Genomic DNA, 144,179 nt, shown 5'->3' on the forward strand with positions numbered 1-144,179 from the left:
TCTATGACTCCCTCCTACATCCTATACCCCTTTTGGGGTCCAATTCTGAAAATGATTGATTTCACACTTTTTTGTGCACGATTTAACTGTAACCACTCTGTGTGAAAAATAATGGCAGAAAACTCCCCAAGTTTAAACAATGTTAACAGATCTCTTGTAACCCACAACTGAACTCTCAACTATATTGACTGTTAAAACTGTGGAGACCGGTGAAGAAAACTCTCCTGAGGCATGAATCAGGATGTGTTTATTGCTGGATACAAATTCACTAAGAGCTTCAGCCCTCAGAAGGTGCATTTCAAATTGTTTATCCTGGAGGAAGGAGAGGTGAAATAAGAGGGCAAAGATTTGAGGCAGTCCCCCAGATGAGGTCTCCTATCTGTTAAACATCAAGGGTCTGATCCAGTCAGGTGTGGAGTGCACTCTGGTTCCATTGACTTCCACCTCATTGTTGGAAAGAGGCTCCAGTCTCTTAAGATATTAATGTGACTAGATACTAAACATAAATGTCAAACAGCTGATGAAAACGTTGGTCTGTGTTTGCTGTAAACATGTGGTAAAAGACACCTATAAGAGTCGACGAAAATGCCTTTGTATCTGAGTTGCTCTGGCTTGTGAAATCCCTCTGAGCTAAGAAGATTTGGCATTGAGAAAGGCCTTCACATTCTCAGGGAATCTATAAATCTGTCCAAGAAACTGAACGTTGGCTTAGCAAGGTAGATTAAATGTTATGTTAGTGATTTCTTAACTTCCCCGGAACGTTTACATCTTTTCACAAAAGTGGGTGTATAGTTAGGGGTGGAGAGGAATACAGGAAATTGAGTTGATCCATTTTCTGAGCTCTTCTGACTTATTTGTGCACAGTATTTCCTATCAAAGAGTTTCAAAAGTTACAAGGATCATTCTGGTGGCTAAGTTGTTTTGGTGCTGGAAGCCTTTTTTTGTTCCAACAGATTGAGTCTTCCCTTGCTCACCTTTGGAGGTGCATTAATTAGGCAGTTTGTAAAGTCTGATGTCCCCAGTTTGCCTATTTTTGGAACCTCAACTGAATGAATGAATGAATCTCAGCCTTGAAACTGCCCTTCTTCCCCAGCTCACCTTCTCTGAAAATCTCAGGCTGGACGTCCAGAAACTGGGGCACTCACAGTCAGTGAACATGCCAGAAAATATGGTCCTATGTTGGAAACAGAGACCTCCAAATCTTGAACCTTAATAGAATAGAATATTCTCATAGATTATTCTCAAAGCCCAATCATGCAATCCTTAACTCATGAGAGCTGTCTCATTTACTTCAATGGGGCAACTTGAAGGATTGGGTCATTGGGCTTTGACTATACTCTAAGAAGTGGTCGGAATAGTGGAGCCAGCACATTGAGGTGTACGCTCATTACCTTGGTAGAACAAGTGCTATCATTAGCTGTTGACTATGGCCACTTAGAATCATAGAATATCAGGGTTGGAAGGGACCTCAGGAGGTCATCTAGTCCAACCCCCTGCTCAAAGCAGGACCAATCCCCAATTAAATCATCCCAGCCAGGGCTTTGTCAAGCCTGACCTTAAAAACTTCTAACTCTTGGTGAAAATTTTTTTCCTAATATCCAACCTAAACTTCCCCCACTGCAACTTGAGACCATTACTCCTTGTCCTGTCCTCTTCTACCACTGAGAATAGTCTAGAACCATCCTCTCTGGAACCACCTCTCAGGTAGTTGAAAGCAGCTATCAAATCCCCCCTCATTCTTCTCTTCTGCAGACTAAACAATCCCAGTTCCCTCAGCCTCTCCTCATAAGTCATGTGTTCCAGACCCCTAATCATTTTTGTTGCCCTTCGCTGGACTCTCTCCAATTTATCCACATCCTTCTTGTAGTGAGGGGCCCAAAACTGGACACAGTACTCCAGAGGAGGCCTCACCAATGTCGAATAGAAGGGAACGATCACGTCCCTTGATCTGCTCGCTATGCCCCTACTTATACATCCCAAAATGCCATTGGCCTTCTTGGCAACAAGGGCACACTGCTGACTCATATCCAGCTTCTCGTCCACTGTCACCCCTAGGTCCTTTTCCGCAGAACTGCTGCCTAGCCATTCGGTCCCTAGTCTGTAGCGGTGCATTGGGTTCTTCCGTCCTAAGTGCAGGACCCTGCACTTATCCTTATTGAACCTCATCAGATTTCTTTTGGCCCAATCCTCCAATTTGTCTAGGTCCCTCTGTATCCTATCCCTGCCCTCCAGCGTATCTACCACTCCTCCTAGTTTAGTATCATCTGCAAATTTGCTGAGGGTGCAATCCACACCATCCTCCAGATCATTTATGAAGATATTGAACAAAACTGGCCCCAGGACCGACCCCTGGGGCACTCCACTTGACACCGGCTGCCAACTAGACATGGAGCCATTGATCACTACCCGTTGAGCCCGACAATCTAGCCAACTTTCTACCCACCTTATAGTGCATTCATCCAGCCCATACTTCTTTAACTTGCTGACAAGAATACTGTGGGAGACTGTGTCAAAAGCTTTGCTAAAGTCAAGAAACAATACATCCACTGCTTTCCCTTCATCCACAGAACCAGTAATCTCATCATAGAAGGCGATTAGATTAGTCAGGCATGACCTTCCCTTGGTGAATCCATGCTGACTGTTCCTGATCACTTTCCTCTCCTCTAAGTGCTTCAGGATTGATTCTTTGAGGACCTGCTCCATGATTTTTCCGGGGACTGAGGTGAGGCTGACTGGCCTGTAGTTCCCAGGATCCTCCTTCTTCCCTTTTTTAAAGATTGGCACTACATTAGCCTTTTTCCAGTCATCTGGGACTTCCCCCGTTCGCCACGAGTTTTCAAAGATAATGGCCAATGGCTCTGCAATCACAGCCGCCAATTCCTTTAGCACTCTCGGATGCAACTCATCCGGCCCCATGGACTTGTGCACGTCCAGCTTTTCTAAATAGTCCCTAACCACCTCCTTCTCCACTGAGGGCTGGCCATCTACTCCCCATGCTGTGATGCCCAGCGCAGCAGTCTGGGAGCTGACCTTGTTCGTGAAGACAGAGGCAAAAAAAAGCATGGAGTACATTAGCTTTTTCCACATCCTCTGTCACTAGGTTGCCTCCCTCATTCAGTAAGGGGCCCACACTTTCCTTGGCTTTCTTCTTGTTGCCAACATACCTGAAGAAACCTTTCTTGTTACTCTTGACATCTCTTGCTAGCTGCAGCTCCAGGTGCGATTTGGCCCTCCTGATTTCATTCCTACATGCCCGAGCAATATTTTTATACTCATCCCTGGTCATATGTCCAACCTTCCACTTCTTGTAAGCTTCTTTTTTATATTTAAGATCCGCTAGGATTTCACCGTTAAGCCAAGCTGGTCCCCTGCCATATTTACTATTCTTTCGACTCATCGGGATGGTTTGTCCCTGTAACCTCAACAGGGATTCCTTGAAATACAGCCAGCTCTCCTGGACTCCTTTCCCCTTTTGCGTTGAAGGCAAGTTGACTGTGAAGTAGTGGTAGTAACTGGGCCTGCTGTGGAGGATGGACAAGGGAAGTGGAGTAACTAGAAATGGTTTAAATTATCATAATAAAATTGAATCAACTAAGGGTGCTGAATACCTCTCAAGATCAGTGTGCAAGTAATTAATGAAAACAGATGTATTTTACATTTTTCTCAGGTCTTTGGAGCAGGGACCATATCTTTGTATGTGCTTATACAGAATGTAGCACAATGGATCCCCGGTCCTGATTGGGGTCTTTGGCGCTACTACAAAATAAATAAATAACAATTTGTAATCTAGCCCTCATTTAAAATGAGGGTAAAGCTCTGAAATACAATGATGTAGTGCAAGGTGACCTGCTCTCTAATACTCCTTAGTTATCTTATATTGATTCAGAGGTAGAACTGGGTGAATAATTGACTTTTCAGTTTGCTGACGGTTCCAAAATATTGAAGGGGGGTGGGGGGGGGGAACAGTTTAGGCCAAACTGAATCTGAAAAATACTAAAAAATTTTCCAAATTGAGAAAATCAATTTTTGGTGAAACAAAACATGTTGTTCAGCTCAAAATGTTTTGTTTCTGGGTATTTTTAAAAGGCTAAGCTCATGGAAGAGGAGATGTAGTGGTTTCCTTATAGCTTTTAATTCAATGATTAGGGTACTCACCTGGGGTATAGGAGACCCAGGTTTAATTCTCCCACTTTGCAGGAAAGTGTCCTAGCCGCTGTACCTATGGGATATTGTGGTGTGGGTCTTTCTCAATCTCCTCTGTTGAAGCTGTTCTACTTTGCATAAATAATTAGTCTTTGGAACAAGGACTTGAACTTGGATCTTCCCCAACCTAGGTGAATGCCCTGACCATCAGACTATAAAGTCTCTTCATGCTTTCCCTGGCCCAGTGACTATTCATCGTCATTGTAAATAACCTATGAATGACGATTTCAACCACAAGGCTCTTTAGCTATTTTTATTGTTAGCTGAATTTTCTTATTTCAACAGTAAACAAAATCTCTTAAGAGTTAGTCTTCAGACATTTTATAAAGTTACACTAGTTAAACAAAGTCTCCTTATATGTCTGGTTTGTATCATGCTGGGCATTATTTGCCATTTGTATTCATATAGTTCCTTCTAACAGGCTGCTTGGGTTGTTACAGTTCAAATCCCATTTATTAAAACTACAATAAGGGTCAAGATATGGTGTAATATTTACAGACTAATTATAAGAACTTTCAAGCTACATAAGAGGGATAATCTTGGTTTATGAAGAGCTTGATCCAAAGCTTGTTAAAGGAAATGGAACGACTCCCTTTTAGTTTGAGGTTTGAATCAGCCCCTAATGAATATATTTGACCCTGTAAATTGGGACTAGAGATGTCAAAGGTATTTCCAATTCAGGGGTGGGGGAGCTATACCCCGTGTAACAACCTGTCTGGTCAGGTCAACTAGACTCTCTGGATCTAAAATGAACCAGTACTGCCTGAGAAAGGGCCAGCTTCGTTAAGTTAAAGGTAGTACAGGCTTATAAACTTCTTTCCATGCTGTAGTTGCTAATGACCCACTGTGTTAGAGAGGATTACCCCAGGAATGAGGCAAGTACCAGCAAGGACACATCTATGCACTTAACAGAAATGACTGCAGGTACCAGCTATGAAAACTGCTACTGGAATGAAGTCATTTTGCAATGGCTATATGGCTTAAGACGTAGGGATGCTCAAAAATGATGAAAACTTTTTACTAAAAAAACCAACAATTTTTACTTTGCATATACTATGAGACCTCATTACTTTGTGTCCTACATAATTTTGAGGACCCCAAAACTCTTTCATCACTTGACATGTAAAATTCATATTCAGTTTGAAATTTTGTGGCTTTTCACATGCAATAAATGGTGCAGAGTTATCACGGCAGCTATATCTGTCATTTTTTGGCTTAGGGAGAGAACATGGGGTGGATATAGCAACACAGAGGATGTCATATATTCATTTGTAATACATCCACACCTGGAAATGGACAAGGATGTATGTACTCTGGCTGCACTAACATAGGGTTCTATACTGGGTACATCATGTTAGTTAAGGAGACAGTGACTTTAAACCAGAATATTGATTAGTTAAAATGAGAGATGCTGAAGTTATAATTGTTGGTATTCCTGTTTGTGTTGTGACAGCACATATTATAAGCCCCCTTTTCCATTAGAATCCTGTGATGTCCTGAAAGCATTACTGAATCTTATGGCAAGGCTAATTAGTTAAAAAGGAGAAAGCAAGCCCTAGTACTAACACAGCTAAACTACCCAACCTCAGCATAGCCAAATGACGTATTTCTCTAGTGGTAGGAAAGCCTCCAAGGACTCAGCATTTGGATGCTTATCTGAGCTCTCACTTTCAAACAGTTGTGCCAGTATCACAGTTCTACCGTGCACTGTTGCGCAACCGCTCCTGATCTCTGGTAACACCAAGATTAGAAAACCCCACCCCAGTCCCTTCCTTACTGCCTTCCTTCGCGTTCCCAAGCTTGAGCAGTTATCAAGAGTGTCTGACCCCAAATTCTTTTAAAACAAAACAATCCCCCCTCCAAACATTAATTTAACTCTTAAAAACTGAATTAAAAAAAATCTTCTTCCCACAGTCTTGCCAGCCCGCAGGTTTTTTGGAAGGAATGGCTTGTGAGGGTGGGGGCTGTGCCTGTACTCTTACCAATTTGGGTGGGGGAATTTCTTCCCCATAGATGGAGTAAATTTTTTTGGGGGGGGAAGTAATGGGAAATGGCAATCAGTTTTGAGGGGATATCTCCCCTCGGAAGAAGCTGTCATTAGTGTTTTAGAGACTCTTGGTAACTCTCCTGTTAGAGCAGTGTGGAGAGCTTATCATGGACATACTCTCTAATTGCCAGGTTAACAATGTTCAGGGCCAGGATAGTCATGTAAGGTGCATATACAGCAGGACTCAAAGACTTTAAAGTCAGAAGTGACCATCATGATCATCTAGGGGAGGGCTCTGAGTTACTACAGAGAATTCTTTCCCAGCTGTCTGGCTGGTGGGTCTAACTGATTGCCATATACGGGGTCAGGAAGGAATTTCTCCCTGTGTCAGATTGGCAGAGACCCTGGGGTTTTTTCGCCTTCCTCTGCAGCAAAGAGCAAGGATCACTTGCAGGTTTAAATTAGTGTAAATGGTGAATTCTCTGTAACTTGAAGTCTTTATAAACCATGATTTGAGGACTTCAGTAACTTAGCTAGAGGTTAGGGGTCTATTACAGGAGTGGGTGGATGAGGTTCTCTGGCATGCAATGGGACTGTGGTTCTGGTACTGAAATCTACAGTAACATCACGCTCCTATTACATACACAAACCATTTATAATTACATTTGACAGAATTTGGGGGTTTTATAGTTCTGATAATATCGATATTTATTTTAAAGCAGTTTTTCTTTTAAATTTTCACTGTTGTGGGAAATTATGGGGAAGGCAGACAATAATTAAATGACAATAGACATTGAGATTCAAAAAGTTCAAGGTTTATAATGGTTAAAATACATTGTCAACATCACATATACGAAGTAAATATCCTTAAATCAAACTCTAATAAGTTCTCAAGTAGGCAAAGGTAAGAAAAATGCTATCTGTAAATTTTAATTATCAGAAATATTTTTTCATTTTGTATCTGTACTGCGAAATTGATGTTGACAGACATTTACTGTTAAAAATCTAATCCTTCCAAGCCTATTTATAACCCTGTCATGTCTCAACAATGAAAAAATCGAATCATGATAATACTAACTTTAAGATACTTCCTGTATCCTGAGTTTAATAGCTGTATCTGCTGGTCAGCCTGAGCATGTATTTAACTTGGGCTACAGTTATATTAACTTGGTACATTATAAACATTAGTGCATCATCTACATAATTTTAAAACTGTATACTTTTGCTCTAACAGCTGGATTGAATGCACTGCTGTAACCTAACATGCTCTGGGATTTCAAATGCACACACACTTTCTGGGCAGGCCCCTGAGACTTACTGAGCTGCAAAAGAACCATAGCAGAGACCAAAGGAGTCTGCTGGGTCCTGCCACTGAACTACTGGTGCCAGTGAAGTGGAACAAGTCACCTTGCTGTCCCTAAAGTTTACCTGCACAAAAGCTAAGTGTGGTAGCATATGTTGCAGGAGAGCAAGAGGGCAAGTGTATGAAACTTTCCCCAAAACTTGAGAGCCTATATATGCAAACTGCTCTGATCATTGACAAAATTCAATGGGCTGGTTCTTGTTTTATCTTAATCAATTTACTGATCCCAGTGATTCAGTTTGGAGTAGTTTTGCATTCCCCCCACCTCCCTACCGTCGGAGTTTAGCTAGGACTAGTATAATTTTGGAAGTAGTATATGGTGTTGTAAACACACTTCTTGTTCCATAATAGTAAGTGAAAATGTAAAAGAAAGGAATAAAGAAATCTGACTGGGCTTGAAGTTAAAAAATATGAACAGTGCAAGCCATACTGGGTTTACAAGCAATTCTTTAGAGGCATTTCCAAAGCTCATGAGGGATCGAAGTATTTTTAAATATCACAAGAGTTTGATAGTACAATGCTGAGAACATTGGCTCTGAATATGAAATCTGCACTTACAGACTGGGCAACAGAACAAGTCAAGAGTAAGTAGGACATCTGCTGGCGATTAACAGCAATTAGTGATGAGTGAAACTTAAGTAGAAATCTGCTGGTACATCTGTGTAAATTTGGAGGAACTTCAGTGGAATTTAATTGGATTTAAGTGAGAGCCAAATTTCACTCATAATCTGGTAGAACATTATCCCAAGCCCTTCATTTTTGGAATATATTTCATTTCTCCTTGTCCCCAGCTGGGTAAGCTACTTCCTGACCCACATTCAGATTCCTCTTTGGCCAACATTATCTCCTTTTAACCTATCCATGCATGAAAAGCCCTCAGCCACTGATACTCAACCTTCACAGATGCCTAGCTATTCACCTTATAGAATTTGTCTTGCTTTATAGTGGACCTCGTTAGAAAAAGAGAGGTGGGGGGAAAGCTAGCAAAACTTTTCAAAGGATGCAACCTGTGTTTTTGTCAATCTCGTTTTCATCTAAACTTTCTGATTCTGAAATGGAGTTGGAGACTCCACTGATTGGATCATAATGTTTTTGTCTTTGTTTTTTAGGAGCTATTCTACTCTGATCTTTGCTTGATCTATCTGTTACTCAGTAGTGTGAAGGGAGCTGTAAGAAAACTATCTCCCCATCAGCTGAATATTCTTTGTAATGGAACATAATGTTCTAGAACAACAGAACCTGTGTAGAAAAAGACACACAAACCCTCACTGTTGATCAATGTTATATTAAAACAAAACACATTCTTAATGGCTTTTAAATCTTAGAGTTTGCATCTTCTTTTCAGTGTGTGTTACATCAGGTAGTTAACTGTGGAACAACCACAACTTCTAGGCAGCTGGAAATGAAACCTCCTGGCTGACAAATCTCCATCTACTGCCATCTGCCTTAAAATTCAGATGAGTCATGCTGCCCAATACATGGCAGATTTTTAAGAATTGTGGGCAGCCCAAAGAAACCCCACTTTTCTCATTACAATAATTTTATTGTTAGGATTAAAACAAGTTGTTTTTTTTTTATAGTAAAACCCATAGATTGGAGAAAGCTTGTTGAAAGGAACCTTTGAACCTGGAGCTTTGGAGAAGCACTGGAAAATGGTGAGATACGTAAGTAGCAAAGTTCTGTTTGCTGAAGACTGATTAGATTATCCTTTAGTAAAAAATCTTTCTGTTTCTCATTATTTGGACTTCCTGTTCCTACCCATCCAACAAATCCATTTTATTTTTTCATTTCAATATCTTCTCCTTTAAACTTCACAAGTCATTCCTGTGCATTTATCAGACATATGTCACAAAGCAGAAAAAAGCATTTTAATCTTCCACTGTGTTGCACAGCACATCTGCTATATCTAGTTGTACTGAAGAATCGATTGCATTACATAACCTCATCATGAGCCATTGCTGCAAATAAACAAAAACTGATTCTGTTATTTGACTTTGGACAAAACTCTGATCCCGTACTTTCTTTAAAGCTCTTTCTGGCTTTCATTTTAAAATAATTGATAGCCAGTTAATTGAGAGGTTCTGGCCCAAATTCAATGCAATTGCATTAAGGTAAATTTGGTCCAGTGCTTCCGGTTGTTTTCATTTTAACCTCCATGTCAGACTTGTTTCCTTTTTAATCTTTACATATCATTTGTCCTGTCTTTCACTCACTCGAAAAGGAGCTACCTGATAACTTTCCACACAGCAAAACTATACTAATTGTTTAGTCCGGTGCTTATTAGGAGCATCAAAGCAAAATCATTGCACCACTTACAAAACACCTTGTTCTATTTAGTATTATATTGTGCTGGATTATTATGTTCAATCACTCTTTCCTTTCTGTTTGGATTTGTGGCGTTAAGTCCCATTATAAGTATCAGAAGCAAGATTGAGTGCTATAGTACGAGATTTTTTTTTTAAAGAGAAGATGGGCACATAACTGGAGTTGGGGTTAAGTTCTCTAATATCATGATTTCACAAAGTAAAGGTCTAGTCTTACAGCAATTATACTTCTTCCCTTAGAAAATAATGTGGGATCTTGCTGGCTTTTTTGCTCCACTGTATGACAGGACAGGCTCTTTTTCCCCCTCCTCCTCCTCAGGACAGCAATTTCTTCTTCTTACTGTTTCTCTGGTATTAACAGATTTGATATTACCAGGAAAAAAATTTTCCCAGCAAGCAATGGCCTTAGCTGTTTTATGCACCAATCTATATGCTGACCTTAAGTTCACTCAAACTCCTACTTACTGAGAAGTAAAATTGAGGCCTTTTCTCTTTTTTTGAGTGCAGAAATGGTCATTATCTCAGGGCTTAAAGTAGAGTCACAGAAAGAAATGCTAGCTCTGTCATTGCCCACTGATGGAATTTTATTAATTCAAAACTTAATTTTATCTGACAGCTTGCATAAATACATTTATTACTCCCTTGGGGAAAGATCGTATCCGCTTTGCTTGTGCAATGTAGAAATTATCTGAATTTGCCAGTCATGCAGTACTGTGTGGCTGCTCAGAGAGGCACAGTGTAAATGGGACTATATACACCATATTGACATGCCACGTGAATAGAGGAGTACGCTTTGTGGACTATTCATATGGGCTTATAATTTTTGTAGTGATCAGAAATCATGCAGATCAGTGCCTTAAAGTTTATAATTTCTCCATGTTACTACTAGGTTTAATTATAAGCCCAATTTAACTATTGGAACTATGGAACTATTGGCTAGCAAAGCTGGTTAGGCCTGAAAAGTGCCAGAATTCACTCTGAAAGCTAAGGAGAATTGTCTGTAAGGTTTCAAGAAAATAGGTCAAACTAATTTTGAATAACAAGATGCTTAAAAAGAAATGACTCTGATTTTGAAATGTTGACTACAAATTTCAGTTTGTCTCTACTTTAAAAATGGCTCATTACTATCCTGTCCAAATTCCACATTTTCATTTGTACTAGGAGACCAAATTCACTGACTTCAGTGGGGTTATTGAGAGTTTAAATCAGGGCAAAATATGGTCCTCTGCCTTCAAAAATGTCTGAAGCTCTGGTTATTATAAATACAGGCCTTCCCTATTCATTTCCATAATTTTTAAATAGTTATGTTTTTTTTAAACTGTAACACACCTTAGTAAACACAACTTTAAGATTTCTGCTATCATAGTTTTTATTTTGTCCATTTACATTTTCCTTCCATCATAAATTTCTCCGGTAGCTTATTCCATCTTGACTACTTTATGCATGAAGTAGTTCTGGCTGAGAACTCTTATTTGCACTTAATTCTTTAACTGTGGTAACAAGATTTTGAACGTTTCACAAGTATGTACAGTTAGGGTCTGATCCAAATCCAAAACAATTGGGCTCTTTCTGTTAACTTCCACAGGACTTGGACCTTAATCCTCATCAATCTGTTTAATAATTTTGGAAACTTTGTTAAGTTGCCCTGAAGTCTCTTCATTTACTGTATTTATTGAGTCTGTTATTAGTGGAAATAAGTATGTGAGATAACGTAATTAAGTAACTGTGAGTAACCTTTACAGTAGTTTAATTATAACCTTTTAATACTTTTTTCAATACAAAAAGTCACATGCTTACCACAAGCTGTGTTTAAGGAGACCAAGAATGTCAAGTTTTGGTTATCCTTTCCAAGCTCTCACTCTCATTAAGGGCAAATGCCAAGGGTATTCTTGCCTTTCTAAGCACTGTGGTAGGCTGACCCATAGGTTTTTATTTATTTATCTAATCTGGGACTGACACACCCTAATTTAAATCTTGTTATCTATTAGGGGCCAACTCCTAATTCCATTGAGTTAGTTTCATGGCAAAACTTCCATAGACTTTTTAATGGGACATTTAACCATAATTGCAGGTGGACTGCGGCAAAAAATCCTGTGGTCAGTGGGGATACCCTCTTCTTCAGCCGTGCATCATCACTTCTGTAATAATAATTATTAGGAAGATTTGTTTGAGAGTGGTGGAGAGTGACCCTGAAGAGCTGAAATTATCTCTGTGAGACCATTAATTTAGCTTACCCAAACTGCAAGAGTCTTCAACTCCGTCATACATGCAGTAGTGTTATGTGCCAGCATAAACCATTTGCTCAGCAACTAAAAATTATATTGGGTTAGATAAAGATTACATCTCTCATCGTAAGAGAAAGAAACAGAGTCTTTCCAATGATTATTGTTTAGAATTCCATTGTTGCGTTATTTATAGCTGTTAAGTGGGGAAAACCAGTTGAGGTTAAATATCAATTTTCTCTTAATATATTAAAAATGAGGGAAAGTTACAGGAGACAGTGAGGCTTTGTGCCTTGACAAGCCATTAGCATTCTTGTATTCCCTTCTTGTCTGTCTGCTCGTTCTGGGCTGGAATATTCCACTGGGGCATTTCTGGAGCTTTCAGTAGAAGAAAGATGCACAGCCAACAGAAGTTGGTGAAAACATACTCAACAATTTCTATGACTGTAATCATACTGGCTCCACAAAACAAACCAAGTTGGCCACCAATGTCAGCTGTAATAGAAGAAAATAAATGCATGTGAGCCTAAGCTTTTGGTTTAGTCTAGCAAGCAAAGAAAACCCTGCCAGGTTCAAGTACTAAAGACGCTAATTATATATAATTCATCATTTAAAAAAATTAACTGTTTTTGAATGTTTATGGGAGAAATATTCAAATATTCAAAATAAAACCTACAACCCAACATAACTCATTGTACAGTATTTACAAGTTTTTAAAGAAAACTTTAGTAAAAGTGATCACTGTCCCCAGAACTCCCCTAGGTACAATGAAGCAGAATATGGCTCTTAATCTCCATTAGAGCTACTGTCTATGCTACTGACCCTTTTAATGGGACAGCAGCACATTCTAAGAAGAACCTAAGTTCTGGAACAGTGATTGACAGTTGCTGATAGAATAAGGTGGACATTACTCTTGCTCAGAAACTTGACCAGAGTGTCTGGAAAAAGAATAGATTTGAAAGAAAAATAAATATTAACTAATGAATATTTACCAAGCAATTCGGATACACTCCGGGCCTTCTGCTGCCGAGTCATTTTGTAGTTCAGGTTATGATATTTAATGTCAATATACACAAGATTCTCCCTGATGACAAACACAAATATAGTCTAATTTGACAGTCAGTACTGCTACTTAGATTCATAGATTCATAGATATTTAGGTCAGAAGGGACCATTATGATCATCTAGTCTGACCTCCTGCACAACGCAGGAGGATACTTATTTCTATCATTAGCTGTATAGTTAGAAATTAAATTCCTACTGGAAAAATGTTACAGGAATGATCGTTACTGTCAAAGTGCAATGAAATGAAACTGACAAAAGTGAATTTAAGATGATAGGGAAATTTTCCTAGCAGTTGTCCTCTAGAGTGTGGAACAATCTCTCTTGTGAAGTGCTGGAAGCCTGTCTGTTCATTACTGTGGAGGTACAGCCAGAATTTCCCTCTTAAAACCCCTTTCATATAGTGAACTCTGCACAGGCATAGGGATCCAACCATGCAGGGATCAGGGCTGAAGACTGTATTATAGGGAGTAAGCCTGAGTGGACAAAGATATGAAGTAGGGCCCCGATCCACAAGGGTACTTAGGCACCTAAACCCCAAATATAGGCACCTAAATCCGAGTTTTAGGCTACAATGTGATCCGCAAGACCAATGCTCATCTGCTGCCAAATGATGTAGGCGCTAAATTTTTCCACTGTAAAAGCCTGTAAAAATTTTTCCACTGTAAAATTTTTCCACTGGTAGCCTAAGTTTTTGCCTCTGGGAATGTGCGCTGGTGTATTGCTCTAGGCATCTGGATGCCTGGTTCCCACCAATACATGAACCAGGGGGAAATAGATGGAGGAGCACCTATCTCACCTGGGAGGCCCCATCTAGTCGGCACACTCAGAGGCTGCATACCACATAGGGTCCAAAAGCTGGCTGGAGAAGCAGGAGGAGTCACCACTTACCTCATAACTTTTACCCCAATGGTAAGAGCACTCACCTGGGATGTAGGAGACTTGGTTTTAATTCTCTTCTCCCCCACCCCGCATTCTACCCCCCACTGCCTGAGAGAGAGGGGATTTGAAAAGGGCCTTGCACCTTCCAGGTGGGTGCCCTAACCATCAGGCTATAGAGTTTCTGGCCTAATGACTCTTAACTATTTATCCAAAATAGAACACCTTCAAAAAGCGAGGTTGAAATAGCCCCACATCAAAATAGCCCATAGCTCAGGCGGGAGAGTACCGCGGCCAAACGTTTGTTTTCTGTCACTGTAGGAACTCCATCTCCCCAAGAGATGGGAGCTATGTTGATCGTATTCTTCTGTTGACTTAGCTGCATATACATGGGGGGCTAAATTGGAATAGCATGGCACTCAGCCCTGAGCACCATAGCTATGCCAGCCTAGGAAGTGTAGACCAGGCTACTTAGAGCCCCAATCCTGCAATGACTTCTGTACATATATAACTTTTGTCCTCTGCCATTAGCCCCATTACTTCATTGGGGCTACTCAGTGTGTAAAATTAAGCACATGACTAAGTCTTTTCTGGATTGGGCCTATGGCATTACTCAGGGAGAATAAGGATATCAGGATCTGGCCCTATGATACCATAGTTAACAGGAAAGAGATTCCACATAGCTGCTAAATAGACACCTTAATCACAGAGATCGTAAGAGTTCTTTCCATAATCACTGTAGATTAGAACACAAAAATAAGTGTTTCACTTTATTGAAAGGAAATATTGTTAAACACAGATGTGATCATGGTTTTTAATAATGTGAATTCTCTATGGAAACTCATGACTACAGTTTTTAGGTGTAACGATGTAAGGTAGCTCATTTACCCACTTTCACTGAAAATGAAGTATTTGCTGCCCAAGATTTTCTTCTGCAATCTCATCAGGTGACTATTCAAAACTGTACATGACATCTGATAATAACAATAAATCCATCTGTTAATGGATCCTATTAATTATGCTTCCTAGCATTACTGAGGAGTTGCTATTGTGTATATTTGTAATAAGGCTGTAAATAGTTAGCTCTACCCTTTTTACGTCCTCAAAAATCAATAGATCCCTACATTTGGTAATTTATGGTATGTACTAATTAATATATTGGCTTGATTCATATTGGCTACAGACTTGGTAACAGAATAATTTTTGGTATTTTGACTTGGTTAATTGAGTAATTGCTGGTTTGTCTAATGTTTAAAAACAATAAAATAATTGACAAAGTGAAATACATAATGTTGTTGTGGACTTTTCAATGGCTTAATATAGATTTCTTTTAATAATATGCTTAATTCGCATGCCTTTTGTATGCCCTTTGTTCACGTGCAAAATATACGTTTAACCATGGTTTCAAGAACAAGAAATTCAACACTCTCACAAACAATTAAGCAACTTGGATATTCTATGGGCCAAAACTTCCAAACAATTCTTTAAAACATCTACAGTCTTTTGTGTATATAGTATCTGTCCATGCACCTATTCACATCTACTGCATTTTACAGTAGAACCTCAATTACAACATGACTGTTATGAACTGACCAGTCAAGCACAGACCTCATTTGGAACTGGAAGTATGCAATCAGGCAGCAGAGACAAAAAGAAAAAGCAAATACTGTACAGTACCATGTTAAATATAAAAAATAAAGGGAAAGCTTTTAAAAAAAAAAAAGATTTGACAAGATAAGGAAACTTTCTGTGCTTGTTTAAATTAAAGATGGTTAAAAGAAGCATTTTTCTTCTGCATAGTAAAGTTTCGAAGCTGTATTAAGTCAATGTTCAGTTCTAAACTTTTGAAAGAACAGCCATAACATTTTGTTCAGCGTCACGAACAACCTCCATTCCCGAAGTGTTCGTAATGCTGAGGTTCTACTGTACTTGTGCTTCTAATTGTGCTTACAGATATACAAACAGTTTTTATGGACTGAGTTAAAGACCCTTTGACAATTGGGTTCTGTGTTTCCTAATGTCATGTTCTACAAATTGTTCTCCTCTTCCAGAGTTGAATACTACTTTTAGTAAGTAAATCCCGTAAGAATTTATCAAAACAGACTATATCAAGTGCTTGCTCATGTTTTTCCTGTTACAAATTTAAGGAGAAATGAGTAAGATTACATTAGTTCATACATTTGCTAAACAGAGATCTTTATTATCGCAGGAGTGGGTGGGTGAGATTCTGTGGCCTGCATTGTGCAGGAGGTCAGACTAGATGATCGTTATGGTCCCTTCTGACCTTAATATCTATGAATCTATGAATTATTGAGCTAATGTAATCTGTGAGGTTATGTAGGTATGTGATATATATTATTGGACCAACTGATAAAGTAGATTACACAAGCATCTGAAAGATCTCTTTCCCAAGTGAAGGTCTCCCTTTTGGAAAATTTGTATGTTATGCAATATTTGGTAATCTAATAAATAGTATTGTATTATCTACCTTATCTACTTTTTCTTGGGAATTGATACAGCGTCAAATATTATCTGAGTACTCTGTGTGAGGGGTGAATTATATTAAGCCTAATATCGATAAAACTCAACATTCGACCTGTAACCTTCAACCCACAGCAGTGAACAGCTCATTTTCCTCAGGTTTTACAAGTACTTCTACTTTACCTTAAGGGAAGGAAAAATCCTGCTTCCATTGATGTAGGGTGGCGTTGTGCCATTGACTTCAGTTGTATCAGGATCAAGATCTCAGTATTGCCTATTGTACAAACTCTCTTCCTGGGGGTGATGAACAGGTTTCAGGAGGATCACAGCCGCGACCTCTTTCTTTATGGCTAGGTGCGGGAGGGGTTCTAAACCTTGATGGCTATAATATTTCCAATATGGGGGTCACTGCAGGGGAAAATACCTGGGACCACTAGTCTCATAGGTTATCTAATTTGATACCCACATAGCAACAGGTATAAAACAATAAAATACTGTGTCTTGGTCAATTTCCTGTGAGCATACTTCACATCTATTGCAGGCATTGTTCTTAATATTGTATACAAAGCAAGAGCTCATGTAACTGAACGGAGTTCACATTTTAGTCAGGCCCTGGAAATAAATCAATAAAGATGGCATCTGTTAAGTGATCCAGCATATTCCTTGTAAAGACAAAGTTTTAAATAAGATTACCTGACATACTCTGGACTTCTCTTCAGCTTCGTGGAAAGGAATTTTAAGGCTTTTTCATTCACAAAACTTGAATAGGTGACAGTGGTGGGATAATCTGTTTCTTCACAAGGCACAGGACAAGTGGAATTGTGGGTTCCCACCGTACATAGTCCCATTAGTTCTACGTTATCTGAAATTTCAGGAAAATGAATCAATACAATGTATGTTCGAAGGAATGTGAAGTTTGTAATATTTCGTTTTATACAAAGGAAGTTTGGGAAACTAACTCATAGAATTGACTCCAATAAGTAACATAGTCATTATAGATGGCTCTTTATATGTGAATTCCAAAATATTTTACAAAAGTGAATGAATATTATTATTCCCATTTTATAGTGGTAGAAACTGAGGCACAGGACTCTTAACTGCCTGATTTTCTTTTTTCCCAAAGGTGCTCAGAACCTGCTATTCTCACTCACTCCAGTGAGAGGCTGGATGCTCAGGTCCTTATAAACAACTTGTGCAAGACCACACAGAAAGTTCATGGTAGAGTTGGAAATGGGAATGTAGGACTTCTGCCACTAAGGCTCAAGGCTAATCCATTGGACCATGTCTTGCTGACCTTTTATCATGGAGTTTCTCTGTGTGCAGAAGTGATTGCAGGATTGGTGTTGATGTTCTGTGGGCTAATGTTTGTTAGTTCTTGATGACTACCTTGCAGATCTCAGTAAGAACATTTTGTCCATTTAATATATTTCCATTTTGATAATCCCATTGTTTTACACTATCTGAGAAGAATCCCCGTTAAAGCACGGTATGTGCAACATTTTTTGTGTAGACAGAATCCATTCTGTCTGTCTTAAGCTTCTTTTGTGTGTTTCTACATTCTGGAATTGTTACTTGAAGTCACAGATATTCAGATCTGTGCGGCCATTGTGACAATGAGTAATTCCACATGTAGGGTTGTCATTTTGTCATGGCAATTCTTAGGAAAAGTCACTGTGCTAGAAAACAGTTAAAACTGTCAAAATTCTATAGACAGGATTTTTAAGTCTTTTATACAAATTCAGCCTGGCACTGTGTTCCCTTTTATGCTGCTGGAATAGCATAAAGAAGTACAAGTTTATAGGATCTCCCTTGGCTCTCATAGCAAATGCTCCCCTACTCCAAGCGTAAGGTGAATTTTTCTGTAGGATGTGGGAGATGCCAGGGAGCATGGCCACAGCAAACTCTATTTTAGATAGTCTCATCAGTGGAGTGGCCAGCCTTTGCACCTCCACCCCCTTTCCTGTGCTAAGCACACTAAAAAGATGTAGAACGGTATCTGGCCCTCTGACAGTAGTTTTCCTAAATAAACTTTAACGTTTCAATTTGGTGTAACTAACATAAACTTCGTTAGTAATTTTGGCACTTCCTTGCCTTTTCTGCCAAGGTTAGGTATGTATCAGCTATATTGTCTATATGGAGACAACTTCATGCATTCAGGGGAAATGGACTTGAAGATCTGGTCAGACTTTATTACCTCCACTGTGACCATAATATAAAAGTTGTTTCCCTGGAGTAAACCTTGGTAAACTCAACATGGATCTCATATGTGGTTTTTGTAGGGTTTTTTTAAAATAATAAATATTTGGCACTTATTAAATAGCTATATTTATTTATTTTATTTTAGCACCTGAGCATCTTGTATCCCAATGTGCCATTAAAGCTCTCGGTGAAAGCCTACTGTTCTAGTTCTTTGTGTCACTGCTATATTGTTTCTGAGCTCTTGTCCTATTCACCTTCATGAAACTCAGAGTTTACATTTATTCTATCTTTCAAGGTTCTCTTTGAAGCTTTCAGCTACTTCTCAGAATATCTACTGACTGAAATACCTCCTCCCTAAAATCCCTAAATGTCGAAGATCATTGATATTTAAGAACATGAACATTATGGAATCAATGCCTCCCTTAAGAGTGGTGACAAAAATCCAGCCTCAGTCATAACAGATTTAATTTGAGCACCACATGTGTCTGACACTTAGAAGCCTTCCAATAGAAGCAAAAAGTTGACCTTATTGGCTTTTTCTTTCACTTTCATGCCATTGAGAATGAAAATTCAATTCAGGTAATGATATACAAAACAGTATTGAGAAGGTGTTTTCCAACACTGATGAGAAATAATACATCAGCTCATCACTTGCAACAGGAGAATGCACTTTGTAAAAGTGACTAACAATTTTCAAATCTAGTGTGCACTAATCATTTGCACATAGAAGTGAATTACTGTGATATTTAACAAATGTAGAACTAATTTTTGTTTTAGAAACAAAAAATATGATTCCAATTTAAAGTTTTTAAGTGATTTGTTAGTGCAATAAGAGTGTCTAACTTCCTGAAAAGGTATTTGTTTCCTCCTGCGAAGATATCTATTCATTCTAGTACTAGAAAGAAATGATAGCTGTATAATAGTAATAACATGTAACCGCTAATTTTTGGGCCCAATATTTAAAGTACTAAGCACTTCTAATAACCAGAGAAGCAGAATTTAAGTGCAGGACCCAGAGTAGCCAGACTGGGTTCTGAATAAAAGTGCAGGGTATGGGCTAGTGATAAATCCTTCCTTCAAGGCCAAAAAACCCCTCTGAGGAAGTTTCTGCAGCACAATTGCTGCAATAGGGTTTTCGGTGAAAGGGTTACATTTACAAAACCTAACATGAATAAAAGTGCGGCCATTTACAAATACTCATGAAAACAGATTAAAAATTTCACTAACCCTCTGCAGCACTGGAAATGCAAGAGCCTTGCACTAGGGCAGAAGACCCAAGAAGTAAAGCTGTCTCTAAGCAGAAAATTGAAGCAGACTCATCTGCAGTTTCCAAACTCAGAAAATGCAGAAATGCAAACAAATGGTGCAAATGAATAGATAAGCAGTCTTTGTTTTTAAAATGTGAGGTGTCATTCATAACATGGGTAACGAGGTTTTTTAAAAAAAAGACATTTATTCAGTGTCCTATTGCCATTCTTCATTTTGAGACTGTCTAATGACCTAACCATATATGTTCTAGTTCAGTTGCAATGTTGTATTCGTTTTCTTACCTATTTCTAGCTATTTTCCAGTGCACACTTGGAGCCGTCTAATGTACATTTAATGAAGCTCAAGAATAGAAAAATATTAATATGTTAATTAAACTGTTACTTACAGAGTGCAGGAGAAACACAATTGTAGAATTTTTGTAGGTCACATTCTGTTCCGTTTCCTTCAAAACAGTAATAATAATAATAATAATAATAATAATTAAAGCTTGGAGTATACAAATTCAAATTAACTACTTCACTAAAGCTGGTGGGTCAGTTTCTGCTCTCAGTTGCAGTAGTGTAAATACAAAGTAACACCTTTGAAATCTACAGCTTTATTCCACTTCTTCAGTGACTGAAAGATCAGTTTGGTGCAACACTGTTCATTGTTATCAATGCAATATGGCACATAACAGAATAACTTGGTAAAATTTAAAAATAAGAATAAATTTCATTATAGCTGTGAGTCTATCAATCCTGCCTATGGACTTCAGGGCATCCACCCAATATATTATGTAAAACAAATATTCTAGGGAGGTAAGGTCAGAAACTTCAGTTCTTAATTACATAAGTAAAATGGGGGAAGGAAGTGAGGTGTGTATTATTTCTTACTATTTTGACTGACAGTTTTTAAACTATGTGCAAGGCCAGCCTAAAGACCTGGCCCCATTGAAGTAAATTTCAAAGCTCCTATTGACTTCAGGAGAGCTAGGATTCTACCCCAGTCTTATCCTTACTGGCACATCCTGCTTGGCCAATGTGTCCTTTTCATAGCTGTTCAGAGGCAGCTGGGCTTCTTTGTGCCTTATCACTTCAGGTTTTTTTTCTCATAGATATGCTTGATCTGTAACCTTGATTTCTATATTATGTGATATGGGTTGAGCTGGGGTTCTAAGGGCATCCAGGCTGTCTGATGCAGAGCCAGGAGCCAAACCCTCATTAGAGGGCTTCAGGTTTCCAGTTCCTGGAAAGCCCCGGAGTGGTGCATCTGACCTAGAGCCATAGACCCTACAATGCTGGGGTCCCTGGCACCCTGCCAGGCAGACTTCCGACAGAATCTTGGCTGATTCAATGAAAGTTTGTTGAACTCAAGCCATTCTCATGAAACGGTTCAGGTTTGACGAACCAGCATATTCCAACAAAACTTTCATTAGAAAATTCTGCCCAACTCTACTAATGAGCAATTAAGTTTACTCTCTACAGAAAAGTGGTGAATCAATAGACCAAGACTTTCTAAAGTGGGTGCCTGAAGTTCGGCACTTTAATAAGTTGCCTGACTCAATGGGAATGGAAAGGCCTTTAATCCAATGTAAGTGATGTAATTCCCTCTGCACTTAGCACTAAGGGGGATAGTCTTCTGATTTATTTGAGTGCTAGAGTGCTAGAAAACAGGGTGGCATGGAGTTGGGAGGGCTGGTGTAGGGATAGATGATCGAGTTATAAAGAAGGGATGCAATAGTCAGGTTCCCTTTTCTTCAGCTTTAGGAAATCCTTACCTCTTGACACAAAGATCTAGATAAGTTATTTAGAGAGAATATACTAAATACAATGCACAGGCTAACTTCACCTTTTATATTATAAATTTCCTGCTGCTGCTTACCATCTGCTGTTTAATACTGAAATAATCTGGTTTACGTAAAATCTATTTTAATGTATGTTTTTTATGATGGGTGGTCTCTGTGTAAATAGGGTAAAATAAGAGCTTGAACTAGATTAGATGAAAAATCTACACCCTGCAATGTGTACCTCCCTGCCCTGGGGTGAATCTAGTCATCTACCCAAAATACCCTTGTTGATGGCCATGTGATTCAAGAGAGTTCACTCTGAGCATTTTGATGTTTTGATCATAACACATATATTACAGTCCTGCTAGTCCCCATCAGCTGAGTCAAGTGCTTGAACCCCAGTGCTTTAGGGGTCAATTTAAAGACAAGACAGAAGCTATTACAGGTTTGTGGTGTAATCTTGGATGTTCATTAACATTTTCTGGGTGCATCAGAAGGATGATGTCTGAGCAGATGTTGGGTTTAGAACTGGTCAAACCTTTTCAATGCCTTTCACTAAAACATCAAAATTTGACACAAAAAATGAAATTTAAAATATTCATTAAAACTTTATTAAATTTTTCAACCTGTACTAACTGGGTTCAGGATTCTGAGATGACTGAACTCTCTAAATGAAAGTAAAACTTGACAAGGCAGAATATTTAAAAAGAGCCACAGAGCACCTTTTGAAGCACAAACGTAGCATGTCTCAAAAAGTACCTGGAAGCAGAAATGGCAAACAGCCACACTTGTCCTGTATGTGCCTGGCCTTACATTCCTGCAGACATCCATAGGTGCTATAGATCTTGTGGTGCTGAAGTTTGATGTTAGGATTGCACTCTCCCCAAGGGTATTCTTGGATAACTGTCTTTAGATTAAAAAATAGCATTCTTTAAAATATCCTTGTCATTATTTTAAATACAGAGCTTTATCTGATATATTGTTAACTGACGCTTGAGTAAAAGTTAAGCAGAATTGCTGTCAAAAATAATCTCAAATTAGTAACAAAGTATAGTTTAAAAAATCAAACTATTTTTAAAAAATAATATAACGGTTCCTCTCTGAGGTCCTGATTCTGCTGTGCAATCTGATAGCACAAACCCCTGGAGCTGGAGCTCACGAAAGCTTATGCTCAAATAAATTTGTTAGTCTCTACGGTGCCACAAGTACTCCTTTGCTTTTGCGAATACAGACTAACAGGGCTGCTACTCTGAACTCTGGAAGATTGGGCTTCAGTAGGGCTCTACAAGGAAGAAGGGTCCACTCTGACTGGTTTCATTGCAGGATCAGGGACTTACTTCCTCTCTGAGAACTGAGTTCAAGAGTTGGTGATAATACTAGCACCTTGAAACAGTTCAGAAAGCAGAATTTCCAGGGTCAAATCCTAAATTCAGTGAGAAGAGAATTTGACTGTTGCTCTTTTTGATTTTCTAGCTATCTTGTCCACTGATGAAGGAGAAACACAAAACAGTGTTCTTGAAGAGTATTTTTGTTTTAAAATGCACATATATGCACATTTTGTGGTTTAATAGGATAGTGGTCAAAATACTTCCTCTTTAAGCAGGTCTAAAATATGTGTCTGAAATGGATGCCCTATGGGAATGTGCCTTCAAATAGCATCCCAAGAGTGAAGATAGCAGAAACACAGGGGAGTAATTTTAATCCCTGCAGAAAATCCACTACCTCCATGATCTCTGTGCGTATAGTATAGAAAATCTGCACTGTTTTCAGGCTGGTGTTTTTCAGTAAAAATTGTATGTAAATATAGTACGGTTGGGCACTATTTTTATTGTCTCTATGACTTCTAGAGCAAATTTGCTCAGTTCACAAGTAAAATTATGCTTGTTTTCTAATTGCCAATCCAGCCTAGGTTCTGAAAGTCAAGCTGCTTTTTTTTCTTCATGCATCATCCCCATTAATAAAGATACTACTGTCTCAAATTATAGTAGTACCACTGTAGCACTAGCTTTCAATGGGCTTTCAAGGTGGAACTAAAAGCAGACATACTTTGGTATGTATCATCTGCATTACTAGTGATATGGGACCAGGAAAGAATTCAGCTTTTTACTTGTAAACAAAGAAAATTTCCTCTGGAAGTCACTGAGACATAATAAATACTGAACCTTCAAAATACCAATTTTACTATCACTTTTCAGATTAGAAATGCGCTTATACATTTGCAAGATAGGGAATGATACAAATTGCTTACCTTCTGCTGGCTGATTGCAGCGTGTGCATGCATACCTACTGGTGTTGATAAGCCTAAGCCATCAAAACGTGGAGGTTCTTTAGGTGAATGGACAACATAAATTATACCAGCATCAAGAAAGCCAAAGGTAGGGTCATCAGTGAATTGTGCCTGGTAGAAAAAGAATTCCTTAGAAAAGCAATGGCTTGATATGTATTTACCCTGTGGGGCTTTAAAGCTGCACCAACCATTTTGCTTGGATTTGAATCTCCAGTGACTGGTGACAAATCACCTCTGACAATTAAAAAAAACAAGCTCAAATATAAAAGTAAATCAAATTCAATGTCCTTTGGTATCTAAGGTTCCTCCCAGTTTACAAAATTATTAATTTTTCTTCTTTCCTCTCCCCTCCTTAACTTCCAATGAGGGATAATCCAAGCTTTCTTCACAACCCTGAGAATCATCTCTTTACATGACAACTAGTCTTCATGTTCTAGCACAATTCTCATTATTCCCTCTAGAAGCTGCCACTGTTGCTCCTTACATTGCTTAAAAAGAAACACTTGGTGCTCAGGTGCTTCCCCTCCCCCTTTTTAAATCACCATAGATTTTTTAGTTTTCTTCCTTGATGTCATTTAGAAAATTTCCCTCCCCATGAATTTCCCTCCCCATACGGTTTTCTGTATTTGGCGGTGGTATCTTATGAAATCTGCCAAGAGTGATCTGAGGTAACCAATTTAGGGCCAAATCCTAATTGGTATTGAGTACCTGCAGCTCCCACTGAAGTCAACATTCCGCACCACTCAGGATTTGGCCCCAAATGACTGTCTCCTGGAGTTCTGAACAGACTTCAATGGAAAATCAAATAAGTCAGTGAATAAAGCAGAGGGCACTACCTTGAAGATATTTTAAATTAGTTTTCATTCTCACATTACTACTTCTAGTTTTTGAAGCTGTAGCAAGTCCTGCATTTGCCCTTGGATTACTAATTTCATACAAGTCAAATGTAATGCTAACCATTTGTGCAATTTACCAAGGGATGTGGTGGATATTCTGTCACTTGAATTCTTAAATCAAGATTGGATGTCTTTTTAAAACATATGATCTAGCTCACTCCAGAAGTAGTGGGCTTGATGCAAGAATTAATGGGTGTAATTTTATGGCCCTTGTTATGCAGGAGATCAGACTCGATTAACATAATGGTCCCTTCAAGCTTTCAAATTTTTGAAGCTACAAGTTAATGATGTTTAGGTATATATCTTATTTGATGTCTATACCTGTTTGATATCAAAAAGTAAACTTAAGCCTCTTCCAGAAAGACTCACTCTTCTCCTTGCTGGAAGATCCATGTGATTAAAAGTAAAGCAGTTTCCATATTCAGTAAAGACATGTTCAAAATCCTTTAAAACAATGAAAACAAACAGAAAAGTAAAAATTGAAACAAGAGAATCTAAACCTAAATTAGTGGGGTTGGGGATGTTTTATGGGCTAAATTTTCTAAATGATCTGCTTGTGATCCTGTGAAAATGGCAGTTGAGTATGTAAATCACTCATCGAAACAGTCCTACAGTATGAGATCTGTTTGACAGAAACCAGCCTATGGAGTTCTGTAGAAGGACCATCATTCTCTATGAAATCTGTGGGTTACCTAGAGTAACCTTTATAGGATCCTATTGGTTTTAACCCGGTTAAGTTTTGCAGGATTTCTCCATAAGGAAATGGGTGATCACTTCCAAGTAGTTTAATTTTCAATAGATGATGTTTAGTTCAGTAGCTGTTCCTTGTTTCAAGTGAATGGATGAAACTATAGTAAACTAGATGAGTATGGACTAGTACTTGCATATTACTCTAAAGGTATTAGGGCTGAATAGTGTGACTAAATACTATTTAGCTGTTTTGATTGTCTTTCATTGCTTTGGAGTCTTAGCTACAAGGGGCTTGTTGTTACTGCTAATATATTTTAAATTAGAGTCAACACAACCCTATCAGTAATTCTAAGCATGCTGTAGGTTCTCAAATAAAGGTTAGGTGACACTGAAAGATTGTCAATCTAATTTTGTTCTCACTTTAGTGTAAATTGGGAGTGACTCCATTGAAGTACACTGATATAAAATAGGTGTAAAGTGAGGTTAGAAATCAGGCCCTCTGTTTTGTTTTTGCTCAAAAATTCTAAAAATTTGACTTTGGCTTTCTTGAAGTATCCCTCTTATTTCTGCACGTAATTGATATGTTTTCACGGGAAGAGTAAAAAGCCCTGACTAGCACTTCGGCATGTGCTTAATTTTAAGCACATGAGTAATCCCATTGGTTAGCCATGTGCAGAAACTCCTTCTGAAATCAGTGGGAGATTTATTTTGCATATATAAGGGCTGCAGGATCAGGCCTTGTGAGGCACTTGAAAGGTGGCCTTTGAAAAATTAGACTTACCCACCACAGTGTCATTTGGTGATTCAGATTAGTTTCATTTCGTGACTGTAGATAAGACCTATAAACAGCCTATTTTTGAGACAATATCACATTTTAGTCACATTGTTACTTTTAGGATAAAAGCAAAAATATTACCTCCGGGTAACATGGCTGCCCAAAAAAATCACATTCTAGCAAAGTGCTGTTGTTGAGATAAAAGCCATTATTCCTTGTAAACTCTTTAATGCTGAAGTTTTGGTGTCCCTGAAGGAAATCCGTTAGCTCTTGAGAGAACTTGTCAATAGTAAATGCACGAAGAACTCCAGCCACAATGCTCCAAAGGAAAAAAACGATACTGAGGTTGGCTATTGCATGGGCTTGGAATCTGCAGGAAAGAGAACAGTTATAACAGTAGCCGCAGTATTTTTTCTGAAACTCTCCCCCAAACACTAATTGTCTAGTCCACTGGAATCACACCTTACTCTGCATCGCAATGAATGGATAACACACTCTTGTTTTTTATAAATCAAGTTACCCTGTGTGCCTGAAAACTAAGAATATCCCGGTGCATCACTTAGACAGTCTGGTCTGTTTACAGCAGTGTCTCAGCAGAAGAGGTTGTACCTACCTTATACATCCACAACTTCTTGGAGTAGAGGAGGTTCTAACCATCTTGCACAGCCGACATCCACTACCAGGAAGCCTGGTGGCAGGCAGTGGTATAAATCATGGGTGGCGGTGGGGATCTAACACCTAGCATCAGTTTAAAAATCCTAAAATATTATGGGGCCTAAAAACACCTTTCCCATATAAAATGTTAAATGATTTTATGGTGACATGAATTAGGGATTTGCTGAACAGCCATTGTAGATTTGAACTTATGGTGTTGAACAGAGAATAATAAGCCATTACTATGTGACTTATTCTGGGACTGCTATTTTATGCTAATACTAATATGAAAGTATCCTTATACTGCAGGATAATAAATGGATCAAATGGACCTTAATATCTAAAAATAGTGGGCTGGATGGGTAGAAAGATCTTGTTGAAACTCAACAAAATGCTATTCCTTCCTGGGTTAACTTTGGTTGTAATTTTACTTTTGAAAGCACACCACATCCATGACTGTCATTTTCTCCAAAAGTAGGACTGCTAACTAAATTCAGAAAGAAATAATAAAGATTGAAATGAACAGATGGGGGTTGAAGCACACTGACGTGTTAGTGGCCAGCTGTCACGCTCTGAATTGCTGATAAGTTACTATAACATTCTGCAGCTATAGTTACAATAACTGCATTGTATTTTTATAGTATTTCCCACCACCCACCCTCTTCATGGTGCATATGTGATTACCTTGCCTACTTAGTTTAATAATTTTGTAGTATCTTTTGCTTTCTAAATGGGATTCTAGTGGTGGCATTGCATTTTCTGCAACACAACCTGCTATGGCTTTATAGCTGGAGGGACTGAGGGCCAGGGGAGCCTCAGACATCTGAGCGTTAAACCTGTGACTCATTCTGCTGGGAGATGGGAGACAGCAAAGCTCATTTCCCCGATGGAACATTGCGGGGAAATGCTGCATGGGTTCTGAGACTGGACCTAATGGTTGCTATAGTAATGAGGTTCAATATGCTATTTTAAAAAGTATCCAGCTGAATCTGTGTGAAGTATATAAATATTATTGCACTTTAAACTGATTTGATATTTTTAAGTGTAGATTCCTGAAATGACTTCCTAAATAAAAGTTACCCAGTTTTCAGAAGTGCTGAACACCCATCAACCCACTGACATCAACGGGAGCTGCTGGGGCTCTGCACCTCTGAAAATCCAGTTTCTTCTATGTAGGATCTTAAAAAAGGATTTAGAAGCCTAGTTTTAGCCTCCCAGGCTTGCAAATTTTGGCCTATATGTTTGGTCTCTGTGATGGGATTGGCAACAGTCCCTTAGAAAAGCATCTGTCACCTAAATATACTTATGACCCTGTGGTTATATAATGTATGTACATTCTACCTGTCAGTAAAGTATGATTTCTGATGGCCCACACTGAGTCTGACACCTGACCTGAGAGATATTAAAACAATCTCTTAAGATCTCTCTCTTCTATAGTGAAATTCAGTGTCAAAAATTCCCTGATTCTCAAATGTCTTCCTCTTCAGTTAAATATTTTACCCAGAACTATGGGAAAGAGCCTGTAGAGCCAAACTCTGCTTGTCTTACTTACCTAATTTGTTCAAATAAGTCAAGAGCTGCTCACTTGAATAAACCGAATAGGATATGGCCCTTAATGCTGAACAACATACTTTGCCGGTTGTATCCTTGAACTGTGCTCTGTGAGCAGTTAGATGTATTGAGTGCAGTAAGATGTTTAAAATTTGCTCAGGAATTTCTTCTATTCAGTCAACTCCCGCTAGCAGCATGAAACTAAGTCCCTGTCCACCAGGTTGAAATTGACTGTAGGTTGTCCCAGTGTTTCGTTTTTATTTGAATAGATGTTCTGCAGAATAATTATGCCTTATAGGACATTAAAGAGATCTGTTATTGCAGCATGTATTTGATGTATCTTACCTGTTCAAGTTACAAAAAGTCACAGCAGGGAACTCAATGTTTTCCACATACTGAACTACTATTGAGGTTGTGGTTGGCCAGCTGAAATAATTGGTGAATCGATTCCAGATTTGCCAAGCGACAATGGTGATAGAGCCCAGGACCACTAACATCCACAGGACCTTTCGTATCCTGCTCCGGGTTTGGACGATATGGTGCAACCCGTGGAATGAAGTGGATGTGGCAAACTCATGGTCAAACTTCTTTCTTTCTTCCAAAGAAGGCAATGGTTTCCTTGTTAAGTATAGCCTTATCTTTTCCAGCAACCCTTAACATTGGACAAGATAAGAAGTGAGCAGTAGGTTTTTTTTTGTTAAAATTTTTAAAGGGTAGTGATTTAAATGTTACATTACACAGAAGTTCCTCACGAAACAAACTTCTAATGCCCCTCCAGAGAGGAGTTTATAACCAGCTGGTATATTGTTTCTAAAATAGAAAGCTCCCTCCTGAAGGTGTTTTAGAATTCCAAGACAGTTGTGCACGAGAAGATTAGCTCAGTCCATCCTGAACATTCACTGCAAAGAGACACTGAAAAAGCAAGAGCCCTGGCAACAGAGAACACGAAATAACATATCCTTATAGTTTAACTATAGTCCTTCAGTTTAAACTAACAGTCCCTTCAGCCTGGCATGTTATGGCAAAGGCTTAAATGGTGAGGTACTTTAATAAGGGCTGTAATCTGCAGAATGTTGCACACCTACTAGGAGATGCTGAGCAGCTGGAGCTCCTAGTAACTTCCTATTAACCATGCAGGGTCAGGCCTTGAGTCTTACAAATGAGCTAAAAGGGGAAACAATATTTTTAAATAAATTTCACTCTCTCATTATTGAATGTTTCAGGACAAAAGCTAGAAGGCTACAACCTCAAAGGTTAGAGCTAACTCTACATGAATTTTTCTTGGGTATAGTATGGTTCCAAACCTTTAAAGCAGAGAGGTTTTATCTTATTACCCCCAGCTTTTTTCCTTGGTTTTAAAATAGTTGAAGAGCTACAGAAGTGTATATAATAAAGGACTTGAAAATATAGTAGTTACACAAAATGCTAAGTGTTAAACCCTCCTTTGAGGTTTTGGAATAGAGCCTTCTACCTCACAACATCAAAAGGAGGGAATTTTAACAATGACTATGTACAACAAAGCCCTAGTAGGATCAACAGTTTGGCAAAGTGCTTTAGTTAACGGTGGTTATGCGGAGGATATTGTATGCTAGCTCGTCATGTAAAATACAGAACAATAGTAACCTAAAGACGCTTCACCTAGAAATAATATTGAGGATCTGAGAATAGGTGATTCCCTCAGCCCAATCCATAACAGCTACTAACTACCCTCCCCACCTCCCACCCCCCAAAAAACAACAAATCACCCATCCACCCACATAAACCTTATTTTAACAGGAAGTAGGTTCAGTAGTTCTGCAGCCTATTTAGGGATGGAACGTTATCCCTAATAGAGCCACAGAAAGCAACCAATGGGATGTAAGCCCCACCCCCTAATGCCTCCTGTGGCCACATTAAGGCTACCTGGGATTTGGGTGGTTCTGTGCAGAGCTCAAGGGCTACATCTTAGATGCACCCACTCCAGAGGACAAGTGGTCATGGAGGATGGAGAGGAGTGAGAAATGGATAGATTCTTGATTCTGCCATTAACCTTTTACCATTAACCTATGGTGGCCAACAAACTGGCTGGGCCAGCAGGAGGAAGCGAGCTGCACCCTTTCAGGAGTTGCAGTTAACTACTGTTACAACTTCAGAGGAAGAGTGGGGCATGGAAGGAATTGTGACCATCAATGCCTCCTAGATGTCTTTCTGAAAAGTTCAGCTGTGCATTTCCCCCTCTCCCTCCCACCACCCCCGTATTCAGGGCTGAGTACAAAAAGAAAAGTCTAGGCCTTTATCTTGGCTAAAGGCCAATATTTTAGACTGATCCTAAAAAAAAAAAAAAAAAAAAAGTCACTACTCCACATCTTTACATCTTCTGGTAGTACCCCTGGACTCTACCATACATATTCTGGCAACTGTGTGCAGGATTTGGCACTGTGGGCAGAGTTTTCATAAGCAAGCAACACTGGCCTGACTCTGATCCCATTGAAATCATTGTTAAAGATTCCATTGACTCCAACAGAAGTAGAGTTAGACCAATGCTGAGCTCTTCTGAAAATCCCAAATAAATGTTTGTTTATGTAGCACCTTTTTATTCCCAAGGCTCCTCAAATACTTTTACCAGTCTGAGCTAAATCTTGTTACAGGGCAAGGAACCCATCCTACCCTAGATCACCCCTACGCATGCAGCCAGGCAGAATCTCTCTATTGAGCTCAAGTAAGTTTCTTGGAGAGATGTCCAGCTAATAACATGGGACTTCAGACCTCACCACCACAGGTAAGTCGTGGTTTAACTTCTCCCCAAGTCACCATACGTGTATGCAGCAATTGGTATCAGTGGTAGCTGGATCTGCTCCTCTGAGCATAAGCAAAGTGAATTAATTGCATGTGTCTGCATCTGTTTCCCGCAGGTCACCATAAGCAATCCAGCCCTGGCTGAGTTCACAAAGAGTCCTTATAACAGAGACCATGTTTGCCTGTATCTCTGCTCCAACTTGCTGCACTGGCTAGGGTTGTGCTTAGTATGTATGGTATCATTCACCTGTATATCATATGACCGATATACTGTTACAAAACTCAAGCTACTTTATTCAGCAAAATAGTGTTTTATACGTCATGTGCAAATACGTAACATGCAATTCCAGTGCTGTACATAGCAACTACAATAAGCACACATAATACTGCATGTATTCATGTAGATACTTTTGTAATAATACATGATGTTACCAAGTATCTTAGAGCCTGCTCCTTCAGCCCTATCTCATCATGTGAGTAAGGGCTTCAGGACTGTCTTTATGTCACTTACAGATTTCTCATGAAAATATTATTTTAGAACACGATGGTAACTGAGCATTCTACAGCAATGTCTAAATATATTAGAGCAACCTGCCTGATCATATATTTGCAATGTGAATATTTTCATTTCCAATGTATTGAAAGGAAGTTGCAAGTATGTAATTCAGCACAGGTAAAGTGTTTTAAGATTTGTGTCTGAGTGTATGAAACAACCTAAGTGCTAATGGTATTTAACTAACAAAATAATGGAATGGCTGATATGGGGCTCAATTAATAAAGAATTAAGAGAACAATAAGAGAGCAGGAGGGTGCTACGGTATGGGACCAATGGGTTTGGAGGGCGGGAGGGGGATCAGGGATGGGGCAGGCTTTCGGGGCAATGAGGGGTGAGGGCTCTGGGGTGGGGATGGGAATGAGGTACAAGAGGGGGCTCTGGGCTGGGATTGAGGGATTCGGCGGGCAGGAGGGGTATCAGGGCTCTGGCAGGGGATTGGGGCACGGGAGAAGGGGGAGAGCTCAGGGGTGCAGGCTCCTGGCAGCGCTTACCGCAAACAGCTACCAGAAAGATGTCTTCCTCTGGCTCCAAGGCACAGCCAGGCGGCTCTACGCACTGCCCCATCTGCCAATGGGAGCTGCGGCAGCAGCGCCTGCAGATGGGGTAGCAAGCAGAGCCTGGCCACTCCTCCACGTACTGGCTGCTTCCTGGGAGCCCCCGACCCAGCTCACCTGCTGGAGCGCCCGAGCGAGGCAAATCCCGACTCCATTCCCCGGCAGAAGCTGAGGGCCGGATTAAATGGTCTGATGAGCCAGATGTGGCCCACGGGCCGTAGTTTGCCCACCCCTGTCCTAGTGCAATGCTGTGCCCAAAAGGGCTAATATGATCCTTAGATATATAAAACAGGTAACATTGATTTGCAATAGGGAAGTTATATTATCTCTGTATCTGCCAATGGTGCAACTGTTACCGGAATACCTTGTCCAGTTCTGATGCCCACACCAAGCAGGTTGTTGAAAAATTGGAGAGGGTTCAGAGAAGAGCCATGAGAATGATGGAAAACATGCCTTACAGTGATAGAGCTCCTTGAGTCTATTTAGCTTATTAAAGAGAAGAAATTATTTGCTCTCACTTATGAAGTACCTACAAAAAATCTGATAATAGAGAGCTCCTGAATTTAGCAGACAAAGGTATAAGAAGATCCAGTGGCTGGAAGTTAAAAATACACAAATTCAGACAAGAAATAAGGCACAATTTTTTAATTGTGAGGGTAATTAACCATTGGAATAACGTTTCAAAGGTTGTGGTGGAAAATTTTAAAATCAAGATTGGATGTTTTTTCTAAAGGTTACATTCTAGTTCAACTACAGATATTGGACCTAAAGCAGGAATTAATTCAGGGAAATTATGTGGCCCATGTTATGCAGGAGGTCAGATTAGATGATCACAATAGTCCCTCCCTCCTGGCCTTAAAATCTACCAATTATTAAATAATGCCACCACTTATAGGGGCCATTGTCTAGTTAAAACTGTAGTATTAAAAGATAAGTTATTACTACTTCTAAATACATATTTCCATCTGTCACACTCATTATGTTAAATTTTCATTACATCGCTTGTTTCTCTCTTCTTCTTTGTGTATTCTCACCATACATGAATAAAACTTTGGAGCAAGCTTCCAAATGAAAGGAGATTATTCCCCACTCCCATTTTGGTTGTAGATGCTAAAAACCTATTTTAAGGCAAGTAAAGGTAAAGTATAAGTTAATGCATTATAATATTTCTTGTTACATACCTCTGGCATCAAATCCAGTACATTTCCCAAACAGCTCCATTAGGCTGTTCATAGTTTCAGAAGGGAGGAACGCGTACATAAAGCTTCCTTTTCATTGTTGATCGTGGCTAGTTAATGACTTTTATAGAAAACTAAAGGGGTGGGTATATTAGATGGCACACCGCACAGGGCAATTTGCCTGCCTGTGTTGCTATGCTTCGCTTTCTAAATAACATGAGCTGCAAAGTAAAAGAAAAGATTAATTTTTATGGCAGGATCGGGTATATAATGTTAAGTACATATAATATTGGGCATGCAACAGTGGAGAGTCTGTCTTTGTGCTGAAGTACATTGCCTCAAGTGCAAATAGTTTTCTTTTTTAATAAATAATTTCAGTTAATAACAATTTGTTTCATTTGAGACTGTGCAATATAATGTTGTTGGAGTCTCCAGGAACAGAATACAGGAGTGTACAGGAACCTTTAAATAGTTTGGGAGCCCTCTAATGGGCCTCCATCTCTATAGCAGAAGCCAACAGAACCTACAGAGAAGCAGCATATATATGTAGCTAGACTTATATATTTATATATAGTTAGTAATCATGTTTATTTGGAAATTAACTGTGTCTGTGTGGTTTCTTCATTATTGTTAGTATTTATTTATTTACTATTTATTGTATTATTTGAAACCTTTTACAAAGGCAAAGTTACAATAAAACATTAACATACTCCATTTTACATAAGTGAGTCAGGATCTGATTAATATTCACAGAATCTGGTTAAAGATTTTGGCTTGCTGGCTGTTGAGCCCACCTCCTTTGAGTACACTTAAAAAGGTGTTCAAGTTTCTAAATCACTATCCTCTTTTTGGCACTTCTCTTACGCGTGCATGTGGTGTGAAAGCTTTCCTGTTACAAGGATGGTCTATATCAGGGGTTCTCAAACGGGGTCTCGAGGTCATTACATGGGGAGTTGCGAGCTGTCAACCTCCATCCCAAACCCCTCTTGCCTCCAGCATTTATAATGGTGTTAAATATATTAAACAGTGTGTTTATTTATTAGGAGGGGTTGCACTCAGAGGCTTGCGATCTGAAAGGGGTCACCAGTAAAAAAGTTTGAGACCCACCAGTCTGTTTTACTATACCATAATTTTATAGAAGGAGGGGGTCACATTTTTCCAGTAATGTGTAGTACAATTTCTAGCTGCTAACAATAAAAAGCAATTAAATTGTCAGCACAACTCATACATACCAAGAGCAGACATAGTGTAGAACCTCAGAGTTATGAACACCAGAGATACGAACTGACCAGTCAACTACATACCTCATTTGAAACCTGAAGTACGCAATCAGGCAGCAGTGGAGACAAAACAAGAAGCTCAACAAAAAACACAGAACAGTTCTGTGTAAATGTAAACTACTAAAAAAATAAAGGGAAAGCAGCATTTTTCTTCTGCATAGTAAAGTTTCAAAATTGTATTAAATCAATGTTCAATTGTAAACTTTTGAAAGAACAACCGTAACATTTTGTTCAGAGTTACAAACAACCTCCATTCCTGAGGTGTTCATATCTCTGAAGTTCTAATGTATTTTAATTAAGGGGTTCATGAAAGGTAAACTTCTCACGTTTGCCAATGTATGTGCTCCCAATCGGGGTAAGTTGTTTTTTGTTTTGTTTTTTATCAGTTTTTAGGGATTTAGGAAATTTTAGGGAAGGAGATATTCTAAAGGGGAATTTTAACAAGGTGATTAATCCCACATTGTATGGATCAAATGTTCGCAGAGGGCATTCAGGAGGAGGAAGTGCAAATTTGTTGCATCACATTGAAAATGAGGATCTGGTGGATGTCTGGAGGGAGATGAACCTGGACATCAGGAACTACATGTTATTCTGCAACTCGTGGATTTTATTCCAGGACTGATATGATTTTTATTTCTAGGGGCTTGGCTACTTTGATAAAAAAAACTAATCTGGGAGTTATAACTTGGTTTGATCAACCCCCTGCACATATTAGATTGAAAGACTAGGATTCACTGCAAAAACAAAGGGCCAGGCAGTTGGATAGAGCTTTGTTGTATGTTGAATTCAAGGGCTGGAAAAACCATTCAGAAACATATAGAAGAAAATGTTCATGAAGGGGTCAATGAAAGTGTTCTCTGGGACGCTGGAAAGGCAGCAATGAACAGGATCCTTATAAATAAATAATAATAATACCTCAAAAAAAGATGAGAGTTCCTGAAGAAAAGAGTTTGGTTGAAGAACTTTATGTTTTGGAAGTCAGATGAACTACAACATCTAAAAGAGTGTAATAAGTAAATAATTGAGATAAGAGGGAAGATTAAATATAGATCCTTTACTGGAGCATTACATAATCATGTTAGGGGATTTCTAGGCAGCTGGAATTTTGTCATAGATTAATCTTTTTAATAATTTCCTCCCAAAACTATCCAATTGCTGGACACAACCACCACATGTGGAAGTATGTTCCCCCTTCCCGGCAATCCTCTGAGCACCTCTCTAGTAGTAAAAATATAATGGATCTTAATTGGAGTCAAATGCCATCTATACAGTAATTTATATAAAAAAATCCTTTATGAGCTACACAAATTGAAGACACATATCCCCTTTCACTTACAGATACACACTCATCCAGATCAATTTTTGTCCAAACTCTCTCCCATCTTTTCATCTGGGTTGTTTTCTTATCAACATCTTTTTCAGTGAAAATAGTATATATCTTAGAAATTAAACGCTTTATTCCAGCTTGCTCCTGGGACAACTCCCCCAGTGTGGTTAAAGGTCTAGATAGAACTGACATGTATCCTGATTTCACAATGAAATATTTAACTAGTAAATACTGAAAATACAGGCTTTTTAGATCATTCACATTATTACATCTCCTGGTATGATTTAAAATCAGGATCCAGGGACAGCTGTCCAAACTGAATAATCTCAGGTCTTACCCACAACAGTCACTTTGATATTTCCTGGGGATAAATGCCTGATTATAAATGAGCATAGCTAAGGGAGAGGGCCTGGGCAACAAGAATTAAAAAAAAAAAAAAAAAAAGTGTGCAGAGCTGCTCAAGTGGTGTAGATGAATAGGTGCTCATTTTTTTAATTTGTGTGACCTAAAGCTCTTTTCAACCCAACAGTTACTATGAGTAACCATACTTGGGCTCCAGTCTCGTTCAAGTGGTACCTAGTGCTTGGGTGGACTATTGTTAGCCCAGTTGATCACATGTTTTAATTGTGATAGTAAGCCAAATTAGGGAAAGCTAGTCCACTGCACTTTGTAGGCTTATACAGAACTGGAGAACTCACCCTTTGTCTTTTATGTTTCCACATGAATCTTAATAGCAAACCATGCCATACTTAATATCATGTCAGGAATGCACTGAAACAAAAACAACGACTTTGGACATTCATCTTACCAGTGCTACCCTACCTAGGCAAGAAATTTCACCAGTTTTTCCCTACTGCTGAGTGATAGTAGATGTTTGGGGCTTTCAGGTTCCCCTTCCTAGTGGAGAAGAAATCAGTGACATGGAGGCTGAAAAAAATCTAAGAATAAGCTGTTTTATTTACACACACTCACCTGTCCTGAAACAGAGGTGGTCAAACAGCATGCAGGGCAATCTCTTCTTCAAGGAATCTCAGCCCAACACCAACATCTGTTTCCAGGGGGCAAATCTCAACCAAGCACTGATTCTAATCAGAGATCAATGCAAAGGGAAAATTCTCCTTCTGCTCACATGGCTCCCTCTATGCAGAACATGCATAACCCATAATAGTAAAATGTGGATTTATTCCTTGATTCTTTTGATATGTACAGTATACAGCAATCTGATAAAAGCAAACTCTGCTAATCTGAGAGTCCTTGAAACCCATAGAAATTCTTGATTTTGCATTGGAATTACAATTTGTCACAATTAAAGGGTGAGGAAAAATAAATCACTGAAAGAAAAGACACCTACGTGCTTAACTTTAAATATAAATAATCTCATTTATTTCAATGGAATACTCACATGCCCTTTAAATATAGGGGTTAGTAGGATAGAGGTGTTAATTCTTGTTCAGACAGGGCCTTATACCCTCCTACACTCAAGTCCATATTTGTTGTAACTGATCTGTGAATGATTTCAAGTGATGTCCATGCTGCAGCTTTTCTGCTTTACAATTATGTATATGTGTCCACAAGTACCATGCTGTCTACTGTAGATCCAACTTGGTATGCGCAAACCCCAGCAGCCAAGGACAAGGAAAATGAGAGAAGCTGTGTAAAAACAGGAACAAGAAACAATCGTGTCAGCAGCAATGTCTTAGAATGTGTGGGAGGAGGATAAGCACAAAGGGAAGAAACTATCAAAGTACAGGGAGCAAACTAACAAAATGTGCTTTGTACATGTGGCAAGAGAACAAAGCATGATATGTACAGGGATTGGTCTTGAAAATAATCTAACCAGTTATAAAGTGCATGAGATAACGTACAATGGAAGACACATGCATCAGTACTGGGTACAGTACAAATAGTTGTATTCTTTGGATCTGTGGTTAGCCCTGTACTCAATCCTTACACGTGAGTCTGATCTGTGAGACTTAGCTCGGTGTAGTCTTTGTGCATGCCAATAATGAAACCTGAGCGATGAGACTGGAGTTGAATAGAGTTCTTGAGGAACTGATTGGAAGAGGTATTGGAGGAACCCACCTATGTGTGTTTATATCTGTACATTCTAGGAAAATCTGGGTGGCTAACTCATTCGGCTTCTGCAGGGCACAGCATGCCTAGATGACATGCACGCTGAGCAGCATCAGCAGCCCACGGAACAATGAACTCTAGAGAGGATTGAGAGGAAAGAAGACTGGTCAGCCAGAAAACACAGGCTTGAATAGGGGGTCCTGTCTACTCTGCACAAGAGTAATGTTCTGAACTGCTTACAGGAAGACACTCGTGGTAGGGTCACCTTCTGGCAGAGATGAAATATTAACTGAGAATTATGTGGTGTAGGTGTAGCCATGTTGGTCCCAGGATATTGGAGAGACAAGGTGGGTGCGGTAATATCTTTTGCTGTATCAGCTTCTTTTGTTGAGAGAGACAAGCTTCTGAGCCACACAGAGCTCTTCTTCAGGTCTGGGAAAGGTACTCCCAGCTTCACAGCAAAATGCAAGGTGGAACAGATGGTTTAGCATAAGTAGTTAGCACATATTGTAAAGGACCATTCAAGGTAGAGTGGCTTGTTGAAACCTCTTTAGTTATAGGACAAAGGGGTGGGGGGGGGTGGGGCTATTGGGTTACAGATTATTGTAATAAAACATAACTCCAGTGTCTTTTATTAAGACCATGATTTTTAGTGTCTAGCAGCATAATGAATTTAAGTTTCCAGGCTCATCTTTTGAAAGTGTTGTGCAGGAACCCAGGCAGACCCATCATATCTGGGCAAGGCACTCTTACTGTAGAAATAACGGGACCCATAGAAACCATCCTCAAACCACTCACCACACAAACGGCCAGCTTCCTCCAGGACACAACCAACATCCTCCACAAACTCCATAATATTAACAACCTCCCTCAGAACACCATCCTAGTTACCATAGATGTCACTTCCCTATACACCAACATCCCTCACAATGACAGCATAGTTGCCTGCCTCAGATATTTACGAGACTATGGACAATCCTCAGATATCCACCCCAAACACATTGCAAAATTCATCTTCACTCATAACAATTTTACATTCAACAACAAATACTTTGTCCAAACCATGGGAACTGTCAAGGGTAAAAGGATGGCTCCTAATATGCCAACCTCTTTATGGGCTACCTTGAAAAAGAATTTATGGACAAATGCACCACAAAACCAATGCTCAACCTGAGATACATCGATTATATTTTTATCCTCTGGACAGATAGCTTAAACTCCCTCATAGATTTCCACCACAACTTCAACAACCGGCACCCATCCATTAAACTCATTCTGGCACACTCTCAGACAAGCATCAACTCCCTGAACACCACAATCAGCTTCTACAATGGAACCCTACAGACAAGCTGTCATAAATATAAAGGGTAGGGTAAACACCTTTAAAATCCCTCCTGGCCAGAGGAAAAACCCTTTCACCCGTAAAGGGTTCAGAAGCTAGGATAACCTCGCTGGCACCTGACCACAATGACCAGTGAGGAGACAAGATACTTTCAAAGCTGGAGGGGGGGGGAAACAAAGGGTCTGGGTCTGTCTGTGTGGTGCTTTTGCCGGGGACAGAACAGGAAATGAGTCTTAGAACTTAGTAAGTAATCTAGCTAGATATGCGTTAGATTCTGTTTGTTTAAATGGCTGAGAAAATAAGCTGTGCTGAATGGAATGGATATTCCTGTCTTTGTGTCTTTTTGTAACTTAAGGTTTTGCCTAGAGGGATTCTCTATGTTTTGAATCTAATTACCCTGTAAGGTATTTACCATCCTGATTTTACAGAGGTGATTCTTTATTACTTTTTCTTCTATTAAAATTCTTCTTTTAAGAAACTGAATGCTTTTTCATTGTTCTTAAGATTCAAGGGTTTGGGTCTGTGGTCACCTATGCAAATTGGTGAGGATTTTTATCAAACCTACCCCAGGAAGGGGGGGTGCAAGGTTTTGGTGAGGATTTTGGGGGGAAAGACGTTTCCAAATGGGCTCTTTCCTAATAAAATAAAACCGGTTAGACGTTTGGTGGTGGCAGAAAAGTCCAAGGGCAAAAGGTAAAATAGTTTGTACCTTGGAGAAGTTTTAAGCTGGTATAAGTAAGCTTAGGAGGTTTTCATGCAGGTCCCCACATCTGTACCCTAGAGTTCAGAGTGGGGAAGGAACCTTGACACAAGCATATACAAGAAACCTACAGATCACCACATCATCGCTACCTTCATAGATCCAGTAATCTCCCCAAATGTACCAAGAAATCTGTTATCTACGGGAACACAGATACAACAAAAAGTGCTCCGAGCAGAAAGTTTGGGATATACACCTTAATGCACTTAAAACCACCTTCATCAAACAAGGCCACTCCATGAGAGGAGTAGATTGTATCATGGAATGGGTCACCCAAATACCCTGAGAGAACATGCTTCAATACAGAAATAAACACCCCTCTGACTGAACACCCCTAGTTGTCACCTACCACCCCACACTGGAACCCATACAGGATATCATGAAACAACTACAACCCATCCTGAAAGAAATATTTTCTGAACCCCCACTTCTGGCCTTCACATTACCCTCAACCTTTGCAGGCTTGTCATCAGAAGCAAGCTCTTCACAGACCAAGACACACCAACTCAAAGTGATGCTACATCCTGCCAGAACAACAGATGTAAAACCTACAGCCATATCTCCACAGCTACAATGATCAACACTCCCCAAAACATACCTTTCAAGATCCATGGATCCTACACAGGACTGTCACAAAATGTGGTATACTTCATCCTGTGCACTAAATGCCCCAACAACAATTAAGTGGGTGAAACCAGACAATCACTGTGCTCTCGAATGAACTTACACAGGTAAATGATAAAAGACAAAAACACCCTATTCCCTTGTGGGTGAACACTTTTTTCATAGAGCAATCACTCTGTATCTGACCTATCCATCCTTGTCCTCCAAGGAAACCTGCACAGCACTTTCAAAAAGATGAGTCTGGGAACTTAAATTCATTAGTCTTCTAGACACTAAAAATCATGCACTGAACAGAGACACTGAGAATTAGTGATGCAATATCAGTTCGCAAACCAGTTTAGAGCCAACCATTTTGGCAGCTGCTGATGGAAACAGGCTGAAGGTTGTTGTGTGAGCAAGGCCAAAGGATGTAACATGAAAAAGAAAGAACTGAGCCTCTAATACCAGCTGGTAGACAATACCAGATATTCTAGGACTGTGATGGATTTAAGGGATTTTTTTTTTTGGAAGACCACCACCATTTCCCGTCCTAGCTATGTTCTGCACAGAAACAGAACCTTAGGTTTAAATTTTTCTATGGGGGAATAGAGGGGGGAACTAGAAGCCTGATCCAATGCTACTGAAGTTAATGGGAGTCTGGGTTTTGGATGAGACCCTCACCTATTGCTCACTTATTGTGAGTTGGCTCCATTTTGTTGTGTGGCCACCAAAAACTATTTAACAGAATTAAGCTCTGTTTTTAAGCACCTCTGGTCCTTATTGTTGTTAGAGATAAAATCTATTGTTTTACAAGACTCTTTAGTAATTGCTGTAGCTCTTGTAAAGAGTACTGATTATTGGTCACAAATGAGGCCATCTGCTGGGCCAAATCTAGAACTGCATTTGTGTTCTCATCAAATTGAATACCAAACAATAAGGCTCCTCTCAGTTATGTCCAATACATTACTGGGGAGGTATTTGTTGGTCTATTCATTAGCAGTGAAATGCATTCTAATGCATAAGGCCCACACAAGGTCCACTGCATCATTTAACTCACATTAGCCCTTACTGGAGAATTTCATGGCTCCTCTGCACTGGGTTGAAACATCACTTTTTAATGCACATCTGATGAGAGAAAGCAATATGAACTGTGAGCCTCTCTAAAATTAGATATTTGCCTTGTGGTCTTAAATTAGTCTTTCTAAAAAATTTCCTTCAAGGGGATCAATGTTCTTCATATCTAAGCCCTAAAAGAAGGAGGAGTCAGTTTATTTGGTTTATTAAACTGATTATCTCTTATTTTCTCCCTATGTGTTTTACAGTTTTCTTTTTATTTACCTTCTGGAAATTCATCATGTTCTTTTAAGTAAAGTCTTAGCTTGCTCCTCCTGGTGTTTTCCTAACTATCGTGGCCAAACTATATCATTGTACTACAACAGAGACGTAGAAATAATTAGTGGAAATGTTTTATGAACTGAGCTCTTTTTTATTTTTATTTTTTTAAATTATTTTTTAAGCAAATACTTTGCAAAATGAATTTTTGGTATGTATGTTGTTCGTCTTTAAGTTTGCACAAACGGTTTTCAGGCTATGGGAAGCTAACAATTAGTTGCTTTGTCCACCCACTACTTGCATGGTGTGGCTGGTCACCTCAGGTTAGGTCTATCCTATGACCTCGGGGTGTGATTCCCAGCTCTTGTCACGCTAACTCTCATGGAGCTGGCATGGTGAAACTAGTAGCATAGTTGTGGTAGCATGGACACGGTGGAGGATTAGCCGATGGGGCCCATGCCCAGGGACCCTGGCTAATTGGGGGGCCCCAGAAAAATGGGGGCCCTGCCCCAGAAGACATCTGCCACAGGGCAGAGGAACCTGGAGCCCTAGCAGAAATGCTGGGCAGGGTGGGTGGGAGAAGCCCCAGCACCCCGGGGGGGAAGGGGCAGAAGGGTGTGGGGCTGTATGCGGAAGGGGTGGAACGGGGATGGGATCCCAGGTGGAAGGAGTGGGGAGGGGGCCCCCAGTTGCTCTGGCCCAGGCCCCATGAAACCTTAATCCACCTCTGCATGGACAAGGGCAGCAGCAGCATGGGCTTCACCCCAAATATGTACCCATGGGGTTCAAGCAGGTTTGTACTCAGGGCTGCTAGCCTGTGCTGCTTCTGCCACTGCTCAGGCTACCATGGCTACACTTCTATTTTTAGCATGCTAGCTGGATGAGAGTACATCTGTGCATGCTGGAAATCCCATCCCTAGCTCATAGTGTAGATATAGCCTAAATTACATGGTATTGTATTTGCTCCCCAATGAGTGGAACAAAAAGGGTAGAATAACCAATATCCTGTGTCTGGTATGAATTCTTGGACAAATTGCAAAATTTTGGATGAACGAAACTTTCAGGATATGCAGGCATGAAGTCAATCAGGAACAGACTGGGGACCTGCCCTCCCTGCTTCACCCCACAAAGGGATGACTTCAGGATTCACTCATCAGTCAATGCTTGTGCAATATAGTGATAGGCAATCTATCAATACTTTAGAATAGGAAGTGGAAGTCAAGATCAAGGGGCTTAAGCATATGTCTGACCAAATTATAGCATATAATTAAAATATATTGGAATTGGAAAAAGGTCAGAAAAGGGCAACAAAAATGATTAGGAGTATGGAACGGCTTCCATAGGAGGAGAGATTGATAAGACTGGGACTTTTCAGCTTGGAAAAGAGACGGCTATGGGGAGATATGATTGAGGTCTATAAAATCATGACTGGTGTAGAGAAAGTAGATCAGGAAGTGTTGTTTACTACTTCTCATAACACAAGAACGAGGGGTCACCAAATGAAATTAATAGGCAGCAGGTTTAAAACAAATAAAAGGAAGTATTTCTTCACACAACACACAGTCAGCCGGTCTGGTGGTGCAACATTATTAGAGTTCATGTCCTGAGCCCTGCCCAGTCTCTCCTCTTGGTCAGCTGTGCTGACTGTGTTACAAAACAAGCAGCATCATGTGCTCAGCCATGTTGGGAGGAATGGGAGTGCCTTATATCACTCTTCAGAGTAGCAGCCGTGTTAGTCTGTATCTGCAAAAAGAACAGGAGTACTTGTGGTACCTTAGAGACTAACAAATTTATTTGAGCATAAGCTTTCGTGGGCTACAGCCCACTTCATCAGATGCATGCCTAGTACATGAACTCTAGTTCCTTTCACATGGCTTTTGAGTGGCATCAACAGGTTTAGGAGGGAAAGGCAGCCAGCTCTCCTCAGCTGGAGAGCTAGTCACTGCAACACAAATCCTGAGCACTTATTAAGAGAAGGAAATGAGATTCCTCCTCCAAAATAATAGCTTGGCAGCGTGCTGTAAAAGTCTACAAGTTTGTGCATCAATTTAAGGTTTATCTTTGTAGGTAATGTTTTCATTGCAGTGGGGGCAAAACATCTATCTGGCTTCAAGATTAAACTTGATAAGTTTATGGAGGAGATGGTATGATGGGATAACATGATTTTGGTAATTAATTGATCTTTAAATATTCTTGGTAAATAGGCCTAATGGCCTGTGATGGGATGTTAGATGGGGTGGGATCTGAGTTACCCAAGAAAGAATTTTCCGTAGTATCTGGCTGGTGAATCTTGCCCATATGCTCAGGGTTTAGCTGATCGCTATATTTGGGGTCGGGAAGGAATTTTCCTCCAGGGCAGATTGGAAGAGACCCTGGAGGTTTTTCGCCTTCCTCTGTAGTATGGGGCCTGGGTCACTTGCTGGAGAATTCTCTGCTCCTTGAAGTCTTTAAACCACAATTTGAGGACTTTAATACCTCAGGCATAGGTAAGGTTTTTCGCAGGAGTGGGCAGGTGAGATTCTGTGGCCTGCGTTGTGCAGGAGGTCAGACTAGATGATCATAATGGTCCCTTCTGACCTTAGTATCTATGAATTGGGGGAAGAAGGGGAGTTTTGGTAACAACTGTGAGGATATCTTTCTGAATATACTTTGGAAATAATGATAGAAATATTGAGGAGAGACAACAGCCCATTGTGTTTAGAAGGCCAGTCATATGTAGCATTTGAAAAAAATCCTCTTGGTTACTACCTTTCTTCTCTATGTTTTATAAATCAGTTGTTTGGTAGTTTGCAAGACCTTGAACTTTATTTCTCCCACAAAGTACAAATGGCTGACTGGGTTATTAATGTTGTGTCAACTTTTTTCCTTATTTGTCTAACCTTGAGTTATTGAATCTTTATTTGACTTAAAACAAACTATTAATTGCAAGTGACGGTTAACTGCAAAGGGCACTACAAGCTACGGAAATTACAAAATACTCATTGAATACATGGGAACATTTGCTTCTGATGTGAATTTAATAGCACAGCAGTTTATATATTGATGTTTTGTGACAGAATTGATCTGTCAAAGTACTTTTTCCTGCCGAAACCGAGATCAAAGATTATATGTTTAAAGTCTTTGTTAGTAGAATCATTATCAAGCATTGTTATTTAATATTATCTTTCATTCACAATTTTATACATAATAAAACAAGAAGAAATGCATAAATGATTAGAGAAGCGTTTCTCAAACTGGGGTCTGCGGGCCGCATTGATCAACTCCTCCCTCTCCTTCCCAGTGCCTCCTGCATGTTGGGGAACAGCTGTTCAGTGGCGTGCAGGAGGGAGAGGGAGGAGTGGGGACAGGGCATGCTCGCGGAGGGGGTGGAATCATGTCTGGGACTGCTGGCTCCGTTGATCAACACCTCCCACTCCCTTCCAGTACCTCCTGCACGCCAGGGAACAGCTGTTCAGTGGCGGGCAGGAGGCACTGAAAGGGCAGGGGTGGAGCAGGGATTTGGCGCACTCTCGGGAGGGGGCAGAAAGAGGCAGGGTAGAGGAGGGGCAGGGGTGGAGCGGGGGCGGGAAGAGGTGGGGTCAGATCTTGGGGGAAGGGGTGGAGTGGGGGCCGGGCCTGGGGCTGAGCAGGGGACTTGGGAGTCCGCGAAAAATTTTACAACAAAATGGGGGTCCTCGGGTTGCTAAAGTTGAGAACTGCTGGATTAGAGCATGGATTATACGTTGTAATGAAAAGTTATGCTAGGCTCAATTTTCATGGAACCTGTAAGGGAAACTAGATTAAAAAATGAGGACCCATTGGTCTGTTTGTCTGTATTTGTCTATTCTCTTTTGTCTGACTCTTAGACTGTAAGATCTTTGGGGAAGGGACCATCTTTTCGTTCTGTGTTTGTACAGCACCTAGCGTGATGGAGTCCTGGTCCATGACTGGGGCTCCTAGGTGCTTTTGCAATACAGATAATTAATAATAATAATAAAGAACCGAAGACTAGAGATGGTGTGTAAGGAAACCTCCTTTAATATAATCAGCTATATAAATAGATAATGTGGTAATGTGCACGTTAAAGGGAGCAGGACTGGGCCCCTAGTAAACAAAAGTTAATGGACAATGCTGATGCATCCAACACAACTATACAAACTAAGAGGAAAAGGAAATTTATGCTTTATGTGTTTGAGGCCTCAATTCAGGAAGAGCATCCCTGTTCAGGACAGCTCTTAGGCACATGTTTACATTTAAAATTAAGCATGTGTTTAAGTGCTTATCTGAACAGGGGGCTGAGAGAGCACAGAATAATGAGGTTCTAGAAGTAATGTCATGTATAACTTGCAAATAGAATTTCTGAGAAGTGGCTGTAATGTTGCTTGCTTCTCCATTATTTACTATGCTGGAACTGTTGTGGGATCCAAAGACCAAATTCTACTTTCATTGAATTCACTGGAGTTGCATGGGTGTAACTAATGTGACAAAGTTCCTCCTCTACCTTGGTGGATCTTGTGCTTATTGGCGGATTTGCTCGCCTGGGAGCTTCACAGCAGCCTTCAGTTTGGCCATTTTCATGAACTCACAGCCCAGGTCAACTCCTCCTGCATCTGACCAGGAGTTGGGAGGTTTGGGGGGAACCCGGGCCCGCCCTCTACTCTGGGTTCCAGCCCAGGGCCCTGTGGAATGCAGCTGTCTAGAGTGCCTCCTGGAACAGCTGTGCGACAGCTACAACTCCCTGGGCTACTTCCCCATGGCCTCCTCCCAACACCTTCTTTATCCTCACCATAGGACCTTCCTCCTGCTGTCTGGTAATGCTTGTACACCTCAGTCCTCCAACAGTCCGTGTTCTCACTCTCAGCCCCTAGCGCCTCTTGCTCCCAGCTCCTTACATGTGCACCACAAACTGAAGTGAACCACAAAAACCAGCATGCTAAACCGAAAGATGCCTAAGCTAGCCAATAGAAGATGGTGAAGAGAGGGGTGCGGTCAGAAGGAAATTATAAATCTTTGTCAGTGAAGCAACAGTGGTGTTCAGAGTACTGTCTATTTTCTATTTCTGTTTGTTATGCTTCATGGGTGTTACAAAGGTGGTGGGGTTTTTCCCCCCTTAAAGCTATTTGGGGCTCATCAGACGCCTCGCCCTTTAACATATTTTAAGCATTTTGAAGATGTCAGGAGGAATTTTCTTTGTGTTGCATCCTGTCTGACCTATACATTATGTGATTGATTGATCAGCTGTTGCTGAATCAGAACAGAAAGTGTTCAAAGTACTGTAATGTTTTTTGCACTGCACCAGCAGAATGCCCCATCACTCCTCCATGGTTGCTCAGGTCACTCAATCCTCTCTTTACATGGCTAATGTGTTAAAAGCACAATTTAGCCCTTTATTTGTAAAGACTTAAAGTCACTTGATTTGGGAGCTTATATCTTCCATTACCACACACCCGGGTATGAAAATGTGTTGGTTCACAGGGGCAAGAGCAGCTGATGGCACCAGAGGGTTGTCATGGGGCATCAGAGGCAGACTCTGATGCTTAGGGGAGTGGCTGAAGTGTTTGCAATAAAACAGACCATTGATAATGTTTCTCTTGAAAATCCTGGCAACTTGGGGGCACAGAGGAGAAAGAACCATATCTCAGCTACTCCAGCATGTGTGTCCATTACTCCATTGTGGTTAAGTTGATGATTAAACAGAACTGAGTAACCATTGTCAACAAATATGCATGGGATTTTTACATGGGAATATAGTTCAAGAGTTAAGAAACCCTAGTATATTTAAACCACTGGGGAGTTGTCTGCCCTATGAGAATTTACATGGATATTTATTAATAAAATAATTGTTTTGCTTTTAATTGGAGAGACTGTGTAAGTAATCTTTTTAAAAAATATTATTTGGGAGTTAATTCCAGAAGGGGTTCAGGTCACCTTTGGGATATAGTCCATCTCTGCCCAATACAGACTTCACTCTTTTTTCATCAAAAGTGCCTTGAAATTTTGACTTTAGTGTTTAAAGATTACAATCCTGTGTCAGTAATCCATGAGATTCAATATTTAGAGCCATATTCTACCCTTGACTTATACACAGAATTCCCATTGATTTTTTTTTTTATTTGTATTAGCTTTGATCCCATACTATCTGCCTGACTGAAAAAGACCAAGGTCAAAAGAACTTTAGTGAAAGCTGCTCAAAGTATGTGACATCTGACCAACATGAGCATTGCAACTCTTCTTGTTTTGGGTGACTCAACTAACAGAACAGCCAACAAAACAAATACTTACTGAGGTTTGTGTCAGGATAGCTTCTGTAATTATTACTAAATGACAGGGATGGGCAGATGGAGTAGTAGGGGATTGGCCTGTACGCTAAGATCAGGTTACATAAAAGGCAGCTGCAGTAGGTTTGGTAATGTTCGTAGACTATATCCCTGGGGAACATTGCTCAGCGAGTTATTGGATTCTGGAGTCATGAGTGGGTGCCCATTTTGGGGGAACAAATATCAGTGAGTATATTTCTCTATTTACTGCATAATGTCAGTTAACACGATAGATACAATGTGAATGTTAAGTGTAAAATTCAAAAGGAGGCTATTCATTAACTACCAAGGGTTAAATAATTATATAGACAACACTGAATGAAGAGAGCTGGACTAAGAATTCTTTTGAGCATTGGCTATTGGGATATACTAGATATGAATGTACCTAGATACTATAGTGATGTGTGTGCTATAAAGGTTGAAGATAGATACATGCTGTTTATTTTGCTTATCATATATGTTTGCGAAACTGAGCCACCAAAGCAGATCAGTGCCTGAATTTTAGGCACAATTACTGCTCTGATATTTTTAGCTCTGTTATTTCCTTTTGTAATTTTCTTTTATTCCTAGATTTAATTTTAATAAACTGTCTTTGGAGGATGAGGAAGGAGAAGACAAGTCACAAGAAGGGCTGAATAAAGCCAGCAAAGGTGGACTTATCTATGGCGACTATCTCCATGTAAGTGTGAGGACTGGATTATGTTACTGCCCTGATGCCTGTTACAATTTGAGATGTTGACATATGGCACTGTCCTTTCCCTCCCTCTGCCAGCGAAGGTCAACAATCAAGGCAAGTCCTTCTGATCACTGTTTCACTCCCAGCTGTAAGGATGTATCCCCAGGCATCTGTATCTCTTGACATTTGAGTTAAACAAACATCTCCCACCCAAGATTCCATGACAGCTCACATACCTGTTAATGTTAATGGGACGCTTGGTTATTTTTTAACTTTTTGAGAAAACAAATTGGATTTTGTTGTTCAGACGGGAATTATTTTTAGTCCTGTAGCTAAATTGTGAATGGAGAAGGGTTGAAGTAGAGAGTTACACTGAGATGCATATAACACATCACCTTGATAAATCACAGCAAAGCAGAAGATTCATTATTTTAGCAGATGGTTACTCAGGGCAAACCTTCAGTATGCTCAGCAGGGGCTGTGCAGTTCCCATTAACCATTCTGCTTAAATTCCCTGAGCTGTAATCTGAAAAAAATACATCTAAGTGTCTGTAAAATGTCTTAAATTTAGCTCATGGACCCAGTTTTTTCATCAGTTGCACTGACGTAAACTGAAATAAATTACGTTGCTCTAGTCTTATACAGAATTTGTCCCAATAGTTATATAATTACATAATTACATTTAAAAAACAATGTCAAGCACTCAGAAGTTAGAAAATTCCAGTAATAAGATCCCTGGGCAACTTTGATTCAGCACGCTTGTGTGTCTTCATACAATACCGTCTTTAATAAGACGATCACCATAGCATTTTTTCTACAGGACTTCTGCCTCACTGAAAATGAATTTCATTCAGATATGATTTATAGACTACATTAGCTATTTTCCTTTCCTATCCCTTCCTTATCATCTTTAATAAAAAGCAAATGAAAAAGCTGTTCAAATGGCTTTTTGAACTATACTGCCTGAAAGAACACATGAGTATCTAAAAGTCATTAGATGGCTAGATTTTGTCATTTTTCTTCATGTTAGAGATTAATAGATTTTAAGACCACAGGCAACCATTGTGATCAACTAATCTGGCCTCCTGCATAACTCAGGCAATTTCCCTGAATTAATTCCTGCTTCAAGTTCAAAAGTAGTGGTTGAACTAGAGCATATCTTTTAGAAAAACAGCCTATCTTGATTTTAAAACTTCCAGTGACGGAGAATCCACCACAACCCTTGGTAATTTGTTCCAATGGTTTAATTGTCCTCCCTGTTGGAAAATTGTGCCTTATTTCTCATCTGAATTTGTTGAGCTTTAACTTCCAGCCACTGGATCTTGTTATAGTTTTGTCTGCAGGACTGAAGAACCCTCTATTATCAAAATTCTGTTCTCTGTGTAGGTATTTAGAGTGTGATCAAATCACCCCTTAACATTCTCTTTGATAAACTAAATAGACTGAGCGTCTAGACTTCCAGTATCTCTCATAATTAGGACTCTACCAAATTCTTGATCAAATCACCCCTTAACATTCTCTTTGATAAATTAAATAGACTGAGCGTCTAGACTTCCAGTTTCAGAGTAACAGCCGTGTTAGTCTGTATTCGCAAAAGGAAAAGGAGGACTTGTGGCACCTTAGAGACTAACCAATTTATTTGAGCATGAGCTTTCGTGAGCTACAGCTTCCAGTATCTCTCATAATTAGGCCTCTACCAAATTTGTGGTCAATTTTGGTCAATTTCACAGGCATAGGATTTTAAAAATCGTAAATGTCATGATTTCAGCTGTTTAAAACTGAAATTTCATGTTGTTGTAATTGTAGGGGTCCTGACCCAAAAAGGAGTGTGTCTGTGTGTGGGGGCGTTATTGTAGGGGGGATTTGCAATACTGCTACCCTTACTTCTGTGCTGCTGCTGGCAGCGACGCTGTGCCTTCAGAGCTGGGCAGCTGGAGAGCGGCAGCTGCTGGCCACGAGCCCCGCTCTGAAGGCAGAGCCACCGGCAGAAGTAAGGGTGGCATGGTATGGTATTGTCACCCTTGCTTTTGCACTGCTGCTGGCAGACTGCTGCCTTCAAAGCTGGGTGCCTGGCTAACAGGCACTGCTCTCTGGCCACCCAGCTCTGAAGACAGTGCAGAAAGAAGGGTGGCAATGCCGTGACCCCCCCTTCAATAACCTTGGAACCCCCTTTCAACTGCATTTTGGATTAGGACTCCCAATTTGAGAAACGCTGGTCTCCCCCATGAAATCTGTATAGTTTAGGGTGAAAGCACATAAAAGACCAGATTTCACGGTCCATGACGTGTTTTTCATGGCCAAGAATTTGGTAGGGCCCTTCTCATAAGGTACGTTTTCCAAATAGTACTTTATTCTGCAAATAGCCCCACTGAGGGGGCAGAATCCTATTTCTTTCATCTATTCCCAGTTGTAAACAACAGAAAAAATCAATGGATTGGCTCACTATTAAAATGCAGAATAAATAAAATGCAACTAAAGACCAGTATGTGGGGGGTTTGTTTTGTTTTGTTGTATTCACATAAATTCCCATCAGGAACATTTTGTCCAAAACCCAACAGTGGAGTTTTGAGATTATTACAAAAAATCTTTCTTTTAAAGCTGGACAAAATATTGAATGCTCAACAGCTGCAGAGTGAAAAAAAAGGAAACAAGATCCATGATGAGCATCTTTTCATTGTGACCCATCAAGGTAAGCTGCAGGACAGAAAAAGGTGGCTGTCTGGTGCAATCACACCATTTGTTTGTTTTGGTGCTAGAACATGCAGTACAGAAGCTGTTCTGATTTTGGACACAGTTATAAATTCCTTCATGAATACCAGCTTTCTCTCCCATTCCTCTGCCAACACAGTATTTGTGTGTGTGTGTGTATGTGTGTGTGTGTGTGAGAGAGAGAGAGTCCATAATCCATATTTGAAGAGTTTTAGTAGAGAATGAGAATACTCTTCAACATAATTCATTATATACATAAGAATGGAGATGGCTTAGTGACCTAAGCATCAGGTTTAGAACTCCTAGACTCCTCAGAACCATAGGTTCAATTGTGTTGGAGCAGATTCAGCCATCTGAAATAGTAAAATGAGTACTATGCTGTTTACTGTATTTGGGTCTTTTTTAGATGACATGCTAAAACTGAGGTTCCGTCTTTATCTTTTTGGACATTACACATCCCATGGTGCTTTGTGTAAGAGCACTGGTTTGTCTTGATAGCCTGGCCAGGTTTTCCCCTCTACCCAACTGTTGTTAATCTGCTATATGCCAGCCTAGAGTTCCAAAAGTGAATATACTGTGATTAGTTCTGTTAACAGTCTCAGGTGCTAAATTATTTCATGCAACAATGGTCTGAAGAAGGGAGAGATTCTTTAAACAGCAGGTACATTTGTAAATCAGTATTTCTTACACCCCAATCACATGGAAATAGAATATTAATTTTAAATGAAGTTTTAACAATAAATTCGGAAATTAACCTCCTAATCTACTTGCTTAACTTCTTTCTACATACCAGCAATGGCAATGAAATTAACACTAACAATGCCTTTCTCATTGTAGCTTATGAACTTTGGTTTAAGCAGATTCTGTGGGAACTGGACTCAGTTCGGGTGATCTTTCAGAATGGCCGTGTAAGTTATGTGCAAATATTTATCATATGAAAACCCAAGCCTCTTTCTGAAAGCTTGATTTTTACCATATCCACACATACCCCAAAAATGAGATTTAAGGCTGAAATTCAGCTCTTCAGTGACACCACTTTGCCATTATGATAGTCTGCATATTTTGATCTGTAAAATCATGCACTGTTCTGAGGACTGTATCTTCTAAAGTAACTGGCCTACACAGATCACTCTTCAGGAGCAATCGCTTTGGCCATACCAGTCACAAGCTCTGGTGATGGTTATTTGTGTGGTATTTTACTGCCAAAAAAGCATGGCTAGGGGAAAAATTATATATAATATACTAGAGGTTTTTTTCCTATTTTATTTACCAGCAGTTTATACACTGATGAATAATAAAAACAAGCATTTTGCATAAGTGAACCAGAAAATTCAGAGGTAAGGGACCCTTTCAACATAAAAATAATAATTGTAAATGATTTTTTTAAAATATAAATTATTTAAAATTTTTATTTTTATGTTGAAAGGGTCCCTTTCCTCTGAATTTTCTGGTTCGCTTATGCAAAATACTTAATGTTTTTATTATTCATCAGTGTATAAATTGCTGGTAAATAAAATAGGAAAAAAATCCTCTGGTATTTGGATGTGATTTGTTGAAACTGGAGAGGAATTATCAAATCAACAGCAGATGCTTATATGATGACACCTGGGGGAAAAAAAAGGTGAATATTTTGAGCTTTTATTAACACTGCCCCGAAGCGAAATTCTTTATACACTTATGAATTGTAATGACAAACTCTTGAGTTTCCTCTGATGTGTTGTCAATCAGAGATGGCTGGCTCTATGTGGTTTTAATAATAAACTGATAGTTGTAAATGAAAATCCAGCACTTGTGGATATTATAAAGTTATGTAACGTTGTTTGGAAGTAGACCTGGTAGTAAAATGTGGAAAAAAAATGCAAAAAGTTTCATGAAAAATTAGTTTCCCCCCCCTTTTTTTTTTTTACTGAAATTTAGTATGTTGATTATTTGTTGTTGAAATCTGATATTCAGAAAATTTTAACCATCTCTAAAATGGGATACATTTCTCCATGAAAGTAATATTTTGTTGAAATGTAATTAAAAATGTTGAAAAATTGAAATTCAGAAACCGGTGGGAGGATTATGAAAAAGATTAAAATGTAGCATTTTCATCCCTCCATTGATATTTCTTGGTCGTGCTCATTGACTGCCTCAGAAATCTCAAGAGGAATCCTGATCCCATTGAAGGCAATGGACGTGCTGACACAGAGTTGGCTTGGGAACGGCTCTGCAGTTCCTTCCCCACTCACTTCTCCTGTTTCTTCCTTTATTTCCCCCTTCTGCTTGCTAGCAAGCATCTTCTCAGCTGTGCCACACGACTTTCTTAGCCACATTACCGCTCCTGCTTCCTCTGGTCTGCTTCTCCATTGACTCTAATAGAATTACACTGTGGATGACTTTGGCCTAGACTTTCAACTCTTTCAGTAACTTTTTGAGTTAAAAATATGGGGAAAATAATTCCTTTATAACTGATCCAGTTAGAATGAGTAAGCAGCCAGACAAAAAGCCCTCACAGTTGATCTTTTAAGCATAAGCCTTAAAAGTATGATTTTAGTTATATGCAGGAGTCTACATTAAATACAAGACTTTGCTATTGATTTTTACATGGAATACACTGAGCTACTGCAGGGATAGATGAATAACACCCTAAAAGAGATTGATGGGTAGAATACAAAGGTATAAACAGTTTATCAGCTCATCATTCTCAATCTGGTCATAAGTATTTCTTTTCTACTAAGGTGAGAGATGAGAGAAACATGCTCAAGGTTGTTGCTCGAATGCACAGAATTTCAATGATCCTTAAATTACTTGTGGAGCAATTTTCAATTCTAGAAACTATGACTGCATTGGACTTCTTTGATTTCAGGTAAATATGATTTATTTTTTATTGATTAGCATCAGTGCTTATGTAACTGTCCTCACTAGAGCTAACAGTGCGGTTTGAATCCAGGACTTTCAGAGCTGAAAGCCTGAGCCTCTACCACTCAGCTGAAGAACTAAATCAATTAGGTCAGCACCATGAGTGTGTATTTGGGAGAGAAGCAGCTGTACTAGTAACCGATAAAGGTCATCAACAGTCTCTAACTTGATTGCAAGTCCAATGTATTCTGAGATTTTTAAACAGATGTTTGTCTTAATTATTGGTATGTGACTTTGCTAGCTGAGATCACCATTACAAAACTAAAATAACAGTATGTAAATAATCAAACTGTCCTGTCATTTGGTAATGCCAAGCTAAGACTTAGCAATTTCCTTACATTTCTCACAGCCACATGTTCTCTGCAACATTTTATGTCAATTCATAAACTTGTGTGGGCAAGAGAAACCCACGGCTCCACATCTAGAGCATGAGCTAGATGTTTTAACCCATTGGTTCTGGGGCTTCACACATCTAAACTTCATAAGGTTTGCAGTGGTCCTGGATCACTGAAATATAATGTTTCAAAAGCCTGTGGGAAGCAGCATGTTGCTGCCAGCTTTTTGCCACCAACCCTCCATCTCTCTTCACTTCCCCCTTTCCCACCAGGAATTTTTCCTCTCCATCTACCAATAGAAGCAGACAGTGGGGCCTGGAAGCCTGTATACCTCTTTCTGGCTGCTGGCCTGGCTTCTGGGACCCATCTGCCTGTCTCGCTTCCAGGAAAGAACTCCTAATTCTTTCACTCCCAAGCTCCATTGTTGCTGCATGCACCCCCATTCCTAGCTTTCCTGTGGTTTCCACTTGGGTCACCTGTGGCCATGTCATCCAACTCCCAGCCCTTCCTGGATCCTTTTGACAACCTATATATTTGTTTCAGAGTAACAGCCATGTTAGTCTGTATTTGCAAAAAGAAAAGGAGGACTTGTGGCACCTTAGAGACTAACCAATTTATTTGAGCATAAGCTTTCGTGAGCTACAGCTCACTTCTAATTCGCCCTATTACCACTTCATAATACCCCACAAAACATCATTCATGGCCCTTAAAGGTTGCCAGAATCCTTTTCTCCCATTTTTAAACTTAAAAAGAAAAGGGGGAGAGAGAGAAATAAGTGGATTAACCATCTATTTTGAGAGATCTTCAATTGCAATTTTCAGAAATGTATTATTGTATAATAAGCAATTATACAACCAAATCAATGACTTTCAATTCCATTATTATAACCATCTTATCCTTTATTTTTGAACCACTAAAACTGCCAGGGAATGGGAATCACGGCTATTCTTATTAATTAGTTCTTCCAACTTGCCAACATAGTTTAATTTTACATCAGTCCCACATAACAAAAAACTAGCCATGGTGACACCGCCACCTTATCCTTTTGTCCAGAAAAAACCCCAAACAAAAAATTGTTCAGATCTATGGAATAATTTAAACACCAATAAACATATTATAGTTTGTTTATTTTAATTTTAATGACTTAAGGCACCTTTCTTAATACCTGTTTGGCTGTGTATGTTTAGAAATAAATTAATATTCATATTAAATTTCCTCCTGAATGTGTTTTTTTAAATATTGATTTCAATGTATAATTTGTTGTTATTTACTTAAAAATAAAGAAATCAGATTTTCATTGTGATACCTGGGTTGCAACAAAGGAAATGTCAATGTTGTGGTATATCAGAGAGTCTTATTTGAAATGCTTTTCATGTTAGAAATGTCTATGTAGGTTTTTTTAGTTTTGGATAGGAAAACCACAAAATACCCTTATTATTGAAATAATATGTAATTACTCTATCTTCTTCCATACCCAAAGAGATTACTTGAGCCCAGCATCAGGTTTTCAGAGCCTGCAGTTCCGCCTATTAGAGAATAAGATTGGTGTCCCGCAGAGTCTGAGAGTTCCTTATAACAGAAGGCATTACCGTGATAACTTCAAGGGACATGAGAATGAACTGCTGCTTAAATCAGAGCAGGAGCCAACACTTCTGCAATTAGTGGAGGTAAGTGTTTAAGTATAGACCTGCCCTATTTTAAATTAGTATTCTTACCCTATTTATGGAAGGAGAAATTGACTGACAGAGAAATTCCCAGTTTCTCAAAGATATTTAGGCATTTTATTGAAATCAATGGGAGTGAGGTGCCTAAACACTTTTTGGGCTGAAGTAACTTGTCCAGGTCTACAGAGGGAGTCAATGTTAGATAGGATTAGAAGTGGGGAGTTTGCCTCCCAACTCTGGGGTCATTTAAGAGAAACTCATGATCTGTATCACCTATTTGTTTTATGTTGTTTTGTTTTTAAGGCATGGCTGGAAAGAACACCAGGACTAGAACCAGAAGGATTTAATTTCTGGGGAAAATTTGAAGTGAATGTGTTAAAAGGTCTAGAAAAGGAACTGGCAATAGTTCAGGTAAATTATGTATCCTTAGTCTATCAACAAGCATAAGATATGTGATAAAAGAAGATCCTGCCATTTTAGTTAACATTTTAACCCAATCACTGTTCCTTTCCCTTGGTTCATTCAGTCTTAAACAAACTTTGTTTTTAAGGAGCAATGGAACTATGCGCTTCTTTCAGGTATTTATGGGCCAGTTTATTATTTGACTTCAGAAATGTGTGCTATTTGAGTGATTTTTTTGATTGCAAAAAACAGGGTTGAAATCCTGGCTCCAGTGAAGTCAATAAGAGGTTTGCCATTGACTTCACTAGGGTCAGAATTTCACCCCCAGGCACTTGAGTCTGAAGATCAAAGTGCAACTCTTCTAAGAACAAGCCCATGGGAATCCATATGGAAGGAAATGCTTGCATACACCATTGCGAGGTGGAACTGTGCTGTTTCACATAGCTTTACTAAATGGTACACATGGGTTTGACAAGAAGGGACTTCTACATACTGATATTGAACTTATTGAACTGTATATGAATATTACCATGAGAAGAATGTTTTGCTTTTAAAAACAAATCATTTAGTTGCTCAAGAGGACAAAAAATATCTAGACGTGAGTGATTATGTATCTAACAAAATGCTCTCGTGGTATTTTGAGGATTCATTTTTGGAAGTGAATTTCTTTAGGTCAAATCACATTTTTAATGAAAAAAAAATCCTATATTCAAAATCTGGGAAACTTTGACCAGTTCTAAGATTAATATCTTTCTAATTGTTGGGTTTCTTTTTCTTTCTTCATTCAAATGAAGAAACTATAAAATCAGATGTCTAAGAACTTAAGGACAGATTTTTAAAAAAATAACTAATTATGTAATTGTGTCCCCATCTTGTGCATGCATTGATCTTGACTGGGTATGAAAACTGGCTAACTAATGTAGAGATTTAGGTACATTTGTGCATGCACTGATTGTAATATTTTTTTGTTTTGCATAGGCAGTGGTACATCTAACTTGTCTGAAAATATGGTCCTTACACTAAATGTGTAAATTCATAGAAGTATGATTCTGAAAATTGCAACTGTATAATAAATAATTCAAAAACTGTAGGCCTCTTCTAAAAATAACCATTTTGTTTTATATTTTAAAGGCCAAACAAGAGTCAGAGGAAAAAGAGGACCTACTGGCTGAACTTCAAAAACAAAAAGAGATTCTTATTTCATTATTTGATGAAAAACGCCATGAACATCTTCTTAGTAAAGGTAGGTTACGTTCACATCTGGAAAAAGATAGTTTAATAACAGTAACTGGACCCTTTGTGAAAAGAAGTTTAAAAATACAAGGAAGAAAGTTGTCTTAGAAAGTTACTTGTGATTCGCTTTTTTTTTTTAAATCTTGAGTTTTATGATTTGGCAACTTTCGAGGTAATGGTGGCATTCAGTATACAGCTACTTTTGAAGCAACTCTGATAGCTAAACACTATAATATATACTTTTTTCCTACCATATATTTTTGTATCCTTAGTTTATAGTATAGTGGACTCTGGACATTTGCAGGAAAATTAACACAAAAACTAATAAAATCTGTAATTTTGCAGGAGAAAGACGACTCTCTTATAACGCATTGAAAGGCGCTTTAATGATCTACTTCTACAGGTACAGTAAGGCGATATTGCTGCAAGATTTAGTGGGAATTCTGACAGAAGGAAGTCAAGGGTAGATGACGTATTATGCACCACAAATTGTGTATGTACACAATTTGCGATCCACTTATTATTGCAATTAATTGTTGTAAAGCTATTCTAAATCATATACTGTACTTTAGCAGGGTCCTTAAATTCTCCTAAGGATAAATTGCTATATACATGGAACAAAATGCAACTCCCATTTTAAGAGGGTGAAAGCACCTATTAGAATACTGATTTTTGTATTGGTAGAAGAAATTGAGGGGGAAAAATTACCAAAGTCAATGCTATGCACACTTGAAGTGGTACTTTGACAAACATGACATAAGAAAATATCAATAAGGTAATAAGAACTATCTTTGTGTCTTGTCTTTCATTTTTCAAGAGAGGAGCCTCGCTTTCAGGTTCCCTTTCAGCTTCTTACTTCTCTCATGGATATTGATGTACTCATGACCAAATGGAGATGTAAGTTTCCCCTTCTTTTTTGTGGTAGTATCTCTTCTAGGTACAAGATTGTTTTTCCCTTTATTACTATAGTTGTAACTAAGGTGTGTTCAATTAGAATTCAAAAGACCTCTTTCCCCTTCTTATTCGAAGGACAATTGCTTTTGCTTTGATCTGGAGGGTAGGTGTGACACCTCCTTAACTGTTGATGCATGTATATGGAACAGCCATTGCCTTCCTTTTGAAACTAAACCTATCCCCTCCATGCTGCGCCTAAAATTGGGGCAACGTCTTTTTATCTGAGGGAACTACTGTATATTTCCCAGTTTCTCCCCACACCTCATGACTCTTCTCTACCCATTCTTTGCACTCTCTTACCCCCCATCTACAAAACAGGGTGAAATATGTTGCAATCTCTGGGATGATAGTCAACAGTACTCCTTTGTCAGTATGCAACATGCTGAAGAGTGACGAGTTTCCCTGGTGACCTAGTGGGTCACCCTCTCTGACCTTTATCTCTGATGTCCCAGGAAAATGGTCATAAGCATTCCCCTGAACCTGAGTACCTCACATATAACTATGATACAATACAACTTGCTATATGGCCAGCTTTAACTGGCATTTCAATGGTCAACACCATTGTAACCAAACCCTTGTTTGTATCCTAAAGCAGCAACTTAATATAAAAAGTAAGTTAGAAATGCCAAATTCTATTTATTTCTGTTGCTTAGACAACCATGTCTGCATGGTGCACAGAATGATTGGCAGCAAAGCTGGCACTGGAGGATCATCAGGCTATCAGTATCTGCGCTCAACAGTGAGGTAAGCATGAAGAAAAATTATTTAAACTTCATAATATTATTCGTTACCACTCCATAATCTGCATACAGTACATTACTTAATATGAATAATACTTTTCATTCAGTCATATCCAGGTAAAAAGTACTTTAGTATTAGTGAAAGGTTCCAGAAAAAAGAGCATAGGTCCAAAATTACTGAAAATAAGCACTTAGCATTACATAACCAGTGTCTACCGACACTTTGAACGTTGGCGTCTTTATATAAATAGCTGTGTTTAAATAGCAGGAAGATAGTGACCTTTTATCTTAAAAAAGTTAAACTATTCTTTGAATTTAGGGACTGAACACTTGAATGTATGCTGGTAAAAGCTATTTGCTTTACTGTTTATAGCCTTTCAGTTCCTTTTTGTGGTTTGTCAGTCAACTTGTGAGAGAGAATTTTTTTCCAAGTGACAGGAGGGGATAGTCCATAAAAGTCAATGCAGTTATGAAGATTGATTTATTAAAATAATTGAGAGCGGGGGGCGGGGAGTGTCTAATTAATCAGTTACAGTTGTCGTCCTTCAGAATTGTTGGTCTTCCCTGCTGTGCAAGGAACAGATGATCATGGATGTTGGCTCCATGTCTCACTGACCAATTCTCCAGCGCAGCACTTCAGATGGAAAAATGGCTTCCTGCCTGTTGCGTCCATCATCATGGCAACTAAATTGGGCTGGAAGCTTCAGCCTCAACTAGCTCTTTCTCATTCCTGAATATGCACAGTTTCAGTCATTTAATATTTTCTTACATTCAGTCAGTTAGTCCACCTTAAAGCTTATATTTGTACCTACACCTTGACAGTTGAGTTTTGTGCCTGGAGAGCAAAATGCAAAAAACACTTTGGATTGTTTGAAGCACACATGAAAACATCTCTTCGTCCAGCTGGAATCTTTTAGTTTTGTTTCAGGTAGAAGGTATTATGCAACTAGTGGTTTCAAACACTCTCTGGCTTTTGGCAACTGCTCTAATATTGATTTAGCCCACTCCCCTGACATGATGTTTGAGATAAGATTTGTCTGTAATTTTCATCAAACAGTCAAAGTAGAAATGCACCAGGTTTGGGGTTTTAGTACAAATGTAACTTGGGGTAGGGTTACAAAAGGGCCTCAGGCTTTTCGGTGAACCTAAATTTCAAGCCTAAATCAGCTAATGACTGTGAGTAGAAACGATGAAAAAACATGGTTTTGACGTGATGGCAGTTTTGGTTGAGTTTCACTTTGTGGCTCATTTAAGAATGAAAAATCATGGAGATTGAAACCACATGAACCCAAATCAATCTTGTGTCATTCAGCTCTAGCCTGAATTGCCACACTTGATGGAAAGAATCTGAAATCATTACTAGTAGATGTTTTCCATTAAAAGATCATGGGGGTTAGCTTGTGTAGTATATCATTCAAACACATTGGGAGTTCCCAGGGCCCTTTGTAATGTAATTTGATAATCTGAACCAAGATTAGGCTTTGTAGAGGCCAATTATGGCCTCTCCAGGCTACCATATTAAAGTTAATGCATCTGATTTTCTTTTTTCAGTGACAGGTACAAGGTGTTCGTAGATTTGTTCAACCTCTCAACATATTTGGTGCCAAGACACTGGATACCAAAGATGAACCCAACTATTCATAAATTCCTTTACACAGCGGAATATTGTGACAGCTCCTACTTTAGTAGTGATGATTCAGATTAAAGAACCTGCCATGGTGATCCATTTTAAAGAACTTTGAACTGTCATATGAACTGGTTCTGACCTTTTGTGAGGTCCCTTAAATTTATTAAATGTTACAAAGCATGTATATATATTTATGCAAGCCAGACTGTAAGATTTAAAACATGTGATGAAATTCTGGACACAAATAGTATGATTTAGAGATGATACTAACTACTAAATATTCAAATTGAAGTATTTTTAGAACATTACAGAAATAAGAAGGCACAGTTTGCTGAAGGAAACAGTATATAGAGATATTAATGACACTTAGCAATACTGGGTCAGTTGAAATTCTGTTGTTAATGCTAGGGATTCATTTTGCTCAGTATCTTTAAAGAAATATTTCTTTCAGAGTAGCAGCCATGTTAGTCTGTATCCGCAAAAAGAAAGGAGTACTTGTGGCACCTTAGAGACTAACAAATTTATTTGAGCATAAGCTCACTTTGTTTTTTTAGAAATCTCTGTGATTTTTGGTAACAAATGATTTCTAAAATTTCTTTTAAATCATCCAGTTTACTTTTCTATATTTATGCTTATTTTTGCATTTCTGGCAGCTTGGACAATAAAAGTGGACTAATCAGTTTTACTTTTGTTTAGTTCATTTCTCGTCAATTTTCAGGTTTTCATGCACTAAAAAATGCTTTAGGATGATGAGGATTTACTTTTAAAATATGTCCCTCCTTAAATTTTAAAAAGACATTTTTATTGTACTGAGATTTTTATACCGCTAAAAAGTCTAAATATTGAGCCAAACTGGACCTGTCAGTGTCCCAAAATAATTTATATGAAAAGAGAAAAATCTTGATTCTTATGTGTCATAATAAAAATGTGTCATAATGCATAACTGTAAAAGAGTAACAAAATAAATATCTGATATTCTGTTAAATACTTAGTCTCCATACTTCATTTTTTCACTTCAAATAAATGGCTGTTAAAAACTTAAAGCTCTTTATTTCTTACTATTTATTCTTTTTTTTAAAAGGAATTTAGTTGTATAAAATGGTTCCAGAATGAAGGCATTAGAAAGAGAAGTCCTTTTTATTTATCCAAAGTACTAGTATTGCAAGGGTAGCAGTAATACAAAGTTCCATCAAACCGTTCTGCCAATTTGCCTCAAATCAGGACTAAAACATATTACCTTATAGGATGTGGAGAAAGTAGGTATTCTTGTCCATTAAATCTTTGTATTTGAACACTACAACCTGTTGAGATTGAGGCACAAATTATCAGGTGAAGTTTTTAATACTCTTCATGCTGGGTCACTGAGAAATAGACTATCAATAGCAGTTAGATGGAAACAACTTTTAAACGTGAGACCCAAACACAAAAAAATCATTATTGCTCGTATCAGACCTCAGCTAGAACTTGTACTGATGCTATTCTTCCAATAAGTAATAAATGCTACTGCTTAATTGTCCTCACCAGTCTTTCATATCCAAGGAAAACTTCTCTTACAGGAAAGGGGCTTCATTAGAAAGCACAACAAATCCTGCATCTTGGCAGGGGGTTAGACTAGATGACCCTCGTGGTCCCTTCTAACCTCTGGTTCTATAATTCTATGCAAAAATAGAAAACTGTTCCAAATGGAAGCATCGCACTTGCCTCCTTTGTGTTTTAGTTTCTAAAGTCTGCCTTTCAGAAACTGGATGCCATAGTAACTGCCTGTAGTTAGAACCGTTTTTGGTATCTCCACTGAGTGGCCTTACCTCACTGGTTTACAAAAGTGAAGTTGCAACCTCCCTCTTGCTAGCCTAGATACGTGCATTGCTACCAACTCAGTTTTGCTAGCAGAACAAGTTACCAGCAAGACAACTTAAAGGAACAGTACTTTTGCACTCAGGAATTTTCCCTCCTATATTTTGGTAATCCAAGATCTGATTAATAGATTCTAAGGCCACAATTGACCATTATGATTATCTAAGCTTACCTCCTGAGTAACACAGGCCTTAGACCGTCCCCAAAATAATTCCGAGAGCATATCTTTTAGAAAAGCATCCAATATTGATTTTAAAATGGTCAGAGAGAGATAATCCACCATTACTCTCAGTAAGTAGTTCTAATGAATAATTACTCATCGTTAAAAAATTATGCCTTATTTCCTGTCAGAATTTGCCTAGCTTTAACGTCTAGCCATTGGATCATGTGATACCTTTCTCTGCTAGGTTGAACAGCCAATTATTAAATATTTGTTCCTCTTATAAGTAAAGTAGATACTTATAGACTGTAGTCAAGTCACTCCTTAACCTTTTCTTTGCTAAGCCAGAATGACAAATGGAGCATAGCACTAACACAAACAGCAAATATTGTAAGACACAGGATAAACTCGGGAGAGTTAGCAAAACTGTAAGTAAACAGAAACAGCAGCCATTACTGGAACTTCATTACGCTTTTCTTATCCCTTTAGCATATTTCGAATATAAGAATAGGATATAAGTGAATGTTCAAAATTCTTTATTTAGAAAGAATATTGTTAAAACACATATTCAACACTGTAATTAGCAAACCTGTTCAAAGTGAACATAGTGCAAAATATTTGTAAAAATCTCTTCACAATTCAACTAAAAGTTACAGATCTGTTTTTATAAAAAGTGTAACTATTGATTCACAATTATTTCTGCACAGCAAAAACAGACTACCACAGACAAGAAAAACAAAAATTCACAAAAGTTACTAAATAAATATATGATACTGGAATGCTTTAAAATTCAGAAATGACATTGCTTTCTACTCTTATGTTCTGCATATCAAAAAGTTCAACGCCTTTATAATCACGTTGCAGAGATTTCCTCCGACCAACACATGGGAGAAGGGCAGAAATAAATGGGTCTTGTACAGAAATGAATCCAGCAATCTGTAGCTAGTGGGATGATCTCTGTGATAAGTCAGTTAAAGGTGCTGGTTGGGGAAATACAGAGAGAAAATGAGATATCTCAGTAGCTGTTCTTCATTCTCCTGCTAATAACTAGCGACAACTGATGATTAGCCCTGGAAGAGGATGGACTGTTGGAAGACAGATATTAATATGTAAAACACAAATTTAGTGAATTATAGGCATATTTTAGCTATGACAATCATAGTCTGACTTTCCCTTTTGCTTTGGCAGAAGTGTAATTAATGGAGGTAGAGAGAGAAGACTGAAGCAGGTGCTACTCCAACACTTTTTAAAGAATGAAATGGCCCATTTGCAACCTTACATGCAAAGAGAGGGTACAGCAGATATGCTTTTGTATCTCAGGTTGGTTATTGCAGTACCCCTAATTGGCTAAGCGCTCTCTGAACTAACAGGTAATCAAGTACATGGGAAGACAAGAACTATTAATCCATTCTGAATTCTCCAAAATGCCCTGGCACTTCCCCCCCCCGCCCAAAATGTCCTGCCTTGAAGAGCACAAAAACTAGATTTAATAAGACATGAAAGATGAGGGTCAAACACACTCAAAGGGAGAGGGTGAGCAGAGATGAAGTTGCATGGTTACACAAGAAGGCATATATACATTTTGATGGTTCCATCACTATTTGGTATGCTCTCTTTCCTTCCCCCTGCTTCTTTTAGCCTTCATAATACAAGTGAGCTGTTCAGAGAGATTATAATGTGGTTGCAACCTGCTTGTTTAGGTATATAATGCAGAGTGGCCCGTAAGAGGAGAGGCAGAGAAAGCAGAAGAAAGAGAGAAAGTCCATGCTGGTGCAAACAGCACCTGCTATCAAACAAAGTTACAAGAAAAGCCAATTCAGGCACTTCAGAAAGTACAGGAGTGATAAAGAATTGTCATTTCACACAAGGTTTTTGAAAATAAAAGAGGAGGAAACGGATAGACACATCATGTTTCTCCTCATATTAAAGTGCCTTCAGACTGCACCCTGTCATACTGCTAGATTTCTGGATTGAAAACCTCCAGCAAACAACATTATCTTCTGTCATTTCTTCCCTTGTTCCATTTCATTCTGAACCAATTGTGACATTAGTGACATTCTAGGACTCACTGCCAGGATTTGTCAGTGGGTATTATTTGGGACCGAGAAACTTCCATTGCTTCATGTCTTCCATCTAGGGTTCCCATTTCAAATATTTCAGTAGGCGTTGCGTAAAGCTCAAACTTCCAAACTGACCACCACAGTGTGACCCTTGTTTCATCTTTCTTTCTTTCTTTCTCAGAACAGAGGGTCAAGTGTATGGTATTCTGCAGAGTTGTCTGTGCAGCCCCACTCAGATTTAGGGGCACAGACTCTGGAAGCTGAAGCATCTTCCTGAATTCCGGATGTGCCATGTCTGTAATGCCCAGCAGACCAACCCCTCATACAAAAATCATTTTTTAAAATTTTGAAGTAAAATATCTTCATATTGAAGAAGTGTAAATTTACAGAATCCTGTTATCTGCCAAATGACTACTAGCAGGGTGCTTTTTTGTTCGGCCAGTCAGTGTCAAACAAACACAGATGAAACTGTGTCTGCTATACCTAGAAGAAGTAAAACACAAACTAAATGTTGAATAAGTATTAAGAACGCATTTATTTCAAACTAAACTTGCTGTCCCAAATAACCCACTGAAACTTAACCCCCCAAAGTCCTACTTCATAAGCCAGGATAGGTGAAATGCAAAGAAAAAGGAAACAAAACTAAATTGTTTTCCCTTTTACTCCTTTATATTGTAGGAAAACAGCTACAGATCTCACCTCCCCAAACAAAATAAAAGGGTTCTCCTTTATTTTCACATTAGAGATCTTCGGTTCTTTTCTTTATGCAACTCTGGTGAACTTACAATGTGTTAGCACAACTGGATGTTGAAATGTGAGCTGTAGTTTTCCTAGTCTAAGACTCAAAATCCTTTCCCTTTTCCCCTAAGGACTGGAAAAACTGCTGGTAAAATTTTACCATTCGGATGTGCTGCCATGTTTTAGGTCCTCCACAGATTACACAAGGTCCATCTAGAGAAATTTGTGGCCCCTGTATAGCATGTTTTCTGGAGCCCCACCCTCCCATTTTACCCCCATTTCATCCCAGTTACAGATGTTTGGGGGGCCCTACTACAATTGTCCCTCCTTTTCTACTCTCTTATTAGTGCTCCTAAATGTCTCCAGGAAAAAGGTAGTGGACAGATAGGGTGAGTTAAACAGCCCTGTGTAGTGAGTGGTGGGCATGCCACGTTTTCACCACCAAAAGCTCCAGGAAAGAAAGCGACTCAACAATCCTTCCTGATGATGCCCAGGGTGCAGAAGTCCACACCCCTGTTCACACTCATTTCAACCCTCTTTGAGTAGCTGTACTTCTCCCAAAGGTGCACCAAAGAACAGTCCCTGTGTTCTACCTGACTGCAATTGTGACAGGCTCTTGTCCAAAATGAGGAGGGTAGGAGATGGAAGGGAAAGCTTCTGCATCAATTGAAGGGCCTATCACAATCTAGTCCTAAATCAGGAAGAACTGTCTAGTTCAAAAACGAGAAATTAAGAACAGAGAAAAACTAAGATTAATAGAGTCATAGAATTTCTACTGCTCCTCTATGTTGAATTTAGGGCACAGGCAATTTGGTTTTGTTTCTTTGCTGAGAAAGATGAAGAGACAAGTGGGTTAATGTGAGAATTATTGAATTAGTGAGCTTTAATTTTACTGATTGTTCTTTTGGTCCACCTCTACAGTTGGCTTGCTTTAGTTATCAAGACTCAAATCAACAGTGTTATCAGGTAGCTAGTTCATACAATAATAAATGGATATTATCAAATTTAAACAGCTAAATAAGGGCCCAATTTTCCTTCCAAGTGGGACTTGGTCCTAGGGCCTGATTCGTGTTGCCTTGACCTTTATGTAATCACATCAGTGCAAAGTGGGTGCAAAATGTTATTCAGGCTGATTTGATACTATTTTATACTCACTTTGCACTACTGTAATTGACTACCCAAAATACTGAACAATCATGAATCAGGCCCTGTATGTGTAAAATATGGTAGGTTAAGTCCAAAAAACTGACACACCTAACCTGAGACAGATTAACAAACTCAACATTGCATTAGTTGCTGTTAGGATTCCTGTACAAAAGGTAGTCAGACTAACTACTAGTCCAATTATTGTAATCAGATGTGAGACCCTCATTTGGGAATAAGGGTCTGATCTCGTGAGCTGCTGACGAGACTTCATCCCCTCACAGAATCAGACCCTAAAAAAGTTCAAAATAAAAATGGCAGATGGTCTTTGTCAGCAGACTTGGTGATGGGTAATTTAGGGACTATTGAAGGAAAACCTGCAGGTAAGAACCCTGCAATCTTTGCAGAATCACCGGGCTGCGCACAGGTATAAGAGTACATGGTTGCAGATTTGCTTGCAGGACTGAATCCTTGCATAATAAGGTTCTCCATGCCCATGTAATTTAACTAAACTAACATGTACTTTAACTTGTTATGCCTTAGAGCTTTAAATTTCCAAGGAGCTTTATGAATATTAACTAATTATTTAAATGTATGAAGTAGTGCCACTAGCAAAGATTTTGTTTTATTTAGGTGTTGTTTTTCACCTGCACTCATCTCGTCCTCTTTTTATAAATAAAGTGATTTTGTGTTTTTACAATCTGAACTTCTAGCTGAAGTGTTTTCACATATATGGAAAAATATTGCCCAGTATGTGCCTTTACTGTTCAAACCAACTGTTTGTTTGACTTACCACAGACATTACTACCTATTTTAATATGGGCATAACCATCTATTCCCCATGTGTGTCCCCACGAGTTGCGTACAATCCAGTAAGGGATGCTACCTGTAAAAGGAGAGACGTTTTCATAAATAATTACAGAAAATAGCAAATTTCGCAAACCTGATAAGTTAGACAATGCATTAAGAGTTTTATCAGTCATTATAATTTTTCAGGTCATGCTGACTGGATGTAATGGTAGTGGAATCTACTATTAACAGTATAGCCAACAAGCAGATGTCATACTCCTGCTGGTATAGCATAGCCTCGTTCTTGAGGAACTAATATGGAAACACTATACTTACATCATATACTAGATTGACAGAATTTGTGCTAACCTGTATTCTTATTGCTATGTTGTCAGTGGGACTCTGCAAGGGTGCACAGGGGATGTGGGAGGGGGTCCGTCTGCATGGATCACATTGCAAGTACAGAGCCTATATGGGCTCAACGTTTAACTATTTTTAAGATAGATAGCTTAAATATACTAATTTCTAACCACCTTTTTTTTTTTTATAAAAGATAAAATTATTCAGTGAAGCAGAATAAATATAAAAGCCACAGTTTTGTGACTCTAACTAATGAAATTTTACCTGTTCTATCAAAACCAGTGATAAGAACAGCATGATTTGCTTTTCCACTGGAGCAGTGATACTGTATGATCCCACCCAGATAATCCTGCCAGCTAACTGCATCTACTGTCACTGCCAACGGTCCACAGTTAACAAGCTTCTTTAACATTTCATCTTCCTGGCCACTACGAAAAAGAGAAGAGTCATAATCCAAAACTGTTAGACTTTAATGTGTCAAAACAACCTCCATGTCACTCAGCTGATTCTGTCCAATTTAATATTCAAATAACCAAGCTGTTTCCTGTCAAAGTTAAATATCACAGGTTTACATGTCAAGATGAAAACAGGATAAGGTAGGTGATACAAAGCAAAAAATTTGTTTGTATTAAAGAAATGATAATTAAGTAGATTTTGGGTACAATTGCAGGGGAACAGTAGGTACTATGTAACTGTGATTCTCCTCCTCCTCACTTAGAATGGGTTTTGACAATCCATAAAATATGTTAATACACTACAAAGAAAACTTTAATGAGTCTTTAATACGTTTTTTGAAGCTCAAAGTGACTGCACCACAACTAAAGTGGGGCAAATCCAAGGAAGGGCAGCTCTGTGGGTTTTTTTTTTTTTTTTTTTTGGGGGGGGGGGGGCAGGGGAAGGAAGGAAGGAGGTCAGAAACTGCTGTAAAAAAGGTGCTTTGTAGCAGTGACTCACACCCTGCCCCCTGGCCCGGAATGTGTATAAAGGTACCAAACCCGGGTGGGGACAGTCTCTTTGCTCCATGTGGCAAGGGAGCCAGCACCCACCCTCCCTTCCATAGTGGAGGCGAATGGCAGGCTGGGCTGGGCTGGCTCTGGGCTTTACACTAGTTGCCCCTTTTAAAGGGGAGCTTGGAAGGAATTTTTCCTCAAACCACTACAATTGGCTTCGACAGAGTAGTTTTTTCACCTTCCCCACAACGGGTGTGAGAGAGGACCTTTTCTGGTGAGAAGAAAAGGTGGTAGGCCATATGTCAGAACCTATTCTGTAAGGTTGGGCAGATGTTCAATGCAGGTATTCCATAGGGAGGGCAGCCAGTGACCAGATAAATAGCCTGGTAAAGGACTTAAAAGGAGATACTGGATAATAGAACAGAATGTGGGAGGGGGTTGGGGACTCCTATGACTGGTACAGCTGGGAGCCAACCCCCCACCCCATTCTCATAGCCCTCCTTAACCCTCTTACGAGGGTGGTGGGTGGTAAGGTCCAAGCCATAGGTCAGCTGGGGGACCTGGACGGAAACAAATGGGGGCTGGTGGAAGACACAGAGAATTGATTTGAATAAGCATGGATTTGCCTGCATTGTACACTTTATCTTCCGGGTAGTCCCAGACATCTATATAATAAAGTTGCAGCCTGATTAAAACCCACAACAAGTCTCCTGTCCTTCTTGCGGTATACCCAGACAACAGCTTTTCCCCCAAAGTGTAGGCTTTGGACAATTGGTCACCAAAGCTGTATTAGAATATGTATTAAATATTACATTTTAGCTAACAAAACTGCAATTCTAATGAAATATAACTAAATGTTTTAGTGAAAAAAGGTATGCTGTACAACGAATGTGTTGGGTAACATCACTAGTCAATCATTAATAAGAATTTCTAAATTAGTTTGTCCACTTACACTTTTCTGTAGTTATTTTAAATGTATTGCTCTCAGAACAAAAGCAGTTAAATCAAGTGATTAAGACCCTCTCACATTTCTTTTTTTACTGGAGTTATGCAATGGCCCTGAAATATTCTCAGCCACTCTAAGTATGATTAGTTTGGTTATTACCAAAATTATTCAACAATAAAGCTACAGAATTACTTATTTTTAGCTTTCAGAGTGGTAGCCATGTTAGTCTGTATCACCAAAAGCAACGAGGAGTCCTTGTGGCACCTTAGAGACTAACAAATTTATTTGAGCACAAAAGCTTATGCCCCTATAACTTTGTTAGTCTCTAAGGTGCCACAAGGACTCCTTGTTTTTTATTTTTACCTGTTTGTGTCTGATTGTCATCCTCCTGCTACTGGAATGATTTTTCATATGGTGTTTCTGAAAGCAAATTGTATTCTACTGACAATAATTGAAAAAAAAATTAGAAAGTCAACCTAGTGCAAAATTAAAAAGAAAACAAGTTGTCTTTACCAATTTCAGTCAATAGCAGTGTTTGCTCAAGTCACAGGCTGGAGAGTGAGGGATGTTTGCAGGGAAAAGGAATGCAAATATATATGGACTGAAGTAATCAAATGCTTGCTGATTTTTTTTTTCCGTGAAGTTTGATGACAGCACTAGAATCAACATGCATCCGACGAAGTGGGTATTCACCCACGAAAGCTTATGCTCCAATACGTCTGTTAGTCTATAAGGCGCCACAGGACTCTTTGCCGCTTTTACAGGTCCAGACTAACACGGTTACCCCTCTGATACTTAGCACTAGGATCAGTTGTTCATGAGGCATAGGTGACTTAACATTCAAAAAGTACTTGCATAAAATTGAAACCAAAGAGAGAGTGCACTTTGACTTTTTAGGAGCTGAAAATTATTTTTACTATGATCCAGACCTGAAAAGAGCTCTGTGTTACTCAAAAGCTTGCTTCTCTCACCAACAGATGTTGGTCCAGTAACACATATTACCTCACCCACCTTGTCTCTCTAATATCCTGGAACCAACATGGCTACAACAACTGCATTTTACTCTTACTGCTATTTAAAGGATCTGGACTACAAATGCCCAAATGAGTATGATTTTATATACGGCGGCAAGATTAACATATACCTGCATGACTGACTAATGCCATAAGTAAAAATAACCTTTGGCTTCCCAATGCAGTGAAGGCTCTTGCTTCACTTCATAGCCCATGGACACAGGGAAAAGGTACAGCAAATAAAAAGAATCAATAGTGGTTACCTGAAGTCATACGCAGCATAATCTGTGATTGAAACTCCAAAATCAGAGGGCTGGAAATAATGGCACAGTCCAGTTTGAGCTTTAAAAGTGTATTCAGAATCTTTCACCAATTTTACTTGTGTCTGCAAGAAGATTTATTAATGAATGTTTGGTGCTAAAGAGGGTATAAAAGCTGGTCTCTTGAGTAATCTCCTGGAATTGAAGAATTCCAAGTCATGTGGAGCCTGTGCATTCATGCACACTAACCCCCTACAGAAGTTTTAAGAACCGCTGACACCTCATGAGTACCTCTGTAAAATACTGTATTCACAAACAATTCATCTTATATGGCCAAAACCTTAAGCCAGCATCTGAACAGCTGGGGCTGGGCTGGCAGGGGAGAACTCAGGGAGGAATCCTTCTTCTCCAGCCACAGTGCAGCTGTGAACCTTCTACACAGGCTACTTCCACCTACTGGCTAATGAAACACCCTCTGTATGCCTTGTATGCCTTTGGTGGAGAGAGAGGACCTATGCAGCAATGTCTCTACCCATTTCAGCTTCCTGAGCTGCCATGCAAGGAGCCCTGCAAGAATGGGGATGTGCACCGCATATAACAAAAAATTAAATTTGTCATCTGGAGCTGTTACTATCCTGACTCACATCCACCTTGTTCCTCAGGATGGGAGAGCTCTTTAAATAGAATACTTTGGCATGTAAATCCATATTATGACAGTTAAATAAATGGCTTATTTTACAGTGGCACGGAGTGCCTGCCCCTTCTGTTTGTCTGAATGGGAGCTTAGGTTCTTAACACCACTGAAAATCAGGCCCTAAAATTCATGGTGAATTGAAATTAAGATGCTGTTGAATTCCAGATGCTGTTTTGCTCATAGTGGATCCCTGAGGGCTGATCTGTTGCATTCATAAGCAATGAATTTAAATCTTCCAACTTATACACAGTTCAAACTTTGGGTACTCTGCATTCCATGTGGAACTAACTAGGTCCCAATAACTTAGACATGCTGTAATCCATGCACATTTTGTGCTGCTGTTTTTTATTTGTTTTTTTATAAAATACATTAGTATGGAAATCTCTAAGGAACAGTTTAAGATTTATGAAAAGACTCAGACCTGATTCAGCCAGCTGAGAGCACCAACAGTAGAGCCACCATGGCAGCCGTAATTGTTGTATGAACAGTCAATGACCTGTTGTACACTGAGTTCTTCCAGATTATTCCCTTTGATTGCATAGGCAGATTCTATTCCACCCACAATGCTGAAAGCCCAGCAGCCTCCACACTGGGGGGGAAAAAATCCAATATTTGTCATTGAACAGTTTTCTGCCTACAACTGCTAAACAAAACAAAAAAAGAAAAGGAAGTAGTTTAAATAGAGTATGTTTCTTCTTATTGTTTTAATTATTGCAGCATCAGACAAAAATCACAGTAAACAGGGTCTTCTTGTATCCAGTATCATGTTTTAAAATTAACTTAGCCTTTTTACTATTTCTTACAGAACAGTGAATTTTCTTCTGTACTCCTCCATGATTTAGCATTCCTAATTTCCTATTCTAAGAACTCTTTCTATACTCCTCTCCAATTTATCCTTACTAACACTAAAACGATTTCTTCAGTATACAGACCCTAAACCACTCTCTGTCCTGTGAATAATATTCTCCTAATCTGGGTTTTGACTCTTTTGTTATACTGGAACTATTTTTTTTTAACCAATAATAACCATATAATTTTGTTTTGTTTAGAACTAGATGGAATTTTTTAAAATTAACATGATGTAATTAATAAGGATATATCTAGTCTATTTTCAACAGTTATGTTTAAATAATGCTTGCTACAGAAAGTTGATATGTCTAATTTATATTTTGAAAAGCAACAATTAGGTGAAAGAATGAAACGACAACACATAAAGGGTGAGGCACAAGGCATAAATGATTGGAGGAGCATGATTTAGGGTATGTCTGCATCACAATAAAACACGCATTGCTGGTCCAGATCAGCTGACTTAGGCTCACGGGGCTTGGGGGCTCTAAAATTGCAGAGTAGATGTCCAGGCTTGGACTGGAGCCTGGGCTGTGAGACCTTCCCCAAGCATGGGTTCCCAGAGCCCACACTCCAGCCCAAGCCCGGACATCTATACTGCAGTTTTATAGCTCCGCAGCCCAAGACCCGAGAGCCTGAGTCAGCTGACCTGAGTCAGCTACAGGTGTTTTATTGCAGTGCAGACATACCCAGAGGGACTATTATACTATGAAGAATCAAAAGAGAGAATAATACTGGGCCAGGTTCTCAGCTTTATACAAGTTACAGTTAATGCAGCAGTGAACGAGGGGCATCAGAGAATGAATAATGACTCCCTGATTCTCCTCCTGGTCTTCGGTGCAGGTTAGAGCAGCCTAGTGTTTGCTTCAGCAGGCTCCGGTAACTAGGTGGAGATAGCTGGAACCAACTTTGCTATGGCTACCCTTCTGCCTGCCACTGATATGTCCCTGCCTGCTCCCAACAGACTACCTGTAGGGTTTGTGGAAAGGGAGGCACTGGAATTGAATTCTACATCCATTGGAGACTTCCCCACACTGAGGGAATTCCTAGCAGAGGGTCTGTTTAGCTATAGTTAACTAGTTAACATAGCAATAGCTTCTCACTTTTGAGCTACTAATAGAAACAAATAACAAGGCTGGGTAGTAAATTTGTCTCATTCTGTTTAGAAAAATACAAAGGCTTCAGTATGTAAATCTGGTGGTATAAATAGTTTTAGTCAATCAGACTGGAGATTTAAAAACCATAGATGTATCAAGTGTATACTATTATATAACTCTATAGCTTATAGACATTTTAACTGACCTCTACACAGGTAAAGGTACTCAATTATAATGTATATGGGAATAATTCCTTTCCTTATACTGGTGTAATTTAAAAATCAGTACACAAGCAAACCATATACTATATAAAGGTATTTTTGTTCTGATCAGACATTAAAAAGTAATGTTTGTTGCCTATAATCAAAGGAGTTTAGAAGTCCTTTATATATTCCAAGAAACTTCATTATGCTGTAAAATCTAGCTAATTAGAGCTGTGTCTTATCAATCATAGAATCATAGAATATCCGGGTTGGAAGGGACCTCAGGAGATCATCTAGTCCAACGCCCTGCTCAAAGCAGGACCTTTTACATACCTTTTTCAATACTTTTATATCAGTTGGATTTCTTCTTTTTAATGAATTTAGACATTTATTGGGTTTATGGTGTTATTTTTTTCAGACAAGCCCTCCCATGCACTTGTGAAAACAAACTGTTTAAATCTCAAGAGGCTTTCCTGTTGCATGTCAGCACTGCATTCAAAGAACTGCTCTTGAGTCAGTAACACACAAAGTGTATAGTAGAACTGATCTCAAAATCAGAATTTCCATCCCAATTTGGGACAAAAGTCAAAATATCGACATTTTTCAGAGAACAGAGAGTTCTGAAAAATTTGGATTCAGAAGCATTTAAGTGTTTTGTTTTGATACTTTTTATTGAAACAAAATATTCCAACACTCCCAAATCAAAACATTTAATTTCAGTTTTTCACAGCAAATCAAAACATTTCATTTTAACTGAGTTCATCACTGAGCTGTGTCCATCTGAGCTACAGGAGCATGTCAGGGTTAGGGTACCTCATGACCCAACTGCTCTTTGTGGGATGGACTCCCTGGTCATGTTTTGATTTAGGATGACCAACTTGAAATAAAATATTTTGTTTAGATTTTCTCAAAGGAAAATAAAAAATGTTGGCAACATTAACATTTTCTCCACAGAAAATTTTGGTTTTGCAGAAGCCACATTTTTCTACGACAAACCATTAGACAGAAAATTTCCAATTAGCTCTAGTATATAGATACATGGTAGTCACATTATTTAATACAATTAAGGCAGCTCCAGATATTCATTGTCATTGTTTTGGGAAATGATCCCTGTCATTTATATATCTGTATATCCCCTTCTGATCTCTGTGATCATAATGCCCTTTTAAATGACATTTTAAGCTTAATAGTGCCTTTCATCTAGAAGGATCCTAAAATAGAGTACATAAAAATGATAACATCCACCACTGAAATGCAGCCATCTCTGAGGACGAATAAACTGATTTTTTAGCAGAGCACAGCAACATTAGTGTACAGCAAATAAACAGACAGTACGTGTGAGTTTTAGGTAGGCAAAATATAATCTCTATAATCTGAATTTGAATGGGACCCTTAGATTAAGCCTTCCTCCAGTGAATGCCACTCTACAAATTAATCAGACAATGATGTATGCTGAAATGCATCATATGCCATGTAGAACTCCTTTTCAAGCCTGAGCATGCCACCAGGAGCAGTCCAGATAGGAGACATTTATTAATCATAGTCCATAATATGTGCAACAATAAAATACTGAATGTTAGGAAGAAAAGAAAATCCAGAGCTTACTGTTTGCTGATTTCTCACTTGGGTGACAACATTCTTGTCCCTCCAGTCAAACTTTGTTGGTAACAGTGTTTCCTTTCTCTTCAGCACTTCTGTGTACCTGGGAACTCTGTAAGGTGTGCTTCTTAAATAAATAGCTAAACACAGACATATAAACAATTTTTAAGCTGTAATAGTTTGTGTAACATTACAGAAAGAACACTAGAAAGTTATTAAAATCTGTTTGTGAGCTTTAGTTTTGAGTACCATACAGCATTTTAAATTCTTTTCAAATATATAAAGATAAAATTCAAGTAATCCAAAACAATTACTATATTCTAGATCTATTTTAAAATAAACTGTATTCCTAGCAAAAGGGATACCTCTGGAATTTGAGTGTGGGCCTATCTATTAGGGGGTTCTATTAGAGCTGGTCAAAAAATTGGACAAAAATTGATTTTTGGAAAACAACCTGAATTTTTTCACTTTTAAATTTTTCACAAAATTTGTTATTTTTCATTTTGGTGGAAAAAATCCCATGCATTCTTAATTTTTCCCTTCGCTCCCCCCTACCCACTGGAAAAAGGAGGGAGGGAATAAAAACAATCAATAAGCACTGAAAAACAAATGCCTGTCAAATGAAAGATTTCGTTAAAATGTTCATTGCAATTGAAACCTCATTTTTCAGCAAAAATATTTTTGATCTGTTCTAGATCTTACTAGCCTGTGCCAGTGTCTATTTCACTCATCATTTCAGTCTAGGCCATCGTTTTTCCTTCCAAAAGGCTGATGGGTTGAAAAACAGCCCACAAATTTCAATAGATAAACCCACCAATATTTTGGCCACCACAGATATCTAATTGCAAACAAGTACAGCTGTGGCAGGCAAAGTTTTTTCCAGTTTAGATGATGCACAGTTTTCAGTTCCATAAAGTGATGAAGAATAGCTTCATAGGGGAAGGATTTAACCCCAAAAGTGTATAACATATACATTTATGAATGCAATAGGCAATAGCCACCTAAGCCACACATTTATCCAGGCTTAGTGGACTGGGACCCAGGAGATGTGGGTTCTATTCCGGGCTGCGCCACTGGCCTGCTGGGTGACATTTGACAAATCACCTTGCCGCTCTGTGCCTCAGTTTCCCCATCTGAAAAATGGGGATAATGACAGCTAATGATTAAAAGTACTGCAGAAGAGCTAGGCCTTATTACTGTGCTATAAACAGATAACAGTCAAGAAAGTTTAAGATTTAGGGCAAAAGAAGACTGATTTTTTTAAAAAGTCATGGGCGTTAATTTTACTTTTTTGTATCAGATTTTGTAAAATTGCTTCTTTGTATGTCTGTACATAAAACCATACTCTACGACCCTCCACTTGAAGTATAGTTTTATTTGTGTGGTGGTGCTTGACAGAGGTTTGGTGGGTTGGCAATGGACCTTTCGTCCAAACCTCTTTCACGGATTGGCAATTCCATTGTGTCACCAGTGTGGTCAGATCCAAAGCCCATTGATGTCAGTGGTAGTCTTTCCCTTTACTTCAGTGAGCTTTGGATCAGGCACTGAATTGGAAAGTCAGTCCTACAAAGCCTAAAAATGATTTAACACAGCTAGACCAACATATATAGCAAACGTGTGTGTTTCCTTAAGGACCATCACAATGCAGAAGTATTTTCAGTCAATCTTTGAGAACACCTAGATGTTTTCTCACACAGCATAAAAGCGGTTCAGCACACTTCTTTTAATACTTCGTGTGTAACAGATCAGCCTTTCAACTTGATGGCTGTAGCTAAAGGACCTTCTCAACACCAACAGAAAGAAACAGACAACAGTTTGGTTTCTGAATCAGGTTCAAGTTCTGTGGCAATCCAACCTTGTGAACCCAAGCGAGCACTGCTGTAGCATTCAGAAATACTTACAGAGACTTTAATCAGCACTAAATATAGTTAACTGTTTGCTAATTTGAAACAATTTGTTAATATGACAAGAAGAGGGGAGGGCAAGAATTACAGAGCAAAATAATAAAAATATGAGATTAGCAGCATGTTAGTTCTTTACCTTTAAAATCTTCAGGAAACAAGTGAGAAAACTGATTTATTCCATAAAAAGCAGTCATGTTGTCACCTGATGATAAAGAATTCAAACGCCTAATTCTTTTAATACTTTCCTAGAAAAGAAAGTTACAAATTCCTGAATTTCTATTCATTTAAGAAATTCAACCATCTTTGCAGGGCTTGTAGCATTTACCCAACATCTACATGTCTGAGTACTAAGCATATTAACCAAGGTGAAAACCACAAGTGCTTGCAGAATTTAGGGACAAAAACTTTGTGTCATCTTTATTATATGTTGTATTTAGTTGTAACATTCTCTATCAACTTTCTGTGTTTTAAACCGTCTCTTACTTTTGTTGTGGCTTCTTTCCATTCTTGGCTTCACTTTACCTTTTCTTTCCTCTATAGAGCACAGTATATCTTTTCCTCTGCTGTCTTTGGTGTCTCATTTCTTCTTTTCCTTCTCTCTACCTAAAACCCTTACATCTTTTTTTCCTTCTCTATACCACATACCACTTTCTCTTTTATTTTCTCCTCCCATATATATTTTTTCTCTTCTTCCACTACCCCTTCCCTCTCTCTAAATATAGGTTCACAAATAGATATTTAGAATACTTTGCAAACTTTATTTTGGGTCAAGCAAATATGGCCATTTTGAAAAACAGAAGATGTAAGTTATCTGGTACTGGGGTTGCTGATGTTCTTTGTTTTGTTTATGTTTAGTGGTTGTATGCCTTTGTTTGGAGTTTAGATATTATACTCTATACATGATTTGGCTCAATTTATTCAGCTATGGGCTATTGGAAATGCATTTTCCAATATTATGATGGGCAATTGTTTTTGAAGTTGTAATTTTTTTCTTGTTTCTAACACATTTTATGTACTGATTTTATCTCTCTCTCATACACACAAACACACTCACTCTCTCTCTCTCTCTCTCTCTCTTCTAAGAGGTTTCAGAGTAGCAGCTGTGTTAGTCTGTATCCGCAAAAAGCAAAGGAGTACTTGTGGCACCTTAGAGACTAACAAATATATTTGAGCATAAGCTTTTGTGAGCTACAGCTCACTTCATCGGATGCATGCTTCTTCTAACTTATCCCATCAATTCCTCATCTCTCCCCTGCCCACTCCCACTTACACATCCAACCACCAAAAACGCCACCATCATCATCTGACAGAGAACTGGGCAAACTCAGGGTTTTTTGTTAGATCAAGGCTGACACCTTATGGGGGAAATGAAAAGTACAGATACTAGTTTGGGGAAATCTTTCCTCCAAACAGAGCCAGGTTTTGTGGCCCAGGAAATCCATTGCTATGCCTCTACTCTTATTTTGAAAGAAGATTTCAGTTTTCATTTTCTTTAAAATGTCAATGCAAACTTTAGTACACAGTGGTGAGTGAGGCCCAAAGTGTTTTCAATCCTCTGACTAAATATCCTTTTCTTCCTGAATTGATCCATTTGTAATCACTTGTCACTTGCAATGTTACAGTTCCACTCATTCTCAGTCATTCATAAAATTCCTGGGGGAAAAACAAGGTAGACGACAAGATAGGTCTGATTCTCCACTATGTTTTCCCTGGTGTTATCTATTTATATCCGTGCAAAGAATGCAGAAGCCATAACCATTCTGATTTGCTGATATTTCACACCCACTTAACACGTTTGTAAATCATTACGCAAGGTGCAAGATGGTGGAGAATAAGGCATATATTTAATGTGAAAATCCAGGCATCAATTTAAAACAAATCTTAATTCTTTCTTTAATAGATCTAAAAGCAAAAAACCACAATTCCCTCCTTTTCCATATTACCTTTAAAAGATGTGTGAGGCACATAAGACTTGTTCCCATTTCACCACATACTACATAATCCCCCCACCACACAACACTGACTGAATTTTACATATACTGCTTCCTGTCAGCTATAGGATCAAGAATGGCCATATATTCACGATGGTGGGGGAAAGTTTTAGCAGCAGTTTATGACCATGCAAAGAGACAGCTTTGGGAGCTGAGGTGGGGAGAGGGCAGTAGGTGGCAGATATGGAGGCTGAGCAGCAGGCAGGAGGGCTGGGTGGCGTGTATGGAGGCTGAGCAGCCAAAAAGCAGGGTGGGTGGTGAGTATGGAGGCTGAGTGATTGGCAGGCAAGAGATCTAGATGGCACGTATGGAGGCTGAGTGGCAGGCTGGGGAGTACTATGGAGACTGGGTGGCTGGCAGGCTGGAGGGATGGGTGACTGGGTGGCAGGAGTGGAGGCTGAGTGGCAGGCCGGGGAGTAGCAGCTATGAGGACGTGGTGGCTGGCAGGCAGGTGTGCAGGGTTAGCGGCCAGCCAGAGGGGTGGGTGACGGGAGTGGAAGCTGGGCAGTCGGCTGGCAGGAGGGGTGGATCATGGATGGCAGGTGTGGAGGCTGTGCAGCGGGCAGGACTGGTGGTGGGTATGGAGGCAAAGGGGGCTGGCCGGCCGGCAGGAAGGGTTGATGGTGAGTATGGGGGAAGAGCTGCCAGCCACGTGTGGGTGGGTGGCACATAGTGGGCCCTCTTCCTGACCCGTTCTGCCACGCAGAGGCAGCGGGTGAGAGGCCCCGGGCAGGGTAGGGGGGCAGGGCAGGGCGGCTGGCTCTGGGGAGGTACACGGGCAGGGTGGGTGGGTTGCAGGCAGGGAGGCGCCGGCGGTGGCAGGGTGCAGGACGGGGAGCTGCCGGCAGAGACGGGGCGGGCCTGCGGCCGGAGAGGCAGGAGCCGACCTAACCCCCATCCTTAGCCCCCCCCGGGGGAGCGCAGGAGCAGACGGTACCTACCCGCAGGGCGGCCTCCTCCCGCCCATCCCCGCCGCCCCAGCGAGCCCGGGTGAGGTTCCGGAAACCGGGCAACTCCGTGCGGCCGCCGCTGCTCCGCTCTGGCTGGGTCCCCGCGGGGCGCGGGGAGGAGCCGCCCCCGCCGGGGAGCAGGCGGCACAAGAGCCAGAGCCCCAGCAGCTTCATGGAGCCCGGGGCTGCTCCCCGCGCCAGCACCCGGGGGTCTAGTTTCCCTTTCACTTTCCGGGCTCCGGCGGCTCCGCCTCCTCCTGTCCCGGCGGCGGCAGTGTGTGCAGCACGGCGCTGGGAGCGCGCCTCACTGGAGCCACCCCCCCGGCTTTAGTCTGACTGATACTTTCACCAGGTGTCTGCAGCCTCCCACTCCCTGCTGTAGGAAGGGACAACTAACGTCATGCTTCGGGCCTTAATCCAGCCGCTAACTCCTAGGGGTGAGACTCTCCCGTGGGCAGATTATCACACATCTTCCTATTGTGCGGTTTTTACAGCTTTTCCCAAGGTCTGGAAAAGGTCTGGTTTTTACAGCTTTTCCCAAGGTCTGGAAAAGGTCTGGTTTTTACAGCTTTTCCCAAGGCCATTGTTGGAGACAAGATACTGAGCAAGTTGCTGCACTATGGGGCTGAGCCAGTCTGGCAAGTCCTGTGTTCCTAAATAGGCCCTCATCTTTCCTGACTACTTTAAAATAGCTTTAGGATTTCCAGCACAATTGGGTTTGACCCTTGTACGATTTTGTCTTGTCTAAACAACTTTTTCTGTTTGTTTGGGTTTTTGTTTTTCCTGGTTATCTTGGGTTGTCACTTAATCCTGCAAACAGTTATAGGCATGTTTAACATTAAGGACTTCAGTCCCATTAAGTTCAATGAGACTAGTCAGGAGTTTAAAGTTAAGCATGTGGGTATGTGTTTGCAGGAGTGGTGCCTATGAATGTTTACACTCTGAGTGTATGTGAAAAGGACAAAAATCCTTTTGTAAATTTCTATCACTTAAGCTCTAGTAAGTGAACGTTTTAGATACCTCAGGTTTTATTTATAAATAAGTAATACATTTACATGATTACATTTATTGCATTGCTTTCCAACTGGTTTGATTTCTTAAACATTTCTGCTCCTTCCCTCATGTATTTGTTAAAGCATAATAAAAATGTGGAAAGGCATTCTCTTTCACTGGCCATAATACAACTAGCCAATCTTGTGATTCTGTGGATAGGAAGTAGGGTTGTTATACTGACTCTGAAGGTAAATGGTCTGAACCATGAAGCTGATTACCTTTGCTTGTACACTATAATATAATTATAAACTTTGTGTCATAGTATCTGCCTTTAAAAATCAAGCTACAGTGTTAGTGCTGATGACCATTTGTGACATTCAGTGCTTCTGCTGACAATATAAACATAAATGAAAAAAAATGCCATCTAAATGAAATGTAAGACCTGTAAATTTCAGTTTTGGACTACTATATAAAAAGTGTCTCACTTACAATCATTTGTTCAGGCATCAAAAGAAGTTACTTGTCATAATAGCAAAAATAGCTGCCATTCCCTCTCCTTTCTGCCGCCAAACAAAGGAGAATTAGGGTAACTGAGAAAACTGCCAGAAAAAAAATAATGAAAAGGGTCAGTCAATGATACAGGGCATAGTTCTATTACCACTGATTAGAAGGAAGGGTTGGGGAATACTTTGGTGTATTGGATGGGGTAAGAGGTACTGGAAAGGGATGTTATCCCTGTGGGGGCAGAGTTAAGGTTGTGGTTGGTGGACTGTGGTGTACACCAGTTGTGGTAGTGGTAAGCTATGTGTCTGTGTGGAAAACAGCGGCGAGTATGCTCATTTATATCCTTTCAACGGCCACATTCTTACTCTCCTCAGTGCTAACTCTGGTCTGACTTGCCATTTGCCAGCTAATGCTTGATGATTTGCTGACTGTGGAACTGTAGAGGGAGTTGGTATTGTAATTGTACTGCTCACTGAAGTGCAGGTATCTGTTTTGTAGGGATAGGCAGATGAGGAGCCTGGTAGCTGCAACTCTGTGGGGAGTTCAACTACCAGCTGGTCTGTCTTTAGCTAGTGCATGTCCTTTGGCTTGCCAGTTCCCATTATTAATATGATAAGTGTCATCATTACAACGGGATCAACCAAATTAGCCTACCTCCCATAGAGCTACTGTAACAGATTTAAGACCGATGAACTATGCATTAATCTCCTAAACTTTGAGGAAAAGCTTAAAAATCATTTACCCAATCATGCTGTGAAGACCCCAGTTCATGCTGGAACATCGTTTGAACTTTGCTTCAAGAAATGGACATTTGTTGTTATGTTGAAGGGCTGCTAAGGCACACATATTTTGAGTTTGTTCAAGGTTTCCTTAATCTGATTTAAGATTGTTTGGACTACAAGGATTATTGGAAATGCTAGTCAAGCTGCTGTAAATAATGTTGATGCTTTCCATGGAGTGTGTAGCATAAAACCCAGAACAACCCAAAAGTGGGCAAGGGCTTATTTCATCTATGTTTTTACTTTCGTTGGGTTGTGTTTTGTGTCTGTCCTTTTTTGCTTGTCTTTATTTTCTGATCCATATTATAAATATCAAGCCTATTCAATGTCAAGCCAGCATGTTTTTCGGGTTTTATCAATGTACAGTCCAAGATTTGGTTTTGTCTGTTTCTCAGACACTGTCTCTGTGAGTTCCTACCATTGAGAGAGAGTGAGAGAGAGAAATTTTATCTAGCAGTGTGACTACACCTCTGAATCAGCCTTTCCAATCTGATATTAGTTGGTTTAGAGATCCTGGTTACTTGGGGGAAAAAGCCACCGCTCCAGCCTGTGTTGTGCTATACAAAGCACACGGGATCTTTTATAAGAGAGAAGGCAAATACACCATATTTATTGAAAATACAACAGTTAGCATATGCTTTTCAGCTACACACACATACACATCATGCACACAGTCCTGCCAGTTGATGTTTTTTATAGTTACCAGTCTGGATCAATCTAGTGGCCAGCCAGAATGGTCGCAGAGGGGAGCTGGGCTTTGTTGGATGCTCCGGGAGTAGTGGCAAGACGAACCCAAAATCCCATGGCAAAGCACCCTATTCTCATAGTTCCTTTTCTCTGTTGAAGTCTATGGATTTTGCTGTGTCAGTTTGTGACAGGTTACTTCTTAATTGGTGTTATCTTCTGATGTAAACATTCCAATTCACCTCGGAGAGGGTTATCCTGTCCTGGTTCTGATTTAATCAATTGTCCTCTTTAGCTGTGCCAGCCTTCACCTCAGGGTCATCAATTTGCCCTTCCTTCATTATGGATGTGCATTGATGATTTTCTGGTGTCTTTAAGTCTCTTTACTCCTTTTTCCTTGACCATCTGGCTATAACAATGGCCTTCACACCTTATCTTTTCCTGATGTATACATTCCTCATTCGCACGAACAGTCTTTTTACAGAGACCTTTGAGAATACAAACAGTATCAGTTTATTTTGAATCTCCTTAACATAGACATAGTACAAGATCCTGTCTTTTTACTTATTAAACCTTAAAACAAAACTCTATATTTAACTAGAGTGCCTAATTTGTAGTACATATAGTAGACATTATAACTTATCCTAAAACAAAAGGGTGACCATAATCAGTCATAAGGATTGTTCTGGTCTGTCCCTGCTGTAACATCAGTACAGACACTGGCAGTCTGTCAGATGCATTCCTACCAATGTCCCAGAGGGTCATTCCTTTCTGCTATTCAAAAAGGGTGGCTGGTAAAATGAAATCAAGACATACACTTGTACCTCTATTCTTATAGTACAATTATAAGATCCTGCTCCTACACCTGCAGCTGACAAGGGTTGCCAGCTAACTCCTACCAGACTGCCAAAGAAGCATCTGTTCTTTTTTTCCTTTCCTTTTCTCCTCTTTTTCTGATCTCTGTGTTTGTTTGTGTTTGGTTAAAGAAACTTACCTGACAAAACCAACTTTCTAACTAAGTTGAGCACATTTTGGTTGTAAAATTAGTAATATTCCGCCATCTCAGAAGAAAGTTGAGAAACAAAGTTGGTTTTGTAGTTTGCAATTTTTTCTACATACTTGGGCCAATAGAGAAGAAGATTAACATACTATTTGCAATTGAAAAGTAAGGCTGAGACAGTTGAAAAGAACCCGAATATTAGACCTGAAATGCAGAGTTACATGTATATACCTCAGAATAAACCAGTAATCACAATAGAAGCCACAGAAGTTCTTGTCATAGATAAGTCTCCCAGCACTGTAAAGCCATCATATCTGGCTTTATGGCCCCTTTCCTAACCCCCCACATAAGTAGCGTTCAGGAGTGGGCCAGGGTTGTGACCATGGGTAGGAAACTGTAAGACTAGAGTTCACCAAACTCAGGTGATTCTGGCCCAGCGGAACACCTGTCAGGGGACCATTCCAGCTGCTTAAGTTAGAGCAGTGCTGTTTTTGGAAGTGTAATTCTCTTTGGCTAGAATATCTTGAGGCACATGCAAGAGCTTGGAGAGTTTGAGCCGTTTAGATTCTGATAAAAAGAAAAGGAGTACTTGTGGCACCTTAGAGACTAACCAATTTATTTGAGCATAAGCTTTCGTGAGCTACAGCTCACTTCATCGGATGCATACTGTGGAAAGTGTAGAAGATATTTTTATATACACACAAAGCATGAAAAAATACCTCCTCCCACCCCACTCTCCTGCTGGTAATAGCTTATCTAAAGTGATCACTCTCCTTACAATGTGTATGATAATCAAGTTGGGCCATTTCCAGCACAAATCCAGGTTTTCTCCCCCCCCTCCTCCCCCCACAAACTCACTCTCCTGCTGGTAATAGCTTATCTAAAGTGACCACTCTCCTTACAATGTGTATGATAATCAAGGTGGGCCATTTCCAGCACAAATCCAGGGTTTAACAAAAACGTCTGAGGAGGTGGGGGGGGTAGGAAAAAACAAGGGGAAATAGGTTACCTTGCATAATGACTTAGCCACTCCCAGTCTCTATTCAAGCCTAAGTTAATTGTATCAAATTTGCAAATGAATTCCAATTCAACAGTTTCTCGCTGGAGTCTGGATTTGAAGTTTTTTTGTTGTAATATCACAACTTTCATGTCTGTAATCGCGTGACCAGAGAGATTGAAGTGTTCTCCGACTGGTTTATGAATGTTATAATTCTTGACATCTGATTTGTGTCCATTTATTCTTTTACATAGAGACTGTCCAGTTTGACCAATGTACATGGCAGAGGGGCATTGCTGGCACATGATGGCATATATCACATTGGTGGATGTGCAGGTGAATGAGCCTCTGATAGTGTGGCTGATGTTATTAGGCCCTGTGATGGTGTCCCCTGAATAGATATGTGGGCACAGTTGGCAACGGGCTTTGTTGCAATTCATTTGCAAATTTGATACAATTAACTTAGGCTTGAATAGAGACTGGGAGTGGCTAAGTCATTATGCAAGGTAACCTATTTCCCCTTGTTTTTTCCTACCCCCCCCCCACCTCCTCAGACATTCTTGTTAAACCCTGGATTTGTGCTGGAAATGGCCCACCTTGATTATCATACACATTGTAAGGAGAGTGGTCACTTTAGATAAGCTATTAGCAGAAGGAGAGTGGGGTGGGAGGAGGTATTTTTTCATGCTTTGTGTGTATATAAAAAGATCTTCTACACTTTCCACAGTATGCATCCGATGAAGTGAGCTGTAGCTCACGAAAGCTTATGCTCAAATAAATTGGTTAGTCTCTAAGGTGCCACAAGTACTCCTTTTCTTTTTGCGAATACAGACTAACACGGCTGTTACTCTGAAACCTTAGATTCTGATAGTTGTTTCCCTGATGTAAATCCAGAATTGATTTAAGTGAAGTTACCACTGACTTTACAGTGGGGTAATGGAGACCAGAATGTGGACCATAATAGAGGATTAGAATGGGAACCGGATATCAGGAATAGCATCAGTGATAGCAAATGTACAGATGCAAAGGTTAAACAGATGAACAGTCAATTATTGCACGCCACAGTCTCTGCTTTTAGAAATACTATTGGAAGATGTTCCAAGAGCTCAATTGTTGTTCCTCTGACATCATTTAGACAACTTGATGTGTTCTGATCTGCCATTAAGCCTGTCTGATATTCCAGGTGTATAAGTGTAGTGATATTTTTCTAATTCAACCAGTAGATATTTTGCACTGGGCAGAAAAAATGCCTGATCCATATGTCCTAGTAGATAGCTGGATTTGAATGTAGACAATTGTACAAGATTTTATGATGGAAGGTGTCCTGGCTCATAAGCTAGTTGTCTACTTTCTGGTCAGGAACACACACACAAAAAAAATGCTTGAAGAGAATCAACATTTTTCCAGATCAGAGATAATTTAGCATAATGTGATTCTTGATCTTGGCCCAAAGAGCAGACTGAATGTGATAACCACATACAAGATCAATGAAATTATTAATCAAATGATTACAAGGCAGTTGGACTGAAAAGATGCATCTTTAGCACATTCAACTTATTGCAGTTCCCTGAGCAATTGGTTGTATCTAGCTAGTAAGCAAGTAGATACATACAAGTTTTTTTCTTCTTCATCTTTGGTTCCTAGGGTGTAATGATCTGGATAGCCCGATACCATCAAGTTCCAATTCGTGCATTCATTGTTGCTGCCTCACAGGTTGCATAAATTACAATATTTTTTAGTCCATTTGATGGGACACATTAGTAGAAATGACAAGAAAGGAATGTCCATAGTCAGGGAGAAGGAGCTGGAGGAATGGCCCTCACCCTGAATGTAGAGAGTGGAGATATTGAACCTTAATAACCAAAGTCTATAACCATGATTTTAATCAGACAGGATCCTCTGCGTTAGGGGACTTACCAATCATTTTGTCCTCTCTGTGGGAGTTTAGGGCAGCCCTGCCTCTCTAATGAAATAACCATGAAGAAACTGTGCACATAAAACTCAAGGAGTTTCCTGCCTCCTTTGTGGGTTTCTTCCCAACATAGGGGAGAATCTGGCTCTCTGTATATTTTCCCCTCTACAGTTCCACAGTAGAATGAATTGAATTCAAGCTCACAATGCAGAAGCCATTTGGAACGTTTGGTTTAAGTGCAATGCAATTTTATTTAAAAATATAAAATCACTTGCATTTATCAATTCTAAGTATTTTAAAAATAGAGGACATAATGCTATATTTGCTCAAGCAGATCATAGTGTTCTTAAAATAACTGAAGAGTAGATAGGTGCACTGCTGCATATGTCCAAATGAATCTTCAGAAAAGTTATTTTCTTCTTCCTTTCTCTTTCTGATAAGTCATTTTCAGTATTTAAGACTATATAGAAATAATGAGGACTTTTAAAAAGTCCAAGTTTGGTTTTATTTATCATTAAAAATGCCCACTGGATATATTTAATTGCAATTTATATTTTAGCCATGGAACCTGATACATGATTTACAGTCCATACAAATATATATACAAAATATTCATTTGAAAATTTTCATGTCATGTCATTTCATTTCAATAAGAGTATTGTACGGTTTATAATTATCGTGAAATTTCTGCAAGAAAACAGTGGGTTAACATTTCCATTATTCAGCATCAAAATATAACAAGCAATACATATCTTCAGCATTACCCCACATATGTCCGGTTAAACTATCTCCACAGAGTTAATCAATATTTATAAAATCAGCCTTTCCTGATTATTATGTCACATGACCCAACGTTACTTGGTAGTGTAATTATAACGGTCAGAGATAAGGCTTCTGTGAGAATCTTGATTTTTGAATTTCCTGACTAGTGGGTTTAAAATCTCAGATTTAAAATAGCATTCACATCATTTTTGCACTGAATAATATAATTGCACATGACAGTTCATTTTGCCAGTCACTTCAGAAACAGCACAAAGATGTACGCATTTAAATATAACATTGAAATTAATTCTAATGGAAACTTTTATAGTTGTTCCAATATGTCTTGAATACTGTGGGCCAAATTCTCTTCTAGCCTAACACTATTGACTTCAATGAAGTTTTGCCAGCAGAGCATTTGGCGTTATACCAGTATAACTGGGAATCTATTGTTTGCAAATGATGCTTACAAATTTAACTATATTTGCTTAATTTTAATATATAATTTTTGCACCCTAAAATAGGCAATTTGGCTCTACCTGATGACTACACACAATTGTTCTTAATATATGCCTCAGTTGTCCTGCTGAGGAAAGATATTTTACTAACTCATGCACAGCCAATCTCAAGATTCAGTGTGAAGGAAATATTTTACTAAACACATGAGGGCAGCAAAGGACTTTTGAAAACATTTGTAGAAGGCGCTGTTATAAAACTCGCCTTTATAGGAAAAGTACATGTATCCCAGGCTAATTTACAATAAAAATTCTGTGTGGCAGATCAGGAGGAAACTGTGTTTCTGTTGGGTTTGCCCTCTGTGTGTGCTAAACAGGTGTGTCAGTTTATCTTGCTCATGGGGACAGAGAGACAGTGTTAATAATAATGCTTGTGCCCTTCTCCGATGACTCTCAGTATTATCTGGGAGAATGGAAGAACAATAAATAACAGTAGGGGACTGACTGACAAAGCAAAGTATTGGTTTGTTGTTCTGTTTCACAAGGCTATCTTTTTGCAGTCTGTTTTCCTTATAGATATAGATGGATACAGATATAACACCTAATTGTGTACTGAGTTACTCCAGTGTAAATCTGGATTTACTCCATTGAAATTAAAAGAATTTCATTAGTATAAGTAAGATCAGAATCAAACCCATAAAGAGGGATACATAATGGTCTTCTTTACATGAGTTTGTATAGACTGTATTACACAGGAAAGCCATGAATTAATTACACAGATAATCCCAAACAAGCACCATTAAAACCTTTTTACTGTACCATCTATTGTGTATTTTATGTCACAATATTTTACAGAAAAACTAGTTTAAGAAATATGTAAAATTATATTTGGTTGGTTTCAGCATTTAATTTATCTTATTGGTGTTTTTCCATATCCTTTTACCTTCCTGGAAAGCCATGTCCTTTTCACTTCAGGGGTCCAGCTTCATATTACATTTTAGGAACATGTAAAGCTGATTATTATTTTTATTATTATTATTATTATTTTTAAGGCTAATACCTTGCTATGAGCGAAGCACTGTGTCTGATTACAAAGGGAAACGCCCAACTTCTTGATAATATAAAGTACCCACTTCTGTCTTGTCATGAACCTCAGAACAATGTTATTGTGGGTGGGGGGAGAAGGGGGAAGAGGAGCAATTCCACAAGAGCAGAGGGCAAAAAATAAATATTTTGTAGCCTATTGTCTTTTAAAATGCTGCTGTTTAGAAGATGCCCAGAGTTTTAAATAGTTTCAGCTAAGATTTGTTAATGGCCCGAGTGTGAGGAGGTCAAAGATAAGAATTATATACAGTTTTTACTTTATCATAGCAAATGACAGAGAAAGGTAGATTTACAAATTTAATTCAGTAAGTTATGTCTGAGATGACGAGATATGTTGTTAGAAGGTGTTAAACCCATAGGCAATAATGAGCTGTGTTAAATAGCGACTGGTTAAGGCACTTGGTGAGATAATTCAATTCTGATAGGGAGTTAAGCAGCAGTAACCAGGTCTATTAACTTTTATGAACAGCATTCCCATGGAAATAAGATGTTAAAATAATGTGCAAAATTTGCCAAATAGCTTCTTTTTATACTGTACTGTTGATAGCCTTTCAGAAAGAGACATTTTATGTCCACCTGCAAACTCTCAAATGACATACCTGGAGGCAAACTGTGGCTTGGTCTACACTAGCAACTTATGTCAGTATGAGTGCGTCGCTCAGGGGTATGGACAGTTATAATGACCTAATCCCCAGTGTAGACAGCGCTATGTTGACAGGAGGGGTTCTCCCTTCAGCATAGCTACTGCTGGCTGGGGAGGTGTAGAACCTATGCTGATGGGAGGAGCTCTCCCGTCAGCATAGGTGCTAACGTCTTCACTAACTGCTACAGTGGCGCAGCTGCACTGTTGCAGCTGTCTAAGTGTAGGCAAGCCCTGAGCAATTTGTCCTAAGAAGATTTGTTGCAATGAGTTAGTAAGTGTAAGGGCTTGTCTACACTACAAAATTAAGTCGACCTAAGTTAGGTCGACATATAGCCACCGCAGTAATTAAAGTGGCGGTTCACAACCACACTATGCTCCTTCTGTGGGTGGTGCACGTCCTCACCAAAAACGCTTCCACCACGTGAGGTGAGGCATTGTGGGACATTGGCAGCCCTGAGACTGACAGCCTCCGCTGTCAGCTCTGTTCTCAGCTGGGACCCCCACCCCCCGCCCCTGTGCTGACAGCCCAAGGTGTCAGCTGGGTCCTGGGCTCACAGCTGCTCCCTCCCCGCCCCAAGTTGGGCTGTCAGCACCAGGGCGGGATGGGAGCAGCTGTGAACCCCGTGCGGAGCTGACAGCCAACTGGCAATGTACGTAATGCGGTGTCTACACAGACACTGCGTTGCTCTAAATACATCGACCTAAGTACTACGCCTCTTGCGCAGCTGGAGTTATAAAGTCGACATAGTGGGCAACTTACTTTGGCAGGAGTACCATTGTAATGTAGACATTTACAGGTGGACATAAGTTGTCTTACATTTACCTAACTCTGTAATGTAAACCACGCCTAATGCCTTGCATTGTTTTGAGAATATGCCCTATGCCAGTTACCAATGTAGTTGCACTGATATAAATCCTGAGTGTAGACAAGGTAAACCACATTTGCACTCCTGGGGTTAAATCCTGGGCTTACTGAAGTCAGTGGGAGTTTTGCCATTGACTTAGATGTGGTCAGAATTTGATCCAGGACACTTACCCAATATCAAGCTGCCATGTACATTGGTCAAACTGGATAGTCTCTACGTAAAAGAATAAATGGACACAAATCAGATGTCAAGAATTATAACATTTATAAACCAGTCGGAGAACACTTCAATCTCTCTGATCACGCGATTACAGACATGAAAGTTGCGATATTACAACAAAAAAACTTCAAATCCAGACTCCAGCGAGAAACTGTTGAACTGGAATTCATTTGCAAATTGGATACAATTAACTTAGGTTACCTTGCATAATGACTTAGCCACTCCCAGTCTCTATTCAAGCCTATTTCCCCTTGTTTTTTCCTACCCCCCCCCCCTCAGATGTTCTTGTTAAACCCTGGATTTGTGCTGGAAATGGCCCACCTTGATTATCATACACATTGTAAGGAGAGTGATCACTTTAGATAAGCTATTACCAGCAGGAGAGTGGGGTGGGGGGAGTATTTTTTCACGATTTGTGCGTATAAAAAGATCTTCTACACTTTCCACAGTATGCATCCGATGAAGTGAGCTGTAGCTCACGAAAGCTTATGCTCAAATAAATTGGTTAGTCTCTAAGGTGCCACAAGTACTCCTTTTCTTTTTGCGAATACAGACTAACACGGCTGTTACTCTGAAAGCTCCATGATGTGAATCATGATTGAAGGCTGAGACTGGGACGTATTCTCAGTGTAGACAAGACTAATAGGTATGTCTACACAGCAAAAAAAGACCTGGGGCAGCGAGTCTCAGAGTTTCAGGTCAGCTGATTCGGAGTAGGGGCACACACATTGCAGGGCTAAAAATAGTAGTGTAGAAGTCCTTGCTCGGGCTGGATCCTGGGTAGGGTGACTAGGTGTCCAGTTTTAAACCAGAACACCTGGTCGAAAACAGACCCTGGCGGCTCTGGTCAGCGCTGCTGACCGGGCCATTAAAAGTCCGGTCGGCGGTGCTTTGGAGCTAAGGCAGGCTAGTCCCTACCTGTCCTGGCTCTGTCCTGTCCGGGCCCCGAAAGTGGCCAGCAGCAGCTCCTAGGCAGGGTTGGGGGTGGGCCCAGAGCTCTATGTGCTACCCCCACCCCGAACACCAGCTCTGCACTCCCATTGGTCAGGAACCACGGCCAATGAGATCTGCGGGGGCGGTCTCTGAGGGTGAGAGAAGCGCGCAGAGCTGCCTGCCATGCCTCCGCCTAGGAGCCAGGCTAAGAAGCCTGCCTTAGCCCCCCGCTATGCTGCTGACTGGGAGACGTGGAGGTAAGCCCACAACCCAACCCCGAGCCCCAACCCCATGTCCCAGCCCTGAGCCCCCTCCCCTCCCTCTGCTCCACCCCCCAGCCTGGAGCCCCTTCCTGCATCCCAAACCCTTCATCCCCGGACCCACCCCAGAGCCTGCACCCCCAGATGGAGCCCTCACCCCCTCCCGCACCCCAACCCCCTGCCCCACCCTAGAGCCCCGTCCCATACCCTGGACTCCCCTGCCCCACCCCCCAGCCTGGAGCTCCCTCCTGCACCCCAAACCCCTCATCCTTGACCCCACCCCAGAGCCTCCAGACAGATCCCTCACCCCCCCACCCTCTCCCCAGCCCAAAGCCTGAAGCCCCATCCCAGAGCCCGCCCTCCCGCCCCCCAAACCCCTAAGGGAGGGGTGGGGCTAGGCTGTTTGGTTTTGTGAGATTAGAAAGTTGGCAACCCTGATTCCGGGTTCTGAAACCTGGTTGGTGGGGGGGAAGCATCTCAAAAACTCTGGGCTCCAGCCTAAGCCTGAATGTCTATTACGCTATTTTTAGCCCCACAGCTCAAGACTTGAGAGACTGAGTCTGTTGACCTGGACTCCGACTTGCTGCTGCAAGGTTGTTGGGGTTTTTTTTTTGCTCTACTTAAGTTCTACATTGTGTATGGTAATTGCAGTTGAACAACTATATTAGACATGTTTCTTCTAACTGTTCTTGAGCAAGAAATTACTGGTTTCAGTGAGCGTTTCTTGTAGTGTGTCTAATTAAACACAATTATAAAAAACGAACACTAGACATCTGACTTAAATGTAGGAAATTCTTAGTTAAGGCTTCTTATTCCAAACTTAACTCATACCATTGTGCTTGGGTAGCACTGTGCTTTGAGAATAAGTTGAGAACAAACATGCCATCCATGCACTAATACTGTACTGTATTTTAACGTAGGGTGGATTTTTTGTTTGTTTTGTGTGTTTTAATATCTTTCAGGGTTAGCCAGAGTAAATGGATCTGGGATAAAATTAAAGCTGTAACTGAAAGGATGTTAGGGTGACCTCTGTGGATCTAGTAATGTTTAGCTCTTGCTATAGATTCACACCCCTGAGAGCCACAGCTATGCCAACCTCACCCTGGTGTATACACACTTAGAACAAAAAAAGAATTATTCTGTTAGCCTAGCTATTGCCACTTGGATAGGTGGATTACCTACAACAACAGAAAACCCCCTCTCATTGCTGTAGGAAGCATCTACATTATGGCACTACAGCCACAGCAACTATTAAAAAAAACTATTGAAAATTGCTTATTGAATACTGTACTTTCCCCAACAATTCATTTCCAGCTATAGTACCCTGCTGAGAGGTGAGGAAATAAATTTAGAGAGGTCCCTTCTGTTATTCAATGATTATGCTTTCTGTTGAATACCATCTTTATTTTGGGCTATTTGTGACTCAAATGTTGCTATTTGGAAAAAACAAGTAATACAAATGCACCTCATACAAAGAGCTCAGAGTTATTACACTGATTAAAAATTGGGAGCCAAAATTAAAGGGAAATATTTGTTTACTATACTGAAAGGCAGAATGCCCAGGGGCTGAGATAGGTTTTCCTTCACTGAAATGAGTGCAATCATTTTATGAATAAGAATTTGAGCATATTTGCAACTCAGAAGGAAGTACCAAAAATGAACTAAGTTCATATAAATTTTAGCAGCATGAAAATCACTCAGCCAAAACAATTGTGGTGTTATTTATTTGTTGCATATGTTTGGATTTAAACAATATTCAAAATTATTTCAAATGAAACATTGACTATGTTGTAAAATTGATGCATTTTCCAGCGCTGTAAACAAATATGTGTTCTCACAATTATTTTGTGGGCCTCATTCTGAATTTACATGGATGTAAAACAAAAATAACTCCATTGATGTCAATGAAATTTCCCTGGTGTAAAATCAGTGTCCGACCTAGAGAGTAGAATCAGGTCTTATGTATCTATTCAGTTATGGACCTTGGCTTGCAGCTTTAGTTGTTGGGGGAAGGGTAAAATCTTTTTACAGCCTCTAGTCTTTCTCTTACAAAACAACAATTTCAGCTTTCAGCAGAATTCCCTAAATGGTAGTGCAAGTGAAGTTTCCCAGAAGATTAAATTACATTGTTTTGAAAAAATTAGATGATGTCAGAAACCATTCCACAAAGAAACAAAGTTCCATTAATTACTCAGGAATATTTACTCTATTTGGGATTATTTTAAACATTTTAAGAATTTATTCCACCCTTCCTATGTTACTGGGTCTTAAAATCCCAATTTTAAAGGAATACTGTCAAATCTATCAAGCTTCAACTTAGATCCATCAGCATTGTTCTGGTTCCTGAATATATCGCATTGCCCTTTGGCTTTGCCCGTAGAGTAGGGGCTCTGAAAGTCACACTTTCAAAAGAGCTCTGTTACCATTTAGATTCCTAAGTGATGTAGCCAGATTTTCAAAAGATCTCAGCACCAATCAGCTCATGTTATTTGCTGTTTTGATGTGTAACTGAACAGATGGCAAATTGGAAGAGCAACTGGCTCTGCACATGCCTCTCATGATCGAGAAGAAATCTATTACTTCAGGTTTGTTGTAATTTGGTCCTCTAGCTGAGTGGCCGGGAGTTTATTAAAGTTGCAACCTTCTGTCTTGAGGGAGACTTAGGAGAACATTAAAAAGGTCATTCATAAAAAAAGGCTTTTAAGAAATATATCCAGCTTAATAGAGAAATAATTTGATATTTTCATTTTTTGTCTCAGTTTTTTTTGTATGTTTTAATTACCAAACAAAGTATAAAACAAGAGTTTACTCTATTCAGTCCATCTTATCTTATTGGATGCTTCAGGGCAGTAATAAAATAATTTGGCATTTGAAACATCACATTTGTTTCCACAGCATCGCTGATGCTAGGTTTTGAGGGAAAAAATCCTTAATATTAGAGGTGGTCAGAAATGTTTGAAATTTCAATTAAAAATAAGAAATCCTTTTTGTCAATACATGTTTTCTGTTTTCCAGACAGCTCTAGTTAATACAGGTATACCTGAAGGAGTATATTGCTTTTGGAAATATGTTTGTATTGAGTGTTCTTTGTTTGTCAAGCGTAAGCTAATATAAAAGTCAGTTTTTAAGTTGTTGGGGCTATCCACCTTGACAATAGCTCTGTAAGCTGTTTATGTGGCACTAGCTTGTAATAATGCTGGTGACAATGTCCTGTTGTATTAATTATGATATTTGCCTTTGCACAGTAATCTATGGGGCTACAGAAATGAAATTCACAGACAGGTGTTAATGTGTAATTATGATCAGAATACATTCCTGCTTGTCTATTTAAGATAAAACATTCTGTTTATTTTTCATGGCATGTGGCCATCTGGCCTGGACTCAGCCACTGCTCTGCTTGTTGACAGGTTACCATTTAGAGATACAGTTTCTTTTTCATTTCTGGTGTTAGATTTCTAATTGTATAATTCAATGTAACCTGAATTTCTCTTAGTTATGGTTGAAGAGGAGAGTGTTGTATATACATCCTAACCCCCTTTCCTGAAACAATGTAGAACACTTCAACCTCTCTGGCCACTGGGTAAAAGATTTAAGGGTGGCAATTTTGCAAAAGAAAAGCTTCAAAAACAGACTCCAATGAGAAACTGCTAAGCTTGAATTAATATGCAAACTAGATACCATTAACTTGGGGTTGAATAGAGACTGGGAGTGGCTGGGTCATTACACATATTGAATCTATTTCCTTAAGTATCCTCACACCTTCTTGTCAACTGTCTAAATAAGCCATCTTGATTATCACTACAAAAGTTTTTTTCTCCTGCTGATAATATCTCATCTTAACTAATTAACCTCTTGCAGTTTGTATGGCAACTTCCAACTTATCTGTGTATATATCTCTCTATCTATCTTCTTACTATATGTTCCAGTCTATGCATCCGATGAAGAGAGCTGTAGCCCACAAAAGCTTAAAATGCTCTAATAAATTTGTTAGTCTCTAAGGTGCCACAAGTACTCCTGTTCTTTTTGAGGATACAGACTAACACGGCTGCTACTCTGAAACCACTCCTTAGCTCAGGTGACAGCAGGAGGTGCAACAACAATTTTGATACTTCCTATCCCTGAAATAATGCATCAGCTCTGGGATTGCTCAGAAGTCATCAGTTCAAGGCCTCTAAGAACTGAGGAGCTGGGCCCACCTTATTGTTCAATCCTCTGCAGCTATGTCTGATATGACTTGCTCTAATAAATGTCTTTAGTGTAGTAGTAGTATTTAAGTTTGATGCTATACTATCATTTTGCTATACCTTCAATATTTGATTAAATATTAAGAGGCTGATTTTCTACTACCAGGTACTTTGTGTCATAATTTACCCCATGTAAAGTGAATGCAAAGTGGGTGTAAAATGCTTCCAAATCAGATTTTTTACACCCACCTCATATAGATTTAAGGGACTACACTAGATGCTAGGCAGTGGAATTTATTTGAGTACAATTTAAATGTACTTTGAGTAATTTATTACCATTATGTCAAAGGAATAATGTCAACATGAATCAGCAAATGTTGATGTAATTAACTATCCCCATTTTCCTGTTCGCAGGATAATTCCTAAAATACAGAATACATTCTCTTCAGCATTAAAAGCTCAGACTGACTGGCCCCAACAGTTAAATAATTGAGAAGTTCTTAGCCTTAACAGTGCATTGGAATTTGGAGCTGATTCTATCCTGAAGCATGTGGAATGAAAGACTGTTGGGGTCAGTCCAGAAGAAAAATAACTGCTCTAGTAAGAGATACTTAATTAATCCCAACTCTGAGAATAGAGAATATTTTTAAGGTGCGTTATAAGCAGATCTGATTAAGGTTGCCATAAGATTTTTTTTCTTCCACTTAAAACTCCCAGATCACAACACTGCCCTCTGTAACTCCATATGAGCAGTTACTAGCACAAATTCCTGCAGAAACCAACTTTTAAATTCACTTGATCTGAACATTTGAGCATGTAAGCTTAAAATTTGTTTTCCATGTTCATTTGTGGTAGCCAAAGTCATTTGCACAAATGTTTATGAAAAACAATCACAAATAGGGCACCAACATGTCTGAAGTAAAAACAAAACCTCTTTAGAAGATTTGAACAAATATTTGTGGGAAACATTTTTCAATATTTGTTCAAATATACATAAAACTAATGTATTTGTCTCAAACTGGACTTTAACTCCATTTCAGCCAGAGTTTTAAAAATCACTGCCATTTCAGACCACTGATATGTTCAGATTTTCCTAATAACTTTCACTCTTTCAAAAGGGTTGGTTTGTTTTGTTATGTGTTTTAGGAGTGTGATGTTTCTAATTATGCTTAACTCAATCCTTTACTTTTGAAAGGTTTCAGAGTAACAGCCGTGTTAGTCTGTATTCGCAAAAAGAAAAGGAGTACTTGTGGCACCTTAGAGACTAACCAATTTATTTGAGCATAAGCTTTCGTGAGCTACAGCTCACTTCATCGGATGCATACTGTGGAAAATACAGAAGATGTTTTTATACACAGAAACCATGAAAAAATGGGTGTTTATCACCACAAAAGGTTTTCTCTCCCCCACCCCACTCTCCTGCTGGTAATAGCTTGGAGAGTGGAGTGCGGGGAGAGAAAACCTTTTGTAGTGATAAACACCCATTTTTTCATGGTTTGTGTGTATAAAAACATCTTCTGTATTTTCCACAGTATGCATCCGATGAAGTGAGCTGTAGCTCACGGAAGCTTATGCTCAAATCAATTGGCTAGTCTCTAAGGTGCCACAAGTACTCCTTTTCTTTTTACTTTTGAAACTAATCTTTGTTGCAAGCTAACTGCAAACTCTGCATGTAGTGCAATAGGACTTTCTACAGCACTAATTAAAAGGATCTATCATCACTAATACTATTTTTGATTGATTAACTTTTCTGGTTGTCTTAGATTCATAGATATTTAGATCAGAAGGGACCATTATGATCATCTAGTCTGACCTCCTGCACAACGCAGGCCACAGAATTTCACCCACCATTCCTGCGAAAAACCTCTAACCTATGTCTGAGCTATTGAAGTCCTCAAATCGTGGTTTAAAGACTTCAAGGAGCAGAGAATCCTCCAGGAAGTGACCCATGCCCCTTGCTACAGAGGAAGGCGAAAAACCTCCAGGGCCTCTTCCAATCTGCCCTGGAGGAAAATTCCTTCCCGACCTCAAATAGATGAGATGAGGAGATAATTCTTCAATCTCTAATGCAGGTCAAAATATGCAATAGATTAACACTTTTTGAAGGACTAATCTATTTGTAATCTCAGTGTTTAACTGAAAAGACAAGCTTTAAACATACACTGGTCTGTAAATCATTGGTAAGTTACATATATCTCAACTTTGCCTGTTTAGCTTTCCTAAAGTACATTAAGAATGTCTTCAGTGGGTTTTGGCCTATAATCATTCTGTGTGGGAATGGCCCTTTTGTTATTAAAACACCACCTTTGTGCACTAGAAAGGGGAATCTGATGAGACCATAAAAATCTAATATGCGCACACTGCTTGATACATGGAGCATCTTTTATGAATGTGTCAACAATTCATTGAAGTGTTAGGCCTCAGGCTGTGAAATGGTCTTCAGTAATTGTAAGGAAGAAAATAGAGTGATTCAAATGCAAGTTTAGCCCCAGAAAACTGATTAGTTGCAAGTGATTTGTTCTTAGGGAGATTACATGTTTTTGATATCCCTTTCCAGTGCAGCTGGTCTTTGCATCCTTTCTAGAGTCTGAGGATGCAGCAGCATCACCATGAGTCTCAGCATAGTAGTAGTGTAAACTTATATCTGCTGAATGTGTCCTGCATACTGCTAAAATCTTTGCCCATATATCACTCACTGAAATACAATAACTATTCAGTTCCTGTTTCCTGAAATAGTACTGGGCATATTTTTGTCTTCTGATCTCTCATAAATTCTTGTTCAAAAGAAGCTGAAGATAAATCATTTACAAATCAGCAACAGTGTTTCTAAATCCGGTCCCAGCGAGACTCCATCATTTATTGAAGGGCTGTCCGAAAATGCATTACCAGCTTTAATTTGATGTTTTACTTTTAGGTAAGTACAATCTAAGCCAGTACTGTGCCATCACAGTTTGTCAAGTTAACTTATTTATAAGGAAGTGTTTTTCCTGTACCCGCCCAGTGATTTACTAAACATGAAATGAATAAAATGTTTAAAATTTTGGAGCCTGACTTTAAAATCAGGAATAATTTCACTGAAGTCAACTGGTATGAGTTGTCAGGAGCTGCTCAGGTCGGAGGTCATCTTGCAGTGTGTCTCACAACATGAGCAAGAGCACAGTCAGGTCCTCTGTGTACAGCTCTGTGTACAGTTGGAAATAATGACAACAAAAACATAGAAGAGTTTAGCAGGATAAATGATCAAAATCACGTATGGCAGTGGGAAATTTTTATCCTTAGTGTTTTATATGTGAGCTTAATGACTAGTATTCAGTACATTTTCTTTAAGCTTTATCATGCTGGATGCTCCACTCAGGAAACAGTGGGGGTCAAAATGCCATACTGCTCTCACCTACTATATATACATGCATACATACAGCATAGCTTCTTACATGCACAAATATCTGTGTATCTACTATATCAATATAAACATCAGTGAATTATTGTTTATATGTAAATAAAATTTAGTAGCAGGGTTTTCTAACTCATATTTTGCAACATTTTGTCTTGCATTATAAACCAAAGCAGTAAGATAAACTTCAAAGTAATAAAAAGGAATAGCGAAGTTCTGTTTAAAATGATGTTCAAGCGGGTTGCTATGGAAACTCCTGAGAAAAGGTTACGCTATTCTTATACCATTCTGTGTTAGTTTTTCTGAAAACTGTTACATAACTGGAGTTTTAAAACAGCCAGAACATTTGAGTGTTATATAAGTCTTTTCACATTTAACTCTATCCACATTCAAACTAGAGTACATTTTAAGATCAATAATAGTTAAATAATGAAGAAGTCTATGTTGTGGATTTTAAACAGGGCTGGAAAACAAACTATTAACCCTTTGCAGCTGAAATGGTTAGTACTAAGGTCATAAGCTTTTTAGAGAGAACGTTAAAAATTGACAATTCTGAAGGTACACATCTAGGAACAAAAAAGTAGGCCATACTTGCAGGATTGGGGACTCTATCCTGGGAAGCAGTGTCTCTGAAAAAATTTTGGGGCCATAGTGGAAAATCAGACGGGAATCTTGAGTAGGAGCAGAGAGATTATTTTACCTCTGAATTTGGCACTGATGTGACTGCTGCTGGACTACTGTGTCCTGTTGTGGTGCCCACAATTCAAGAAGGATATTGATAAATTGGAAACGGGTCAGAAAAAGAGCCACAAGTTGCTTAAATGATTAGAAAACATTCCTTATGGTGATAGACTCCAGGAGCTCAATCGGTTTAGTGTAACAAGGAGAAGGCTAAAGGGTGACTTGATTACAGACTATAAGTCCCTACATGGGGAATAAATATTTAATAATGGGCTTTCCAATTAGGAGAGAAAGGAATAACATGATCCAATGTCTCGAAGTTAAAGCTATACAAATTCAGACTGGCACTAAGGTGAACATTTTTAATGGTGAGATTAATTAAACACTGGAACAATTTATCCAGGGTTGGGGTGGATTCTCCATCACTGACCATTTTAAAATCAAGATTGGATGGTTTTCTAAAAGATATGCTTGAGGGATGATTTTGGGGTAGTTCTATGACCTGTGCTATACAGGAAATCAGACTAGATGATCACAATGGTCTCTTCTGGCCTTAGAATCCATGACTCACTGGGTTTGACTTTTTGTCTTTCAATACTCTGCCTCCATGGACAAAACACTTGCTTTTGAATGAGTTCTTTATTTTAAAGATCTTGCTTGATCAATCAGCACAAACAACCTGTAGGTTTTGATTTAAATTCTGATCTCAGATGTGCTGCTGAGCATTACAATAGCTGATTTTACAATATATGCCTCTCTGTTTGGTCTGTGTGATCAGAACTGAGCTTTCTAGAAATGTTTCTAATACATACCAGGCTTAATATCTTATATGAATTGCAGACATAAATAAAATTGACTTGTTTGTTCTTTTCTGAGGTCTATATTATACCCTCCTGAGGGAAAATTCATGAAAGAGGGATAGGGGGAACAGGAAATTCAGCAAGGAGTAGAGGTTTCCTCCTAACCTCAGCGGAGGGGCAAATCTGCAGAGCCCAAGAACCCCAAAGGATCACTGCTTCCAACCCACTGGGTCTCTGAGCCTCTGCAGGTGGGAACTGATTCTCTTAGATGCTTTGTCAATCACATCATATCCTCTGGTTTCAGAGTAGCAGCCGTGTTAGTCTGTATCTGCAAAAAGAAAAGAAGTACTTGTGGCACCTTAGAGACTAACAAATTTATTTGAGCAACAGGGCTTCATCAGGTGCTGTGCCCCCAGGCACAATGCAGTGTGGCTTCTCTCCAGTTCCTCCTCATTCTATCCTGGTCATGTTCCTTTCTGACTCTCAGAACCTTGATTTTACACAATTAGAATGAAGGGGCTTCTGTGTACGCAGCAAGTAAGGGATCACACTGCAGAGTCTTATGCTCAACCTGCTTCCACACCTGTTCCACTTCATCTACCTGATCTAGTTCCCCTTCTCTCCTAATACTGGTGAGAAGAATAAGGCCATGATTTTGTGCCACCATAAGAGCAATGCTGGCAGCACTGCAATACCTGCACAGATGCATTTATTACATTTTCTTGGGCCTCTTTTTAATCTTAACATGAATTCATTTTATTAAGTCAACATATGAAAATGACAGTGTTTTAAACACTGCCATAATCTCATCAAATCTCTCCTGGTGAACTAAAAATGTACAGACTATTCTGAGATGTATAAACAAGTGCATAAAAGATTAAAGCAATTGAGACAGTCATAGAGGATGTGATGCTTTAATTTCCTTTAAGGGTTGTTATCCCTAGGGGAATACATTAGCGAAGGCAGATAGTGAAAGTAAGGAGTGTTCTATGTTCTTTATGAAGGATGACTGAATTTCAGATAGTAGATTATACACCACAGCTGACATTAATAAATTGATAATTTGTGAGAAGAAGACAATCTCTCTGTTCATACCATCGACATGCCAGTTTGAACATACTCGTGAATTTTCTCCCTGGAGTCTACTCTCCTCTCCAGCCTGGGTGTATATCATAGATCCCCATAGACACTGGAAATATTTGATGCAGAGATGGTCTTATAGACAGCCTGCCTTCCTGCTTGTGATTCCATGGCAGTCTATGGCTACTACAGCAATTGCTTCCCTGGAAAAATAACATTAGGAAACTTTAATCTATTTTTCAGCTTTTTAAAATGCAATATAGCAAGAGGAAATAATAAGGAGGAGTCATGATTTGCCAACTCTCTGTGGACCACTCGTGATCCTCAGATCACAGTTTGATAACCCCTGCCCTAATAGGACAGTATAGTAGCTCTTCATACTAGATGGTTCCAGTCTCCAGTAGCTATACACAGCAAGTCATATTTTAGCATCAGAAAACTGCAGTCAAGATTAACTGCTGGAAAGCATTCATTTAATGGATGGAACCCCAGACTCAGATGCTCCTCTGATTTGCACTTTGTATAGTGATTTATACCTTTGTGCATTATTAATACTATTTTATACAAGCATAGAAATATTTGTATTAAAGTAAGAGAATGGGACAAATTCTTAGGTGTTTACATAAGTCTATACTGCTGTAACTTACATCTTTTACAAACCCCTTTAAATGAGTATGTTACCAGAGCTTTGATTCCCTCTACACCTCCTTAGACTTATCTTGATTCCCCATGTCTGACTTACTTTGATTTTCTCCCACTTACCAGCATGTAATTAAATGTCCCTCTTCCATTACATCTCTGAATGTGGCTCCCTGAGCCTAACAAGTGTAAGGGAATCTAGGTTTCTGTAAATCACATGTCAAGGGACCAGAATAGTGGAGGGAGGAAGAAAAGTAAATAACAGGAGAGCGTAAGAAAATGTTAGTTTCTTATGCTGGGCTGCTATCGGGAGCAGTGTAACTTAGACACCTGCTTGGCTACCGAAGGTTATGCCTAAACTATGAGCTAGGGGTTACCCATATTGTGTACACATACTCGTGCGAGTTCTCATCAGTCTGGCGTGAGTATAAATAGCAGTGCAGCTGTGGTAGCATGAGTAGTGGTAGTGGAGGTACCGCTGAGCTGGGACGAGAACATACGTACCAGTTTCAGGCGGGTTTGTACTCAACGTGGCTCAGTCGTGCCTTTGCTACCACTGTCTATGCTACTGTGGCCTCATAGCTATTTAAACTCATGATAGCTCAATGATATATACATGATGTTATATGTTTGCTTTACAGAAGGGAAGTCAAACAAATATGTCTTGCACTGGGAGTAGTAGACAGTGGTACTTAGTTCCTCTAGGAGCTTGCTCCACAGTCTCAGACTGGCCCCTGAGAAAGCTCTGTCTCCTGTACATAGGAGCTGTAACCTGATGGTAGAAAGTTCCCCTATCTGAGGAGCAGAGTTGTCAGTCAGGGTCTTCATCCTGGTTCTTTAAGATGACCCTTTAGATATGCCTGGCCCTAACCATTGAGTTCCTTGAAGATAAAAACCAAGACCTTGAATTTGACTCAATGTTTTATGGGAAGCCAGTGTAGAGAATGGAGGACAGATGTGAGGTGCTCACAATAGTGTGCATTGCTGAAGAGACTAGCTGCAGGGTTTTGTACTAGTTGGAGTTTCCTAAAAGCTAATGGCATCATTCCCAGGTATATTGCACTGATGTAGTCAACACTGGAAGTGACAAAGGCATGTAAAACTAAGACCAAGTAATTATCTGCAAGAATAAACAGTATCCTAGCCAGCCAGAGGTGGTAGAAACTTTACTCATGGATGCTAACCAGAGGTTACCATCAAAGAGGAATCCGGGAGCTCTCTGACATGCTCACGCAGAACCCCAGGCTCACCCCAAATTAAGTTTGGTCTGTGTTCCTCTTCAGAACTTGATCACCCCAAATTCTGGAAACCTGGACTGATGAAATTTGGACAACATTCTCCCACCCTATCTGTCCCCTTTCTTCTCAGGTTCACTCCTACCTCTCCCAGCCCCAGGGTTTCCTTATAAACATTAGATACATTCAGAAGGACTAAGAGGCTTTTCTATGGATCTTCATCATACTGTGGGGTACCAACTCACTCTTTTGCAAATTTTCAGAAGGTCACCAAGCAAGGCTGAATTCTCCTCACAGTCCTACCATGAGAGTAAATATGTAAACAGATAGGTAAATACTATAAAATTAGCATATGCCGGCATTTCTTTGGTGCCTATCTGCATAGTGTCTGAGTACCTCCAGTGTGTCTTGGCTACTCCATTGGACTTATGTGACTCATATTAACTGTTATGAATGTTTCAGTCCTTTAACATATTAAAATGTGACATGCTGTAACTCCCATGAAACACATATGACCTTTGCGTAGTAAGGGTTTTTTGGAAGTGGCCTTGCCCTTGAGCAGGGCAATGGAAAATCAGGTCTGGCTTTGTGAGCAATCCCTGCATAATTGACTGAGTCAGATAGAATAGTTCTTCACACTGGCAGTGAAAGCCCTTAACCTCTAGCTTCTGGCTGTTATGGAACTCCCTACACCCAGCTGTTCTGACAACTGGCTGGTCAAACGCTCAGTGATTGGCAAGAGGAGCAGAGCTGTTTTCCAGCTCACACCTTTCTAGTAGGTCTATGGGCCCCTTGAAGTCCCTTTCTATGATTGGAGTTGGGTGTGAGGATCATAACTTCTCCAGCCAAATAATATTTTTTGTTGCTCTTCTCTGTATTTCCTCTTTTTTTGATAATGAGGTTGCAATGACTTTTTACACGAATCTTATGAAAAGTGATCCTTTTTTGGATTAGAATTCGAGTTTGCATTTTAATATATGAACTGTTCGTTTTGTTCAGAATTGAAGAGGATAGCAAGCACAGTTATATTTTTCTGTAAGTCAGTTCAGTTATTTAATACAATGGGAGATAAATGACAAAATAATATTAATTTTACAGATATGTTTGGGCTCTATCATATAATGGCCAAACGAAAAGCAAGTACTGTGCAACTGGTCACCATCTTTCAACTCATCCCAAACCCTCCCCCACTCTGTTTTTTTTCCTTTCCCTTCACAGAAAGGGTAACTGTCATTTTCAACTGTTGGTTCCTTGACATAGACAATCTTTAAGTTCCTCAAAACGGAGTTAAAAAATGTATATGCTCCCACTTCATGAAACAATGAGCTTCCCACACACAAAATCTATTTGCTGGTTTATAATGCTGATCTTCCGAAAGATAACCGTACACTTTGAATTTGATTATAATAAATAGTAATTTAAAACATTGTTCGCAAATGCAGGTTATAAAGGTTAAGTTATTAAATTTCTTGGTCACAAGACATCTTGGATGTCTTTTAATGTATTTTTTCACCAGTTTAAAGAGAGAGAGACAGGATAGCTAAAAGAAAAGGAAAGATGACATTTGTTTACATTTTTCCAGTTATTAGATTACATGATTTCCTGGGGCAAATGAAAGAACAGGCTGCTTGTGATTAATGGGGGAAAAGAGGATATCAATGTCATTTGTGCTTGTGGTGGGATATATGATAAAGATGAAGAAAAGTGAATGAATAAAAAGACAATATTCACCCATTTATCATAGCAGAGCAATCAAGCCTGCTACTAGCAAACAGGTCATCACACTGTCAATTGATGTAATGGAGACTCTATCTTGTAACAGAGATGGATACTAATAGTAAGTTCCCGTCAGCATGTACACATAGACAGAGAAAGATAAGAGAATCTACTGTAACTGTAAAGGGATCTTTCAACTTTAACAACTTGAACACTGTCTGGTTAGTTTCATATGAAATGTTTGCCTGTGGGTTAATTAGATTTTTTGCTGTCCTATTGTGCATTTGTGACATTGGTCTCTTTCAAGGGGCGAGATGAATGCTAAAAGCATTGGTCTCTTTCAAGGGGCGAGATGAATGCTAAAAGCCTTATATAGGTGTCTGAATGTCTGACAGAATGTACATATATACTTATTTTTCTGTGTGAGTGGTGTCAATGTTTTACATGGTCAAAACCACTATCACAACTAGCAGAATTCTGCTTTGTGGGCGTGGAGGAGAAAAACCCTCCTAAAATAAGTCTGTCCTTTCTCCATCCACGAGTTGTCTGTAAGATAAAACCTACCTCTCTAATGTTCCTCTTCCCAGTTGCCCTGGTTAGGATCATTATTTTATTCAGCCTCCCTTTCTAATATATTAATAAGGGAACATTTCACCTTGTTCACATTTAAGTCTCGGAATAGTTTATTGAAACTTTCCATCTTTCAACTCTCTATCTTTTAACTCTCCACCTTCCTCTTTGTGATGGTTTTTATCTCAACAGACCGTGTGGCAGAATCTCAAATGACTTTCCCTATTTAAGGCTTTACCTCTTTCTGAAAAGTATTCTAACTTTGGAGCATTCTGTTCTATTCAGAGAACCTGAGCACCATGTTTCTCTATATATCTAGGACTGACATTTTCTTCTGTAAGAAACTTAAAAATGGGATTTAAAATGGTTCCTGAAAACATGGATTGAACACTGTTATTCTGGTCAGTTTGAATAGAGACCTGTGATAGGGTGTTCACCCACACCAAAGAGCAACAGGTTAATGGAGGCCTCATGGGCCTGCCACACCCTGTCTCAGAGAGGAGCAGTGAGTCCTCCAAAACAGCCTAGTGAGGCTGCATGGGAAGCAGCCAATTGGAGGGAAGCTGCATGGAGCAGCCAAGCAGAGCCCAGTGGGCTCGCATAATAGGGAGTTGCAGGGTAGAGCAGGTCAGTGGCTGCTGGGTGCTCAGGGAGTGAGGACTGTGTCCCTGAGAGAATAGGATAGTATCTTGGATAGAGCAGCTGCTAGCAGGGACTGGGGGAGCAAGAGGGAGCTTCTGACTGGCTGCAGGGACTAGCTGACTCAAGGCCTTGAGGAGAGTGAAAAGAAGGTGCTGGGGCCTCAGGCAAATGGCCCAGATAAATGAAGCAACAGAGACAGAAGTTAAAGAGGTGCAGCAGGAGGTTGCTATCCACAGGTTCCCTGTGCTGGGATCCGGAGTAGTGGGTGGGCCTGGGGATGTGGCAGGATTGGACTGAGATACCTACCCCTAGAAGGGGAGAAACAAAAAGATGGTGACATGGCTGGAGGGCCAAGTCATGAACAGGATGCTGTGGTGCATAGACTGAGGTGGGTCTGCAGGTGGAGAAGAGATAGGAGAGGCACCAGCTGGAGAGGGTGCACAAGCTGGAAGAACTAATCCTCATGACAGCCAGTAGGAGGTGCTGCTCTAGTGAGTGAACCTCATCACAGGACCATTTTTAAAATCTTTGACTTCTATTTTTGAACTATTCAGAGAAATTGTTTTAACAGTTTATACTGTGTTTGTATCACAGTGTCACATTATGTCTGGAAGGTGGTGCTTCAGTGGGTTCCAGATCAAGTCCTCAGCCCCCCTGCTCCTAAATTACTGAAAGTCCCTAACAAACACATATCTTGCTCACTCCTCATTTAACTGTTCTCTGGGTAGTTCATTAAGATAGTTCCTTTCACGGGATTTCAGTCTCCTTTATTCTTACAATTTTTTTTAATTAAAGAAAATTGGTTGGGAAAGATCACATCATTTGACTCATCATCCAATGTATTGGTTTATTTTGAAATTTAAAATCATATGACCAATATCTGAAACATGCCTGTGTTTACTTGCTAATGTTATAAACAAGATGAGCCAAATTCATACTGGTGTAACTCCATTGACATTAATATAGGCACACTAGGGATTAATTTGACATTTTATTTGTTCTTCTTCAAGTGATTGCTGGTATTAATTCCAGTTAGGTGTGTGTGTGCCTCGTGTACAGTCATTGGGAAGTTTTTCCCCTAGCAGAACTCATCAGGTCGGCTGTGGAGCCTGCTGGAGTGGCACCTCCATGCCACTCAATATATGACCCTGCCGACCTGGCGCCGCCTCAGTTCCTTCTTATCGCCAGTGAAGGTCGTTGGAACTGTGGTGACTTGCTTAGCAAGCTCTCCTCATTTTCCCTAGTCTTTCAGTTTAGTGTAGTAATACAGTTTTCTCTAGCCCAGTTCAGTTTAGTTAATTCGTTTCCGGTAGGCAACAGATAGGTGTTGGGAGTGGGGGTTTCCCTCCACCCCGACCGCATTCTCCCTTTGGGGACTCAGGGTATGCCTAAGTCCCAGGGGTTCAAATCCTGCAAGTCCTGCAATAAGCCCATGCCAATGTGCGACCCCCGACAAAGCTTGTGTAAAGTGCCAGGGGGAAGCACACCAAGCAGACGAGTGCAGGATTTGGAAAGGGTTTTTCCCCCAAAACAAAAAAGGATTGGGACTTCTTCCCAGAGCAGTTCCTTATGGAGGCAGCACTTATACCGCAACCCGCATTGGCGCAGCAAGACCTGGAACCAAGCTCATCGGTGCGCAGTGCCCCACAGCAGTGGCATAAGCAGCACCATGGAAGGACTCCGCAAGAGATCCATGGCACCACCACTGCCCGGCACCGAAACCAGTGGGAACAGCCCAGCACCGTCCCATTCCCCAGCGCAAAAGCGAGGAGTGGATCTCTGACTCTGGAACCCACCCCTTCGGAGCCAGCCAATGGGGCGCGTTCCAGGGAGGAACACCCAGTCCCGAGAATTTTGGAGCTGGCACCGTCAATTTTGGCCCTGCAAGGGGGACCATCAAACCCGGTCCAGTTGGGTCATGTGAAGTGGTGGAATTGCCTCTGGTGCCACATGGTGCGATATTGTCTCCAGGCAAACCAGTGATGCTTCGTCCTTCAGCACTGCCAGCAGAGGTAAGATACCACTCTGAGTCCCGGCACTGCTCAATGTCCTGGTGTCACTCAGAGTCTTGGCAGCCCTCGCAGTTGCGGCACCAGTCAGACTCACAGCACTGGTCAGACTTGCAGCATCACTCCAGGTCGTGCCAGTGCTCCCAGTCACGATGCTGATCCTCATGCTGATCCCTACTGCGCAGCAGGTCCCACTCACAGCAATTGTCTTCTCGGCACCAGTCCATGTCTCCGCACAGACCTCGCTCATGGCACCGCTCCCTAGCCTCGCGGCACCGCTCCCCAGCCCAGCTCCACTCGGCACCATCTTCAGACTTGGAGGTAGGGTCTAGATACTTGGACCAGGGCGGCACCGGTCGGCCCAGGGAAGGCCTGACATACGTGCAGGGCCATGGCTTGCACAGTGGCAGGCACCAGTGCAGTGGCCATTTTGGACCCCATGAGCATACTGCCAGGCCCTGGGCACCCAATCCAAGGGTACCCATTCGGCGGTGTCCAAACCAAGGGTGCTGGAGGCATCGGCCAGTTGCCCCACCCCTAGGGGTGCTGAGGAGGTACTGGCCACACTACGTCCAGTGAAACAGAGCCCCATCCCCAAGCCATATCCTGGGGTGGTTGGCCCTGAAATAGAGGCAGGGCAGGAGGCTCCTTGGGACCAAGAAGGTCAGGAGGACCCCATTCCCCCATTAGCCGCCTCCTCATCCTCCCTGGATGAGGTGGTTGTGGGCACCTCCACCTCTGGACCACCCCCCATAGACAGCCATGCCTACCAGGACCTCCTCAGAGGGTAGCATGGAATATGGGTGAGGTGGTATAGTCAGAGGACCCAATGGTCTTGGCTCCGGAAGGCCCATCGAGGTTGGCTCTGCACCTTATCAAAACTATCCAGGCCAACTCAAAGACCATTTGGCAGACTCTGGCCTTAATCCCTCCCACCGCGAAGGGTGTGGAGAGAAAGTATTTCATCCCCTCTAAGGGGTACAAATACCTCTTCACACGCCTGCAACCCTGCTCATTGGTGGTGGCTGCGGTAAAAGAGAGGGCGAGGCAGGGACAACAAGCCCCAGTACCTAAGTCAAAGGACACCAAGTGCCTGGATTTGTTCAGGCGCAAAGTGTACTCCACTGGGGATTTACAACTCAGGATTGCCAACCATCGGGAAATCCTGAGTAGATACAGCTTCAAATCCTGGAACTTGATGCTGAAATTTAAGGAGCTGGTGCCATCAGAGTCCAGGGAGGAGTTTGGAGCTATCATGGAGGAGGGCAAGGCAGTGGCATGGACCTCTTTACAGACCTCACTGGACGCTGCAGACTCGGTGGCACATCCTTGTCCTCTGGAATCGCCATGAGGCATAGTTCATGACTGCAGGCCTCAGGGCTTCCACCTGAGGACCATGCATGACCTGCCTTTTGGTTCGGCAGGCCTGTTTATGGAGCAGACGGACTTGGCTGTATAGCCAAAAAGGCTCCCAGGCTACAGTGAAATTGTTGGGTATGTACACCCCTGCAAACCAATGTAAACATTTTAAGCCGCAGCAACAGCAGCAACACTCCTATCCTCCTCGGCCGAGGCAGGAGTCCTTTAGGAGAAGGGGCAGGAACAGCAGGCGTAAGCCTTCCCACCCCCTGTCCGGGCAGGACCAAACCCCGACCAAACCGTAGTCCAGCTCAAAGCAGGCCTTTTGAAGGTGTGCCTGAGGATGGCACACCAGCCACGATTCCAGATCCTTCCCCTTCTTTCTTGAATTGTCTGTCCCACTTCTACTGTGCTTAGTCCCAAATAACATCGGACTGCTGGGTTCTTCGCACAGTAGAAGTGGGATATTCTCTCCAGTTCTGCTCCTCTACTCCCTACCGCCCACTCCCTTCCCCGTCCCTCTTCAGGGACCCTTCTCAGGAGCAACTCCTTATCCAGGAGCTGCGGGCGCTCCTCACTATCGAAGTGGTGGAGGAGGTTCCCCATGATCTATAGGGCAAGGGATTCTATTCCCGATACTATGTAATACCCAAAGCCAAGGGGGTCTCAGACCCATTCTAGACCTGCGAGGACTCAACAAATTCATGTTAAAGTTGAAGCTCTGCGTGGTCTCCGTCAGTACGATTATCCCTTCTCTGGATCTGGGAGACTGGTACGCCGCCCTCGACATGAAAGACGCGTACTTTCACATAACTATTCAGCCTGCACACAGACGATTCCTATGGTATGTGGTCAACCACAAACATTATTAGTTCATGGTCCTCCCCTTTGGACTATCAACTGCCCCCCAAGTATTCACCAAGTGCATATCGGTCGTAGCAGCCTTCCTCTGAAGGAGGCAGGTGCAGGTATACCCCTACCTCGATGACTGGCTGCTCAGAGGGCACACAAGGGAGCAGGTTGAGTCTCAAGTCCGATTAGTCAGATCCACTTTTGAGAGACTGTGTCTCCTCCTCAACATGAACAAGTCAACCTTGTCACCGACCCAAAGAATATAGTTTATTTGGGCGGTGTTGAATTCAGTACAGGGAAGAGCGTTTTTGCTGGAGACCCAATTCCAAGCCATGATGGACATTATTCAAGGCCTCAGGTGGTACCTGAGAAAGGAGCTGCCTGAGTCTCCTTTGCCAGATGACAGCCTGCACTTATGTGATCTGGCATGTCAGACTAAGGCTTAGGCCGCTCTAGGTGTGGCTCGCTTCAGCCTATCGCCCAAGCCTATCCAGGCTTGACAGCCTGGACTCAGTGGTCACAGTGCCAGAGTAAGTACTCGAGTCCCTCCAGTGGTGGCTCGACCGTCAGTCGGTGTGCAAAGGAGTCCCCTTCAATAGCTCCCAGCCCTTCTTGTCCCTGGTAACAGACGCGTCAGCTGTAGGATGGGGCATGCATTTGGGAGACCTCCAAATGCAGGGCTTGTCGCAGGACGAGCACTCCCTACATATCAATATCAAGGAGCTGAGGGCAGTGCAACTATCATGCCAAACCTTTCAGGCCCAGCTACAAGGCCAGTGCATGGCAGTTATGACGGACAACTCCACCGCCAAGTTTTACATCAACAAGCCGGATAGGGCCCGTTCCTCTCTCCTATGCTGGGAAGCCCTCTGGCTCTGGGAGTTCTGCATAACCCTCTCCATTCATTTGGAAGCATCCTAACTACCAGAAGTTCAGAATGCACTGGCGGTCCACCTCAGCAGATCCTTCCGCAATCACGAGTAGTCCATCCAACTGGATGTCGTACACTCCATCTTCCAAAGATGGGCATTTCCCCAGGTCGATCTGTTTGCCACCCAGAGCAACAGAAAGTGCCCAATGTTCTGCTCCTTCCAGAACCACAGCCCAGGCTCAATCATGGATGCATTCCTGCTACTTTGGGGAGGCCTCCTGTTCTACGCCTTTCCCCTGATCCCTCTCATAAACAAGGTCCTACTCAAGATCTGCAGGGATGGGGCGGAGATAACTGTGGTGGCACCAGCATGGCCTTGACAACACTGGTACACCATGCTCCTGGAGCTGTCGGTGGATGCCCTGATCATGTTGCTGCTCCTCCCCGACCTGATCACTCAGGACCATGGTTATCTTCATCACCCCAACGTCCAGTACCTCCACCTCACAGCCTGGAAGCTTCATGGCTGAACCCCATGGAGCTTCTGTGTTCAGAACAGGTAAGGGAGGTCTTACTCGGCAGCAGGAAACCCTCCACTAGGGCCACATATCTGGCAAAGTGGAAAAGGTTTACTTGCTGGTGTGACCAGCATCATACACCCCCACTTATGGCACCTATACCCCTCATCCTAGAGTACCTTCTGCACCTGAAACAGCAAGGCCTGGCATCATCATCCATAAAAGTACACCTCGCTGCTATCTCGGCTTTCCACCCGGGAGTATCTGGATGCTCCGTCTTCACCAACCCCATGGTTGGTTGGTTCCTCAAGGGTCTGGAATGGCTACATCCTCAGATTAGACAGCCTGTTCCTGTGTGGGACCTTAATTTTATCCGAAATTTAGCCTCTTCCAGTCTGCCCTGGAGGAAAATTCCTTCCTGACTCCAAATATGGCGATTAGCTAAACCCTGAGCATATGGGCAAGATTCACCAGCCAGATACTACAGAAAATTCTTTCCTGGGTAATTCAGATCCCACCCCATCTAACATCCCATCACAGGCCATTAGGCCTATTTACCATGAATATTTAAAGATCAGTTAATTACCAAAATCATGTTGTTATCCCATCATACCATCTCTTCCATAAACTTATCGAGTTTAATCTTAAAGCCAGATAGATCTTTTGCCCCCACTGCTTCCCTTGGAAGGCTATTCCAAAACTTCAAAACAGTGCATACCTCCAGAATCCCTTGGAGGTATGCACTGAACCCAATAGATCCTGAGCTCTCAAATCATCTAACTCCCATTTGGGGTCCTGGGTCTCATGCATGCCCTGTAGAGTGCAATGAAGAGGAACTACAGATCCCATCCTCTTGCCCCAAATGTTAGAAGGAACCTAGGAAGCTTAACTGTGGATTTGTGGAGGCAATATATTTAAATAGTTCCAAAGACACATAATTCAATCAAAAACAGAACATGGCTTGCCTACTTCCAAAATAAATTTGGTAACAAACGTAAGGAATCTGGCTATTTTGCAGGTGGTTCACCCCAACATCTTGTTTAAATCTCTCCTTCTCCATTTCATCTTCCCTGCTAAATACACTTCTGAACGAAGAGGGAAGGAACTGAGAGTCAAGTACAAAAAAGGATGCACAAACAAGGGCTGGTGAATGGCTCCCTGTGCTCAGCAGCAGAAGGCTCTTAAGAAGTTAGAACAGATTTATGTCCATACTCTTATTTATTTTTCATTTCATGAATTTGTTATTAATGTTTATGTAGGTTACCTTTTAGCATATATTTTACATCTTGTCAGCTTCCAGTGAGGATTATCTCATAACATCACATTGCTTTGCATAGCACAGCTTAGTGCAAGAGATACTGTGGCATCAGAGCACAGTTAGAGGATTAAAATGAAATGGTGTGCCAGTAAACATTTTCTAGTTGAAATGTGTTTTAAAAAAAACACCTAAACCCAGTGAAGAATATCATCTTGCATGTTGATTCTAACTTTTCCACAGGCAGGAAAGGAATAAAGGTGAGAAAATAATGGACCACATGCTACACTTCTGTGGATAAACCCACAGGAGGATAAAATATGCACCCAACACTCCATGAGTTAGCACTCCTGACATTTAAGTGACCTCTCCCTTTCAATGAGGAGGTTAAGTTTTGTCTTGCATGGAAGAAGTGTGACCTGGCAATGGAGTGAATCTAAGCTGATCCCACAGATTTTGCTGAACTCACAATCCTGCCAATCCTGGACCATATCTGACAAGCACCATTCAGTTGTTCTTCAGTCCTGGCAGCACATAGCCCTGTAAGATCCATGTAGCCATTAACAGTCACTTCATGCCTGCCTGGTAATCCCTTTCCCAGGAGTAGAAATCAGAGGGGTCTATAAACACTTAAGTGGATTTCTGCCAATTCCAAAAGGGCATGAGGGCAGTTTACCCCGCTCTTGGTCCCTTCCCACCTCCAAAAACTCCTTCCCCCAAACCATTGACCCTGTGTTGTGGGCACCTGGAGTGTGCATTGCATATGAGTGTGTGTTAATCTGCAGTGAATCAGTTGCTCTCCTCCATCAGTTTGATTTTGCTCTGCTCTTCAGCACTTGGTGAACCGAACATGTAGCCCAAAATTCTTGACTTAAGTGCATGTTGGCCTTCTAGATTTCTTGCTTGGCATAGTTTAATAATTGCTGAATTTCTTTCTGCTCCAGTTTTCTGCTTCCATGAACAGCAGTTTAAGATTAATTCATACTGTCCCTGCACAATTATTATCTATAAACCAGCAAATATAAAAAGTCTAAACTCAACTAAAATGTCTCATTATTTTGTAAAGGCCCTAATTTGTTACAATCAGAAGTAGTGCAACATTTTCCAAAGTGATTTTGTCATATAAACTTCCAAATAATAAATTAAAGGAAGTTTTCCAGAGATGGTGAAGATTAGTGACACAGCCATTCAAATAATGACTGCAATGCAAAAATATATTTTTTTACTGTGGTGCTATTTTATATCTAACGCTACAGTGCACCAGAGTAGGCAAATTAATACAAAGCAGCTACATTGTCTTAATTGTAAATAAAAGTAGTTATATCAAAATAGGAGGGTGAAGCAGAGCACAATCTGATATTATTTAACAGGATGTAGGAAAATGTTACGTTATTGTATGTAGTGAGTCCCCACACTTGTTGTCTTAGGTCCCAATTCAGCAATCACTTATGACTTATGACCATCCCTATTCACACCAGCATTTAAGCAGATGCTTGAATCCCTGTAAAGTAAATAGGACTTATTCATGCACACACTTAAGTACAGGCCTAAGAATGGATCTGTGGGTGAAGAGAGCATTCTGGAAGGCTGGGTTGCTAGGACAGCAGCACATTGGTGCTCTTTGTGATGGCTGTAGCTTTTTTCACAGTGGAAAAAGATCTGATTTTATTAATTTTTTTAAATGAAGTCTTAATTTGAATAACGGTATAATATACACGAAACTGAGGAGCAATCATAAAAGCACATCATCCACAGTGGCATAGCCAGGTGAAGAAAACAGGGGGAGCGGAGATAAAAAAAAGGCACCACCCGCTTGTACTCACCCGAAGTGCCACTGAAGACCCGGAGCACCGCCTGTCCCTCCCCCAAAGACCCAGAGCACCGCCGGGTGAGTAAAAATTAAAAAGGCGCCACTTCTGCTCGGAGGGAGAGCGGCCGCTGCTCCGCTCCCCCCCAGCTACGCTACTGATCATCCATGGTATATTTTTCACACATTTTCTTCTGTTAAGGCACTTCTTGAAGGATGTTGATATGCTTTTTAATTAAACAGTGCTCCCTCACACTTATTGTCTCCACATCAGCACGAGAGCCATAGACCCTGGCTCTGTCCCTCAGGAATAAGGGCCACAGCTGTGCCTGCCCAATTGTCAGACAGCCAATGAGCACTGCTGGGCCTCAGCAGAACCACCTGATTGGCTACGGCAGCCAGGTGGCTTGATCTGAAGCCCAGCTGCTGCAGAGGATCAGTTGCTAATGTATGAGTGAGGATGATGTGCTGCAGGTGCAAGTTGAGTGGAGGGCTGTGGCTTGCCTTGGCCCCCAGCTGAAACAAGGTTGAACACTGAAATTGACAATGCCAGCCATGGGGATGGGAGAGAAAATTTCCTTGGACTATAGGAGAAGCCACAGGGAATAAGGAATGGTCTCAGAGCAGGAAAGGTGGCGGGGGGAGGGGGAAAACTAGCTGTATCAGGATTTGAACAAGAATGAATGCATAAAAATTAAAAACAAAAATGTCAAATCAGTGACAGTGATGTGAAAATAGGAGATGTTAACCCCCTGAAAAATGGCAGAATGGATAAAGCAAAGTGTTTGTGCCATAGAAAGAGCTAAAAGAATGCAGCGTGGAGATCTATTGATAGAATGTACACATAAGGAGCAAGCTGAAAAATGTCTTAAAACTGAAACCTGAGGGAAAATGGAAGTTACTTTTCAACTGCCTAAATTCCTGATGGAAGCAAGAGGGGGTTATATAAGGAGTGTCACTAGGATTATCTGAGGATGATATCAAAAAAGAGTATAGGTGAAGATTTAGTTTAGGTGAAGTATTGTTTTTTAAATGGCTGCTTAGAAGGAGAGAGGGAGAAAACTGGGCATCTATGCCTGTACACATAATGCTTAAAGGTGGGACACTTCTGGATAGGATCCAAATGGAGTATCAGTCTTTCTAGTTTACACCATATATTTCTCCCCACATTCCTATGAGGTGCTATAATTGTCAATCTTGTCAACTTCAGCTGGTGTGCCATCTGACCATGCTACATCCTGTGTACCTCTGACCCTGTGTACATCCTCACACACACTGAGAATGACCTTCAGTCCATACTGGATTTTCTTGCAGAAGCTTACCGAAGCCTAGGACTCTCACTCAATATTGGGAAGACTAAAGTGCTCTATCAACCTGCTTCAGGCCTTGCACATGACCCACCACAAATCACCATCAAAGGTCAGACTTTGGAGACAGTTGAGCACTTTTGCTACCTTGGTAGCCAACTTTCTTAAAATGCAAAAATCAACAGTGAGATCCACTCAGGATCCAGTGCGCAAGTGCTTCCTTTGGGAAATTGCTCCAACATGTTTTCATGGACTGTGACCTATGGCAGGACACCAAGATCCAGGTCTATAAGACAATTCAAAATTGAAGTAATTAACTGAACCTTGCAGATGAGGGAAAAAATGAAAGGATTAAAATCATAACAAAACCAGCAGAAAAATATCTAAAGATAGACAACCTCTCAATAGATCGCATCATGTTATTTTAAATAAGGCAAAATGCAGCTTGTGTAACATGTTCTTAACAACCCTTAGTTGGAATGCATGAAGTTTAATAATGCATGGACAGGAATTTTAGAAAGCCATCTTTGAAATGGGGGATAAAAGCCTGATGTCATATGTATGCAAAAAATGTAGCTAATAAGTAAACGTGTGTTCAATCTACCAAAATACAGTATAGTCTGAAGGGGTTGAGCAGGTACCAGAAGAGAAGGGTAGGGGTGGGGGAGTCTGTATATTTTTAGAAGAGGCACTTAGTTAGATTGAAATAGATGTGCAAAAACTAGGTTTTGAATATAATTCTATTGAGATTCATGCAGAACAAAAATACTTATATACAGATTTATAATGTTTAAAATACATGTAAACATTAGTTATTCCAGAATTAGAAAAACTAACTAATAACTCCAAAACCCATTAATAATTTGTGGCGATTTTAATAGTCATAATGAGTTAAGGGCAATTAAGAAAACTGACCTAAATGGTAAATACCCAGCACAATTTATTGATAGGCATTACTTGGTAATATTGAATACAGGAGCATCTACAAGATTTGAAACAGTGGATGAATCATTTTCTGGTTTGGATTTGGGAACTGCAACAAATAATATAACTAGTAAATGCAGCTGAGAAATTCCTAAAGAAGATGGAATGGGAAAGTGATCACTCTTATTGAGCATCAAGGCCAAGGAAAAGTGGAAAATGTAAAGATTCCTAGCTGGAATTTTCAAAAAGCTGATTGTGGCCTTTCCAAGATTAAATGTGTTAGATATTTATGTAGTGACTGTACAAGTGACAACCTAACAGAATTCTATAACAGCACAATAAAAGGAATGATAGCAGCAGCTGATCTGGCCAGCTACAAATCATCGTATTTCCCCCAGACTTAGAAATTTGTTTCCCTGATGGAATGAAGATTGCAAATTAGCAATCAAGCAAACAAATAAGGCATATGAGCATGCCAAACACACATTGAATAGTAAAGTCTTAATGAATTCTAAAATATGTAAGGTGGTGATGCAAGGATTATCAAAAAGCCAAAAAAAAATTGGAGAAATTTCTGTGGGATATTGAACAAGGATTCAAAGCTTTCAAAAATATATAAGCAAATTCAAAGAATGAATGGAATTTTAAGTAAAAATCAGTGTAAACCTGATCTTATTGTAAACTTAGCAAAGACAGGCATTTCAGCAAAAGAATTCCAAAAGGTCAATAGTGATTTGAATTAAAGCAATGAGTTTCATGAAAAAAAAAAAAAAGGGGATTTACTGAGTAAAACTTTAAATTGATAAGTGACTTCAGAGAATATACTGATGTGTTAAACAAAAATTTTAGTATGCAGGAGCTTATTGCAGGCATTACAAAAAGGAAAAATACAGCCCCAGATAAAGATAATACAAATAACAAAATGCTTCAACTCTTGTCAGAAGGGAGTCTAAAGATTCTATTGTAGTTATATAATGATATATTGGGGCGGGGGGTGAGGGGAAGGAATGCTGTTGATAGAATGGAAATAAGCATTGGTGATACCAATTAGGAAACCAGGCAAGGTACATACAAAACCTGATGCCTATAGACCTCATACCATGTGTGGGGAAAATCATGGAAAAATGATAAATGTAAGACAAATGGAATCCCTGGAGAAAAATGATATTATAACTGGGCTATAAAGTGGTTTCAGAAAAGGAAGATGCACAGTTGACCATATAGGGAGATTAGAAATGGCACAACAAAAAAGCATAAGGACTAAGAGCTTTATAAGTCTTCCTGGACATTGAAATAGCATCTGACATGCTATGAAGGGAAGGCCTCCTGTATAAACTAGCCAAAGTTGGAATGAAAGGAAGAATGTTTTGGTGGATATGGGACTTTTAAAGTGATAGAACTCTACAAGTCAAAGTGGGAACAGCATTATCAAAACCCAACAAGCTTACAAATGGAACGCCACAAGGGAATATTATTAGCCCTACTTTGTTTTCCATTATGATAAATGACCTCCTGGAAAGTGTGTAGACAGGAATAAATATTTCCTTTTTCGTAGGCGACTGTGCTATATGGACAAAGCATAAAAGACTTAAAGTAGCCGTGGAAAAGACAAATGAGTCACTCCAGAGAATTTCCAAGTGGGGAAATGATTGGGGATTTAAATTCTCACTTACAAAAACTATGGGGATGCTTTTAACCATGAAGAAAATTAGGGAAGACTGGGACTTATTTCTTTATGGTGAAAATATTCAGACAGTTCAAAAGTTTAAGTTCCTAGGAGTAGTGTTTGATAATAAATTAACTTGGAAAGGTCACATAGATAATATCAGACAAAAGTATAAAAGTAGGATGAACTTATTTAAAAGTGTAACTGGAAACAAATGGGGGTGCCAATAAGGTATTGATGATGATGTATAGAACATTAATAAGATCAGTGTTGACTACAGATGCCAAGCTTTTGGTTTAGCATCAAACAGTTCTTTAGAAAATTGGAACTGCTCCAGGCCCAAGCTCTATGACTGGCATGTGGTGCAATGATAACACCAGTGTGTGTGCTGCAAATAGCCACTGGAGAAGCACCTATAAATCTGAGGATGAAACTACTAGATCTAACTTTGCCACGTTTATTCAGATGGATCAAAAGATGACAGTTCCGGTAGAGTGGGAACAGCCTTTTGTGTTCCTGATCCTGGAATACAGAAATCTGAAAGGCTATCAAATTATGTGACTGTTTTGATGGCTGAACTAATGGGGATAACATTGGCACTAACCTGGATAAGGGATGTACAACTGGCTGCAGCTGTAATTTATCTGATTTTCTTGTTCGGCATTATGACAATCAGAACAAGGACTCTGAAAATCAAAAATGGCATAAGTGAAATAATGTCCCTAACAACAGAAATAGCACATGCAAGTGTCTGTAACAATAGCATATTGGACTATCTGGAAATGAAATGGCTGACAAAGCAGCAAAACAAGCTCTAAAAAGATGAAGAGGTGAATATTAAGATACCTTTGAGTAGATAAGAATTTAAAAGTGTAGTCACATAGGAGTTTTCAAAGGAGTGGCAAGAACTATGAACTAAGGAAACAAAAGCACAAAGTTGCATAAGAGAAACTGAAGATTTCCTGGACAGACTTCAGGATATGCTTCTACGGGCACAATGTTCTGAAGATTCAGAGCAGGCTGCGCAGCGGTGACAGGAGGATGGTGAAGAAATTTGGCAGCATGTGACCTCCAGAAGAAGAAAGGAGAGCGTCCATGTACCAGCAGTGCAGATAAAGGTAAGCAACCGTTTTCATGTTCTCTCCACAGGTACTAATGCGGAGAGTGGACTAGATGATACATCTGAGGGAAGGGAACAGAAGGAGACTCCGCCGATTGGAAGGCATGAGATGCACTGTCCTAGGGATGGGGGTTCCATGACCACCGCTCCAAAGAGGAGGAGGCGGGTGGTGGTGGTCGGGGACTCTCTCCTCAGGGGGACTGAGTCATCTATCTGCCGCCCCGACCGGGAAAACTGAGAAGTCTGCTGCTTGCCAGGAGCTAGGATTCACGATGTAACGGAGAGCTTGCTGAGACTCATCAAGCCCTTGGATCGCTACCCCTTCCTGCTTCTCCACGTTGGCACCAGTGATACTGCTAAGAATGACCTTGAGCGGATCACTGCAGACTACGTGTCTCTGGGAAGAAGGATAAAGGAGTTTGAGGTGCAAGTGGTGTTTTCGTCCATCCTCCCCATAGAAGAAAAAGGCCTGGGTAGAGACCGTCGAATTGTGGAAGTCAACGAATGGCTACACAGGTGGTGTCGGAGAGAAGGCTTTGGATTCTATGACCATGGGATGGTGTTCCAAGAAGGAGGAGTGCTAGGCAGAGACGGGCTCCACCTAACGAAGAGAGGGAAAAGCATCTTCAGAAGCAGGCTGGCTAACCTAGTGAGGAGGGCTTTAAACTAGGTTCACCGGGGGAAGGAGACCAAAGCCCTGAGGTAAGTGGGAAAGCGGGATACCGGGAGGAAGCACATGCAGGAATGTCTGTGAGGGGAGGGCTCCTGCCTCATACTGGGAATGAGGGGCGATCAACAGGTTATCTCAAGTGCTTATATACAAATGCACAAAGCCTTGGAAACAAGCAGGAAGAACTGGAGGTCCTAGTGATGTCAAGGAACTATGACGTGATTGGAATAACAGAGACTTGGTGGGATAACTCACATGACTGGAGTACAGTCATGGATGGTTATAAACTGTTCAGGAAGGACAGGCAGGGCAGAAAAGGTGGGGGAGTAGCACTGTATGTAAGGGAGCAGTATGACTGCTCAGAGCTCCGGTACGAAACTGTGGAAAAACCTGAGTGTCTCTGGATTAAGTTTAGAAGTGTGTGCAACAAGAGTGATGTAGTGGTGGGAGTCTGCTATAGACCACCGGACCAGGGGGATGAGGTGGATGAGGCTTTCTTCCGGCAACTCACGGAAGCTACTAGATCGCATGCCCTGATTCTCATGGGTGACTTTAATTTTCCTGATATCTGCTGGGAGAGCAATACAGCGGTGCATAGACAATCCAGGAAGTTTTTGGAAAGCGTAGGGGACAGTTTCCTGGCGCAAGTGCTAGGGGAGCCAACTAGGGGGGGCGCTTTTCTTGACCTGCTGCTCACAAACCGGGTAGAATTAGTGGGGGAAGCAAAAGTGGATGGGAATCTGGGAGGCAGTGACCATGAGTTGGTTGAGTTCAGGATCCTGACGCAGGGAAGAAAGGTAAGCAGCAGGATACGGACCCTGGACTTCAGGAAAGCAGACTTCGACTCCCTCAGGGAACAGATGGCCAGGATCCCCTGGGGGACTAACATGAAGGGGAAGGGAGTCCAGGAGAGCTGGCTGTATTTCAAGGAATCCCTGTTGAGGTTACAGGGACAAACCATCCCGATGAGTCGAAAGAATAGTAAATATGGCAGGCGACCAGCTTGGCTTAATGGTGAAATCCTAGCGGATCTTAAACATAAAAAAGAAGCTTACAAGAAGTGGAAGGTTGGACATATGACCAGGGAAGAGTATAAAAATATTGCTCGGGCATGTAGGAAAGATATCAGGAGGGCCAAATCGCACCTGGAGCTGCAGCTAGCAAGAGATGTCAAGAGTAACAAGAAGGGTTTCTTCAGGTATGTTGGCAACAAGAAGAAAGCCAAGGAAAGTGTGGGACCCTTACTGAATGAGGGAGGCAACCTAGTGACAGAGGATGTGGAAAAAGCTAATGTACTCAATGCTTTTTTTGCCTCTGTTTTCACTAACAAGGTCAGCTCCCAGACTGCTGCGCTGGGCATCACAGAATGGGGAAGAGATGGCCAGCCCTCTGTGGAGATAGAGGTGGTTAGGAACTATTTAGAAAAGCTGGACGTGCACAAGTCCATGGGGCCGGACGAGTTGCATCCGAGAGTGCTGAAGGAATTGGCGGCTGTGATTGCAGAGCCCTTGGCCATTATCTTTGAAAACTCGTGGCGAACGGGGGAAGTCCCGGACGACTGGAAAAAGGCTAATGTAGTGCCAATCTTTAAAAAAGGGAAGAAGGAGGATCCTGGGAACTACAGGCCAGTCAGCCTCACCTCAGTCCCTGGAAAAATCATGGAGCAGGTCCTCAAAGAATCAATCCTGAAGCACTTACATGAGAGGAAAGTGATCAGGAACAGTCAGCATGGATTCACCAAGGGAAGGTCATGCCTGACTAATCTAATCGCCTTTTATGATGAGATTACTGGTTGTGTGGATGAAGGGAAAGCAGTGGATGTATTGTTTCTTGACTTTAGCAAAGCTTTTCACACGGTCTCCCACAGCATTCTTGTCAGCAAGTTAAGGAAGTATGGGCTGGATGAATGCACTATAAGGTGGGTAGAAAGCTGGCTAGATTGTCGGGCTCAACGGGTAGTGATCAATGGCTCCATGTCTAGTTGGCAGCCGGTGTCAAGTGGAGTGCCCCAGGGGTCGGTCCTGGGGCCGGTTTTGTTCAATATCTTCATAAATGATCTGGAGGATGGTGTGGATTGCACTCTCAGCAAATTTGCGGATGATACTAAACTGGGAGGAGTGGTAGATACGCTGGAGGGGAGGGATAGGATACAGAAGGACCTAGACAAATTGGAGGTTTGGGCCAAAAGAAATCTGATGAGGTTCAATAAGGATAAGTGCAGGGTCCTAAACTTAGGATGGAAGAATCCAATGCACCGCTACAGACTAGGGACCGAATGGCTAGGCAGCAGTTCTGCGGAAAAGAACCTAGGGGTGACAGTGGACGAGAAGCTGGATATGAGTCAGCAGTGTGCCCTTGTTGCCAAGAAGGCCAATGGCATTTTGGGATGTATAAGTAGGGGCATAGCGAGCAGATCGAGGGACGTGATCGTTCCCCTCTATTCGACACTGGTGAGGCCTCATCTGGAATACTGTGTCCAGTTTTGGGCCCCACACTACAAGAAGGATGTGGATAAATTGGAGAGAGTCCAGCGAAGGGCAACAAAAATGATTAGGGGTCTAGAGCACATGACTTATGAGGAGAGGCTGAGGGAGCTGGGTTTGTTTAGTCTGCAGAAGAGAAGGATGAGGGGGGATTTGATAGCTGCTTTCAACTACCTGAAAGGGGGTTCCAAAGAGAATGGCTCTAGACTGTTCTCAGTGGTAGCAGATGACAGAACGAGGAGTAATGGTCTCAAGTTGCAATGGGGGAGGTTTAGATTGGATATTAGGAAAAACTTTTTCACTAAGAGGGTGGTGAAACACTGGAATGCGTTACCTAGGGAGGTGGTAGAATCTCCTTCCTTAGAGGTTTTTAAGGTCAGGCTTGACAAAGCCCTGGCTGGGATGATTTAACTGGGAATTGGTCCTGCTTCGAGCAGGGGGTTGGACTAGATGACCTTCTGGGGTCCCTTCCAACCCTGATATTCTATGATTCTATGATTCTAAGCCCTGAGGTAAGTGGGGACGTGGGATACCGGGAGGAAGCACGAGCAGGAAAACGCGAAAGGGGAGGGCTCCTGCCTCATACTAAGAAAGCAGGACAAACAGCAAGTTATCTCAAGTGCCTATACACAAATGCAAGAAGCCTGGGAAACAAGCAGGGAGAACTGGAAGTTCTGGCACAGTCAAGGAATTATAATGTGATTGGAATAACAGAGACTTCATGGGATAACTCACGTGACTGGAGTACTGTCATGGATGGATATAAACTGTTCAGGAAGAACAGGCAGGGCAGAAAAGGCGGGGGAGTTGCATTGTATGTAAGAGAGAAGTATGACTGCTCAGAGCTCTGGTATGAAACTGCAGAAAAACCTGAGTGTCTCTGGATTAAGTTTAGAAGCGTGAGCACCAAGGATGATGTCATGGTAGGAGTCTGCTATAGACCACCGGATCAGGGGGATGAGGTGAACGAGGCTTTCTTCTGGCAACTAACAGAAGTTACTAGATCGCAGGCCCTGGTTCTTATGGGAGACTTCAATCACCCTGATATCTGCTGGGAGAGCAATACAGCGGTGCACAGACAATCCAGGAAGTTTTTGGAAAGTGTAGGGGACAATTTCCTGGTGCAAGTGCTGGAGGAACCAACTAGGGGCAGAGCTCTTCTTGACCTGCTGCTCACAAAACAGGAAGAATTAGTAGAGGAAGCAAAAGTGGATGGGAACCTGGGAGGCAGTGACCATGAGATAGTCGAGTTCAGGATCCTGACACAGGGAAGAAAGGAAAGCAGCAGAATACGGACCCTGGACTTCAGAAAAGCAGACTTTGACAACCTCAGGGAACTGATGGGCAGGATCCCCGTGAGAATAACATGAAGGGGAAAGGAGTCCAGGAGAGCTGGCTGTATTTTAAAGAATCCTTATTGAGGTTACAGAGACAAACCATCCCGATGCGTAGAAAGAATAGTAAATATGGCAGGCGACCAGCTTGGCTTAACAGTGAAATCCTTGCTGATCTTAAACACAAAAAAAGAAGCTTACAAGAAGTGGAAGATTGGACAAATGACCAGGGAAGAGTATAAAAATATTGCTCGGGCATGCAGAAGTGAAATAAGGAAGGCCAAATCACACCTGGAGTTGCAGCTAGCAAGAGATGTTAAGAGTAACAAGAAGGGTTTCTTCAGGTATGTTAGCAACAAGAAGAAAGTCAAGGAAAGCGTGGGCCCCTTATTGAATGAGGGAGGCAACCTAGTGACAGAGGATGTGGAAAAAGCTAATGTACTCAATGCTTTTTTTGCCTCTGTCTTCACGAACAAGGTCAGCTCCCAGATTACTGCATGGGGAGGAGGTGACCAGCCCTCTGTGGAGAAAGAAGTGGTTCGGGACTATTTAGAAAAGCTGGACAAGCACAAGTCCATGGGGTCGGATGCGCTGCATCCGAGAGTGCTAAAGGAGTTGGCGAATGTGATTGCAGAGCCATTGGCCATTATCTTTGAAAACTCATGGTGATCGGGGGAGGTCCTGGACGACTGGAAAAAGACTAATGTAGTGCCCAACTTTAAAAAAGGGAAGAAGGAGGATCCTGGGAACTACAGGCCAGTCAGCCTCACCTCAGTCCCTGGAAAAATCATGGAGCAGGTCCTCAAGGAATCAATTCTGAAGCACTTAGAGGAGAGGAAAGTGATCAGGAACAGTCAGCATGGATTCACCAAGGGCAAGTCATGCCTGACTAATCTAATTGCCTTCTATGATGAGATAACTGGCTCTGTGGATGAGGGGAAAGACGTGTTGTTCCTTGACTTTAGCAAAGCTTTTGACACGGTCTCCTACAGTATTCTTGCCAGTAAGTTAAAGAAGTATGGGCTGGATGAATGGACGATAAGGTGGATAGAAAGCTGGCTAGATTGTCGGGCTCAACGGGAAGTGATCAATGGCTCCATGTCTAGTTGGCAGCCGGTATCAAGTGGAGTGCCCCAAGGGTCGGTCCTGGGGTCGGTTTAGTTCAATATCTTCATAAATGACCTGGAGGATGGTGTGGATTGCACCCTCAGCAAGTTTGCAGATGACACTAAACTGGGAGGAGAGGTAGATACGTTGGAGGGTAGGGATAGGATACAGAGGGCCCTAGACAAATTAGAGGATTGGGCCAAAAGAAATCTGATGGGGTTCAACAAGGACAAGTGCAGAGTCCTGCACTTAGGACGGAAGAATCCCATGCACCGCTACAGATTAGGGACCGAATGGGTAGGCAGCAATTCTGCAGAAAAGGACCTAGGGGGTTACAGTGGACAAGAAGCTGGATATGAGTCAACAGTGTGCCCTTGTTGCCAAGAAGGCTAATGGAATTTTGGGATGTATAAGTAGGGGCATTGCCAGCAGATCGAGGGACGTGATCGTTCCCCTCTATTTGACATTGGTGAGGCCTCATCTGGAGTACTGTGTCCAGTTTTGGGCCCCACACTACAAGAAGAATGTAGAAAAATTGGAAAGAGTCCAGCAGAGGGCAACAAAAATGATTAGGGGGCTGGAACACATGACTTATGAGGAGAGGCTGAGGGAACTGGGATTGTTTAGTCTGCGGAAGAGAAGAATGAGGGGGTATTTGATAGCTGCTTTCAACTACCTGAAAGGGGGTTCCAAAGAGGATGGATCTAGACTGTTCTCAGTGGTAGCAGATGACAGAACGAGGAGTAATGGTCAAGTTGCAGTGGGGGAGGTTTAGGTTGGATATTAGGAAAAACTTTTTCACTAGGAGGGTGGTGAAACACTGGAATGCGTTACCTAGGAAGGTGGTGGAATCTCCTTCCTTAGGTATTTTTAAGGTCAGGCTTGACAAAGCCCTGGCTGGGATGATTTAGTTGGGGATTGGTCCTGCTTTGAGCAGGGGGTGGACTAGATGACCTCCCGAGGTCCCTTCCAACCCTGATATTCTATGATTCTATGAAAGGTTTTATGATGCATGCTCAAAAATCAAAGAGAGTACTACAATCCAGGCATGATAGAAAAAGTGAAGTAGTCATTTTTAGAGCTAGCAGGACATTGTGCATTAAATGATATGTTAAACTCATTAAAAAGACACACAGGTGGGCTGTTCAATATGTATCAAACCAAAGAAACTGTTGATCATATTTTATGGCATTGTGGGCAATATTCTATGGAAAGAATGTTTCTTCATGAAAAATTGAGTAAGCTTGGAATCAAAGATTTTTCCCTAGAAAAACTAGTGAGAATGTCAGGAAAATGGACTAGTGCAAAAAAAGCCTTGTTGCATTTCTTTAAAGATACTAAACAAAGAGGATGTATATCTTTAAAAAACTCCACGCTAACAAGGAATGAAGAAGTGGCGGTCGTAGCCTCGTACGATGGGACTGCTGCACCAAAACCAACAAAGACAAAAGATCAGCAGCTGCCAAATGCACATGTCTGTGGATTCTCTGCCTCCCTGTGCTTGCCTCACTTCAAGCCCTGCACGCAGCTTTGCTCCAGCCTAGACCCTCCCTTGTTCCAGTCCTTTCCCAGCCCTGCTTCTACCTTCCCTGATTCCAGGTAATTCAGTTCTGACTCTCAGCTCTGATTTCTGGCTCTGACTCTGTTTTTGACCCTTGGCTTTGGAATTTGGACTCTGACTTTGGTTCTGACCTGCTCTGACCACTAGGCCAGGCAGGCAGACTGTGCAATAACGTCACAAAGAGAAGAGGTTTCATTAAGCTCTGTTGAAGGTCTTTTTTCTCCCTTGGTAGAGGATTAGAGAGAGATTAAACCACACCTGACAGATGTTAGTTGTGTCACTAAATGGATTACTAGGAGGTGTTCTGGTACTCTACTGATGAAGGTGGTATAAGAAATTGAATAGAATTTGTACAGAAATCTTAGCAAGGGGTCAGGGAGCATGCTCAGAAGTGGTTTCAGTAGTTTAACTATTTTACTTTTATTTTCCCCCCACCCTCAAGCCAAAGCTAAGCATGTATATGTTCCTTAAAAGTACCTAAGCCCTGATCCTGCACTCACAGAAGTAAAATACAAACTTGTATTTCCTTCAGAGGGTGGAGGATTCTGCCTTACATCCATGCCAAGTTTGAAATTCCAATCAATTTTGCTATAGCTCTGTTCAGAAAATTGCTGTTGAAACTTTGTTCCACAAGGAGAGAAATATATTTGAATATTCACTAATGTATATTAATATTCAAAACTAAAAAATGACTCTGACTTAATAGCTATTGCTCAAATTGTATATACATGTGTGCATGAACACAAATATCACCTTCTTTTTCAGAGAGCATATACAGAAAACTTCAGCCTAAAAAGATGCAAGTTTTGGAAAGTTAGCAAGGTATATTAAAAAAAGGGAGTTATAATGGAAAGTATTTTGAAACAGCAATCCCTCCCAGCAACCATTAAAATAATCATTGCTTTGATGGAAAAAACCTGAATGATGTTAGAAATGGCTCTTTCTGGTATGTTGGATAACTTTGCAGAGCTGTTTGCTTCAAAACCTTTTATGGTTTCAGGATTGTTATATATAGATAGATAGAGGCTTCTTGATTATATGAATATTAAACTATGTAATTATTGTCACCAACAAAATGCCACGACTTCTGAAAAAGCAAGTGGATGACATAAAACACCAAGCTTCTTTATTCATGTTTAGCCTAATAATAAACATTCAGAGACCAGGTAAATATATTCAACCAAAAAAAATTTAAAGAAAAAAAAGATATCATTTTGAAGAAAGAAACCTATTCACAGGCTACAAAGTAAACTTATTGCACTCTTAGTATTAGGTAACAGCTGTCAAAAGGAAAGAAGTTGAAGATAAGGATGGTACTGTGTTTAACCTCTTACTATATTCATAAACAAATTAAGATTAGGAGATATACTAAGAATATTTAACATGCTTTAAATATATGCCTTAAACTTGTCACAAAAATCTTCAAATAAGAGATTATGGGCTTAGATCTCCCAGTTTTACTCAGTGGAGTTGTATTTTACTCCATGAGTAATTCCATACATACATAGCTGCATCTATATTTATGTAGGTAAACATATTAAGCTAGACAACTGATTATTTTATACAACTCATTATCAAATTGCACACAAAGCAGGACATTTCAAATCACATTTTCCTTTCATTTTTAACAAAATAATTCACTGTGTTAACCTAAAATACAACATGGAGATTTTCCTTTTAAGGTTAACACAATTATGTGTTGTGAAAATCACATATAGTATGCTTTCCATTGCTGCTTACTGTATAACAAAAGAACAACAAATTTCCAATGGTCATTCTTAAGTGGGGCTGCAATATTTGACAATGTATCTGTTTGCAAGCCCCATATTTTTGAATTGAAACAGGCAACTGTAAGTACAGCTGGCAGATACCTGATTTGAATGCACAGAATAGCAGCTTGTAAATGTAAACAAGGGGCAAGAAGTTGCAGTTTAGAAAGCCTATTAACAATTCAGCTAAAAGTGACTGCTTCTCCTAACAGTATCTCTAAATTGATAAGGTGTTGGCAAATCCTAATTGAGAAGTTATAAACAATTCTTTAATTACAAGTAAGAAAGATAGTGGGTGGGTGGCGAGTACTGCTGGTGATTTGATTTTTTTTCCCCCGTTGGGTCACAGTCCATGTGATAGAAAAACGGAGGAATTCTGACACTTTGCAGAGACTCTTAGTTTAGTTGAGAGGGGTCTTGCTGAAGTTGACTGCACCACAATTAAAGGGGGGCAGAATTTGTCTGGGCTTACCCAAAGAAGGGCAGCTCTGCTTTGTGGTTGGGTGGGGGGCAGAGGAAGAAGGTCAGAAAGTGCTGGAAAAGGTGCTCGGTGGTCAGCTTTGCAGCAACAACCCCCTCAACACCAGGAATGTGCATAAAGGTACAAAACCTGGGTGGAGCAAGTCTCTATGTCCAAGCAGCGAGGAAGCCAGCGCCCACCTTCCCTCCCATAGTGGAGGTGAATGGCAGGCTGGGTTCTGGACCTGCTTTGGGTACTACACTAGTCGCCCCTTTTAAAGGGGGGCTGGGAAGGAATTTTTCCCGCACCACCGGAATTGGCTTCGGTGGAGTGGGTTTTTTTGCCTTCCTCACAGTGGGTGTGAAGATGGACCTTTTCTGGTGAATAGAAAAGGTGGTAGGCCATATGTCGCAACTTATTTTGTAATATTGGGCGGATGTTCAGTGCAGATACTCCATCGGGAGGGCAGCCAGTGACCAGATAAATGGCCTGGTAAAGGACTTAAAAGGAGGTACTGGATAAAGGAACAGAACGGGAGAGGGGGTTCGGGGACTCCTATAATTGGTATGGCAGGGAGCCAACACACCCTCCACCCTCCCCGTTCTCAGAGCCCTCCTTAACCCACTGATGAGGCTGGTGGACGGTAAGGTCCAAGCCATGGGTCGGCTGGCGGACCTGGATGGAAACAAATGGGGGCTGGTGAAAGCCCCAGAGAATTGATTTGAATAAGCATGGATTTGCCTGCACTGTACACTTTTTCTGCAGGGTAGTTCCAGACATCTATATAATAAAGGTACGGCCTGATTAAAACCCATAACAAGTCTCCTGTCCTTCTTGCATATACCCAGACAACAAACAGTTTTGTTGTGGAGATCAGGCAATGAAGATGTTCATTTGACATTTTTCCATAGCCCAACCCAATTTTCACCCATAGAGAATGTCATAAATATAAAGGGAAGGGTAAACACCTTTAAAATCCCTCCTGGCCAGAGGAAAAACCCTTTCACCTGTAAAGGGTTAAGAAGCTAGGATAACCTTGCTGGCACCTGACCAAAATGACCAATGAGGAGACAAGATACTTTCAAAGCTGGAGTGGGGGGAGAAACAAAGGTTCTCTGTCTGTGTGTTGTTTTTGCCAGGAACAGAAAAGGAATGGAGTCTTAGAACTTAGTAAGTAATCTAGCTAGATATGCCTTAGATTCTGTTTTGTGTAAATGGCTAATAAAATAAGCTGTGCTGAATGGAATGTATATTCCTGTTTGTGTGTCTTTTTGTAACTTAATGTTTTGTCTAGAGGGATTCTCTATGTTTTGAATCTGATTACCCTGTAAGGTATTTACCATCCTGATTTTACAGTGGTGATTCTTTTACTTTTTTTCTTCAATTAAAATTTTTCTTTTAAGAACCTGATTGCTTTTTCATTGTTCTTAAGATCCAAGGGTTTGGGTCTGTGTTCACCTATGAAAATTGGTGAGGATTTTTCTCAAGTCTTCCCCAGGAAAGGGAGTGTAGGGTTTGGGGAGGATTTTGGGGGGGAAAGACATTTCCAAGTGGGCTCTTTCCTGGTTATATATCTGTTAGATGCTTGGTGGTGGCAGTAATAAAGGCCAAGGGCAAAAGGTAAAATAGTTTGTACCTTGGGGAAGTTTTAACCTAAGCTGGTAAAAATAAGCTTAGTGGGTTTTCATGCAGGTCCCCAAATCTGTACCCTAGAGTTCAGAGTGGGGAAGGAAACTTGACAGAGAATATTAAGGTCTTCATGCTATTTTGCCTACCCCACTTTCTGAAATCTGAGAAGTTCCTTCCTCATGGAACAAGGGCAGGCGCAAGTTGATGGAACAGAGAGCAAGCAAGGTATTAGACCGAGTGCATCTCCTTCTTCACTTTCCTACCATGCATAGGGTCCCCCCAGAGTGTAAATGGAGGTGGCAGCCCAGCCCTCTATATTGAGGCTACATTCCCCTCTACTGTAACACTTTTCTTTTTTTACCTGCACTGCGTCTCCACTATGTGCATACAACTGCATTTTATTAATCACAATAAAATCCTTGTGGTCCTAGTCTTAAACTCCTTATGCCGGCAAAACACCGACTGGTTTCAATACTTTTGCGTGAGGAAGAACTTCCATTTTAGGCTGTATGTAAAAAAAATTGGTAAATCATAACTGCACAACATTTCATTTTTTCAGGAGTTCTGAGTTTATATTACATATTTAAGTATATTTCACCCTTTAAAGTCATTGCATGAATAATCTGAATCTATTTGTAGTTTTGCATTTGAGCACCTAAAAAGGTAATGGTATGGTCTAAAGTATCCAGGCTTTACAAAGTTGATATCCCTAACAAATATAGAGCCAGATCCTGTAAATGGGAATAGCTCCACTGACTTCTAAATTGCTACACCAATTTACATAGGCTGAAGATCTAACCCATTATACTTAAATTGTTTCAAACAAATTTCTTATGAATTCAGGTTCTCGAGTCACTTTTTGGAGATAATGTAGGGGAAACTCTGAAGACATAATGCTGAAAATCTATAAACATTCATTATAAAACCATCTTAGGAACTACTTATAGAGCAGTATGAAGAATTCTTCAAGCTTTTATTTCATTATAGCAAAAAGCCCTACTGCCTCTCACAAAAGTATCCTAAGTAGAAATGAGGAAACAACGTATCTTTGAAAAGACTTAAATTAATGTAAAGGTTTGCACTGAACAACAAAATAAACATTTTATAAACTTTATATAGTTTTTATTTCCAAAATCACTTTTCTGTCCAAGAGTACTTTGTTACAGACTCAGAAGCTTTGATAAAACTCCTTTTGCTTTCATGCCAGTAACATTTCTGCTATGGCCTACAGGCTGAAATGTTCCAAATCGTGAAATGGCTGGAGAATGGAATTACCCTGTTCATCTTTCAAATTGTTTTTGTCATATTTGTAATTAATCTCTTATTGTAAAATCGTACATGGCTTCTTAGTGCTGGCTAACAGAAAATTTTGAAAACATTTCAGTCACTCTAAAAGGTGATTGGAAAAGCAACATAAATTGCATTTTTTTCCCCAAAAATTGTTGAAACTTCAAATATTTGGAACCCGCCCTTCTGACTAACTTCAGATTTGATCCTGGAAGGTGCTGAATGCTCTTGTCCTTATTCAGCGAAATATTTAAGTATGTGCTGAACTTTCAGGAAATGATTTCAATGGGACTGTATATGTGCTTTACTGGATTATGGCAACGGTGCTCAGTAGACAAAAGCCAAGAATTCCATTTTGTTAATTTTTTTGAGGCTTTGGTATTTGTTTTTATCCCTGTGTAGAGTGCAAATGAGAAGGTGGGTGGCTGGCTCTTATAACTGAAGTATGTCCAGCACCCTATGCCAGAACAGGTGCTCCCAGTTGGATCAATTAATTGGGTGGGTCTTCACCTGAGGCTGTAAAGGATCAGAGAGGCAGCCACTATATCAGAACTAGTTGTATGCATATAGAAGCAAGACTTCTAGAGGCCCCTGGGAGGTAGCAAGATCCTGAGATGTGAAAGGTGAGTTGTGGAGCTGCTTGTTTGTCTAAGTTTAGATAATAAAACTACCTGGAAGAGACTGTGGGCATGGTAGTGAGTCCTTGGGAAGCTGAGGGGAAGTCCTGCCTAATGAGAGACGTTTTGAAATTTTTAGTCAGGGTTTTTTTTTTTTTTGGTTTTTTTTTTTTAGGGTATGTACCTGGGATGTGGCAGACCCAGCAAGTCCTGTCTGATTCAGACCACCACCAAATTATACTGTCAGTCTCTCTACTCTTGGAGCTTTTCCACTTTGTATAAAGAATTAAATGCTCACTGGGGTAGAGAGGGATTCCATAATCTAGAAGTTAGGGCAATGTAGCGTGTGTGTGTGTTTCTCTCTACCCCAGTGAATATTTAATTATTTATAGAAAGTGGAACAGCTCCAAGAGGAGACTGACGTTGTAAGTTGGTGGTGGTCTGAATCAGTCGTCTATTGAATAGGTTGGTCTCACTTTCTCATAGGTTGGATGTGAGAAACCTTCTTGATGAATCATCATTTGGTAATGGAAAACATGGTTTGTTGAAAAGCTCCTGAGCAGCTCTCGTGCTCAGCATTTTCCAGGATTAAGACCCCAGTGATGTTTAAGAACAAATCCTGGCCTGCTTCTCCTTGCAGGTGTGGTGGGCCCTGAATACAAGAGAATGAGTACAGGTCACACACCCTTGTTTGTGGGATGGGAACAGAGAGAATTAGTACTATTTTCACTGTAGGCCTTGGTACTTGGGTACCAAGGTGATAGGCATCTTAGAAACACCTTAGGCAGTTAGGCTAGGGACAGCCCACACAAGCGGCTTGTATAAGGAGAAGGTGGGGGCCAATGGATCCACTACTATTCAAATCCCAACACTGAACTCTCATTCAGTAGAGTCTGGGCACTAATAACTCAGCACTAAAATGGAGGTGATTGCTCATATTGCTAATGTATTCATGCTGATGGTGCCCCCCCCAACATCTTTATACATTCCATTGTTTGAAATTACAAGTATAATATTCAAAAGAGCTTTAAATGCTGGATATAGTGTATTTTGCAATTTATTTATTAGCCATGTCACTAATACCTTTTATTTTCTAAATGGTGAGCCTAACATTATGCCTTTACTTCTGAGATGGCATTCTTCTACCTAGCTGTTCAGTTACCCTCAGCCACCTCCTCCCTTGGTGAGTCGTTACTTTTCATGGGCATTTACCCTTTGAAAATCACTCCATGGACCTATCAGCTGAATTATCCCTAAAAATAGTAGAGTAAAATTCTATAGTCCCTTCGGGAGACTTTCAAGGGGGTCAGATCAATCTACTGGCTCTAAGGCGTGGTCTACATTAAATTTTTTTTGCTGGAATAGCTATGTTTAAGGGTGTGATTACCTCCTCCCCCTCCCCCCCCCATATTTACTATGCTGGGAAATGCCCTAGTATAAATACAGTTACACCAGCAAAAAGTAGTATATATCTTGCCAGGAATAGCTTATTTTGCTACAGGAACTGGTATAAGCTACAATGGCAAAAGGACACTTTTGACAATAGAAACTGTCAACACGAATAGTTTGCCGTTAACAAATCTTTCGTGTGTAGACTAGGCCTAATTTTGAAATCCTGAGGGGTGGCGCATATGCATGCTGCCAAATTGGCAGGACTGCCCACAATTTCCTATCTTTCTGAATAAAAGAGAAGTCTGAGGTTTAATTCTTTGCACTTTAAATTTCACTTTTCATCATTAATGTTGTAGGTTACTTTAATATGGAAACTATTTTTGTTATACTGTATGTTTCAAAGCAAGCTACTGTTCATTTTGAATTACAGCTTGTGTGGTGGTGATTCATCACTTCCAGACTGGTTATCAACAACTAGTAACATGTCATTCAGGAGACTTTTCCGCTCCTGTGAAAATGCTAAACCTAATGGGTTTCATACAATACGTTGTTCAGCTTGCCTATCGATTAAATGGAGTCATTAAGGAGAAGAAGCTGACTTTTCCAAAAACGGGGGTTTGAAGCAGGAGAGCCATTTGTTTTAAAGAGAGATCATTAATCATATAGTTAAACCACCAATTAAAAACTTTTTTCTTTGATTTGCCTCATTTTGCTTAAATACATTAAATACCAGACTGTAGTGGGGGTGACAGGATCTGATTAAAGGTTTGTGACTGTTTATTACCAAGAAATTAACATCTTTTGCCATTCAATTTTGGTGGTATATGTCACCTACCAGAGAAACCACCTTTCAAATTTTAGCATGCAGTTACCCAAAAAAGCATGTGGGTCAGCTTCATGCTGCTTTGCGGCAGGTAGTCAAATTCATTTTACTTCTTAGGTGGTTCTTCTTCTTGGAAGAATGGACTGACTCAGAGCAGTAAGCTTTTTCTTTACTCTCTAATGGTGATTGGAATGAGGGAAATAAAACACGATTCACAAAATACTGTGGAATTATAAAAGAAGGATGGGAGAAAAGCGTTACCATGCATCTGTGGTGGTATTTTTAGACCCCTTTTATGCCACTCAGAATCTCGCTCTCGGTGCACAAGTGCTTGACTTAATCATCATTCAGTGCAAAGAGTTATGTCTGGTGACAGACTTTACTTGTGCCTACTCTCAGCCTTATTTTACTGATGCTGGATTAAAATAACATGGTACTGCTTGAGAGATTTTCAGGGTCATGACTTGTGCATATCCATCAATGTATGGATATATAACATACTCATCGTTTTTTAAAAAAAATTCTTCTCCCTCCCTTCCTGTCTGGATCTACAAAATTAAAATGGTTAAGATGGCCACTCTCCTGTTTACCATTCTAGATGTAAACAAAAAAATCGTGATCCTGTTCAACTTCATCTCTACTCCCGCTCTCACCTTCCATCCCCATTTGAGAGCAAGGTTCTGCTTTTGTAAGTTCTAATGAAACTGATATTTTTCTTGACGCTCAAGGGGCTCAGAAGCACGCAACCGTTCCAGTGAGAACTCAATGACATCATGCCATATATTTGGATTTTACAACTGTAAAGTAGACTACGGCTTAAACTTCCACAGCTGTGCTGATGGTATTAAATACTCATTTTATCTCTTAATCTGTTGGGGAGAAAAAATATCCTGTTTTAAGGAGTAACTTTTCTGCATTTTTAAAAAAAATAAATTTGAACTCTAATGGGACTGTGGTGCAGAAGTCCAAACCCCACATTAAAATTTAAATGTAAACTAACACTTCATGGGTAGTAAATTGTGAAAGGGTCCTTTTGTTACTTTCCTCCATGCACCTCTTTGAAATGTTACCTCAAGGTCAGGTTAGAAAAGTACAGCACGTGAATAGCAGTAAGGAGTCTCGGTTAATCAGCATAAATTTAAAACCTAGCCCTGACTCAATTAAATGCTTTCAGTTTATTGACAAGGTTGCTAATATCACTTTCTAAGAGCTCCCAATAAACAGAATATGCCATTGCTAACACTTCAGGCTACAGGAACCCAAGGGAGGATAGGAAATAAAAAACTTGTTGAAAGAGGAAAACAGACTTCAGTGCAAAACTATATGCATAATATATACTGATACAGTATCAGTCAAGAGGTTGCAGGTGTTAATGCTCCATTCTGTAGTGACTCTTTTCTATATGAAACAGAGACCAATTAACAGTGAATGCAGATATCCTAGGAGGGATTTTGGAGTTGTGGGTTGTTTTTAATTCCTTCCATATCCTTGGGATTTTTTAAAAATACTTTTACGTGTTAGATCTGACACTGACATACATGACTCACCTGGCTACATTAGCATTCCAGGGGCCGTAGTCTGAATTCTATTTTGTCAAGCTGAGATTCAGACAGCAGTAAAAGTGTTGTTTGAGTCAAACAATCAGTACATGCTTTTCACACTTTAACCTTACCTTGGAAGGATAGCTGGTTTTCACATTCATTTTTAACCCTAACATTTTAGATGAAGGCTGTATTTGAAAAGTTGGTAGCAGCATTATCTCACTTAATTGGAAGGGCCAAAAAGAAAATGCAGGATTTTTAAAATTTATTTTCTATTTTTTGGCAAGGATTTTTGCTCTACTCTTGCAACAAATTGAGGTGGTCATTCACATGTTGGCATAAGTAATTATGCTCATGCATTCAGCAGCTAGGGCTACAGAGAACCTCCTATCAGCTAGAAAAGTAAAAGACCTATATTTAGGACTAGCCTTACTCTTTTACTACTGGGATTGGATTTTCAAAAGTGCTCAGTCTTGCCCTAACTCTGATATCACTTAAGCCAATAGATGAGCTCCTCACCCTTGCTTTGGATCCTTTTTATGCCAGGTAAAAAGGTCAGTGTTATAAAGAGGTTCTAAAAGCCCCAGATATGGCCAGAGGAGAATTCATCAGAGGCAAGAACTGAGAAGCCATAAAGCTGTTCCTCTTCCCTCCACCCCAAGGACCCCCTTTCAAGCCTTGGCATATGGGGCTTTGCCACATGCTTGGGGCATCGTGGCATGCCTGGGCAAGGCCATGGACCACAGAGATCTTGAGCACTGCTGCTGTCCCTTGGCCATGTGAAGAGCTTGCTAAATTACACCAAGAGCTATTCCTACCCCTCTGAATTTATAGCCACCTTAGCCTCCATCCTCTGCATGTAGGTACAAGTTCTATGCTGAGCTTCTTGGAGGTACCGCACAGAATCTCACTGAATGTCTTTTTGCAAGGTTGGATTTACAGGTGTTAGCTCACTTGAATGGCTACACCTGTTAGTGAAACATCCAGAAATCTAAAATCACCTAAAATGAAGTCTTAGGTTCTGTAGTTTAATAGTAAATATTGCACCCTCCTTCCCCCCCACCCCAAATAAAACCCTCAATGGAAATACAAGTCCCTGTTTGGCGTTATTTGCTGTGTTTCACTGCCTCAGGTCACTGGTCAAGGCCCTTCCACTCCCCTCTCTGGAAATATTTGTGTTTAAAAAATAGCCAGCTCTGATATCGTGGTATGATAGAGAAATGATCCCTTCCCATAAAAGTGCCTTTCTTTGTACGTGTCTGGTTTCTGCTAAGCAATTCCCATGTAATATTATGACCTAATACAAACTCTTTCCCAGCACCCCTTTTGAGGACTGGCCCTTTAAATTTAGCAGAGACAAGTGGCCATTTTGCATCTGGCTTCCGCTTGTTGCCTTTCCAGCTAGTAAGAGGAACTAGCAATACTTCTGTTTCCCCTTTTTATTACTGAAGCAATTATACATTTCTCATATTAACTGTTACCATGGAATTGGGTCATACTTCAGAACTTTCCTCCATACCAAGGAGCCCTTGAGCTCTCACAGTGGTAACAAAGGCAGGATCTTTTCAGAGAATGTTCAGTCTCACAGCAGAAATGGTATTATTTATGTACAATACACTTAAGTCATGCCTTTCTTTGATAGATCTCAAAGCACTTATCCCCAGCTCCTAAATGAGGTATAGGAAGTTTGTTGCTCTCAGGTAAAGAACCCGGGTCTCTTGACTTAGCTCACTAGTTCACAGCTACCTCAACAGGAGGGCGCCTCCTTCTGACGGAGCACTCTAAGAGAATACTTCCTGTGAAATAATACTGGGAGATCTTACTGGACTTGATGAGACTTTGCAACTTTGGTGACTTCCTTCCCTGTGGTACCCTTTGAATCAATAGAAAACACTCCTTTAAAGAACACTACACTGGACTGAACAATATCATTGTTTCTTAGAGGAAGGAGGCACGCAGGGCAGTAGGCTGCACCTGCTGCCATCTTATTAAAATGCTATAGGCATGAGAAATCTCATGGTGTCCCTCTGTGGAATGAATGTTGCACAAGAAAAATGTTTCTTTGCCTGGTGTTACATTGAGATGCTGGATGGTGTCTTCCACAAAAATGTTACCAGACTGATTATTATTGCAAAAAGCATGTGTGGTGTTTGAGCTCCTTCAGTATGCTTGAAAGTGAATGTGGTGTGTGGGTGTGTAATTTTATTTGTAATGGTAGGTTTGTAAATTGGGTAGGTTTAAGAAGTCATTTAAGCAACAGATTTCTGCATCTATTATCCTCCCAAATTTCCTTGCCAAGTTGAGGAATAAGAGGACCTATTTAGGGTATCCATACAGAAGTACATTCAGAGCTGCCTTACCCTGCTGTCCTAGACTTCCTATACATTTAGAATTGTGTGTGGTTTTTCAGAGCCAGTGGTTTTATCTGATTCACCTTCTCTTGTATTGTAGAGCCCAAGCTCTCAAGGGCTTCTGTGAGGTTGTGGAAAGGGGAGTGATTCAGAGGGATGACATTACCCTATTCCACATGTGCAGTCTGGGGATCTGGCAGGTTTTCATTCCTCTGCCTCCAACTTGAAGTTGGTGATATAGCTTTTTTAAGGCTCCAACAGGAGAAGAAATATATATTCAGAGGATGAAAAAATTGGTTTGAATGCTAATACTTTGGTTTTATCTTCACTCCCTCCTTCAAGTGAAAATTTCCTTTTCTCAAATAAAATATTTAGCCAGTATAAATTGTGTGCAAGTTAGGGAAATAACGATATCCAAGAATAATATTATCCACGGGTGTGTTTCCCTTCCTGAGCACAACAGTACAGTTCTGTCTGCTTTTTGAAAGAACAGGGATTTTCACCAGTGGCCAATCCTTTCTCTCTTTCTGGTGGTGTGTATCAGCTGTCTATTTAAGTGCCAATCTCCAACTCCAGAATTGGCTACAATTGAGCTGTATTTGCTATGTAAAGTGAACTCAGTTAATTCTTTGTACTGGTACTAGACCCAGTAACATTTTATATACTGGCACAAAAGTCCCTTCCTAAACAGTACACACATACCAGGTAAGACAAACTTTTTGACTAATGGTTGTACTTTACAAGCATACCAAAAAACCAACTGGGGGAGTGTAGAGTGGAAATTTTTATATCTTTATTCTGGGAATGCACCCTCACAGAAGATCTGAAAAAATGATTATAGTGACTGACAGAAACCTCATAAATCCAATGGTCTCCACATTCCACCTGAGCAACCACCCAACACACAAGTCCCCGAATTTCACCTTCTGCAACATCAAACTTAGATATGAGGATTTCCTGAAATATCTTGGAGTGGTTCTGGATTGCAAATCAGAATGCTGCATATGGCCAACACCTGAAGACCACTGCCAAGATTAAGTCTTGGAACAATATAATCCACAAACTAGCTGGGACTAGTTGGAGAGGACAGGCTCAGACCTTAACGTCAGCTACCTTGGCCCTTGTCGTCTCAGCAGCTGAATATTATGTGCCAGTATGGGGAGGTATCTTAGTTAGAAAACTTGTCAATGTCCAGTTGAAAACTGCCATGAGAATTGTCACAGGAGTACAGAAGTCAATGCCTATAGTCTGGCTTCCTGTCCTTGGGAAGTCTAGGTTCATTATCATGAAGATGTGTTCTTGTATTATTGCTGCTTCTCTTCAGCAGGATGGTGGTAGGATATACACATCTGTCTTACTTCCTCCCTCATTTCTCCACCCCCAAGATGCCACCTTTAAATCCAGGAACCCCTTCTGATTAGCAGCCTAAATCTTGGGACTGTTCACAGAGGATGTGTGAAAATAGTGGGGTCAAGAATTAAGACATGATTACAGATCCTAAAGACAAACCACCTGGCTTCACCATGCTACATATGGATCACAGAAAACTATATCAGAACCTCACAGGTACTGCAATTATCTACTATACAAATGGAAAAATGATGGACAGTCCAATATGTAAATGTAGAGAAAACATCTAAACCATGGAACATATAATGAACTGCTGCTTCCTATGACTTTTCTACAGAGTGGCAGTCTTGATTCATTCCACATCACCAGAAACCACACAGTAGATGGAAAAACTTGGATGTTGACCTTCAGTGTTGCTTTTCAAGTTGCAATATGAAAGATGATGATTTTGGGTCTCTAATAAATGTATAGACGTGTGACCCTGGAAGCCTTTTGTAATGGGAGTCGTGGACGGTCATTCCAGGACAAGGCCTAGCAGTCAGCTAGCATGAACCTCACATTGGTGCAAGAACCCCTCCTCCCCCGGCCCCCGCACCCTGTGTCAATTGAGATCAATCACTATTACCAATATGTTAATCATGCTCCTAATAGGAAAAAGAAAAGGAGGACTTGTGGCACCTTAGAGACTAACCAATTTATTTGAGCATGAGCTTTCGTGAGCTACAGCTCACTTCATCGGATGCATGCTGTGGAAATCGCACAAGACATTTTATACACAGACACCATGAAACAATGCCTCCTCCCACCCCACTCTCCTGCTGGTAATAGCTTATCTAAAGTGATCATCAAGTTGGGCCATTTCCAGCACAAATCCAGGTTTTCTCACCCTCCGCCCTCCCACAAACAAACTCACTCTCTTGCTGGTAATAGCCCATCCAAAGTGACCACTGTCTTCACAATGCATATGATAATCAATGTGGGCCATTTCCTGCAGAAATCCAGGTTCTCTCACCCCCCTCCAAAAACCACACACACAAACTCACTCTCCTGCTGGTAATAGCCTATCCAAAGTGACCACTCTCCCTACAACCTGCATGAAAATCAAAGTGGGCCATTTCCAGCACAAATCCAGGTTTTCTCACTCCCCCACCCCCATACTCACACAAACTCACTCTCCTGCTGGTAATAGCTCATCCGAAGTGACCATTCCCCCTACAATGTGCATGATAATCAAGGTGGGCCATTTCCCATGTGCTGGATTGATCATGCTCAAATAAATTGGTTAGTCTCTAAGGTGCCACAAGTCCTCCTTTTCTTTTTGCGAATACAGACTAACACGGCTGTTACTCTGCTCCTAATAGGGTAATCTTCCACAGTCCAAATGGCTGGAAGTGATGGTCAGAATATAGACTCGTAATACTCCATTAATGTAGGAGTAAGTTCCATGATTCTAGGAGCAAGTTCCATGATGGGCTGAAATTTGTCCCATTATTTAATGAAGTACTTTGGGATTCAGCTGGGAAAGCGATGTCTATATATTATGGGGTAAGTCTTTTTTGGGGGGGCGGTGGGTAGTTGACAGGTATAAAC

At 40.4% G+C, this 144,179-nt stretch overlaps 3 protein-coding genes across 3 annotated transcripts; 1 reads left to right on the top strand and 2 right to left on the bottom strand.

Annotated features, from left to right (window-relative positions):
* Positions 1 to 11,873: 11,873 nt before the first annotated feature.
* On the bottom strand, positions 11,874 to 30,993 carry ASIC5 (acid sensing ion channel subunit family member 5). Its single transcript, XM_043545325.1, has 10 exons — positions 30,987 to 30,993; positions 28,953 to 29,259; positions 26,544 to 26,772; positions 25,259 to 25,381; positions 24,003 to 24,152; positions 22,514 to 22,661; positions 20,375 to 20,431; positions 17,215 to 17,383; positions 13,092 to 13,183; positions 11,874 to 12,594 (listed from the first exon to the last, which is right to left on the bottom strand). The coding sequence occupies exons 1-10, from the start codon at positions 30,991 to 30,993 to the stop codon at positions 12,404 to 12,406; spliced, it is 1,473 nt and encodes a 490-aa protein (XP_043401260.1). The 3' UTR covers positions 11,874 to 12,403.
* Positions 30,994 to 41,169: 10,176 nt separating this feature from the next.
* Positions 41,170 to 62,418, top strand: TDO2 (tryptophan 2,3-dioxygenase). Its single transcript, XM_043545326.1, has 12 exons — positions 41,170 to 41,183; positions 49,254 to 49,362; positions 51,958 to 52,048; positions 52,906 to 52,976; positions 54,789 to 54,916; positions 56,785 to 56,971; positions 57,272 to 57,379; positions 58,502 to 58,613; positions 58,949 to 59,006; positions 59,421 to 59,500; positions 60,211 to 60,301; positions 61,849 to 62,418. The coding sequence occupies exons 1-12, from the start codon at positions 41,170 to 41,172 to the stop codon at positions 62,000 to 62,002; spliced, it is 1,203 nt and encodes a 400-aa protein (XP_043401261.1). The 3' UTR covers positions 62,003 to 62,418.
* A 2,039-nt stretch (positions 62,419 to 64,457) lies between these two features.
* CTSO (cathepsin O) lies at positions 64,458 to 81,848 on the bottom strand. The gene is made up of 8 exons (XM_037897456.2): positions 81,473 to 81,848; positions 78,677 to 78,785; positions 76,643 to 76,776; positions 73,313 to 73,480; positions 72,201 to 72,322; positions 69,293 to 69,456; positions 68,673 to 68,765; positions 64,458 to 66,481 (listed from the first exon to the last, which is right to left on the bottom strand). Exons 1-8 carry the CDS (start codon positions 81,653 to 81,655, stop codon positions 66,447 to 66,449), a joined length of 1,008 nt encoding a protein of 335 aa, XP_037753384.1. The 5' UTR covers positions 81,656 to 81,848; the 3' UTR covers positions 64,458 to 66,446.
* Positions 81,849 to 144,179: the final 62,331 nt, after the last annotated feature.

This window comes from Chelonia mydas, chromosome 4 (assembly GCF_015237465.2).
Source record: "Chelonia mydas isolate rCheMyd1 chromosome 4, rCheMyd1.pri.v2, whole genome shotgun sequence".
Taxonomy (NCBI): domain Eukaryota; kingdom Metazoa; phylum Chordata; order Testudines; family Cheloniidae; genus Chelonia; species Chelonia mydas.

Excerpts from the sequence above, each read along its gene's own strand:
- ASIC5 (XM_043545325.1), bottom strand. Across the intron at positions 22,662-24,002 it reads CTGCAATCAGCCAGCAGAAG|ACAGTTATCCAAGAATACCC; the intron begins GTAAGCAATTTG and ends TTTAATCTAAAG. Across the intron at positions 13,184-17,214 it reads AGAAGTCCAGAGTATGTCAG|GGAGAATCTTGTGTATATTG; the intron begins GTAATCTTATTT and ends GTTTGTCATCAG.
- TDO2 (XM_043545326.1), top strand. Across the intron at positions 49,363-51,957 it reads TCTATGGCGACTATCTCCAT|CTGGACAAAATATTGAATGC; the intron begins GTAAGTGTGAGG and ends TTTCTTTTAAAG. Across the intron at positions 60,302-61,848 it reads TATCTGCGCTCAACAGTGAG|TGACAGGTACAAGGTGTTCG; the intron begins GTAAGCATGAAG and ends TTCTTTTTTCAG.
- CTSO (XM_037897456.2), bottom strand. The coding sequence starts at position 81,655 with ATGAAGCTGCTGGGGCTCTGGCTCTTGTGCCGCCTGCTCCCCGGCGGG. Across the intron at positions 68,766-69,292 it reads CACTGGTTTTGATAGAACAG|GTAGCATCCCTTACTGGATT; the intron begins GTAAAATTTCAT and ends CTCCTTTTACAG. Across the intron at positions 66,482-68,672 it reads AATAGGTAGTAATGTCTGTG|GTATAGCAGACACAGTTTCA; the intron begins GTAAGTCAAACA and ends TACTTCTTCTAG.